This window comes from Mustela lutreola, chromosome 12, assembly GCF_030435805.1.
Source record: "Mustela lutreola isolate mMusLut2 chromosome 12, mMusLut2.pri, whole genome shotgun sequence".
NCBI lineage: Eukaryota > Metazoa > Chordata > Mammalia > Carnivora > Mustelidae > Mustela > Mustela lutreola.
This window is the reverse complement of record NC_081301.1, coordinates 24,105,620-24,249,798: the sequence shown is the minus strand read 5'-3', so window position 1 is coordinate 24,249,798 and position 144,179 is coordinate 24,105,620. Positions and strand designations below refer to the sequence as shown.

At 42.2% G+C, this 144,179-nt stretch overlaps 1 long non-coding RNA gene across 1 annotated transcript; it reads right to left on the bottom strand.

Moving 5' to 3' along the window:
* Positions 1 to 35,080: 35,080 nt before the first annotated feature.
* On the bottom strand, positions 35,081 to 143,185 carry LOC131812995 (uncharacterized). The gene is made up of 3 exons (XR_009346572.1): positions 143,124 to 143,185; positions 134,226 to 134,290; positions 35,081 to 35,199 (listed from the first exon to the last, which is right to left on the bottom strand). It is a non-coding gene; the product is annotated as an uncharacterized LOC131812995 (long non-coding RNA).
* Between the last annotated feature and the right edge of the window lie 994 nt (positions 143,186 to 144,179).

Genomic DNA, 144,179 nt, shown 5'->3' with positions numbered 1-144,179 from the left:
AGCTATATTCTTTATCAAGTGAGGTTCACAGAGCTGTTGCTCAAATGAGACGAGAAAATGAGGCTACAACTTGATCGAGTGCTGGTCTAAATGCTTGCTCTTAACCCAGGCGAATGCCCATCAAGTGTCTCCTGAATGGATCTTGGGTTTGTATTTCCTCGCCCTCCCCATCAAAAACATGTCAGGACCTTAAAGAAAATCCTGTAGGTGACTCGAGTCCTCTGCTGTTTTATCACTCCCTGCCTTTCCAGTCTGACAAGAGGATAAGTGAATGATTTGCAGCTATGAAGGGGTCTCTGGGTCCCTGGTTTCTATCGTCATTTTGGGGAGTTGCTTGGGTTCTTGGCAGCACCCCGGGCATTATGAAAGAATTTGTTGTGGCAGTAGTTGGTAGGGAATGGTCCCTTAGTGCATCAAAGTTTTGAGAATGAGGTCAAATAAGGATTACTGGGGTTAGAAAGCAGGTATGTTTGAAGACAGGGGTGGAGGTTGAGACAATGAGGAGCCATGACGCAGGAAGAGGGAAGGAAGGAAGAAGGGAAAGGGGCAGAGAGGAGCAGAGGTTGGCTTTCCTAGCATCTGGCTATTCTCTGCTTGTAGGCTGGCACGTCTGGGGACTGAAGCCAATGATTCCAGCTCCCTGAACCATTTTCCTGAAATGAAAAAGAGGAGACTCTATTCACAGATGGGTTGAGCTGATAATCATTAGAAAATTTTGGCAATTTTACTAATATTACATAATGCCTATGGGACACCTGGTAGTTCTGACCTATCATCCTACCTGAATCTCAAATGATTCTAAAGTGGGCAAGATAGTGATTGTAATCCATGATCCATGACTTTTCCATTATCAACAGGCCAGCAAATGGCACAGCTCACAGCTATTAGGCTAGCTGTTGTTCCCTGGGACCCTGGGATCCAGAGAGCACCTGCTGTGAGGTAGGCCTCCTGGGATGTGCTGGGAGAGTGACTTCAGTCGAACGAGCCTGGTCCCTGCCGTCAGGGCGCCAACCCTCTACTGGGGAAAAAGACATCACCTAAACCGTCACGCAGCTACGTGCGTAATTACACAGTACGGTAAATGAGACGATGAAGTCAAATACCTAAGTCTCCTGAAGAGTAAAAGAGAGGACAGATACTGAAAGGGGAAGAATGCGGGAGAAGGCCTTTCTGCAGAAAGAAGGTCTGAGCTGACATTTGAAGTATGACTGGAATTTAGCCAGACCCAGAATGAGACATTCCAGGCAGTGGGAAGAACATATTTGAAAGCCCCGAGGCATAAAACTGCAAGGATTGTGATCAGAATGTGTTCTTTCTTCCTTTCTCTTCCTTCCTTCCTTCCTCCTTCTCTTTCTTTCTAATTCTTTCTTTCTCTCTCTCTTCTTTTTCCTTCTTCTACTTCCTTCCTTCCTTCCATCGAATATGTTTTTTCAATGAGAGAGGAATGTGTTGCAGAATTAAATGAGGGTGGCTCAGTGGTCCTTAACCCATTCTTCTAAAAATCCCTGGGGAGGTTTGAGAAAGCACCAGTACTCACATACCACAAGAGAGATCATAATAGCTGCTCTGAAGTGGGCGCAGGACAAAAGAATTTTTAAATAGCTCCCCAGGTGATTCTAATGTACAACCAAGGATGAGAACCATGGGGCCTTTTAGAACAGGATGAACTTTTTGGAAGAGGATGAGGTGTGTCAATTTCCTCCCAATGGGAGGGCATCGAACATTTTTAAGCAGGAAGCAGGGAAACATCAAAGCTGAATTCTTAGGTGATCACTAGGATGCTGTCTGGAGATCAAAAGTAGGGAGATGAGATTAAGAGTCACTTATGGTTTGTCTCCCTCCCAATCCCATCTTGTTTCATTGATTCTTCTCCTACCCACTTAAGCCCCCATGTTGCATCACCACTTCCTCATATCAGGGAGATCATATGATAGTTGTCTTTCTCTGTTTGACTTATTTCGCTAAGCATGATACGCTCTAGTTCCATCCATGTTGTTGCAAATGGCAAGATTTCATTTCTTTTGATGGCTGCATAGTATTCCATTGTGTATATATACCACATCTTCTTGACCTGTACCCCTGGGGATAAAAATATATGTTTATAAAAAATAAAAAATTAAAAAAAAAAAGTAGGGAGATGACTACGCAGATTTTCAATAGGTCAGGTAGGATATGTGGAGGCTGGGAATGGGGTAGGGGCAATGGAGATGGAGAAGAGCAGAAGGAATCAGATATATAGGGGAGGTAGAATCAGTGGGCAACATATCTGTAGGGCTCTCAGAGACATGATTTCCAAGACTGGAATTTCTCGGATCATCATCTGGATGAATGGAGGTACCATCTACTGAGGTCAAGAGCCCTGGAAGAGAAGCAGGGCTAGCATGGTTTTGAATCTATTAAGTAGGAGATACTCATGAGATATCCAAGGGGAGCTGGCGCAGAGGCAGTTTAATGTGGAATTCTAGAGCTCCGAGGAGGTCTGGGCAGGAGAAGAAATTTCAGAGTTGTCAGTGGGTCAGTGATCTAAAGACACAAGTACAGAAGTACCTGTTGGTTAAGCCTCTGTCTTCAGGTCAGGATGTGATCCCAGAGCCCTGAGATGGAGTCCCACATCTGGTTCCCTGCTCACTGGGGAGCCTGCTTCTCTCTCTCTGTGTTGAGTAAATAAATCAAATCTTTAAAAAAAGGTGAGGTGCCTGGGTGGCTCAGTGGGGTAAAGCCTCTGCCTTCGGCTCAGGTTGTGATCCCAGGGTCCTGGGATCGAGCCCCGTGTTGGGCTCTCTGCTCAGCAGGGAGCCTGCTTCCCCTTTTCTCTGCCTGTCTCTCTGCCTACTTGTGATCTCTGTCTGTCAAATAAATAAATTAAAAAAAAAAAAAAAAAGGCCAGGTACATGAATGAGATTGTTTAGGGAGTCTAAGAAGCATGAGAAGAGGGCAGAGGATCCTGAGTCCTGAGGATCTCCAGAAGTCGAGGGGTAGAAAGATTGAGAGATGCCAACGGGGAGACTAAGAAGGGGCGGGGGCCAGTACAGCTGGCCAGGCAGACCAAGGATGATCAGAGCGGTCACAGAAGCTGCTGGCTGGCAGCCTGGACTGAAGGCTGACACCTCCCACTGGATATGACTGCATGGGGGCTCCCAGCGACTTGTAAAGGAAGAGTTTTGGTTAAGTGATAGGGGCAGAAACCAGCATGCAGTGGCCTAGAGAATGGATGGGTACCCTAGGACTCAGCGATGCCATCCATAGTGTTAAAAGACAAACTGAGTCACACTAAAAAAAAAAAAAAAGCATTTGAGTGAAAATCTGTTTGAATCAGGCAAAACCAAACCTAAAGCGATTCGGAGCACTCCACAGACAGGCGCTGGGGAGAAGACTTCTATAGAGAAGACGCAAAGGCAAAGCCAGAGGATCATTAGATTGGCTGGAGCTTTAGAGTTTGCCGTATTTGGGAAAGCGTGGCCGGCTGTTGGTGATTGGTTATCCCTTAGCTTTTGATTTCTTCCACTGGAGTCATTTACAGGCTTAGGCTGTGGTTTGCTTTACGTAGGCTACCAAGGCTTTAAAACCACCTCCGTCTGAGGGCCTCCTTATTTAATAATTTAACAATTGTCTGTGGAAGATACTTGCGCGTGAAAACAAGGAGTTCCACAGAAGCACGTTTACTGAAGCAGTGTTTGCATTTGAGAAAAACAAAAACAACTTAAATACCCATCTAGGGCTGAGTGGAAAATTAAAGCAAGGGGAGGAAGGCAGCTGTAGAATCCAGTGGTTAAGAATAAAGACCCTGGAGCCAGACTGTCCGGTTCGCATCTCCCATTTTCCACTTATTGGCAGTGTGATCCCAGGCAAGTTACTGGAACCCTTTGTGCCTTAATTTTCTCATCTGCAAAAGAGGACTAAGAATAGACCATCTACCTCATGGGAGTGTCTGAGGACTAAAGTAAGTTAAAACATATAAAAATAAGTTCAAATGAACAACTCAAATAAAGAAATACCATTTTACAATTCGAAGGGTCTCAAAATAATTTTTACCACGCCAGTTTACAGATAAGTAAGAGGCAGCCCAGTGAGGGGGAAGGGGCTCATCTACCTCAGCCATGAGCCTGACTCCTAGATGCTTCTGGTACCAAGCTGCCTCACCATGCCTCTCCGCCTTATGCTGAAGACCCTCGGGCGTCACGATTCTCACTCAGTGCCTGGATAAAGCAAAATGCTCAGGAGGCAATACAAATACCATTTAAAAAATATATATTTAAAAACACAAACTACCATCAAACAAATGAATAAATATAAAATGACATTCACAGGTCTTAGAACTCATGTATGAAATAAAGGAGTTAAATGAGAAAAAAAAAATCTGTGATCTCCTTGCTTGCTTTTATGTTAAATATAAAGTAATCCAGGTTCAGCCTCAACTTATTCCAGCCTTGTTTCCTTCTTCTGCTTCTTTTTACATTCCCAACGTTCATCCTATTCCCTAGCTCTCCCTTCCCAACCCTAGAGCCTCACTGTGCCTGTCTGGGCGCCCAGAAGCCTCCTACCCTCTCTCTCTCTGCCTCAGATGCTAGCCTTCAGCCTCCCGTCCACACCGATAACAGATTCACCTTTGTGACAGGTCAATTTGCTCCCTTTTCATGCTGCTTATTACCTTCAGGGGCTCCCCATGGCCCTCAGAAGAAAGTCCTCAACATGGAGGGCAAGACTCTCTGGGACCGGGGGTTCCTGTCTCACCTGCTGCTGTGACTCTCCTCACCTCCATCATGAGTCCTCCACTGACCTCATTCTTACCTCCCAAACCTTGCCCAGACTTCTCTGCCTTTTCCCTCTCGTCGTCTGCATAGCTCCTTCTCATCCTACAGGATTCAAGTCATGTGTCCCACCCCCAAGGAAGCCTTCCTTGGACTTCCTGCCTACCCCTTACCCACTCCTCCATGAGTTGGCTGCCCTTCTGGGTAAACTCCCCGGAGCTGGTAGCTGCCTTTTGTCCTTATCAAAACCAGTTACTACTGGTGGTTGGTTTGCTAGTGTCTCTCTCTCCACTAACCTAGGAATTCCCCTAGGGCAGAGACCGGTTCTCATTCCTGTGAAGTCCCTAGGGGTTTTGGAAAGTGCCACACACAGACATGATAGGCGTGCAGGATGGAATTTTATTTGCAGGACCCTGAATTATGATTTGTAACTTGGAAAGGATACAGAAGAACTCATGGCTTCCTGTTTTTCCAAGATTTGTAATTGTACCCAGTGAGGCACTACACAGATACTTGAAAGATGTTTTTGAGGTAGTAAGAAACTTGTTTTGTCTGTAATGCACTTTGTAAAAAAAAAAAAAAAAAAAATCTGTGTTTATGTTTCTCAAGTAAGATAATTAGTTAGAAAGGCTTCACATTGTATAATTCCATAGATATTATGCTGCTCACTAGTTACAGAAATAATTGAGTATGCCTCATAAAAATGACTTAATTTCACAAATGAGTTGTACTCAAGTAAATATTTACTTCTAAATGCAGTTTCATTGAAAAACCTCTCAGAGCACTTTCATTAAGCTCACATGATGCACAGGCTGTAGAGTTATTAAATCATTATTCAGAGGGATGATAATTTTTAAATAAGGAGAAACATGTTTTCAATGCATCAAGCATTTATTCAGGGCTGCTTACATGCCAAGTCTTGAGGTGGCCACAATCTCCTTGATTTCTCCCATTAGCCATTCTCTCTCTCTCTCTCTCTCTCTCTCTCTCACACACACACACACACACACACACACACACACACGTTACAGGCAACTCCAAAACAGGGCACAACCTCTTACTTTCTCTCCATCCTGCCATTCCAGCTCTGGCCAGTGACCACTCACATGGTCCCCTTCAGTGGACTTCAACTCTCCTAATTCCACTCACCATCTTTCAATCCATTTTCTGCACAACGACTGAGCAAACTTTGTAAGATTTGAACTACATGATAGGGCGCCTGGGTGGCTCAGTAGGTTAAAGCCTTTGCCTTCGGCTCAGGTCATGATCTCAGGGTCCTGGGATCTAGCCCCGCATCGGGCTCTCTGCTCAGCGGGAAGCCTACTTCCCTTCCTCTCTCTCTGCCTGCCTCTCTACCTACTTGTGATCTCTGTCAAATAAATAAATAAAAATCTTTTAAACTACATGATAATACTCACTTGTTTAATACCTTCCAGTGACATCCCACATTATTTAGAATAAATTACAAACTCCTTACCGTGGGTGACAAAGCCCCCCATGACCCAGTCACTGTCCACTCCTGACACACCACTGTCCCCAAAAGCTCTATGTCTCAACCACACTGTGCAGTTCTCTCCACCTCGATCACCCAAGCCTATTAAGTTCTCACCTGAGCAATTTTGCAGTCACTGTTCCTTCTCTCTAGAATGTTCTTTCCCCAGGTCTTTGCATGGCTGACACCTTCTTGTCATTCAGGTCTCCACCAGAACCATTTTCTCTGAGAGAGTTTTCCTTCCTTCCATTCACTCCTTCTGCTACATAACTGTTTTATTTTCTTCACAACACCTCCCTCTCACTGAATTCAGCTTATTTCTTTGTCTATCTTCGATTGTTTGCCTCCCCTCCCCAACCCCTCTGAATAAATATCTCTGTGAGAATAAGGATCTGGCTTAGCTTGTTCACAGCGGTATCCCCAGGGCTGAGGATAGTTCCTAATCCAGTGGACACGTTTAGTAACATTTGTTCAAATGAAAACAGTTAAGACATGACCATTCCAAAGTCGTTTTCATGTTACCCCCAGCTGTCGTAGAATATGCTGTATCATGATTGATAAACAATTATTCCCAACTCTTTTGATAATGATACATAAAGATAGAACATTCCCAGCAAATAAAACAGAAAATGAAGATGTTCCTAGCTAAAGAAGGACCTCCGAATGTGGAAAACATTCCCCGAAGGGTACGTCCACAAAGGTCTCTGTTTTTCTCAGAAATCTCCTAGAGGTATATAGCTACTAAGTGGTGAGAGTATAGTTGAATTTTAATAATGCATTAAAAGATCATTGCCATCATTTATTTTGTCTTAATTTTCAGAGTACAAGAAAGAATAATAGGATTTAAACATTATCACTTCCTTGCCTTCTGCTGGAGGTCTTTATATCCAAAATAGGTCAAAAGCAACCATAAAACTAGGAGAAGAAACACCAGGCTAGAGTAGCAGCCATCTGCCACTGGAATGGGACCCAGAGAATTTGAGCCCAATAAATTAACTTTGAGCTGGGAGGAGAAAAAAAAAAAAAAAGACATGACTTCTGCCTGAAAGATCGTGTATTTATAGAATTAAATTGAAAACAAGGCAATCTGGGACAAGGGATGAAGAAGTCCTGGAGTCTTTCCCTCCTCACCCTTTGATTATAATGAGAGTGTCCCAAAGAGTTCTTCTTTCCTCCAGTCCCTTCTCTGCAATGCAGTGAGTGCTCTGTCCTATACTCCCAGCCCTTAAGAATATAGTATTAACTTATTAGCATCCATATGAGGCATGTCAAGTTCTGGCCCAGCTGAGCTCCATTGCTTCACGTCTGGCCCTCTCTGCCCATGTGTCCTTCAATCCTCTAAAAACCAAAGCACTTGTAGATGCCCATCACCCTCGCTTGGCCTTTCCTCTGTGTTAGGGACATCCTGTTCTTTCTGCTTCCAGTTCTACTCTCTATTTCTTAGGCTGGATAACACCTATTCGTTGTTTAAGGTTCACTCCAGATGATTTCCCATCTAGAAGACCTATATTCTCCCTTTCACCTTTACTCTCTACCACAGGCTGGGTTGGTGCCTCCTCTTTGTTCCTATAGTTCCTTGTGCTTAGATCCCTCCTTGGACTCAGCACTCCAACTGTCTCAAGATCCACGACCAGATGGCCCTCCAAAGAGGGAATGAACGCATCCTACTCAAATGCAGTGGGATAGGAAAAGCTCCTGGAGCTCCTGTTCAGAATGCATTTAGCCAGCTTCTGCTGGAGAAACAGTGAAGGCTGAGTGGGGTGGCCAAAGAAAGAGGAGTGCACAATAAAAGGACAGCTCAGCAATGGAATTTCTGGCTTCAACTTACTCTTTGACTATTTCTCTGTTAGGTGTCCTCACACTGTTTCTTTTCAATTAAAAAAAAATCACTGTTTTTTAATTCCAGTGTACTTAATATACAGTATTATATTAGCTCATGTGTACGATATAGTGATTTAGTAATTCTGCACATTACTTAGTGCTCATCATGGTGAGTGTCCTCTTAATCTCCTTCCTCTAGTTCACCCCTCCTCCACTCAGCTCCCTTCCAGTAACCATCCGCTTGTTCTTCGTAGTTAAAGGTCTGTGTTTTATTTGTCTCTTTTTATCCTTTGCTCATTTATTTTGTTTCTTAAATTCCATAAATGAATGAGATCATATGGTATTTGTCTTTCTCTGACTTACTTTGCTTAGCATTATACTCTCCAGATACTTTGTGTTCTTACAAATGGGAAGACTTCCTTTTTTATGGCTGAGTAATACTACACACACACACACACACACACACACACACACACTTCTTCTTTGTCTCATTTATCAGTGGTTGCTTGGCTGCTTCCACAGTTTGACTACTGTAGATAAAGCTGCAGTAAACATAGGGATGCATGTATCCTTTCAAATCAGTGTTTTGCTTTCCTTTGGTAAATATCCAGTAGTGCAATTAATGGATTTTAGGATACTTCTATTTAAAAAAAAAAAAAAAAAGATTTATTTATTTATTTGAGAGACAAAGAGGGTGAGCCCATGAGCAGGGGAAGGGGCAGAGCGAGAGGGAGAGAAAGAGTTCTCAAGCAGACTCCCCTCTGAGCACGGAACCCACGCCTTGCTAGATCCCAGGACCCTGAGATCATGACCTGAGCCAAAATCAAGAGTCTGCCGCTTAACCAACGGAGTCACCCAGGCCTCCTGGATAATCCTATTTTTAATTTCCTGAGGAACCTCCTGCTGCCCAGGGGCTGCACCCGCCTGCATTCCCACCAACAGTACATAAGGGTTCCCTTTCCTCCATCTTTGCCAATATCTGATGTTCCCAGTGTGCCTGACACTGTTCTTAGCACAGCGGACCTTACTGTGTAGGTGTCTCTTTTCTCTCACCCAATCTCCTTTGAAAGCTATGGTAAAAGAAACCCTTCTGCAGGTGTCTGGGGCGGTCTGACTTTCCAGGTTACACTTGGCTTTCAGGGTTGAAACCAAGCTGTTCATTAGTACCATGCCTCCACCAGCTGCGCCAATGAGAGCCAGCCCTGTCTGCAGGTAGGTCTGTTTTCACATACTGGACACATGCCTCCTGCTTCTGTGCACATTCTACATATGTGTATGTATGGCTTTTCAGGTTGCATAATAAATCATTCATTAATTTATTCTATCAGTGTGCATTTACTGAGATGTACTGGGTATGGAGAATACAAAGTCGAGTAAGTCATGGCGTAATATAAACTACGCAGCTTTTCCATTTTGAAGAATCTTGGAGGGTTTTTTTTTTTTTTTAACTGGTGTTTGTTTTTCTTTTGTTTTCATTGCCTCGAATGGATAATGGAATTGAGTTCCTAAGTACCTCTTGCTCTTTATTTTTTAAGTAGGAGTATTCTTTGGGGCATTTCATAATTAGGTCCCTCACTTTTCCCAGAAATAATTTAGTTTTACTTTTTCCAAGTGGCTTTGTCGGGGCCATAATGAATCTTCCTTCCTTCATGTAAATATCAGACTCTTGAGAAGCTCTCTCTGCCCCTGCCCTTCTCTATTAATTATTAGCGGTTTCTTCTGCAGCGCCCATCTAAACCCGCTGACACTGAGTTTCTCTCACTTGATTGAGATGCATTCGGTTCCATGTCAATGCTGAAATATAATTTCCCTCTGAGCTCCAGCACATAGCCTAGGGCCTAGTATACACTGGATGCTCAGTAAGTATGGTCCTGAATACATTTAATCAGGCACAGATTTATCTGCTCTGCTCTACTAAAGTCGTCGTCGAATTCAAAAGAGCACATCAGGTAGTCTGGAAGACAGATGTGTCATGGCAGTCTGTTAATCACTCGAAAGAGCGGAGATACGCTCTGCCTCGCTCTAACGACCTCGTGGACATGTATGACCTAGCAGCTACTGAGGTGTTGGGCTCTGCTCTTGGTCACCATGGGAAGGACCCAAAATGAGCCCCAGATCAGAGTGAACGGGAGGATGTGAATGAGTAGCCTGGATGAATCAGACGGGCCTGGTTTGCTTCATTTTCAGCCTGTTCCAGTTTCCATGCATCTTAGAAAAATAAGGACAAATACTTAGGCAATCCTGCCATCCACATAAAGCAAAAATGTTTTGTGATGTATGCGTGGGTCACTGAAGGAGCATATAGAGTGCATACCAAGTGCCCGCCTGGGGAATTGTTGAAGGGAGAAGCTAGATGTCTCGGAGGGTTTGGCGGGAAGGCTGCTGAGGACTGCGCACAGCCCGCCAGAGCATCCCGATTCCGCTTCTCGGCTTAAATAACGCGGTGGAAATGAGGCGCTTGGATTCCTCGCAGAGCAGAGCGAAGCTGACAGGCGTGAGTTTGGATCCCTTTGGCACTCCTTCTCATTCCTGCCACCACTTACAGCTTCTAATAAAATCCGCAGCCTGGCAGTTTGTTTACCACCTCACAAAGCGAGGTCTCGCCAGAGAGGAGAGCAGGACGTGGCCGATCTAACATTTCATTATTTCTAACGTGGTAAATGTTAGGGACCTGAAATGCATCAGAGAAGCAAGAGCTTAATTAAACACGTATTTCTGCATCAACCCATTGTTTATTCGATGTGGCTCACTCGCAGACAAGGGAGGAAAGTCTAAAAGGCAACTGAACAAAGGCAAACAATGCTCATTCTCCTCTTTACGCATTCTGTTGTCCTCTAACGGAAGCCATAAGTGAAACAGATGAGGGGCTGGAAGTATAATTTCTTGACGGCAAGGACATACACTGCGGTGTTTTGAGTGTATCTGAGCACCAAGAGGTGTATTTGCTGGACTAAGCATGTGGCAATTTATTCTTTCTCCTAACCACTATTCCTCCGAGATATTTTTTACTGCAAAACATGACGTATGTACAGAAAGGAGCTTAAATCCTCTAAACACAAAGAGTTTACAAAATGTTGTTGAGTACCCATTTACTACCCCGCATGTGCAGAGATGGTCACCAGCAGCTGAGAAGATGCCCTTCCTAATCTTGATGCCCTTCCCTCCCATCTGCCATGGCCCCCACCTTCCTGACTCTTAGAGCAATAATTTTATCTTTACTGTTTAACCATTTTTTCTACCTGTTTTCTTTTCTTTTCTTTTTTAAGATTTTGTTTTACTTATTTGACAGAAAGAGAGAGATCACAAGTAGGCAGAGAGGCAGGCAGAGAGGGGGGGGGGAAGCAGGCTCCCCGCTGAGCAGAAAGCCTGATATGGGGCTCGACCCCAGGACCCTGAGACCATGACCTGAGCTGAAGGCAGAGGCTTAAGCCACTGAGCCACCCAAGTACCCTTTTCTATCTGTTTTCTGAAACAACACACTCTTTGGGTTAAAGCTTCATATATATGGACTTGTGTGTATTCGTTTGCATACTTCTTTTATCCTACATCATGTGTTTCAGACTTACCCATGGCTTTGTATGTATCTGCAGTTTCTTTCTTTTTTATTGCTATATAATGTCCTGTTATGTAACTACTCTGTGACATTCTGATCCATTTACTGGTTCATGAATATTTACATTGTTTCCAATTTTTGGCCAGTTTGGATGAATACTAATATAAATATCTGTGTTGGAATTTCCTAGTACATATGTGCACATATTTCTTTATGGCATCCACTTAGGGCAGAGATTGCTGGAGAAATGATTATTTATATCCTCAACTTTGATAGATATGGAAAAAGGTTTTAATATAATACAACAAATAGGATAGCGCTTTACTAATAAAAGGCATTTTACTTTAATGGGGGGCAATATATTAAGATGTTCTAATGGACCGATGACTCAAGTTTAGTTTGGGGATTTATCACAAAAAGAAAAGACGTCATAATGTCTCATGCCTATTTTACCAAGAAGAGAGTAGATTTCCTTTACTGTGAGGATGCTCTTAGCCCCTTATTTCAGGGGTTCAAACTGGGAATGGGAGGTCATGAGATGGCAGGTGTACCCATATTCGTTACTTAGCTGAGAACATATATTTTTTAGAATTAGGACGGTTTTCTGTCTCATAATAGAAGATAATGTTGGCCTTCTAGTATTTTTTCTATATTCAAGGTTCCAGAAGAATAAAGGTAGGTATTAAAAACCTTGACAGGTAGAAAATGTTTGGGAAAAGTGAGATGAAGACATGCATTCCGAAAAAGAGGTAAGTGAGAGAAACAGGATCTCAGCACCCCAGTCTCAGAAAGGTCCTTGCAGGGAACAGCAAACAGACCTCATAGCAAGATTGTAAAAGAAATATATTCACTGATTTAACAAACATTATGTTGTGCTAATTATGTGCCAGGCACACTTCTAGACCCATGAGTGGGCTCTCAGGGAGGCACATGTCAGACGAATTTTCCAACAAGATAGAACACCTCATCATAAGGAGGCCCTTTGTCCCTGGAGGTACAGGGCCTCATAGAATGCTCTATGAGCTGTGTAGGGTGATTCATACACAGGGTACAAGATCTGCTCTGCCTTTACTAACTCTGTGGCCATGGGCAAGTGATTTAACATTTCTGGGCCTCAGTTTTATCATCTGTTAAAGGGAAGGGGTAGTTAATCATAGTACCTTCCTCATAGGGCTGTTCCCAGAACTGTGTGTGGGCATGGGTTGAGCATGGTGTTTGACACCTAAATATGCACTCAGTACACCAGCTTTTTTGTTTGTTATCGTGGTTATGCCAGATGACCTCAAAGGTAACTTCAGGTGCTTATATTCTGTATTGCCACGCAAGCAGTAAGTAGAGCACAGACGGATGGACCGATTTGACTAAGACTTTCATCTACATTCTGGCTGCTATATTAGTGAGGCACATGGGCTTTGGCAAGTTATAACCACCTCTGAGCCTCAGTTCCCTCATTTGTAAGAGAAGAGTAATTACAGCTCGCCCCACAGTAGCCGGACTGATCCGTGGGTAAGTGATGGAGAAAGTGTAGCACGTGCCTGGGGATCCAACCAGCCTGGGCGCTCTCCTTGTTTTAAAGGAGGTTTAAAAACCTTGACAGGTAGAAAATGTTTGGGAAAAGTGAGGCAAGCTACTCAGTTCCCATGAAGTTCCATTTCTTTTTCGTAAAATCAGAATAGCAACATGTGCCACAATTTAACACAGGTAAAGCCCCTTGGGATGGGCATAATCTGTAGTAAGGCCTGAGCCTTTCTGGGTTTCTGTTCACTTTTCTATAAAATAGAGAAAATGATGCCCATCTTTTCCAACTCTTAGGATTCTTGTCACTATCAAATAAGGTAATGGAGGGGAAGTAACTTTTTAAAGTATAAAGCAGTATTATGACAATAATAATTTACATTAGCAAGAACCTAAATCAGCACATCAGGATTTATACTGCCTAGCTTTATTTGAAAAAAAAAAAAAAAAGTGAATAGGAAAAGAATGCTTTTAACATTCAAGATCCTTCCCAACAGTGTATTCACTTCTTCACTTGATGACTCAGTGAACACGCGGTACATCAGGGTATTTCCCTACAATAATTTAAAAATTGTCTTTTCAAATCATTGTCATCTAGTTCAAAAGATAATCTCATAGCAATAATCAGAGAAAGATGGATACAAAAGTAAATAAAGGAAGAAACTGGGGTTAAGGGAAGAATAAGGGCATAGAAAAATAAATTGAAGCCCGAGGCAAGAAAACTAAGATATAAATCTGTACTCTGATACAGAGAGGATATGTGATTTACTCATAGGAGATAATGCAAAGAGAAAAGCAATTGGCTATTGAATGTTTTTCAAACGTCGCTCATTGATATTGTATCAGAATAACTGGGGACACTTCTTTCTTTTTTTTTTTTTTTAAGATTTTACTTATTTATTTGACACAGAGAGAGAGAGATCACAAGTAGGCAGAGAGGCAGGCAGAGAGAGAGGAGGAAGCAGGCTCCCTGCTGAGCAGAGAACCCGACCTGGGGCTCGATCCCAGGACCCTGAGACCATGACCTGAGCTAAAGGCAGAGGCTTAACCCACTGAGCCACCCAGGCGCCCCCACTTACTTCCTTTTTCCATCACCTGACCACCTGAAATTCCACATGTATTCACTTTGTCTGCAAACATTTTACAGAAGCCCTAATGCCTTAATGTAAAGAGCTATCAAATTGCCATGTTGTATACTTGACAGTAATGTAACACTACAAGTCAACTAGACTTCAATAAATTTTTTTTAATTAAAAAAAGTAAAGCTCTGGGCGCCTGGGTGGCTCAGTGGGTTAAAGCCTCTGCCTTCCACTCAGGTCATGATCCCAGGGTCCTGGGATCGAGCCCCACGTCAGGCTCTCTGCTCAGCGGGAGTCCTGCTTCCCTTCCTCTCTCTCTGCCTGCCTCTCTGCCTACTTGTGATCTCTGTCAAATAAATAAATAAAATATTTAAATAAATAAATAAATAAATAAAGCCCTAATGCCTACATAAAGCTGCCCTGTTATTTGAAATTCAGAATACAAGGAATAATACCCATGGTACCCTTGGCAAAACTTTTGGAAAATAATTTGGCAAAAGTGGTAAAAATGTTAACAACCAATATCTGAAATTCTTAATTTTCTTTCCTAAAGAGCGATTCAATCAAAAGAAAAATAAAGACTAAGAAATAAAGACAATAACTGCAAGTCTAGGGTTGGTTAAATTGAAAACAACACGGTTATACAAAAATGGAGAAATAACTAGTTAAAATATAGAATACCTTTTCCATTGATTACTCTGGAGATATAAAAAATGATAATCATAACTTTGCCAAATTGGCTCAGTTTCCTAAATGAAACTTGGAGGGTGGAATTTAAAATGACTGCATTGATATAAAATACATAAACTGAAGTCTAGAAAATAAAACTTAAAATAGTATTAAGTTTTATTATGGATGTACCATAGAAGATTTGGTTTCACATTTTAAATATTGTGTTTCATTTTGGTTGGGTCTGGCTGTGTGTGTGTACTTTTTCACTCAGAATGGGGCCAGTCTATTATCTCCATCACCGTGCATTATTATTAGGAATTTAAGAATCAAGCTCTGATTATTTCTGCTCTTCCCTTTCTGGGCAAGGTTAGAGTGGGCATAAGCAGGGAGGGGAATACGTAAAGCTTATAACATCACTGAGAGAATCAAGAAAGACCATGAAAATATAAATTCTATGCACAACCCTCAACATCTCTTGGGTTTGGTTTTTTTTTTTTTTTTAAGCATGCTTTTCTTGGCAGCTGTGTTTATCAGCATATGTGAAAATATTATCCAGGGTGCATTCTGTATTTTCAGAAATGTGACATGATAACATCCCTTAAAGAAAGGGATTTGGTGGTGAACATCCATCAGTTTTCACTCGTGGGACTCCCTGAGGCAAGACCTTCTGTGCCATGTCAACAAACCCCCCACCAGCGCAACTAGGAGATAGAAGGAGAGATAGCATCTCAGCATCTTGTCATCATTGCCTTTCTCACCCCCGTTCCAACAACCCGCCTTCCCCTTGTGGAGCCCAAAATGACAGGAGGAAAAATGTTGCTGCTATTGCCTTTTTTCAAGGGAAATAATGTCAAAGATAAACAATGTTTACAGATTTAACCCAAATGTTAGTCATAAAATGATCTTCCAATGCTTGGATGTGTAATAAGGCATCTAGCGCCAAGTTAATACTGTCAACAAAAAACCCATCCAACTTTCTAAACTGTCTTCATCTGAACTAGGGGCAGCTCTCAAGATACTATGAAGGATAATCCCATAAAACAAGTCAAAGGGTACAGATGCCTAGGGTTTTTTTTTTTTACTATGAGATCCTAATTTTTCTCCCATTACAAGAGAGCATAGAGTTCTTTGAGGGACGATGTGGGTGGAGGGAGACCCTTGGTCAGCCTTCCTTTCCAGAAAGAATAAAGCACTGGAACACTCTTTTCAGGACCAACCTTCTATTGGAAAGGCATGCGAAACTTGATTTTTTTTTAAATTTCTTTAGCCACTAACACATTGGACCCAATAATCATGTTCCATTCGATGATAGTGCAAAGAAAAGACACACTGGAAACGGAGTCACAAGCTGTAGTCATGAGACCCCTGGGCCTCATACTTCTGAATTTGGGGTAGACAATGGGGCCTTTAGAAACTGAAAGGTTTTCTCAGTTTACTTGGGGCAGCTAGCCCGAGCTGAGGTGACTACCCCTTCTCTAATGAACTCAGCACTTAGACCTTTTTTCTCCCCAAAGAAAACTTAATTGGCTCAATTTGCTGTCACTTACTATGGAATGTCTCTGTCACTCAAAGTTTCTACCAGGACATCTCAGAAGGAGCTGGCTTCCTTCCAGCTGATCTGTCTGATCGGCTGTGTCCAAGAGCAGAGTTGGTTTTTCTCAAAGCACAGTGGGGCAGTCATAGTAATTTATGTGGAAAATATTCAATTTAGCACTCTTTCACCCAAAGGGCCTTGTGCATGTGGAATTTTTGGCTCTACAAACTCTCCCTAAATCCTCTTTATTACAGGGAGATGTTTCCATAGGTCTAAAAGGAGGCTCGGAGGATGGGTTATACTGCACGCCAATTCCAAGCATATATGTGAGGCCTTCTTGTCCCCTGTGTTGCACTCTTTGTAATACAAGAAGGGGACAAGGCTTGTTTTCCACTGGAATAGTGTGGGACAACTATAAAAGTTCTTAAAGTAATTATAATAATCATGCTGACTCCTCTTTTTTTCCCCCAGAATCCACTAGAATAAAACAACTCAGCTATGACAGGGCTGATATTTAAAGGGGTTCCTCTACTTCTTGTTGGTTCTAAACTTAGGGATAGAGAGAATCTGAAAAGCTCTAAAGTCCTTCCTGACTTCCCCCAGATGTTTTTCACTGGTAGGTGGAAAGGCACACTATTTTGTCTTTATTTCCTTGTAGCACCCAGCACCCCCTTAAAAATACAAATATTAGTCAAAGATAACGATATAAGACTGTGACCCGAGAAAAGCATGTAACTTCTCTTTTCCTACATCCTTACTGAAATTATCACAAGATCTTTTTTTTTTTTTTTTTTTTTTTTTTTTTTTTTTTTTTTTAAATTTGGAAAAGGCTGCGCTTGTGCATCCTAGGGAACGATCCCTCTATTAGAGGGAACTCTGCTAAATGGGACCAAAAACTGAGAGGAAGTTGAGGAGAACTAATTTGTCTGTCCCATGTCTGAGAAAGCAAATAAGCAGAGGGGATCCATGACGGCCCCAAAAATTTCCAAATGGAAAAAGGCAAGAAGACGACGCAGGGTAAACAGGAAGCCCTGCATTCAGACACTTTTACGGTAATTATTATAGTTTTGACACAGCCTCCTTGCCAGAAAGTTAGCAAAGGAACAGACTTTTCCTCTCTTCCCCAGGCTCTGGTACCTGGCTCTAGCCACACTTCGGACCCGGTCCAGAATTAAGATCAAATGCGAAACTCGATGCAGAAAGGAGACCCTTGGAAAAATGATGCAAGCAAACACGGAGAACAGGCTCACACGAGATGGCTGATAGCTTCAGCTGTCTTCCTCCTCCCCTCTGACTACTTTATCCATCGACTGGAAATAAATGTTGACATCAACTTACCCTCCAGCCTCTGATACGGGGGACCAGGTGAACAAACAGCGAAGGGAAGCTTACTTGTGTGCCTGGTAATTTTTAAGTGCAGGAATGGGGTGGGCAGAGGGGGGAGAGGGTTTGGAGGAGGAGAGAGCTAACTTTGCAAAAATGGTAATTGCTCCGGCAGAAGGCATAAATCCGCATGAAAGAAAGAAAGCTGGACAGAGACAGAAGGAAAACAACACTCCCGTGAGTGGATTACACGTATTCCCTTCCCAAATCCATGTTCAGTGACCAGACGGGTAGCTAGAAACCCATGTGGCAGAAGTTTTTACACCACAGACATAGGCAAATGCTACAAATCAGGACTTCCCCTCCCAACCTCTGGAAAGTCTGCTGTTAAATATTTACCACTGCTGGATTAAAAGCAAGATTTAAAAGGATGACACGGTCTAAAATTTATTAAGCACCTTTGGTGTGCTCCTTGACACCCATGCAACCTTGTGATATAGTTATTATTACCCAGCTTTGCAGAACAAGTAGCTGGGAGTCGTAAGAAGTTAAATTATTTGCTCAAGGTCCCACCCAGCTAGAAAGAGGCAGAACTTGGACTCAAACCCAGCTCTGTCTAGCTGACTCCAAAGCCCACGGTCTTTCCACCGCACTATGCGGTTTTGCTAAAATCCAAAGTCCGTGATTCTGAGATGGCTCACTGACAGACTTGCTTATCACATTAATTCTCCTTAGCATTTTTATTTCCCCCAGTGACGTCCAGGCATCTGAAAGGCCACTGCAGCACTTCCAACACATTCATCAGACTTGCTCCCATGGCTCCAAAGTCAGCCTCCCCAATAAGCTCTGTCTTCAAAGAAACCGTCCCAGAGTCAAGCAAATCAGAGTTCAGTAACCACTCTGCATTTTCTGACATTGGGAAGATATATTACTACACTGGGGTGACTGCAATGTTTAGAACAGCTTTGGAAGAGTATTGTATCAATTATATTATCCCTGTGGGAGCCCTATTAACATTAAAATGTCTTATGAGACTAGCTAAAGACTTGAACAAAGAAAACCTCTCCTACAAAGGCTTCCTCATATTTTATAGTTGTTAAGGCCAAAAAAAAAAAAAAAAAAAAAATCACCTTGCCTCTCCCTTTGCACATGACACTAGGATAAATGGCTCTTCTTGGACTATTTTAATCAAAACTATCTCGGAAAATGAGGGCTCCTCTCAGATTACCTCAGACCAAGCAATGCTGTGGAGGAGGTGATGGGAGGTGGTATGGGTAGGAATTGCACACACCTGGGTTTGAATTCTGGCTCTCCTACTTACAATATCAACAAAGCAATAATAACTGTGGTTATAATTCACTGAACATTATGGGCCAGGGGCCTCATATAGCCTATTTCGCTTAATTCCCACACCAACAGAGCAAAGTGGATATTATTCTTCCTTCAAACATGGGTCAGTGAAGACTGAAAGAGACTCAGACAGGTGGTGTGGTGGGCAGCTTGCCATCCTTGGATGAGGTGGGCTGGACCGAGTGACCTGCTCCTAGCGAACAGAACACAGCAAATGAGATGGGCTGTCTCTCTCAAGATTACGCTAGGAAAGACTGACCTCCATCTTGGTCGTGCTCCCTCTTTGGCTTGCTCACTTTGATGGAGCCGGCCGCCATGTTGTGAGCCATCCTATAGAGAAAACTTTGTGGCCAGGAACACAGGGTAGACAGCGGCCAACACCCCGTAAGGAACTAAATCCTGCCAGCATTTTCTGAGTGAGCTTGGTGATGGACCTCACCTCAGCTCAACCGTGTAATGACTATGGCCGTGGCTGACACTTGGACTGTAGTCTTATGGGACACCCTGAGCCAGGAGATCCAGCTAAGCCCTGCCAGGATTCCTGAGCCACAGAAACTGTGAGTGAATAAGTGTGTGTTATTTGAAGGTGCTAAGTTATGGGGTAATTTGTCATGCAACAATGGATAATTAATACAGAGGTATGATACGGAGATGAGGTCTGAAGCCAACTCTCCAACTTCAAAGCATAGGCTCCCTCATCTGAGCTGATTCCTTAAAAGCCATGTGGACCTTGGGAAAATTACTAAAACTCTCTGAAACTTATTATCTCCATGAATAAAATAGGGATGATGCCATACCACAGTGTGGTAAACAGTTTAAATGAGATAATGTACATAACATCTTTGGCTTCTCTGCCAGCTGAAATATAAAAGTGGAGAAAACAGTGCGAGGTTATCAGGGGAGAACATCTTAAGAATGTCACACAATATGTGACAGTGGGAGCCTGAGCCATGGTTACGGTGCAGACTCCGGGCCAGCTAAGAGCACAAGCGTGGGCAGCACACAGGGGTCACGTGACCTGAGCCCAGCCAATTCACATCACGGATCTTGTTTCCCAGGGGTGCAGAGATAACGATGTCTGCCTTCTAGGAATGTTCTGTAGATTAAAGGAGATGGTGTTTGCAGAATCACCGGGCCTGGCACGTGATGGACGTTCACTTGACACTAGCCAGTTTTACAATATTTTCCTTGTTAGCAGGATTTTTACTAATAATGATGGCATTTTAGGGACTCGTGTGCAGGTGAGTACAATTTTTGGATCAAGGTCTTTTCAGAAATCCTCATCACTTCGCAGACCCTCTCTATTTCTTAAAAGCATCAGATAAGTCTAAACATCCACAATTTGGTTCTCCATCTCCGTCTCTTTTCCCTTCTGTATTTATCAGATCTTGTAGAGGAGCTATAGCCAACAGTCATGCCCTAAAATAGAGAAAGGCTCCATGTAAATTATGTGCTTAATTTCCTATATAAGGATTCTTCTGAGGGATTGGTCATCGGGCATCTGGCCTGCTGCTGACATGGGGACCCACTACTGATGTCTCCACAGAAAACAGACACGGCATGCAGCAGGCACCCATAATGATCCACTTGATACCTTCGAGAGTAACAGGAGAAACCATGTCAATCCTGTTTCTTCTCACGCCCCCAGTGTCTAGCAAAGGGCCTCACTTAGAGTAGGGCCTCAAACATTTGCCAAATTAATGGAAGAACTGCAAGAACCTGGTGGCTTCTTCATCCTGCCTAGACAGTCACCATCTGACTTTCTAAAAATCAGTGTGTTCATCAAAAATTCTGCTTTATCGACTTCGTTAGTACCGGATATATGCAACAATTTCACTTTTGTGTTCTCTCTCTCCCCACTGTCTTCTCTTATTATATCCTAGCAAATCTGGTTGAAAAATACAAGAGTTTGCCTCCCATATACAGATTCAGGATCTACTCGGTTTCCTATGAAAATGAAATGAAAGAAGATGGAAAAGTGAACCGCAGTGATGGCCGTGATGTATATTTTGTCGAGCTAAGTGTGAGCGCTTGCTCAGGAACTAAGTCCTCATCGGACCATGTTAGCCACGATTCCTTTCCACAGTCACACAGGATGCTCTTCTGGAGCATGCTTGGGCCCGGTCGCCTTGTTTTTCAACCTCAAAGACAATCTGGATGTGTTTAAAGATGTAGAAGGTCATATAGCTCATCTGACACCAAACAGCCCTATAAACTTATATAAATCACCACAGCCCACCAGCCTCAAGGAAGTCGATGAGAATAATCGTTGGCATTGCATTTTATACACTAATCGTTGATTTCCCATAGACCAAATCAAAACCACCAAATATGCAGACCCAAAGAAGTTGCAGGGATGATCTAGGAATGGTTATTTTATAAAGGTCACAATTTGACGGATCCCCCTGTTTGTCAATGCATTTGTTCAATGGGATGGGGATGCTCAGGAGTTAAGGAGAGAAGAGAAAAGATTTGTTCAGTTAGAAAAATCAGCAAGATGTGAACCACATTTTAGAATTAGAAACAGCAGTTATATTAAAAGTGGAAAAAAAAAAACCCATCCTGGACTTAGAATTTAACACGTGTGTGTGTGTGTGTGTGTGTGTGTGTACGCTCACACATGCTCAAATCCTTGGCCGCCTCTGATTGCTGGAGTAAACTCAAATCACTTCATCTCTGAGACCCTCAGTTTTGTTATCTGTAAAATGGACAAAACCACTCTGCCCTCACTCTTGGCCCTTGGGTGAAGTTTTAGGGAAACATTTAAAGGAAATACCAAAGTGCATAGCTCCAAGCGCATAGCAGGCACGGAGTGAAAGTTTGTTAAGTCTCAATTTGAATGGGAATGGCTAGCCACAAATGAAGTCTAATTAGAAAATAACTACAGAAACCAAACCTTTGAATGGTTAATGGTGAAAATAAAAATACATTTTTTCTCCCTATTCTATTTTCTACTTACCACTAGGCATACTGTCACAATTAAGGGCCAGAACTTTGTGACGTTTCCTGCCATAGAAACAGAGCCGATTAATTAATAACAATAATAATAATAAACAACGGTTACTGCATTCACAATGTTCATGTCCTTTAAATTAAGTCCCAATTCTCTGGATTTTGCTAAGAAAAACATATGCAAAATGTCTACCTCTTTAGGAACAACTTTCACTTTTCAGAATACGCTAATGTCCTCTCTAGTTGGACCACCAAGCCTCGGCACCCTCAGACAGATGGTGGGTTTACGGTCATTTTCTCAGGTCTTTCTGACTAGTGTTTTTCATCCCCAGAGGGAGGTTGATCCCACTTCCTAGAAGACTCAGGAGCTACAGGTGGGTAGGTGACTGAGTCTCCTGGGCCCTGCCTTTTACAGAGTTCAAGTTTCTCGTGCAACCTCCTCCTGCTCTAGCAGCCCCGGAACTGCTGTTGTGCCCCATGGGTCTAAGGACTCTGTTCTTCTCTTCTCACACACTCTCTTTGAAGCCTGGCTTTCACCATCTTTCCTATGCTACGTATTTCCAATCACCAACCACATCTGTCAACTCTCCACTTGCGGTGCAAGGACAAGTTGGACACCCATGCCAACATGTCCCGTCATGTACTGAACCAAGGAAGCTTAGCCTTTTCTTCACTAAACTTGGTTCCCTCTTTCTAAGAACAGTACTGTCCATCTGCCCAGAAACCATGAGCCAGGAACCCGGGAGTATACCTAAACTCACCTTTCAGCCTCCCCATCTCCCCAGTCCAAAGCTCACTGATCTTATCTTCTAAATCTTCATGAATCAGACCTGTCCTCTCCCTATCTACACTCACTGGCCTGCTTCAGGCTCACAGCACCTTTTACCTGCCCTACTGCATATGGTCCTAAAAGGTCTTCCATGCCCTACACTCATCCTGCTCCAATCCATTAACTACATGATAGCTATAGTGATATTCCTAAAAGCAAGTCTGACCATGTCCCCTTGCTGCCTACAATCGCTTTACAATCCTTCCAAGGTTGGAGGCGATGTAACTTGGCATCTTAGACCTTATACATATTCCTACTAGATACTTCAGCCTCAGCTTCTACCCCTCTCTTAATCATAGTAACGCTCAAGCAATACTCATTTCCTTAAAGTAGCTTCCTCTTTGATTCTTGCTGTTTCACAATGATGGGCCATTTTGCCTGACGTTCCTTTACACAGAATATATTTTACCCTTCAGTACTCTCAGTACTCTTTCAGCTGTTCCAACTCAAGTTTGCTTTTTTTTTTTTTTTTAAGGAAACCTTCAGTGAACCCCCAGGCTCCTACAAGATCACATGAGTGTCTCCATTCTGGAACTAGTTAGCAAGAATGAACGTCTCCAGACTAGTCTGAGATCCTTTTTAGAGCAAAGGACTAAGCAGCATAATGTGAGATTCAAGAATACGGGCTCTAGAACCCTGGGGTTGGAATCCTGTCTCTGCTAGTTACTAGCTGGTAGACAAACTACCTAGACTCTTTGAGCCCCAGTTTCTTTATCTTTTAAGAGGCATTAATAACACTGAACTCAATGAATGATTATCAGAATTAAATGAAGGGAGTCTTCGAGGATGAGAAGGAGTTGGCCGTGCAAAGATTAGGAGAATGCACACTTCAGGGAGAGAGAGCAGCTAGGACAAAGGTTTGCCCAGGGCGCCTGGGTGGCCCAGTGGGTTAAGCCTCTGCCTTCAGCTTAGGTCATATCTCAGGGTCCTGGGATCCAGCCCCGCATCGGACTCTCTGCTCAGCAGGGAGCCTGCTTCCCCCACTCTCTCTGCCTGCCTCCTTTGCCTACTTGTGATCTCTCTTTCAAATACATAAATAAAATCTTTAAAAGCACAAAACAAAACAAAACAAAAAACAAAGGTCTGCCCAGTGGGACACTGGGTGCCAAATAATTTACAGCCAACGAACCCCAAGCCTCCTCCAGCACACACTCAGTCTAGGATTAGTTTCTAAGAGGAAACAATCGAAACTCTAGAATTAACAACACGGTGCTTTGTAGACTCTAATTAGCTCTAATCTGCTTCATTTCTTCTGTCCCACTAAGCCTTGGGTGAAAATTTAAAGCCCTCAAAAATGGTGGAAGGGTCTACACTGGCAGTGGAAGGCTACACTGGCAGGGTCCCCAGGGATGAGCCTGGATGCCCAGGGCAGTGCTCTGGTGAGAGCAGCTCAAAGAAGGCACCATCCAAAATGGCGTGCCTCTGACGGAACGCTGCAAAGTACCCACGTTAGGGAATGCAGACTTCTTGTCAAACTTGACAGCAGGTTTATTGCAGCATGAGACCCATTTGCCAAATGAGCAGAGACTCAAAAGATCGCACTGGTTTTAAAAGTGATTTTTGCTTTATAGCAGGAAAATAAAATGATTTATGAGTTTGTCAGGGAACGGATGTTGCCTTTTGAAAAAAAAAAAAATCTTCCCTGTTCCAAAGTGTCATGAATTGCAAATGAACCAATGGATGATGTATATATGGATGTTGTACGTGTGTACGCACACATGTATCTTAGTGCTTGTCCTCTCTCTTCTTTGCCTCCGTGGTTTGGAAGCCAACTCCACCGTGTGCCTTCACTGACGCTGCAAGCAAATGGTAATTATAATGCCAAACAGTCATTTCCAAGACAAACCAAATCTGTGTTCCATTAAAGTCATGGAATAGTTAAACATTTTTTTTTTAATTCCCAGCCATAATAAAAAACAGGCTCCCCATTCAATCTGATGCTCCAGAAGGCAGAGGATTCCACATGGTCCCCTCCGTGATATTTGGAAATAGATTCTGATGGTGTCCCAGGCTTATCAGCAGGAGGTCAGTTTAACTTATGGTTTATCTTGCTCACTGTGGTTTGGACAGCAACTGCATGGAAGTCCTGAAATGGTAATCGATTTCCTCTCTGCGATTCTAAGCCTGCCTGCCAATGACTGAGCATATTCCCTCAGTGTGTCCTTTCGAGATTTTTGATGGAATCACAGAAATGAGAACTGTACCTTCTGTGGAACTAGAGATGAGAAAATGCTGCTTTCCAGGAGTTGTCTCAAGAGGAAGAAAATGATGCTTGAAGCTTTCTATTCACCAGCTTGCAAGAATCATTCTGATGATACATTTTTATAAAACTGTCTTTGAAATGAAATCTTCCTCTATAACCCACCAGTTATTTTATCCCAATGCCCTAAATGTATGTGTATTCGGGGTGCATTTTAATCATAAAAGGAACTCTTCAAAGAATATTTGGATTAAAAGAAATGTTCCAATACCCACTAATAACCATTTACCTCCTACACAAAGTCTAGCTTATAGGCACTTTCTGCCTGCTCTTCAACATTTTGCAACCATGCTGAGAATTATAAGTAGATTTAAATGTTTAATTTAAAAAGATCATAGACTTTCAGCCAATTCTCTACATAGCAGATCCATGTTACATCACTAGATAGAGTGGGGGATGCTGCTCTGGTTTGGCTTCTAAAGATCTCCCTAATTTTCTATTAAGTTCATCAGTGCACCTCAGCAGTGGGTTTCAAATTCTGGGAGGGACTCAAATAAAGACGTACATTCACACTGCAAACCATGACACACAAAAACTTGTAATTCATGCAACGATACTTCCCCTTACCATCTACAGTCCACTCAGACACTTTCTTTCCTATTCTATTCCACTCCAATCTACTTCATTTTGAAAACGGTAGTCACAACCTACTAAATTGATTTTCCTACACATCCATGGAAAAAGCCCTGCAGTTTCGAAACACTAATTTGCCAATTTAAAGGAATATTCTCCCTCCTCCTCCTCTGTTCCTTTGTCAATCGTCTACCCGGAAGTTTCATGGATTTTGTAGCATAAGGATCTTTAGGATATCTAAGTTATCATGTCGACTCTTAACATTTTTAAGTCTCTTTACCTCATCTCTACAGTGAGGATAAAGATAAATCGTATTGATAACACAGGGCTACTGTAGGAATTAAATGCGATCATGTATATAAAGCATCTAGTTCAGCCCCGGCACATAGAATGTTCCCGATAAAGGAATCCCTATGGCAGATTCCCACCTCTAATCTCATCCCTTTTGACCCACAAGAAATATCTAAATATGACCAAAAGAGGGGCAAATTAATAGAATGAGCCTTCTAGCTCTCATTCTAGGCTCCGAATAATGGCCTTACCTGTTTGCACTCTATATGGGGCTTGGGTGTGTGACTACCAGAAACTAATGAGTTCCCTTCACCGTTCTAAATGATGTGTGCCACATCTTAACATGGAACACAGTATACCTGAGAGAAGTTTGACCAGTTATCTGTTAAAGCAATCTAATCAAGGCTAAGGGCTGTGCTTTCGAATTATTTAAATTCACCACCAATACCACAAAGGAACAAGTCCCTGCTGAGTGGGTCCTGGCAGAATGCCAACAGAGATTCTCTATTTCTCACTTTCTTTCTGACTTCCATTCTTCCTTCATGACCTTCTCTAGCTGCTGCTTCTTTCCAGCCCCCTATTCTTAGAATGTGATGAATTTGCCCCAACCCCTATGGTTCCTTTTTATATCTTTCGAACTCTGTAATTCTTTGGCCATTCAGTTCCCACTGGGTCAACAGATGGATAGAAGATGGTGGTTGGGTGTGAGGGATGCTTTCATTTCAGTCTGTGGCTCTTCTTCTCTGAATTCCTTGATGTTAAACACAATATGTAACTGTGAGGATTGAATTCCTTCTGTAAACTACCTTGTCTATTTGACATGAGCCTTGGATGGTCTTCCTATTAACATGACTTTGATTACATTTCTTAAGAAGTTATAATCCTGGCCTTAGAAAGCTGAAGGTCCATCTGTCCCTTTCCTTCTCTGAGCTGCACTGGAAGAGCAGAAGCATTGACGACTATGTCTCTGTCTCCACCCTCCAGATAAATGATGGACCCAGAGAATCTCCCCAAGGCTTCCTGGTGCCTCCTGGAAGGACTGAAAATTTCTCATCATGACTCTGAGGGTATTTAATGACTTGGCTCTCAATCAACCTTCCCTCCTTATCTTCTGCCATGGTTGGTCTCCTCACCTACCATATATTCTTTCTGCCTTTCTATCTCTGCCATGTGGGATGATTTACCATTCTCCCAATTTTCTAGACTTTACCCATGCCTTGGTTCAAGACTGTCTTCCTCCATGGAACACTCCCTACCTTACTCCACTGCTTCATCTGGCCATCTTTTATGCATTCCTCAAAATTCTGCCCATGTCGTCACCCTTCCTTGCCCTTCTCCCCAGGCTGTGGTAGGTGTCCCACTCATCAGGCCATGCAATTTTCCTCACCACAGCAGTTGCACACACTATAACTAGCTGTCTCTTCCAATACCAGAAACCCTTTCTCATTTTGAAGTTTACAGAAGTAAATGTAAAATGGGTATTTAGTGAGTATTATTTGGGGATTTAGTTAATTTATTCATTAATCTCAAGTCCAGCCTCTTGTGCAGCTTCAAAGCTGAATTGCCTGAACTCTCTACAACCTTAAGGATGAAAAGGGATGCTACTTTCCTCCACCCCATAAAATTTGCTTGGTCTTCCCTTGCCTAATAGTCAGCCTCCTGTCTCATCTGGAGAGACTTCTTTTGGTGCTTCAGTGTAGTTTGAGTGTGGATGAATATGGTGTGTGTGTGTGTGTGTGTGTGTGTGTGTGTGTGATGTAGCAGCTTATCTCATCTTCTATTTGCTTTTAGATTCTTCACTTTGAGCTCATGTCCAAATAGCCAACTTATCACTTCCTGAATTATTTATCGACATTTGAGGCAACGGAATGTGGTCCAGATGGGGATTTCTACTTAATGGAGAAAGTGCTTCTTCACAAACTAGATCAGTGTTCCAAAACTGAAGCCTCTGGGAGGTGCAGAATTCTTCAGCTGTCAAGGAGACTGGTTATCTATCAGTCAACAAACAGGGTCAGACACACAGACTACACATTTGTTTACCAGTTACTGAGCCTGGTACCTTCTCCCTCTTCCATGTCCTGTACCAGACACTGTGCTGCAAGGATAGTCAGACTCAGATCTTAGGACCAAAGAGCTCAAAGTCTACTGAAGTAGAGAATAGTGAGCAGATCATTAGGATGAACTGTGATAAAGGTATGCATAAAAGTAGGGAAGACAGGGTAGAAACTAATGAGGAAGGTATAAAAAGACTTGATGTAGGCAGAACAGAACTCACCAGGTCAATAAAGAAGCAAACACTTGTCCAGATGTGTCATAGGAAAAGTGATTTGGAAATGCCAAGGTTGATGGGGACCCTAAATTCTGTTCCTGTTGGTTTGAATCCCCCTTGAAGCTAGATTCTTTGGTAGGTTCTGGGAAATCGGAGAAGACAGCTGAGTAGGTAGTGAAGGAAGAAGTCAACAATAAGGCATGAGTGAGTAGAGAAGAGACTGCCACTTGGGGGACTTCCTTCTTCACTCTACTGGCTGAATGTTGAAGCAGGTTGAAGGGAACTAAGCAGAACTCAACCTCACTATTTTGGAGCAGTAGCTAGAAACCATCCCCTATCATTCTAAATCCCCTGGTCTTCCTACTTTCACCATCAAAAAGTGGCTAATAGAATGGAGAAGATAAGCAAGATGACTCCCTGAGTTGCTTCCATATAGTTACACTATAGTGAGAGCCCTGGCTGACCCAGGACCTATTTTGTGATGAGTAAAGGAAACTTCAGAAGATGACAATCAGAAGGAGATGATCTATGTTCTTGATAGCCCTTAACACTGTCCAGGAGTTCTCCTGGAGTTGTCATTGATCTTGATATCTCCTAAAGAGTCTCTAAAGCCGGCTCAGTACAGCTTGGCCTCAGGCCCTTTCTGGATCTTTTCTTTGAGATGTGGCCTCTTCTTATGATCATTCATATGACAACTGCTATATTGACTTACAGGTTACCTGAGCTGGGTGCAACCCCTCACTGCACATATGGGCATCTTAAACCCCAAAAGGGAAAGGGACGTCACTAAGACTGCATAATTAGGGGCAGGCTTAGTCCTCCCAACTACATTGCCTTGTCTCTTGATGTCCACCCTTAATTTTGGGGATCTGCTCTACCATCCTTAACATACCTGTCTCAAAGATGGCAGAAGAGAGGACTGGAGAAGATTTAATACCTTGCCCATGATTACACAGATAATAAATCATGAAAGAAAGCATTTAAGCCAGGAATGTTTGGTTCTATTTTTTTCCTGCTATATTGTTTTTGGAGAACAAATTAATGCAAAGAATCATTCATATCTCCTGAGGGAAACTCATCTTTCAAGCACCTTGAAGTATCCTTAGACATCTAAGAGGATGTTTCTTGACATGTCCTTTAAATGTGATCTGTAGCAAACTTTATTCTTGAGAAAACAGGCAGAGATCCATGGGGGATCTTTGTCTTGTCCATTCCTCAAAGGGTTCTATGTGACTAGATTGCATATATATGACTGGAGTGCCTTAGGGGAAGTACTTGAACTTCTGCAGTGACTTATGCTGTCTAAATTGCATCCAGTGCCCTGATTCTTCACATAGTTGGGAAGATTTGTCACATGTTTATGCTATTTTGACAGTAGCTAGATTGAAATAATCCAGAGGCAAGCAATATTGCTTCTCTAACTGGCATACCCATGGAGCAGGAGGTTCACAATTAGTCATTAAATGGCTGAGACAAATGGCTTGGATGCCTCTCTTGATAGAGACATGCAGCAGGGCCATAAGAGAATTTGGTCTGAATAGTGACAAGGTCACAGGAAAGCAGAGGCTGCTATCAGTGATACATTCCAGGCACCAGTGAACTATTTCACGCAGTGTCTGAACAAGAAGGAACTTGGAAGTTCATCTAATCCTAAATGCCTCCAAATTAAAGGAGACTAGGGATTGAAGGGAATCTTCTCTCAAGTCATCAAGAACAGATAGAATTTAGAACTGCTCTTACGCAGAATTTGAGTCTTGCAGTTAAGCATCTGTACAGGCTAAGTTGGGTCAGGTATAACTACTATTTTCAAAGAAGCAACCAAGGCAGGGTGCATGGGTGGCTCGGTGGGTTAAAGCCTCTGCTTTCAGCTCAGTTCATGATCCCAGGGTCCTCGGATCGAGCCCTGCATCGGGCTCTCTGCTCAGCAGGGAGCCTGCTTTCCTTCCTTTCTTTCTGCCTGCCTCTCTGCCTACTTGTGATCTCTGTCAAATAAATTTAAAAAAGAAGAAGAAGAAGAAGTAACTGAGGCAAATTGGATAAAGTGTGCCCCCACAGTTCACCTGGCTCAGGTACATATAGACTGTTGACTACCTAATTCAGTGGTCAGACCCTACTTCTTCTTGGTGAACAAAACTCCAATTTGATTCATGTAGCCAAGTGCACAGGTCCAGGCAATCGGTCATAACTCGTGTGAAGCAATCACGACAATCCCAGGTCCTTTCACCAGTGATTTACTCAGAGCTGAGGAGACGACCCAGTTCTGGCCAATGAGACATACAGAGCAGTCACAGGGGACTTCACGATGCTCAGTACTGCAGCACCCATGCTGTGACCACAAGAGGAGCCACTGCGTACAAACTGAGGACGGTAGAGCCAAAGAACCAAAGGAACCAGAGTCCTTGATGGCCACCACATCTGGGTCCTCACACCTCTACAGAGCATGCTAATCCAAAAGCAAATGGCCTTGAAGATTGAGCATTTAATATTGTTACTTGTAACTGCCCTTATTTTAAAGCTACATAAAGAAAAAAATTTCCGGGGATGGCTAAAACTTTGAACGCTCATTTGTTCATTAATGGACTACTACAGTCCTCAAAAGCAGAGACTGTTACTAGACTTTCTGTCTTATATTCCCAAGGTCCGGTCAGGGTCTGCCATTGTGTGGCTATTCATTAAATGTGTGAAGCATGAACACATATATAACTACGTAGACAAACAAATTGCAGAGTAAAGTTTGGGATGGGCATGATTAACTCAAAAATTGAGCATTTGTTGAGAACTTAACACAAGCTGCCCCTTATCCTAGTGGATGTCCCAGACTAGTGGGGCACTGGGGACCCGATGGTATGAGCTGTCCACCCCAGGTGCGGGCAGTAAGGGGTGCATTGTCTGTGAGGAGTTTTGAAACAATACCACAAATGGATGGAAAGTGGGTCGGTTCCTTATTATCACCATGGGCCAGAGAGTCTAAACAACATCTGTGACAAAACAGGCCTTGAGAAAAATCTTTTGTTAGTCTAAACGCTAAACAATTGTTGTGACTATTAAGTCTTAATGATCTATATGTAAGCTTTAAATTAGCACTTTTTTTTGTTGCTTCTCCTTTAATAATCATATGCCACACAGAAGTTCATTCCGAAAATTCCCAGCTATGTTGGCAGCACCCAACAGGCAGAGACCCGGCTATAGGTATTCAGGCTAAGATTGTGTTTGTGACATTCTGGAACCATTCCAGGGCACCTGGGTGGCTCCATCAGTTAATCATCTGCCTTTAGCTCAGGTCAGGATCCCAGGGTCCTGGGATCAAGTCCCACTTTTTTCTCCCTGCTCCATGAGAAGTCTGCTTCTCCCTCTCCTTCCTGTTCACGATCTCTGTTGCTATCTCTGTCTCTCTCTGTCTCTCGGTCTCTCTCTCAAATAAATAAATAAATAAAATCTTAAAAGCAAAATTTAGAACCATTCCAATTCACATCCTTGGCACTTGTGGTATTACCTATCCTTGTGTTTAAATGGGTGATTCCGAATGAATATCAACAACATAGTGATTAAAATAGTCAAAGGAATAAAACGGAAGTTATCACAAATCTGGCATTTTGGGTGACCAGCTGGAGAATTATTTTGCATTTAAAACTTCAAACCGAGTGAAAATACAAGATGTTATGTTATTGGCTAGTAAGTGCAAATTTTAGCTCATAAATGCAATATTGTTCTGAGTGTGAAATTTTCTGGGTGTGAATTTTTAGATGAGGTTAATTAGACATTCAAAACACTACTTACCAACAGCTAGAATCAATGTACCATAAAACACCAAGCTTTAAAATTTGTCCTTGAAGCTCAGCACAAAGCAACTGAGGAAAAGGTCGTTAACTACAAAGCAAGAGGTAAGGAAATTTATATTTTTCACAAGAAAAAGAGTCAAAGTTCAAAGAAGAATGCAGAGGAAACAATAAAAGATGTTGGTTTTACAGTGCTAGGAGAAATCAAAAGGACAAAAGGATGTCTGACTGCCTCAATCATTTCCTCAAGGAACCGGATACTTGTTCTGCTGCAATTGATTGACTAATGTCAATATTAATTATCATGGAGCCATTAGCTCTGATTTTTGCAGATTTTATAAAACATAAGACGTGTTTGATAAACTTTCTGGTGAAGTTATTTCAGTGGGATTTTCATTTTTAGTTTCATAGAGATTTTAAAACTGGTAGTATTGATTCCAAAAACACATAATCTGCGTAACAATTTCTGGAATGTATTGTGAAATAGGGTTTTTATGCATCTGCCAAGCTTACTCTATGTACAGTATTTTCTTAACTATTTGTATATCTACTGGTTCTTATGAAAGACAACTTGAAATTAAAATTAATAAAAACAAAGAATTCTTGATCAACAATAAGAGGACATAGGTTGGTAAGTCTGGCTATATCATCTATTGAACATAAATAGACAACGAAAACCAAATTTGACAAAGTCATTGACATATCTGCACAAGGTACAAAAACAGAAACTATATTGTTATGTAAATGTAGATGATAGCATTTTCCCTTTTTTTTTTTTTTTAAAGACTTTATTTATTTGACAGAGAGAAAGAGGGTGAGAAAGAGAGAAAGTATGAGTGGGAAGAGCAGCAGAGGGAAAGGGAGAAGCAGACTCCCCATCGAGCAGGAAGCCTAATGGGGGGCTCCATCCCAGGACCCTGGGATTACCACCTGAGCTGAAGGAAGATGCTAAACCAACTGAGCCACCCAAGAGCCCCAGTTTTTTTCTTTAAAAAAAATTAATGTAAATTAATGTAAAAATATTAATCCTTTAATGTTTTCCCCTTTTTCATAATGTATTTTATTGTCATGATTTTATATATCATATATAAACACATATATGTTCATAGAAAAATTTTACTATATTTCTTTTCTTGTCACTATTATTATTCATGCGTTTCATGGTTATTACTGAAGATCATTTCATTGCTTGGGGGGGGGGCATTCAAAATTATCTGTCTTTGTGTGTCTGAAGTGCTAGGCTCACCACTTTTCCGCAGCTGTGCTTTACAAAAGAGAAAACTAAGACGAAGCAACAGGAAGTACCCAAGTCCCTAAATTTAAGGACAGCTTGGAGATACAAGACATGAAGATACACTGCTATCCCCAGAGCCCATGCTTGAGCGCAGAGCAGGCTAAAGTTAACTGTAGGCTGATAGACGGAATGCTGTGGTCAACTTCATGTGTATTCATAACTTTTACTTGAATATAAGTCAATCCCATTCTTAAAGCCTCTCACCCAGAGTGCTTTGCTTCACCCAAACAAATTTTTCCACTAAAAAATAAATATCAACTGTGAAACAGCCTATTTATGTAAGCAAAAACATTATCTAATCCTCACTTATTATGATTCATACATATACAATGTACTTGATTATACTTTTTGGTAATATTACATTTCTAGTAAAGTTTATTAAAAACAGAACTCTTCAGGAGATGCAAAGGGAATCGCTGTGAAAATCCACAATAAACCCCATACTCCCAGCCTCATTCCCCTAGTTAATGTCGTTCTCGAAGATATACACAGGAAAGGCATACGGGGCCCCTTCTCAGTTGTGTTATACTATATGCTGTTTCCATGGGAATACATACTCAGGAGATGAAATCATAAAGTACTCTAGAAGGTGCTAATATCTCAATGGAGCATAATAACCCGCTGAAAGTATCTATAGTCACATAAAATATGGCAAAGGCGAACAATGGAAATTTGGAGGAGGAGAGAGAAGGAGCATCTGATACGGCAGACCAAGTTGATACGAACACCCTTGCTAAGTTTAAAGCTGTGTTTAATAACTGTGAGTCACAGGTAATAATAAAATGCCATTGACTGCAATTTAATTTGGTCAGGGTCAGTGTTTACCCTTTGAGTATTCAAATTTCTCTCCTTTGATCCCTCTCTTTCAGTCCCGTAGAAGTTCAACCCAGCAAATTCTTTTCCCAACTTTTTCTATCCTGTCCTTATTCTCCATCTTTATCTGCTAGTTTTCAGGACATCAGTACCAAGTGATTTACAAAGATCACCTCATTATATTTTAGAATGCACTGATCATTTAGAAATTACTTTCTTTTCTATTTTGCTGCTGAGGAAATCGAGAATCAGAGAGGTCCACAGAGCTCATGAGCTAGATCAACACTCGAACCCAGGTCTCTCTGATGCTACACTGCAGTTCCTTGTTGATGCCATGAGGCATGAGGCTCGGGATTCACCTCTTTTGGATTTGACAAACTTACAAATATCTTATGAAATGGGACAGTTTCCTGCAGGTGTGACAGGAATCCTAGTTCAGCTTCAAGCTATCCCAGTACAGCCAATCGGTAAGGACAAAAGGGCACGAGGAGTTTTCTCTAGGAGTCAGATGTCATGAATGGATTAGCCAAGAGAGAGAAGGTTCAGAATATATGTATCTAAAGGAATTGCACAAGAACAAGGGGTGAAGGTATCTCAGAATGTTCCTGCTGGGCCCCTTGAACACATGTCCAAGCCCTATGTCGCGAGGCTGGGACACCAGCTGAAGGAGCTCTTCCCATGACGGACTCTGATACGTGAATGTCAGCTGGGCTGACCAGAGTATAAAATGGAAAGTAGAGCTGGAGAAAGCACTGGCCTAGCCCCACATAGAAAATGATGGGGTTTGGGGATCAGTGAGGGTCCATTATCTGCAATAACAAACAGACTCCAAAAAGTATAATGGCTCAAGCATAGATGTGTTCTTGTTGTTTGCTTACTTTTGATTATGTTTTGGGTGTCTGCGTGGGCGTGTGCCCGCATGCGCACATACTTACTCAGAAATAGTCCAAGGTTGGCAGTCTGGTCTGGAAGAATGACCTTGGTCACAAGTCATTTGAAGATCTAGGCTCCTTCACCTTTGGCAGAGTTTTCACCATCCTCTCGGGCATTAGCATCTAGCCAGAGGAAGGGAAGAGCAGAGAGATGATCACCCATGAGATGTTCAATGAATCAGGTCTGAAAGTGACACCCCTCCCTTCCATTCACACCCTCTGATTTGAGATCAGCCTCTATGGCCAAATCTGACTGTGAGGGAGCCTGAAAAGTGTGATCTTGCTGGGTGCTCACAAAGGAAAGGAATCGCCTAGAAGACTCCAGGGAATGCGTGCCCATTGCCAAGGGCAACTTTGGGAATTCCAGGTGTAACTCAGAAGTCAGCATTCTCAAAGAGGATTCCAGTCCTTGCAGTGGGAGTGCAAGCCCTTGTGGCCTCACGTCAGCAGAGAAGGCCAGAGTTAGTGGCCGTCTATCAATGAGAGCCGGGAGGAAGATAGCTGTTGTCCTGCGGTAGCAGAGATACCTTCTCAGGCTGGGTGACAGCAGTTACTGCAAGAGTCAAAGACCCCCAAAACTTGACTGCTGATTTTTAAATATCCAGACAGTAAAAGCAGGACCAAAAAAAGAAACGAATGCTATTCATAACCATTCTACTTGGAGATTAAAATTATGAACATTTTGGTGTATAGCCTACCAAATGCTCGCTTACCCTCTCTCTCACTCACTCACTATCTATATTGTTTTATGTGTACGTGTGTGCGTGTATGTGTGTTCTTTTTAATGATATATATTTCCGTACCTTGCTTTTTTCACTTAACTATTCAAGACTCTTGCTCTTCCATTAAGTAGACAATCATGTGCGATCAAGTCAATTCTTGATAAATGAAATTTTAGTCCTTTTCTCCTTTATATTTATTTATATTCTTTTTGTTTATAAAAAAAAAAAGTTGCAGTGGAAATCCTTGTTCATATATCTTGAGTCACTCTTTGAATCATGTACATTGGAAGAATTGCCAGACAAAACAACTGATGGATCACACATCATTCACACCTGCATAATTGGGGGCAAAACCCTGAGAGCATGCACCTGGGTGGCTCAGTGGGTTAAGCCTCTGCCTTCTGCTCAGGTCATGATCTCAGGGTTCTGGGATCAAGCCCCGCATCTGGCTCTCTGCTCAGCGGGGAGCCTGCTTCCCCCCCACCCCGACCCAGCCTGCCTCTCTGTCTACTTGTGATCTCTCTCTGTGTCAAATAAATAAAATAAAATAAAATAAAATAAAATAAAATAAAAACCTGAAGTGCATCCTCAAATTCCGCTTGAGAAAATTATACTCACTTACCTTCACAGTATATGAATGCGTGATCCCTAGAGTTACAAACACTAGGAAGCTCTATAATTTTTAACATTTGTCCAAAAAAAAGCCAACAAAGGTGAAACTCCCATTCTTATTTTAACTTGCATTTCTCTGATTATGAGTGCAGTACGGCATTTATTCAAATGCTTACTGGCCATCTCCCATTACTGTATTTGAATCCCTAGCAGCTCAGTGCTCCACCCCCTCCCCACCAGTGCTATTTCTTTTCAGAAAATTTGTATTATGCTAATGTTTATTTTAGATGAACCTTAAAAATAATTTAATAAAAAATTGTTTTTATTAAGACTCTGTTAAATATATAAGTTTGCTCATTGAAAAATGGCATTACTAGAGTATTCACACAAGAACCAAGGGTAACTTCTCATTTATTCTCCCCTTTTTATGATATTGGATGGATTTTTATAGTTTTTCATGTAAGCTCTGAATCTTTAGTTTTTCTATTTATTCCTGAATATCTTTATGTCTTAAGCTGTATTTTGTACCAGAATGTTCACCATTGTATTTCTTATCTGCTTCTTCTTGTTACAAATGAGTTTTGCTAAGTTCGTTTTTTAATCAGCCACATTATTGGTTCTTATTTTTATATCTAGTTGGTTTCTTGGGTTCTTACGAAATAAGAAATCTGACTTTTTTCTGAATTTCTCTTGCTTTATTTTCTTAACTACTTGCATGGCTTATTTTTCTAAAACAGCATAACGTACCAGTGGTGATAACAGACGTGTTTGGCTTGTGTCTCATTTAAAGGAAATGGCATTGTGTTTGAATTTATGTTCGTGTGTGTGAATAAGAATGTATATTCATGTTTATCATATGAAGGAAACAGCATCTTAATTCTGTTCCTCTTAGACTTTTAACAAGGAACAATGGATAAAAGTTATTCAATGTCTTTTTTTAAAGTAGGCTCCATGACAGTGTGGAGCCCAGTGGGGGACTTGAACTCACAATCCCAAAATCAAGACCTGAGTTAAAGTCATGAGTTGGATGCTTAACCAACTGAGCCACCCAGGAATCCCTACTAAAGGCCTTTTATTATTTTTTCAAGATTTATTTATTTATTTGAAAGAAGGAGTGAGAGAGCCTGGTGTGCTCATAAGTAGAAGGAGAGGCAGAGGGAGAGAGAGACAAGTAGTCTTCCTGCTGAGCAGGAGTTCAGGAAGGGCTGGATCCCAGGACCCTGAAATCATGACCTAAACTGAAATCAAGAGTCAGAGGCTTTAACTGACTGAGCTACCTAGGCGGCTCCTATATGCCATATGGATATGCTATATCCATCAAGAAAGTCATTCTTTGAGCTGGGTTCTACATTTGGCAGGGAGTTTCTAAGCAAAAATAGGGGAATAATTCTAGTTACATTGTATTCATTGCCTATAACATGGAAGGACAAATCTTGAATTCTGTAAAGCCATACCTCCAATAATCTCAAATTTAGCCAAGTATTATAAAAACAACTTCAGTGTACTCTTTAAAAAACAAATGATGACATAAAAGCTGTTTAAGGAGAGCAAAATAATTGTCATGAAACTGAACAAAGATCAAATAATTAATTGTGTGGAAAACCTGGAACTTCATTGCCCCCCCCCCCCAGGGATTACAAGGTGAAACCAAAATAAAGATGTCTAAGGGCTCGTAAGAGATAGGTATACAGTTGCTTCGTACCTTGAAGAAAAGCAAAGAGTTGCCTTTTAAAATAGACTTATTTTTTATTCATGGGCTCCTTCAGGGGAATGAAGGAGTTGATCTATAATGTCTCTTTCATGTATGCTGAGCCAAAATGAGGGACCACTAGAAGTAGCGGCCACTAACAGCCACTGGAAATCGTGGCAAAGAACGTCAGAGATTTCAGAGTAAGGGAGGGGCTAGTTTTGGTCTGAGCTAATTGACCTGCAAGGACCCAGTTACCTAGCAGAGAGGAAAAACAGAGTTGTGGTTTCTCTAGGAAACCTTTCTGTATTTCATCTTCCACTTCCATTCCTAATAAAACTGGACTCTTCTCTCCATCTAAGCCTTGTATTACTTAGTCTGCCTCTCTTTGGCACTTCCTCTTCTATTTATATACTATCCTTTTCCAACTAGAATATAAGACCACTGAAGGCAAAATTCATGTGTTTATCTCACTCCTACCCACACCCTAGAGCATTCAACACAGGTCCTGTGGACAGCAGATGCCAAGCAATAAACACTCATTGACAGAATAAATGAGTGATAAGTGTAAGCTTAGCTTAGATCCCTTAACAGAATTACGACTGATCATAAGAATGGTAACAATAGCCAATTTTTATGAAGTGCCTAGTATGTGCCAAGACTTTAATAGGCATTATCCCTTTAATCCTTATAATGGTCTTGGTAGGTAGATACCATTATCCTCACTCAAGAGATGAAGAAACAGGACCCAGAGATGTCAACTCACTTGCCAAGGCTCCCATAGAAGGGACTGGAAGGCCTTTCTGACATCAAAAACCATGTTCTTTCCAGTGTCCTGAGTTGTCAGATGTCAATAGGAATTTCAGCTTATTACACAAGCTGTCTGGTGTTCCTCTTATGCAGAGATTCCTTTGAAGAATTTTAGAAGGAAAAAATATGTTCAGATGTGGGTGGGATTTCCAATGAATTTTGAAATTGGAGAAAATGTATTGCCAAGCACTAAACAAACACTGGATCTGCTTTATGAGTTAATGGATTAAGTTGGATTTCAGCGGCATTCCTTCACTGTACACAGCATACGCAGGCTCATGCCTTTCTTCAAAGCTTCGGAGCAGTTGGTCTTGATCACAGACACGGCCAACGAGCTCGGCTGCTTGGAAGAGATCTACACACAGGGTCTGTGTCCGAGACTGCCGCTCTTTCCAAAAATGTTTGTCAAAGCATTCTGAAGCCCAAACGGCCTTCCTGAGAGCAGGAGAGATGGTTCCCTAAAATACCTTTCCTTAGTTTAAAATATAAAGCTTGTGGAGTCAGGAACGCTGTCTGTGTAATAGTGCCTCGATAATCATTGGTTCAAAGAACTGAGCAAAATTTAGCATGCTGGTGTTTAAGTCAGGTCCTACCAAATCTGGTTTTTCTGTACACAGTCCTAAAAGTCCTGAAAGGGAAAATCCAAAATGCAAGTTGTGAGCAAAAACAGAGAAAAAAAAAAAACCCACAGTCACTGGGTGCTTGCTCATGAAGGGCCTTATGTACCATGCACAGAAGGAAAAAAAATCACTAGAATAAGCACATTGAAAAGTGAGACAAGTAGCTTTAAATATTGATAAAATTTAAAGCGAGAATAGATAACTGTTACCAACTGGCATAATACCAAGCAGTTGTTAATTAGACTGCTGGAACTTCCTGCTAGAAAGTCTGAGACTGGATACAGGCTAGGAGAAGAAAGATTATCTTGATCCACTCTCTTTTTTTTTTTTTTAAGATTTTATTTATTTATTTTTTAGAGAGAGAGAAAGAGAGAAGAACACAAAGAGGGAGAGCAGCAGGCAGAGGGAGAAGGGGAAGCAGCATCTCTGCTGAGCTGGGAGCCCGATGCGGGATTTGATCCCAGGACCCTGGTATCAAGACCCGAGTCCAAGGCAGATGCTTAACCGGCTGAGCCACCCAGGCGCCCCCCGATTCACTTTTAATGTGTGGGAGTCCTACTGGTGACAGGGCTGGTGCTCCTGCCCTGCGTGGACTGAATTCGCTAGGCTTAAGAAGAAAAAGAAAGGTTATGCCTTTAAGAGAAAGTCTGGTCTGCCCATCATTTATTCAGCTATAAGACTTAGTAAAGAAGCATTAATTTCTCTTATCAAATAGATCTGAGGAACTGAAATGGTAAGGATAACTTTCCCTTGACTGGAAACTCAGACTGCCAAGGCCCAGGATACAGTCTGCTTCTTTTCTTTGTCAAGTAAGAAGGTATAGGGGAGGACCACAGGACCTTTCGGCTGGCCTCTGTCCCATCCAACACGCATGCCCAAACCGGCGAGTGACACTGGCAGAAGTGGGACGAGGGAATGGGCCGGAGCAGGAGGAATCCAGACTATGGAGGACTCCACGGACCACAGGCCCAACTGCAAGGGCTCCCAGTGCCAAACCACAAACAGTTGATGAGAAATCACATTGGAACTTTGGTCCTCTGGTTTTCACACGCTGAGGAGCGCTGGAAGTTGAAAGCTTCCCTAGAGGAGAAAGGAAACCCAAAGGGCTGGCTAATAGCCTCTGACCTTAGTCAAAGAAGAGATTTTATTTTAACCGAGCTGTTTGCATGTCTTGAAATTTCGCTGCAGATTTCATCTTAAGTTTGAAAACAATGGCAGATGCTTCGTGATTTATGTTTTTTCATTTAAAAACCGTCTGGGCTACAAACTGTGTCATCCCTCTTTCTTGCAATCCTGCACAGCAACAAGGAACATCTCTTTTAAATCTGTTCACCTCTTTTTGTTAAGTCTTTTTTTTTCTCCTGGTGGCAAAAACTTTAAGTGGTACAGAAAATGATAAAAAAGAAAGAATTATGTTGTACCTGTACCTATAGGATGACTCTTTCGCGATCGGCTTAAGAAAGGGGGCCCATTGTTCTAGGAGAGTTCAGAATTCTAACTTAAAGAAATAACATATTTGTGCTTCTTCCTCTTAGCCAACAGCAGTGTCTCATTTCTTCACAATATCTGAGTCTGAATGATTTTCAGCATTACTGTATCTGAGCTTTCTCTTGTAAAATGCTTCAAACTATCCTAGTTTCCTGGGGCTGCCATAACAAAGTATCCCAAGCTGAGTGGCTTAAGACAACAAATATTTATTCTCTCACAATCCCGGAGACTGGAAATTGGAAATCAAGGTGTTGGTAGGACGTACGTCTAACACCATCACACTGAACGCCAGTCTATATAGTCCTCTAACTAGACAGCAATAGGGTTGATAGAATCTCAGCTTCCCAACTTCAAGACAGTGCTTTGTACTGCTTCAACGTGTATGGAATTTTGTCGTATTTCATGTGAATAAGCCTTTTCCTCTTCAACAATCCCCACCGCCAAATGTTCATCCTTCCTTCTCATGGAAGAGGAGTTTTTTTTTTTTTTTTTTCCTCTCATGGTATCAGTGCTCTCTTCCATCTTAGCAAGGCACAGAAGGCTGCATGCCCACAGAGAAAGTGAAAAATAGTGTATTCATTGGCATTGGAACCCAGTGAATTATCAATAAAGCCAACATATTTTGAAAGTCTCTTTCATTTCAACTTAATGTTAGAACTGATAAAAGGGGTTGACGCTGGTTTTGACATTAAGGAATTCATTCTTGTTCAATAAATAACTATCATATATGGCAGGTGCTAATGAGCATTACAATTTGAAAACCATCTTTGACATCAGAAATACAGCACTCAAAGAAGTTTACATGTAATTCTCTCTCATCATTTCTCTTTGAAGAAAATGAGTAAGTAATCCAAAAATACTTTTCATAGAGATTAATTTACTCATCAGCTTTATTATGGGGTTGGTATCTTCCCTGAGAAAGAACACATACCTCCAACAGAAGAAGGCGCACATCAGCAAATATTAAAAGACTAAGTCCTTGCATTGTACCCATAATAGCATGGTTCACTTGCTGAGAGAAGAAGGAAGAAAGACAGGGAGAGAGGAGGAGGAAGAGAGGAGAGGGAGAGAAGGAAAAGGGTAGGAAGAAAAGGGGAAAAAAGAAGGGAAAATCTTTCCCGAAAATAAGAACGAAGGAAGATTATTCATGAAGTCAGGAGCGGAAAGCATCCAGTCCATTCCAGTCTGTGTGATCTCTGAATGAGACTTTGTGTTTCAAAGTCCTTGTTTATAAAATGATGGCTTTGCTACCCTCCTTGGCTTGCACGAACTTAAATTACAGAAGACAGCAACTGGAGGCTGCTGGGACCTGGCAAACCCTCAGTAACGGGTATAACCAGTTGTTACATTAATTGAGCAACTAATTTAAGGGAGCTGTCATCTCATTTAGCATCTCTGCAGCATTACCTAGTTAAATGATTTCACCCCAAATCTGGTCATAATAACTCCCTGATGTTGCAGACACACACATCAAGAATGATCAGTGATTGAAATTTTCACTTTTTGACAAACCCTTTCAGTGACATTGATACATTTCCTTCTTGTTTCAATTCACATTTTCTGAAATTAACTCCTACAGCTTAAATTACAAATTAAATTCCAGCACAAATGAAAGCTTCAATAAGTCAACCCACCAAATCTCATACTTTGAGGGTGATTCCATATATCACATAGAAAGCTAAAGACCTTGTCTTGAAGAGAGTTCTATCTATCAGAGAGATCTTTTTAAAAGTGAATCATTTATGGCTAAAATAGGTCTTGAGTCGACTTCTAAAATATATACCTACTGCCTAATTATCACAGATATCTGGAGATGATTCAGGCTTATGCTTAGTAATGTCATTGAAGAGGTGCTACTTCTGAAAACTGCTTTATTTATGATACTGCACACACGCACACAAAATGCAAAGCTTCATCCTGACTGTTAAGCAACAGTCTCTTTTTGTAGATGCTCTATTGTCTTTGCTTCAGGAAGAAATTTTAATAGCTCTTCCCCTCAGGTTTTCCCCATATGTCCTCTCTTGCTGCCACGCTAAGAATTTTATGAGAAAGCTGAATAAATATTCCAAATCCTGATAATACTTTCTTATATACTAGACTTTCATTTGTTTTGAATAACATTTGGTTATTTACTATATGCAGAGCTTTATACTAATAGTTCTTTGGAATCAGGTGGATTTTGCATGTATTTTCTTATTTAATCATCCTAGCCCCTCTGTGCATGGGAGGCACTCTTCTTAAAATCATTGCATGAGAGATGGTGCTACGACCTAGAGAACCCAAGTAACTTAACCAGGTTCTTACAATAATGGAACCAGGATTCAAGCCCAAGCAGTCAAATGGCAGGAGCCGAACTCTTCATAACCCCTGTTCCATACGGTTACCTGCTGGCCATGACATGCTAGGGGGAAAATGCAAATTTCAAAACAGCATATATAGAAGAAGTTTTAGTGTGGTATATTTCCCCAGTCTATGTGGACAGACATATAATAAGATACATGTATCATCTATGTGCATATAGGTCTGTATATTTTTATATAATATAAATATCAAATCCGGTGAGAGTTATATAGTACTTTCTATATATAGCATTTCCTCTAGGCTAGGTGTTTCACATGCATTATCTCATTTACTTCTCAAAATAAAATGGGTTACCATTGTCTCCCCCATTTTACAGATGAAGAAAAGCTCAGAAAAGTAAAGAAATTTAACCAAGGTCACAGAGTTCGAAGGTGGTTAATGATCAACCACGTAGTGATACACACACACACACAGATGTACATGCACATACACATGCATGTATGCATACAATATGTATACACATATATATATGTTTTTAAAATATATTTATTTATTTATTTGAGAGAGAGAGTGCATGAGGGGGAGGAGGGGCTGAAGAGAGGGAGAGAGACCATCTCAAGCAGACTCCCTGATGAGCAGGGAGCCTGATGCAGGGCTCGATCTCACAACCCTAAGATCATGACCTGAGCCAAAATCAACCGACTGCACCACCCAGGTGCCCCATATGCATGTATATATATATTTTTTTTAATCAAAGAAGGGACCTTCAACTAACAGAGCTGAACATATCCTTTCCCATTATAAGATGACCTTTAGGAAACTGAGTCCCAATATGTGATCTCCACTGGCCATGATCCCCGTTTTCCCGAGTCACTTAGGAATGAGCACTGTCCCCAAATGCCTCATGAGTCTTCTTTGTCTTTTCTTCCATGGTTTCTTTGGCTACCCAGATTCCCTTCAGCCTGGCACATTCACTTTTCGATGGCAGGGATCTCTTCAACTAGATCACTACCAGGTCTTATGGACTGAGATACATTTTACTTCTTTCTGATAAACACCCCTCTATTCTAGGAGTCAGCAGATTATCGCTTTGTTTGTTTGTTCTGTACGGTCTGTGATGTAAGAATGGTTTTTGCTTTTTTAAAATGGTCCAAGAAACCAAAAGAAGAACAATATTTCATGACATGTTAAAATTAAATGAAATTCAAATTTCAGTGTTCATAAGTGAACGATCATTGGGACCCAGCCATGCCCATTCATTTGTGTTTTGTCGAAGGCTGCTTTTGTACTGCAATGGCAGCGTTGAGTAGTTGCAACAGAGACCATCTGGCTTGCAAAGTCTAAAATATTTACTATCTGGCCCCTTCTCAGAAAACGCTTGCCAACCCCTGCTCTACTCTAATGCACTGTGTGTTTATTTAAAGTTCAGCTTTCTGGGAGCTTCTCTTCTTTCCAAATTCATTCAGGGCACCTCACTATTGCCCCATGTCCTCCTTTGATCCTTCAAGGACAAGCCACTTTCAAACAATCCTTTTCTAAATATGACCAACTGTTTCCTCACTGCATAGGAATGTTGCTATAGTTCCAGTGGTCTTAGAAAACAAAGGTACTGTACAGTGGGGGATAGCTGGAGAGCCCGGTTACAAACGGTTACAAACTCTCCTCTCTCCGGGCCTCCATCTTCTCATCTGTAGAATGAGTGCCTTGGACTGGATGGCTGAGATCATTGTTACTAGGACATCCTGTATTTGCACTAGTTCAAAAATCAACACTGACCAAACAACAACCATATGCAGGGAAGAAAAGTGAATATAAATGGAGTTGAGTCTTTGCTTTCCATGAGCTCACAGCCCAGCACTTGTCTGGACTGCCTAAATATTAGCTACCCAGGTATACCAGGTAGAAAAATACTCCCTCCCCTCCTCACCCCCACCCCTCAGATATCTACACCCTAATTCCCAGAAATTGTGAACATGTTATCAAAGCCCCCAGTTAACTCCTATCCTGCATGGTGTCTCATATGTGACCCCTGTGCATATCAGGATATGCCATTTCTGGTGTTACCCAGAGCAGTTACCTAAAGAGTGTACTGAAGTCTGGGCACTTAGAAAGAAACTGAGTCCCTTAGAGATAGATAGGGAACCAAGAGAAACAGCCCATCTATTTAATTAATTAACATTTATTGATTATCTACCATACGCAAGACCCTGCGGCTGCCCGGTGTGTGATGTGACCCCCTCCAGCCTCCACCCCCCCATCAATGGGTCCTCAAACCCGGGTATTATCTCCTTTTGTCCCCCTGTGTGATAATGCTTTGAATGATTTCATCTACCAAGGAAATAAAACCCTAATACTTAAAAATTCACCATCTTCTTACCAACATCATCATACAGAAAACTCAGAACTCCTGAACTGATAAATTCCCCTCCTAATTATGGGAAAGCGCACGATTCTGGGCAGTCATTTTGAAGTTTGAAAAGGATTTTCAAGTCAGTCCATAGGGGGGGGTTCAGAAACCACAGACCAAGGATCACTGTTGTTCTGGGCTGGGATCACTAAATCCTGACCTGACAGCGGCCCGTCGGAACCAAAAAGCTAGCACGCTGTGCTGCTCAGCCGGGTCAGCAAACATGAACACATTCTCTCCCCCTCTTCCTCTCTCTTTCTCATCCAGAGAGAATGATCCCAGCCTTAAACCCTTGTCTAGTGTTCTAAGGAGAATTAGACAAGTTCCATGCTTATTAAGTTCTTTGCGTTAAGAAGGAAACAGGGGAAAACTGTGAAGAGAGAGATGAACTGCCCTTTGGAATGTGAATTACTGTTCCCAGGCTGTAAGAATGGAGATGAAAAAAAGCTCAGAACAGCAGGGAACATGACCAAAACCAGGGTTCCAAGAGCTAGAATGGATTGCTGAGAAGACAGAAAGAACAGAGAGGTGTTATAGGATTGCCCAGTCCCATGTCACTCAGGCCAGGCCTGATGCATGGTACTTAGAAGGCCATCTTTCTAGAAGACAAAGGTGGAACTTTCTTGCCTTTAGGTAAATAAAATGGTTTCATTATATAATACTGAATAAATGAAGAGGTATCACTAATCGCTATCATTTTGCTAGTCTTTGTGATAGATACTTCTCATATGTAATCTGTTTTTTTTTTAATACAAACAGTTGCTCTTTATTAATACCTTCAACCAAGATCAAAAAAATATGTCATATTTTCTCCAATAATTTTATATCATCTGATAGGTCAGATATATATAAAATTACATTTAAAGTTTTAAAAATACCAGCAAATATTTTCATTTAAATGCAAATTTGAAAAAAAATCTACTTTTCCAAACACGACTTTTTATCCTATTTTTTTTCTTTTTTTTTTTTTAATAAACATATGTGATCTGTTTTAATCCTTATAACAACACTACAAGATGAGCATTCGTATCCTCATTGGTAGATAAGGACACTGATGGTCAGAGGTATAGAAGGGACCCTATTATTTGCTGGATGCTATAAGGTAACGAATTTTTAAAATATAATTATTGTTATTTAACCCTCATTAAAAAAAAAAAAACAAAAACCCTCCAGGGTTCCATATTATCCCCATTTTCTGTAAGCAGAGAACAGGGATTCAAAGAGATGATATAGGTAAATAGTGAGCCATGATGTCTTGCGTTTCCCTGGGACATCTAAGTGGAGATGCCCAGCTAAGAACCGGAAATCTATCCCGAAAGATTTACAGATGGAGACAGGGTACACAGGCAAATAGGAGAATTCTGAATTAAAGTTGAACCTGAAAAGTTGAATTGCATTAGTGTGACCAACTCTGAGGACAGAAGTGTTGATGACATAACGTGACAAAGCTGCAATAAATGAGAGCGACCGAACATGAGCTTTCTTCTTCCCTGGGACTCCTGACAGATTCCCCTGAGCCCTCTGCCTTTGCAAATGTCACCTCCTGCGGCTCAGGCTCAAGCCTGTCCTAGAAAACTGCAACCTCTTTGATTTATGGACACCATGGTCCCCATGGATTCACAGTGAACATTCATGAAAGAATAGTCTACACTCCTCATCTCTACTTACTGACATCTCATTCACTCCTCAATATGAGTGATTTTCTTATTCCCACCATGCATCTGGTGCTGCACTCACAGGGGGTCTCCACATGCAAAGACTGCCAAGCACACGGGCACATTTCAGAATTGCTTTTGCTTGGCACTGCTGACCGCCAGTTCTTTCTAGAAACTACTTTAATTATGGGTTTTGGGAATACCGTTTTTCCAAGTTTTTCCCTTCCCCTTGAATTATTCCTTTGGCTTTTTCCAAATTTTTCTTCCTCTGCCCACTCCATAGGGTTGGGGGACACCAGAGATCAAAGGAGAAGACTCTGTTGATATCTCATTTCCCTTGGCTTCAGCCATTGGCCAACTACATGCCTAGGAAAAAATGTTTCCTTGCCCCATCAGCTTCTGGATATAACTTGCATTCCTTGTTCATGGCACCTTCCTCCAACTTCAAGGCCAACAGTACATCATCATTGTATCTCTATCTCCCTCTCTCTGACCTCCACACCTGTCATCACATAGCCTTTTCTCACTCTGATGTTCCTGTGTCCTTCTTACAAAGAAACTTGTGATCACTCTGGGCCTACCTAGAGAAACCAGGATAATCTCCCTGTCTCAAGGTCTTTAATTTAATCACATCTTCAAAGTTCCCTTTGCCATGTAAGGTGAAATTCACAGGTTTGGCAGATAAGGACATGGGCATCATGGGGGAGAGGCAGAACAGTATTCTACCTACCACACCCTCTGGGCTTTCTTTTCCACCAATGACACTAGTCTTCACCTAGTTGTCCAAGCCAGTAACTTGCAGTCATCTTTGAAGTTTTATTCACCCCCCCATATCTAACTCACCATCAGATTCTACAAACTCCACCTCCTAAATCTCCCTCCATCTTCCTCCCTACACCCACTTCATCTCTGCCATCCGAACCTTTCTTGCTCAGACTGATTCTACATAATTCGGTTCTAGTACTAAGCCCTGAAATAAAAATACATCAAGGGCAGCAAGCCCTGGGGGAAGAGTCAGAGGCTAATTTTGAGTTACAGCTGGCTATCTCCCACCCCCTCACATCTGGCCAGTTATCGAAGTGCTCTAATTCTTGGTTTCCTCATCTGTAATACCTAACACGTCCGTTATTCAGAGACTCCAACTGCAATGACGTAGGTATTTATACTGCTCATATGTAAGTTGTTAGTAACACACTTTTGATTCAAAGGATAAGCCATTATATAAGCATAGTCAGCCAGAGCCTGGAAACATTTTAATATTCAAAAACTCAGCCGAGGCAGTCTCAGGCCAATAAGCACCAACTTGCCTGTCTCTCAAATACTTACAACTAGGCAAGGAGCAAATCTCAGCTCATTTTGTCTAGGGGTAGATTCCATTGTTATTTTTATATACTTGGAGGAGCACTTTTTAAGAAAAATAATACTGAATTTTGAGTACAACATATATTAGAAAATGGGGATTTATTTGGAATGAGGAATAAAATCACAAAAAAATAGAAAATCTTTATTTGCAAATATTATAAATCATATGACCATGAAAAGAGGTGTGAGCAAATGAGTAGCCTTGTAGCTTACATTTTAACAGCTTCAGAGTAAATCTCTTTTGGCTTTTGTCTATTCCTGTATTTAAGAGAAAAAAAAATCCACAGTTCTTGTATTCTTAAACATCACAGTTACCCCCAACCCTGACACATATTTAAAAAAAACTTCCCTATTTGCAAAATTAAGGTGCTAAATATACTACTAACAAATGTTACAAATAAATGGCACATGGATCCTGTGGCTTGCTAAGCATTAAACATTCCTGCTGCAAATTCGTTTCAGTACTGCATTAACACAAATCCGACTGGTATGGGGATGCATTCTAAATTCCAAACAGAGCTGTGAGGGACAACAGAAAATGTCTGCTCCTTAAAGGACCAGATACACATACCAGTAGACAGTCGAACTTGTGTAGTGGCTACACGTCCTGGGAAGCATAACTGAAATGAACAGATAATCAACTGACCTGTGAGTTCTTAAAAATGGCATTTGTGGAGTGAATGTTGCCTCTTCACCCCATCTGTTGGGATGGGTAGGCACAGGGAATTGCTGTGGTGCCATAGTGCTCTTTGGAGTCAAAGTGTCATTCCCTAGAAGATGGGGAGGTTGCTACATCCCTCACTGGGAATTGCTCTCTGCTTCCGGAAACTGCTTCTGGTTTGGTTACCTCCTCTCTCATTGGTCCACTGCAATGCAAGGCTACAAATGCCCCGCCCCTTGCCTCAGTTTGGAATAACTCTGAAGAGCCATTCTAGCTCCAGAGCTTCCCCAGGACCGGCTGATGCATCACTGGCAACCACACTGAGGAGCAGCCCTCCCCTTTCCCAATCCTGCCCGCCTCACTGTGTGATTACAAGTGTAACTCCTGAGAGCATTTCCTAATCAACTCTTATCTCAGACTCTATTTTTTGAGAAACCAAACTGTCTAAGACAGTTGACACCAGAAATGGTCCTAAAAGGCACACTCCAAAATGAGGTCCGAAGATGGATTACTCAATGGATGGCTGCAAAGAAGCCCCAGCAGATTTCCCCTCACACAAAGGAAGGGCTGAAAAGGGAAGGAGTGCCATAGAGGCAGGGATGGAGTCTCTGACAGAGCCCAACAGCATGGTCTCATCAAGAATGATCTTGCTACCATCAGAGAAAGACAATTATCATATGATCTCCCTGATATGAGGAAGCTGAGAGGCAATGTGGGAGTTTGGGGGGTTAGGAAAGGAAAAGTGAAACAAGATGGGATCAGGAGGGAGACAAACCAAGAGAGACTCTTAATCTCAAAACAAAACAAATTGAGGGTTGCCCAAGGGGGGCAGGGGGCTAGGGAGAGGGTGGTTGGGTTATGGACATTGGGGAAAATATGTGATATGGTGAGCGCTGTGAAGTGTGTAAACCCGACAATTCACAGACCTGTACCCCTGGGGCTAATAATACATTATATGTTAATTAAAAAAATTAAAAAAATTAAAAAAAAAACATCTTGCTACCACTGTTGCCAATATCTAGAAACAGAAGCCAACGACAGCCTTTAATGTGGTACTGCCCTTCAAGAAAACCGGTCAATCACTTGGAGGTAAGTTGACTACCTTGCTTTGTATGTGATTACAAGTCCACTCCTTTCACTGTGGGAAGAGTAGCGATTCATACTGATGGAGGTCCATCCATTTTCTAGAAATGGGTTTGCCTTTCCTGCCTGCAGAGTCTTAGCCAGCACAATTATCTAAGAAATCACAGAATATTTGATCCACCAACATGGGATACTGTCCCAAATCAAAGGTCCCATTTTCAAGAAATGGAGGTGCAAGTAGGCGTTTAGCCTTGAGAATCCCCTATTCTTTTCATAATCCATGCCACTCAAAACCCACCAGCCTGACAGAATGGTAGGATAGACTCTTGAAGATTCTGCTAGGGTGCCATCTTGGAGAAGATATCCTGCTAAGATGAGTCAGTGTCCTCCAGGAGGAGGATTTGCACCCTAAATCAGTGATCTTTATATGGTGATATCTCCTCCATATATAGAAGACATGGATCTAGGAGCCAATAGATAGATGGAATCTAAACCAGACTCAATTACCATGATCCTCTAAGATGCCGTTGGAGGATTTATACGTCCTATCCCTGCAGTCTCAGGCTCTACAGATCTAGAGATCCTGCTCCTCTAGGGTAAATAGTTCCGTTTGGGAACACAATGGAAATCCCATTGAACATTAAGCTCTGGCTACCTACCACCCGGTCACTTTAGGATCCCCATACCAAGAGAACAGCAAACAAGGAAAGAAGTCACCACACTTTCAGAAGTCACTGAGATAGATCAACAGCAGGAAGAAGTTGCTGAGAAGTCAGCTACCAATCTGTCAATTCTTGGTTGATGATCTTTTCTTTGTAATTGCTTTTAAGATATTTTCTACATCTTTGGTACTCTGAAATTTCAGGAGCAGGTATCTTTTTATTGATCTTGCTTGAAATTATTGAATCTGACACTGAGCATTTGTTGTTGTTGTTGTTGTTTTCACCAATGTTGGAAAACTCTCGGGCATTATCGCTTCAAATTTGGCGAAGTCTCTATGATCTCATTCCAGAACCCCAATTAGACATATATTGGATACTACTAACCAGGGGCCACATTAAATTAAGTTAATACTTTGGGGCTTTTGGGCCACAGAGGTAGAGTCAATTCTAGACATATGAGTATAGGCACGTATCAATATTTAGATATTTTCAAGGGAAACCCATGCTCTCATTCCTCCAACTCTCTGCCCAGCCACTCCACCTAGAGTCAAGGCCAAAAAAGGTCAAGTATGGTGCTCTCGCCTCTGTGGAGCAGGTTTTTCTTATACCACACATTTAGCACATCTGGGTGGATTTCTAGTTCTTTACCATAATCTCTATCATCTATTCTCACCATGCTCAAGCCCTAGACTTTATCTTCTCTGGTCTGCTTTCCTGACCTATGAAAACAAAGGACCTAAGATCTACAACCTGCACTTATTGACACATCTGGCATCCCACTTTCTTGTATCTCTCTCCTCTAAGTGTTCTTCTTACTTTACCATGAGCTCAGTCACACTTTTACAAAATGACTTGCTCTAAGTCTCTAGGTTACCTCTATGAGGAGTGGTTCCCTGCCTATCTATTCTGCCATCTTGTTGCTCAAAAATTTGTCTTGTCTAATTTGACTTGCCTAAAATTTCTCATTTTTTAGTAATTTCCAAAATTCCCAACTCTGCTTTTGATCCTCAGAAGACCCAATTTAGGACCTCGGTTCTACTGCCTTCTGACTCTACAAATGGGACAAGTTAATTCACTTGCCCTTTTCTCAGCTCCCTGCAAATAAATGGAGGAAGAGATGCTCTTACTTCACAGGCCATTGGGAGGACTATTCGACCCTCCTCTCTACGCTAGTGCAAATTAGGGGCACAATCTTATTTACTCTGAGTTTGAGCTGGGGCACTCAGTTCAAAGGAAATTATGTCCATTCAGGGCTTGTTGACCACATTCCTCTCTCCAGCAGTGATAGACCTGCTGGGCTGCTCTATGTCCTCCAGCACTTTTGCGGGAACGACCAGTGGAGAAGTCACCATACCAGATGGAGCTAGGACTCCAGCAGGCCCTCTCTTACAGAAGTCTCTTAATTTTCCCTGAGGTGAAAGACATTTGGGGCATTTGTTAAATGTTCGTGAACTTTGCCAGCTTTTCCTAGAAGCGGATTCTATTTCATTTCTTCTTTTTAAAAATGTTTATGAGGGCACCTGGGTGGCTCAGTTGGTTAAGCAACTGCCTTTGGCTCAGGTCTGATCCTGGACTCCCAGGATCGAGTCCCACGTCAGGCTCCCTGCTCAGCAGGGTGTCTGCTTCTTCCTGTGGCCTCTCCCCTCTCAAGCTCTCGCTCTCTCATTCTCTCTCTGTCTCAAATAAATAAATAAAACTAGAAAAATAAAAATAAAAAAAATTAAAAAGTGTATGAAGCCACTGAAGTTGCACCCATTTTTCATACATTTTCAGAACTGCTGAAGTTTCTTTCTCGTGTTGTGGCTTGTTGCTGCTGAAATGACCATGCTGTTCTTTGAGAACCAGGACAATCTATTCCCATATCAGAAAACTTCATGGAGTGATTAATGTTCCCATTGCATCATCTTAACTTAATTCAAATAGAGTTGAATGGTGAGGACACGCAAGGCTTTCCATTCCCTAAGACAAATCTTAAAAATCAAGTCCTCTTTGCAACTTTCCCTGAAATTAAAATTAAATTAAAAAAAAAAAACAAAAAACAAACCTTTGGTTTGGCGTTTTGTCACTATTTGTTTATATGGCCCAGGAGATGTTCCATCTCTTAAAGGGCACCTAGCACAGAGCCTACCATGTAGGAGGTGCTCTGTGAATATTTACTGAGTCAAAACAAGAAGCTCTTAAAGTTAAGTTATCTTACATGCCTACAATTACATAAGATTACTGCTTAAACTCAACATAGCTAATATAAAAAATGCCAAAGCATAATTATCACATCCTAGTGAAGTGATAGCACTTTTTATAATGTACTTGAAGGGCTTTGAGGCATAATATTTCCTGAATTCTATTTGGTGTTATTTGGATGGCTTAATTGTGGGGTGCTTTTTCTGACAGAGGAATTAACTGTATTGGGTTCACGAATGCCAGAGCAAGAAGGGGCTTTTGAAATCATGCAACTCAACAATATATATTTCCTTTCCCTGCTTTATTTTCTTCAGAGTACTTATCATGACTTCAAAGTATGTAAATTTAATGTTTCCAGACTCCCTTCCTATCTCAGTTGTGAGATTAGAAGTTCCATGAAAGCTGGGCCCTTACTGTCATATTCACTGCTGTGGTTCCTACCTCTTAAAATAATGCCTGAGGCATAGCAATTTCTTACAAAAATATTTGTTGGATGGGTGGACGGGGGTGTGGAGGGAGGGTGGGCTGGAGGGATCATGAGAGGATGGGTGGACAGACGGGTAGCTGGGTAGGTGAGAAAGTAGGTGGGTGGGCGGACGGACGGACGGATGACATACACATGTGAAAAGGGAATTGTAGGCTTAGATCCAAGTATTCTCATCCCAGTCCAACGCCCTTTACACCTCAGAACACTGCCCCATCTTTATGTGTAATAGCTCAAATCCCCAGAATTGAACCTCAAAAATCTCTGTTTTTTTTTTTTTTTTTACCTTTTTTGAAATCTGTTGGACTGCCATAGTCCAGAGTCCAAAATTCTCACCTGTAAATATGTTTCTCTTAGACACCCTTAGTAGATGTCAGTGCAAGATGGCATCGGTCAAGTATTCAGGAACAAAAAAAAAAGGAGATGCTTTCCGCAGATGTACTTGTGAAAAATTACAGGAACATCGTCTATTCACTTACCCAAGAAACACTTAGGGAAAGTGGATTCTGTGCCAAGCAATAGTTCTAAGTATTTGGTTACTTCAGTAAATGAAACAAACAAAAATCTCCTTCTTGGTGGAGCTTAGGTTCTGTTCTGGGAGCGGGATGGAGACATGGACAAAAAACAAGCATAATGAGTAAATTAGATAGTTTGGCTAGACAGTGAGAGGGAGGTAAGAGCACTGGGAAATACCATTTCCCCCCAGCCACTGTGTCAGGAATGATCTGTAGAGGAACAAGGGCACAGGCATGGAGACCTGCAGGGAAGTCGGAGAAAGTTCTACTGCACATATCACACACACCTACATACACTCCCCCAACACCACACACACGCCCCACCACACTCACACACACCCACTCACACCCACAAACACACCCCCCACATATACGCACAACACGCCCAGACACATTCACTCACACCCACACCCACACCCACACCCCTCACACCACCCCTACAGTAACAGATAATCCAACCATATGGGAAGCTGGCTTATGCGGAGTCCAAAAGGAAGCCCTGTAGATGGCAGACAAAATACTTGCTCCCTGACCGACTAGTTGTGCATCTCCTCCTTTGATTAGATCCTTTGTAACATCCCCACCACAGGTATACGCAGCCCTCTTTCACATTTTCAGGAACAGGGCACTTGCCCTCATGCAACGCAGCCAGCTTGACTTCCAGACATCTGGGATGGTTTTTACATTCTTGAGCTGACCTACCTGAAATCTACCTTCATTGTTTCCATCCACTGCCCTGGTTTGGCAAACACATCAGAGTCAGAGGGAAGGCACATAAGCTTGGGAGCAGTCGAGGCCTGTGTTATTTGACCTGTAGCCCCATTGGTGCCCAGCTAAGGGATGTTCTGCAAGGCACAATTTTTTCTGAGCCTCGGTTTTCTCATTTACGAGACAGGGGTAACACTTGCATCATAGGGACACATTAAACGCTAGTTTCTTTATTTTGGCCCTCATCAGAATACCATATTTACCGAAATAAAAACAGCATGGGCTCTGCCTCCGAGGGGCAGACCTGCTCTTCTGAAGGTCCCCTGTTCCTTCAGCCATGGCCCCAACACAATTGACTGGAGTCTCCTCGCCTCCAGGCACCGCTAGCATTGCCTGCACCAGCTTCTCCCACTGCCTAGCTTTCCCCTCTTTAGATTCATCAGGCTTAGGAAGCATGTTTTTGAAAAACGACCTCCAAACTCAGGTTCGATCGGAGCAGCCCCTAATGGAACAATCTGGGTTGAGATCCAGGAGCCATGGGGCCCTGGTCAGATTCCATATCTAGTTCCCTGTGCAACCCTGGTCAGGTCATTTTCCTTCTTGAGTACTTAACTGCCCTATTTGTACAATGAGGAACTTAAATAAATTTGTACACATGGAGTTGTAGCTCAGGTGCCCTAAAATTCCATCAGTCCTAGGTGGAGGTTGACGCAGGGGAAAGGGGATCCATCCTGAGTCCTTGCGGGGACAAACCAATTCTTTGATAGTGACGGCTCCAAGCAGAAAATTGTTCTTGGCAATTTCATAAGCATTCTCCCTTTATTATTTTGAAACTTCAGCAGGATTTCCACGTGGTCATGCAAATGGTCTCTGATTAATACCAGGGACTGTTCTTTGAGTTTCCTGCTCCCTGCCATCTGTAACTATAACTGTCTTCCAAAAAAAAATTTACTTTTCAATTACAAGGTCACGCACTGAAAAATAAAATTGCATCTAGCATGTGGAATGAGAGATGTGTGGTATCTGAAGGGTGTGTGTGTGTGTGTGTGTGTGTGTGTGTGAGTGAGATGTGTATTTGTCTAATTTTTAGAAGATTTTATTTATTTATTTATTTGAGATAGAGTGTGAAAGAGAGAGCACAACCTGGGGTGGGGGGGAAGAGGGAGAAGCAGACTTCCTGCTGAGCAGAGAGCCCCATGCTGGGCTAGATCCTGGGATCATGACCTGAGCCCAAGGCAGACACTTAACCAACTGAGCCATCCAGGTGTCCCTGTATTTGTCTAATTTTAAGAAAACGAGTCAGAAGACATTTATAATATTTACCCAGATGATACGGCCAGAATTATCCTAAAAAGTCTAATGGAAATCCAGAATTAAGTAAATCTAACAAAATCCACTTCCCAAAGCTGCCTTTGTAGTTGGCACATTTCAACACCTGTTTCTAGACCTCCAAATGCTCATTTCCACAGAGGTTGCTCAAGGGCTTCTTCCCCTGGGAAGGGAGAATGAGGGAATATGGGGTCCCTTGAGGAAAGGCAATGTTGGGGCCAGGGAAGCCACCTGGCTTGGGTGTTTTTTCCAAGAGCAAATAAGAGGAAGCCGCTATGTTGCAGGTCCCTCAAAGCGTTGATGGGAAAGCGACTATGGGAGGGTTTGGGCTTGTAACCTTCCTCCACACAATCGCTCCTCCAAAATCGGAGGGAGGAGAGCAATAGGTCTGGAACTTAAAACAAGCTATTTCCTGCTTCTGGCCTCAATTTTCTCATTTGTCATGTTGTGAAGGATGTGGCAGTGCTTCATGTGAGTATTAATGAAACTGGGAGCAATTCCCAGCCCTGGGAGAACAGGAGAAGACTGGAGGTGAACGCAGGTATCCCAAAATCAGCAGGAGTCATGTTCCTGGGCAAAGAAGAGAGACGTCCCCAATCGGAGGAAAGGACTGACACCCCTGAGACACTTGAGGGACCTGGGCAGGTTCACAGTGAGCAATGCAGACCAATGAAGGACTGGACCCACCCTCAGGCCCCAAACCCCTCACTCTCACTTGCTGAGCTCTGGCTTCCTCCCTCCAGAGCCCCAGTCATAGCAACAGGAGAACCAACTCGAGGTCTTCCAGAAGCAGGAAGAGACATCCATGCAAACCTAGTTGGAAGAATGGCAGTTGTCAGCACAAGTATGAGTTTGGGGAAATGAGCATTGCATAGCAGCTCCTTAGGGGAGGAAGTAGGGTGGGAAGGTGATAGGGGTTTCCCTCCATCCCCCCTGATTCCTACTCTACGAATGTTTGCTTTAATAAGTCTCCAGTGGCTGCCTCAGCCTCTCCCACTCCTCCCTCTTGGCTCAGTCTCCTCGGGAACGGCAGGGAGTCAAGGATCTTCTTGATGTCCTCGGCCCCAGGATTGCTAGGGAGCAGAGCCAGGACTGGGGAACAATGCAAAGTTCTCATGGTGGGTGGCAGCCTTCGATGCCCACCCCATCTGCGGGAGCCCTAAATCAGGCTCTCTGGCTCTGCAAGGGGTCCCACAGCTACCTCCATGGTCTGTGTTCACACGGGGAAGCCCGGCTGTGAACACTCCGTGAATGCTCCAAAACAAGAGGAGGAGGCTCAGCTAGAGCTGAGGCCCTTGAGAAACTGAACCAGAGACCCTGAGGCCTTTGGTTTCTGGCTTTTCCCTCAGTCCTGGGCTTCCTCAGCCAATCTCAAGGCCAGGATATCTGTGAAAATGCCATAGGTTTCACTGAGTGCACCTGGAAAAGGAACCAAACTAAAGACTGGATGAACATGGTTTCTGGTCTTGATCCTTTGGTGATTTTCCCCTGGCTTGTCTGAAATTTTTATGGCCTATTTCCCCCACTCAAAATTTTCTTTTTAAAGACAATTTTCCTATGCTTCCGATGATCAACATCCCACCTATGAGTGGCTCTAAAACCACTATCAACCAGAGATTAGGAGTATTGGTTTTTTTGTTTAAGATTTTATTTATTCATTTGACAGAGAGAAATCACAAGTAGGCAGAGAGGCAGGCAGAGAGAGAGAGAGGAGGAAGCAGGCTCCCTGCTGAGCAGAGAGCCCGATGCGGGACTCGATCCCAGGACCCTGGGGATCATGACCTGAGCTGAAGGCAGAGGCTTAACCCACTGAGCCACGCAAGCACCCAAAGTGTCCTCTTAATAAATATCCACTGGATTAATTTTTTAAAAAGCTAGCACGTTGTTTACTATTTTCTATTTGTCAGATACCACGGTAAACATCTGCATGGATCTAATCTCACAAACGCCCTCCCAAGGATTTGCTTATTACCACCCCCACCCCCATCTCCAGGTCATGATGATTTCAAAGTGTTGTCTGCTTTTCATCCACAAAATTTAACACATCTATTTCTTCTTGTCCATACATGTCTCTCCCTAGATGTTATGCTTCTAGAAGATAGCAGCACGTTCTTGTTCATCTCTTTTCCCAGAGCTGAGTTAATTCCCAGGCACGTCCAAGCGTTCTACGAATACTTACTGAATGGATGAATGAATGAAGACCTTCCACGTAAAGAAAAAAGGAAAAGCAGAAGCAGAGTGTTTGAAAACGGAATTTACAATCAGTTAGATTTAGAGTAGAACCCATTGTCACCACTTAAAGATTCTCTAGTCTTGAGCACCTCACATATCCTAAGCTTTGGTGTTCCCTTCTGTAAGCCAGGGATAGACCACCTGCTCCTAGGATTAAGTAATATAATGTAGGTAAGTCCCTGGCACGCCAGTTCCTTTCCTTCTGTGGGATGCAAGATGGCTGCGTATCCTCAGAGTGTGATAACCAATCTGGTTAGATTACAGCTCTGGGGAGGAGCGAGCTCATGGGAACGGAGAAGCTGATTACCCATCTGTCGCTCTGATGGCTTTCACTATAGGGGAATTTTGTCACTTGGGTGTTGGCGACAACCGATGCAATTCTTGGGCCAGTGAGAGTTCCTCCATATTCCTTTAGCACCGAGGGCCCCTTCAACCCGGAAGTGCACAGACACTACAGATATTTCTATGATCCCGTGAGGAAAGCCTGCTCCTCCCAGCCTCCCTGGAAGCAAGGCACATGCACAAATTTCTGCAGGGGACTTTTCTTTGAGTTTAATTATCTGTCAAACAACAGAATCTTAAGGGGCCTTGGGAGGGTCTATCCTCAGTGTAGCATTTATTGATTTATTTATTTAAAAAGAAGGATCTTTTTTTCTTTTTTCTAAAGATTTTATTTACTTATTTGAGAGAAAGAATGAGAGAGGTGGGGAGAACGCGAGACAGGGGAGGGTCAGAGGGAGAAGCAGACTCCCTGCCGAGCAAGGAGCCCACGCTGGACTCGATTCCAGGACTCCAGGATCAGGACCTGAGCCAAAGGCAGTCACTCAACTGACTGAACCACCCACACACCCTTCAGTGCAGCACTTAAAAATCCTTTCAACATTCATTTAATTCTTCAAATTTTTTGTCTCAAAGAAGATTCTTTTTCTCCTGCATGATCTCTGTGTACCTGTATCTCATAATCATGAGGGAAGTTTCTCCAAAAGTAAACAATAATTCTGCTTGTAGTGGGTTGGGGTTTTTTTGTTTTGTTTGTTTGTGTGTTTCTTTTTTGGTGGTGGTAGTGGTGGGTGGGGGGTGCTTAGGGAACCAGTAATCACACCTCTCCCATTTGAGTTCTGAACCTATTAAGAAAGGCCTGTCATGAATTTCTCCTTCAGAGTATAACCAAGCAGAGGGCCTCCTTCTAAGCCAATCCTTATCACCCTTTACCAGGTTTCTTTAATTCTTCCTCACGTTCTCTTTTTTAGAACCAGTGATGATTTTTGTCCTCTTATCCCTAGATTTTCTCTAAATTCCATACTTTTTAAGCCAAGGGATCCTCACAGATAACTGTGGTGGCTAAGATTAACTATATGAGAATAGATTTTCCAACAATAGAGAAATTTTCTCCACACTGTCTGATGTGTAATTTATGACCTATTGTAACTCTGAGCACTTCTTTCCTTCTTTCTTTCTTTCTTTCTTTTTTTTTTTTTTTAAGATTTATTTATTTGAGAGAGAGACAGAGAGAGTAGGGGGAAAGGCAAAGAAAGGAGAGAGAAAATCTCAAGCAGATTCCCCGCTGAACGCAGAGCCCCACACAAGGCTTAATCTCATGACCCTGAGGTCCTGATCTGAGCTAAAACCAAGAGTCAGAGGCTTAACGGACTGAGCCACCCCGGGTGCCCCTGAGTACTTTTTTCTTATTCAGTAAACACTTTATTCCTCTCTCCTGAGTGACTGTACTGTACTTCCTTCAATGGCCTTCACCTACCCATTTAGCCCACCCTGAGGGTCAAGAACATTCCTAATTACAATCCAGCTTTCCCAAGGGCTTGTTCTCATGCCAATTTACACGAGACGTCACTTTAATGAGCATAGCTGCCATTCACATATCAAAGATGTTAATTAAATTGCTGAAAACCTCAACTTCCTCCCATTCACTCACAGGAGAAAAGAGCTCCCGAATAGCCACCAAGCACCTGACCGTGTTCTGAGAGCCATGGGAGCCCACGAGCAGTTCCGGTTATGAGCGCTGTGGTCCCAAGGACCGAGAGATAAAAGAGGGAAGGGTTTGACTAACAGGAGAGGGAAGCTGATCTGTTGAGGGTAACGTGGACCAGACATGTGACAATTGTCCTTTGGCAACTAATAACAATTTTGGCAACTGTGATAATAGCCCCTCTATAATATTATACCATGAATCCTTCCTTTTCATGGGGAACCTTGAGTCTATTACAATGATCTTGCTAATTAAAGAGAGAGCTGATGTTAGTTAAACCAAGCACTGACTTTGGGACCCATTTTCCGGGGCTTGCATTCTTCGAGCTGTGACCTTGGGCAAATGCCCTTATTTTTCTGAGCCTCAGCTTCCTCATCTGGAATATGGGCATGATGGGACGAAGGATAGAAAAACCGAAGTACTACATAAACTGAAGGTGTTTTTATTGCTCTGAACAGTTACTGTCCCACCATCCCCGCAAGTTATATAAAGGGCTATCTCATTACCCATTTTAGAGATGAGAAACAGAGGTGCAGAGGACCCAAGTGATTAGAATGTTGGAAAATATCACGAGCTTCAGAATGAGGTGGATCTGAATCCCATGTACTAGCTGTGTGACCTGGGAGTAGTTACTTAACTTCTCTGAACTTCAGTCTCTTCTCTAAAATCAGTGTTTTTGTGGGAACGGCCCCCGAGATAAGTAGAACACATGATACATTCATCACACACCTAAGAAGTGTTTAAGCAATGGCAACGGTTATAATTCATATAGTAGGCCTGTCTCCGCTGTCCCTGTTTTACTGAAACTTCTAGTACTTTAATCAATTTTTCGTTGTTTCTGAAAGACCATGATGTGCACAGCCTTCCATTGCTTTTACTTCTTGAATCAATTTGCCTTCGTGGAATACACTGCCAAAAAAACAGAGAGGCAGTCCCACAACAGAAAGCTTAGTGGATTGTGCTTTAGCCCAAACGAGCATGAACTGCTTCCCCCTTGGATAGCCACAGGCTCTTATTGGTAGCAATGCTTCAAGGCCAAGTTAATTGGTATCAACTATGCATTATGTAAAACAAAAGTGTCCCCCCCACCCCAACCACCACTTAAAAATACGCTTTTCAATAAAGGAAAAAGTGATGTAACATGAGCCTTTGCAGCTGCAAACAGAAAGGCTTGGAGCTGAGCGGCAGGGCACCCCAACCCTTCCTCTGGTCTTTCCAGAAAAAGAAAAAGTGTAGCTGCGACTGGGTAGACTGTTCAGGGAGGACCCTGCAGGGGCCACGTCATGAGTTCCGTCCTGATATGCAGTTCAGTGTTCACCAGGGCAAGGGAGGTCTTCCAGCCCAGAGAACTACCAGCGTGCCCACAGATGAGGGCTGTGGGAGGGAAGGCAGACTGGGGACTTACCTAAAAGCCGAAACGATGTACGCTACAAGATGATATGGAGAGCGATGCCAGCTAGGGCAACCTGACTTGCATTCTTGCTTAAGAAGAGAAAGCCCGCCCCCCAAATTCTTTGATGGAAGGAAAGATCAGAACAATGGCCAACTGAAAGAATGTGAAAAATGGTAAAAAAAAAAAAAAAAATCAGCTACCAGCAGCTCCCTGGACTTCAGCGGCTAGAGTGGGTGGTTTAGACCAGGGGTTCCCCAAGCGTGATCTCCCAGTCAGCAGCAGCAGCAGCACCGGGGAACTGGTTAGACATGCAGATCTTCGGGTCCTCCTCCAGAAGCACTAACGCAGAAACTCTGGGTGTGCAGCCCAATCACCTGTGCTCGAACAGACCCTCCCAGGGATTTGATGCACGCCTCATCAGATCTACTACTGGTTTAGGGGGTGTCCAGAGGGTTATAGCTTTTTCCCTCCCAGGATATCATGCACAGAGGTTGATAAAAAGAAGTTCTTGAAAATAGCCATTTTATTTATTTATTGGCAATAAAATTTATTTTACTTATTGGTAAATAAGTTTCTTTAAAAAATATTTTATTTATTTATTTGAGAGAGAGCGTGAGCACAGCTGGGAGAGGGGCACAGGGAGAGGGAGAAACAGACTCCCCGTTGAGCAGGGAGTCTGATGCAGGATTGGGTCCCAGGACCCCCTGGATCATGACCTGAACAGAAGGCACTTAACCAACTGAACATTCCAGGAATGCCTATTTATTAGCAAATCAACACAGGGTTTGATATATGCAAGGGGCCTTAAGTCTTAAGCCACATCCCCCTCAGGGACACTTGATCTCTGCCCACAAAAAACAGTACCCTCCTGTTGCAAAACGGGTGCTTTTGCTTAACAGTGAGAAGGAGGAAGCCGTGCTCAGGGCACCAGGACAAACCTGGGACCTCCTTTGGCCACCGCGTGCCAAGCCTGCCTATGGGTCTGGAAATCAGGACAAGACAAGATTCCCACGTACAAAATTAGATCTTGGAAACAGGTTAGTTATCTTGGACAGACTTAGCAGGGAGGAATGTTATCACTCTACAGATCTACACACAGATCTCTGCGAAACTGAACTGAAACTGTACAGTCTTTTAAGGGAAAGCCACCAACCAGAGAGAGCAGAGGAGCGCCAGGACGCCCGTGCAGAGAAAAATCAGGAACTGAGTTTTTGTGGACTGTCTGAGGTTGACCTCTCCCCCACATAGCCCACAGCCTCCTTTCCCCTCCAGTCTGGGTGAATACAGCCTTCAGGGGACATGCTAGACGTAGAGGCCTTCTGCAATCACCTGTCGAAAGTAAGTAACACAAAGTCCAAGAGACAGCAGCCAGCTGCGGTGTTCTGCTTTTTCAGAGGCAGACCGTAATTACCCTGCGAAACGATTGAATCAGCAATGCACTGTGGTGTTGCTTGACGACTGTAAAGCAAGCACTGGATGTTGTGTAAATATTCTTTTCCTTCTCCCAGGTCATTAACTTTTAGCACCTCATTGTTTGGTGGCCTCCCTTTCCACGGTGATCTGGCCATGGCCACGTCTGTGGCATGGGGGGTGGTGGCAGCAAGCACAAGAGGTTTAGAACCCGCCGGACCTGTGTGGGTTCAGTGCTCACCGGCTGAGTGACCTTGGATAGGTCATTTCACTTCTCTGAACCCCAGTTATCTGGGAAATAAGGGAAATAAGAACCTGCTGCTTCTGTGCAGATTAAGAGAGAGGATGTTTACACAAAGCCAGGAGAAAAACTGGTCCGCTGGAGGAGATCATTACATGTGGTGCCTTTTCCTTCTCTGGGGCCACTGGAAGACTACCTGAGATGCGCATAAGTGGGAAGGGCACTTAGCAGGCTGGGGACAGGTCATGCGAGTGTTGGCTATTTCTATTCTACTTCTTTTCCCTTTTAATTTTCACCTCCAAGCTTTTCTTTACCATAGTTTTAGTTTTCACAGGAACTGCACATATTAGCTTTAAAAAAAGACACCCACTGAGCCTCATGCCCAGAGCTACTTCGGTACCATACACTATCCCATTTAATCTGCACAATGATGGGCTAAGTCTCTCCCCCATTTTATTTATTTATTTTTATTTATTGGTCAGTTAAGCAAATGCAACTCCAAGGAGTTACCTGTGGTATAGGGGGGCTTTGCAGTCAGGAACAGCTTCTACGCCTGTCTCAGTCTGAGGCCCCACTTTGTCTCCCTGAGAGAGGCCTTGGAGACCCCTGTGCCCCACTCCCAATGCTGTAGCCACCGGGGACTTGCCCAAGGTCGCATAACAAATTATAGTATGCACCAGGGTTACCCTCACGGCTCCCAGCCCTCAGGCTCCGAGATCTCTGTTCCTATGTGTGTTTCAGCCACTCTCTCTGGGCGCAGGAGAGGCGAGATCTAAGTTGTCCTTTCCCAAACTCTCCAAGAGCCGTCTCGGGTTTGACAAAGAATTCTCAGAGGTGGTTGGTTCTCTTTGTGCTGCGTCTAATCCTGGAGTGAGGTGGGGAGGATGGTGGAGGGGAGAGGGAGATCTTCAGGAGCTTAGTTCCTGTTTATCCATGTGTCATTCTTTTAGTCCCTGGGGCTATAATATCCATTTAGAAAGATTAAATCAAACAGGATTGGGGACAGAGAAAGAGGAGCTAAGCAGAGGCAGGGAGAGAAGAAAGTGGAATTCACAATGCATTAAAAATAAAGAGCCTAAGACATTACTAATTCTCAAATAGGTCTCACTTCTTAAAGACAAGCTGCTCCTTGGGTGATCACAGGCAGGTGAAAAGCGGTTTGGATGATTCTTTTTTTTTTCTTTCTTTCTTTCTTTTTTTTTTTTTTTTTTTTTTTTTTTTTGTCCACGAACCTGGCTTTTCTTTCCAGCATTCTCAGGTGCACTGGAGGCCCCGGGAAGAGAGAGGACTTTTTCAAAAGACACTTCCACCTCCTAATCCCTGTGCCTACAAACCAAATATTGATCTATTTAGTAAACCAGCCTGTGGGAGGAGAGATTGTAAAGCCCTGTTTACTCAGCAGTTGGGCCCCCCTGACAGCTGTTCAATGGGGGATTATGATGTCACAGTGGTAATTACACTATAAACAAGGGATGGGGGAGAATAAAGCATGAAAGGAAACTGTAGGGCTAGTTACCAGGCAACACAAAATATGTAACCTGAAACCCGACAAGCATGTTAATTTCCTAGCAAGCCTCCCAGATGTCCTCACTTCATGGCCAACACTCAGTTTCAGTTTCAATTTGTTTATTTGCCCTTCTTCAGTCACAAACGGCGGAGCTGAAAATATTGGAAGAGAGGAAAGAAGGCAAAGGAAGATGGGAAAAAGTGGGCTTGTGTTTTGCTCCTGGGAAGCAAGCCGCCCGGAGAAAGTTTAGAGGCTTGGTCTTATCTTTTCAGGTCATTGCACCAGAAGGGAGCTGAACCAGGTGAGAAAGTGAGCCTCGGGAAGAGAGAAAGAGAAAAAGGTGAGAAGATTAAACTGGGTAAATGAGAGAAAAAGACGATGAAGAGAAAAAGACGACGACTCCACAGCAGTGTTAGACCCCAGAGGTTAGCAGGGGCCCCAGCGTCCCACCGCCACAGCCCCACCTAGTGGTTGCCCCCACAACCTTTTTCCCAAGTCTCATGACCAAAATGCTCCCTACAGTGCCTGGCAACCTGGTCTTTCCTTAGGCAGCTTTATCCGAAAGCTTTTATGTTGAGCTGAAATCAGCTTCCCTTCCTGCCCAGGAAAAATGATTCACAGCCCCACACAGACTGGGAAACAAGGACTGGGCTACCCTGTGTTTTTCTGCTGTATTCTCAACCCATTTGCAGTCCTCCCCCCAATATGATTTTGTTTTGGCTTTAAATCAAGTTCTTCCTTCCTCAACCCCCTGAACTATTTTCGCGTTGTCAATGTTCCCCTTATAACCCGGGCTCTGAAACTAGACACGCCTTCAGATGAGGTCTGACCTCACAGAACCAAGCAGGATGGACCTTGGCCCCACCTTCGGGGTCCTCCCTTTGGAGAGCCATAGAGGTCGGGGGCTAGAGCTGTCTCAGGAGAGCTGACGGAGAGATTTCCAGCAATTTGGCGAGCTGGTTTTTAAGTCTCTGGGAGCCTGAAATCTGCCGGGATGACAGTATTTACACCACAGTCATCGGCAAACACAACACATCAGGGCTTCCCGCCCCCACCCTCCAGACGGCTGATCTACCAGCATACTGCTGTTCCTGGTCAATCACACTTGATCTCTTTTGGAAATCGGTGGTTTACAGGGGATTGACAGAATCTTGTAGCCAGGGACCCCTACAGGCCACTGGCCTCCACATAAAAGCTACAGGAGAAGGAACTGTGCCCATCAGATCTAAAGAATATGAAGCAGGATTTTAATTCCCCTTGACTTCCTTCCATCTATACAGTGATCATCTTTGCTGACTGAGACCATTTCTCTGGGGACCGATTTGCATCAGAGCCACAGAAATTTCCACAGGGCACTCCTAGAGCCAGATGCTGAATGACTGACCAGGCTGAGGGGGTGGGAAACATAGTCCCCTGAACCGACTTGTAGCAGCAGCGGCTGCTCCTGGCAGGGCCACAAACGCAGCAGCTGGTACGGTCAACAGCTTTTCTGCAATCTTGGGAATTCTGTCACATTTCTTCCCCTCCTAAATTCTAGTCATAACTGTCTAGAATGACAGTTTGGTGACAAGGCTAAATTCCAGTCCTGGCTCGGCTGCTCCCTCAGTGTTTGATTGGGAGCCAAAGCCTGTCCCTTCTGTGCCTCAGTTTCCCTATCTGTCACCAGTGAGGGTTGACTCTGAGGACCTCTGACTCCAGATGACTTTGGCAGCTGGCTCCAGTACGGGCCACAACACCGACATTCTCACGGACACCGCAAGCTGAGCTCGGCATTGGGGGAGGAGCGTTTTTCCACCCAGTAATCCTCACTGTGTGGACTTGTCTCTCGCCTCCACTCCTCCTGTTGTCCTGGGGATGGTTTGTTTGTTGTGGCTCTCCTCAGATGCACTACAATCCGTCCTCGATACTGCAGCCCTAGGCCACATTCTCTCTCCCAGGGACTCTCGCCCGTGTCCAAGCTAACTTCCCGTCATTTCCTTAACCCAGCCACCAAGCCTCAGATGCCCCAGAGATCTGGGGGAGCTTGGCAAAGCCCCCATCCCTCTGCAGAGATCTTCTCTTTGGCTCTTACCTGAGCCTTTCACAAGAGAAGATGCATAGGGGTGTTTTCTTTTGCCAACATTATGACAACTCAGGAAGCACTCTGCATCCCCAAGCTGCCTTCCTTCCAAGGGCCCAGGTTTTGAAGTTAAGGAGTTCAACATCACTTGCCAGTGCACTTGGATCTCCTCTCCCATCACCGCTCTAGCCTCCTGCTCAGCATCTGCATACTGCTTGCCCCCACTTTCCAGATCACTTGTCCCACGCACATCCTTGGGACTTGATCCCTTTGAGTGTTTGTTCCAGTGTTATATCCCAGGCTTCCCTCTGACAGGTCCGTGTGATGAATGGCAAACCCTCCATGCAACCCTCCTCACACCCCCACCCCCAAGTTTAGTCTGCCCGACCATCTGACTGATAGATATATCTGCATTCATCCCTTTCCCAAATCCTAGATCTATGAGCAGGGGTGGCTCTGTCTGGCTCACTTCTAAATCTGCAGTTCCTGGAATAGCGTCTGGCACTGTCAACACTTGCCGAACGAGTGAATATACAGTCAATCCTTGCTATTTGCAGATTCTGTATTTGTAAATTTGCCTGCTCCCCAGAATTTGCCTGTAACCCCTCCAATCAATATTTATGACAATTTCATGGTTATTCACAGACTGGTGTGGAGTGGTGAAAAGTCCGATTTGCCCAAGGCACCTGTTCCCCGCAGAGGTTGAGCAAAGTGATGGTCTGCCTTCTTGCTTCAGCTCTCTTTTGTTGGGCGTCTATTTGGTGGCATGTTTTTCATACCTTTGTGCTTTCTGTTGGTGTCTGCACCACTTAAAATGGTCCCAAGCATTGTGTTGAGATGCTGTCTAATGATCCCCCATGAAGGAAGGCTGCGACGTGCCTTACGTGTAGATAAGCGCGAGCCAGGCAAGAGTAGACCATGAGTTCAATGTTGATGAGCCAAAAATAGGTATTAAGTAAGCTGTCCTTAAACAGAAACATACATAAAACGAGGTTCTGTACTGATTGGCTGATGAAGAGACTCACAGGAATCTAACCCTGCATCTTCCCTAGGAGCACTGGCTCATAGGCTCTAATCTAGCCTTCACAGACACTTTACGGCTACCATGAATACTGAAAATCACGTGTACCTGGGCTTGAATCTTGAGTACTAAGCCACTAAAAGCAGCAGCTGAGGGGATGACTATCATTCTCTGAGCCCTAGATTCCTAACTGTCAGTTGGTAATAATAGTGCCTATCCTCATAGCGGTTCAAAAGAATAAGTTAGGTGATCAGTGTAACCAAGTGCCTAGCGTAGCACTCAGCCCATTGAGGGTGGACCATAATCACTCACTCCTCTCACCTTCTCCCTTCTCTTGCTTGTAAACATATTTGCAATCCACAGGGCCAATACAGTTTGCTTTTTGCATTATCAGAAGCATTTATCTATGTAGTTCTCAGGATTTTGAAAACAGCCTGTCAACTGTCCTGATCCCTTCTCTTACTGCTGGACATGGAGCTTACATCAAATTTGAAAGTATGCGGTGAACGACATTTTTTTGTTCATGTACCTTTTCCTTTTTCTTAAGGAATTTATTTCTTTACAACAAGCTCCTGGCAGTAGAATTACTAATTCAATGGGTTCAAACAAAAGCACAGCCCTGAAAGTAAGTTCCTAAGTTCCCAGAAAATAAGCAGTGGTGATAAGAGGAGACTTATTGGCAGACACGCCACTGGGTATGTGTGCACAGGACTTAAAGAGGTTCACGGAGTGATTCACCTGTTCTCCTGAAGCTTCCAATTTCTCAGAGAATCCAGACCTGGGAGAAGCAACCACCTCATCATATCAAGAGGGAAACTGAGGTTAAAGAAAATAAGTGAGTTGTCCAAGGTGATATGACCAGTCGGTGCCAGATGAGGACTGGACCCAAGGTCCATAGACTCTAGATCAGTCTTCTTCCCATCATCATTTGGCCATAATGAAAACTAAAGTGTTGCTGTCAGGTGCAGTAATACTGTTTCCTCAAGCTTTAGGACCTGGTACTTGAGGAAAGAAAATGGGATAGATACAGTTGGTTTCCTACTGAGAAATTTAAATGTGCTATTCTGTTCATTTCTTCTTCTTTTAACGTCTGTGTTGGTACAGTGGCAAGGAGAATAAAAAAAAGAGGCTCTGTGCCCAGAAACATGGTTCAATATTGGGAAGACCCAGGGAGAATCTAAAGCCGACCAGCACGGCTCTGTCCCTTCACCTGTCATGGAAACTCTTCTCACTGAACTGTTCCCTGTATAGACTGTAACTTACCTCATGAGACTGTGAAGTGGACAGCACTTTTCTGATATGAAGATTATATATATGGATATGCCATCATGATAGTAATTAATAGTTCCTAGAGAATGACAGGACCTCGAGGAGTCTTGCATTCTATTAATACAATGTTCAAACCACTCTAAAACCTAGGTGTCTACTTGGCCTCCATAAGTTCCCCATAATCTCAGAATAGAACAAAGCAGAATGGGAACAGTTCAAAATTCATACAGAGCTTTTTTTGATTTTAGAAAATACAGTTCTTGTTCAATTGCAACTAAGAAAAAATTCCGCAGACATTCATGGGCCAATAAAGCCCATGATGAGCTTGACGCTAAGTAAGAGAAGAATTTCACAGAAACGTGTGCCTCAGTTATCATCTTGGGTTGAGGATGAAATGGGCTTAACTGTCATCAGAAGAATTGCACTGACACAATAACAGACTTTCCACTTTTTCTCTATAGAATCTGGCAGCCCCATGTGTTTGCCCAAGATTGCCTATCTTTTGTAAGGCAAGGCAAAAGAAGGAAGAGAAGGAAAGAAAGGACAACCTTTGAGTTCTACATAAATCTCTCATACAAAAGGAAAATATACACGGGCCATAAAAACAGAAATTCATATTCCATTTCCTTATTATTTAGTAAAAAATATTTTCCCTTAACCAAAACCAAAGAGTTCTTTTCTTTCCATTTGGATATGATTAACTTTTATTCCAATCAGCAGCTGTCCTGTATGTCTTGGATAAAGGGTCAGCTTCTTCTCCATGGAGCTAATTCTTATTTTTCCATAAAGACAGTTATCTACTATACTAACATTGGTACCAAGAATAATAGCCAAGATTTTAGTTATGTTTAATAAGGATCCATCAGCAACTATGTGTTTAGTATCTACTGAATACTCAGCACTGTGCTAGGGAATGGGAGATGTACAAATCATTGAACAAAAATCTATTCAACTATAACTTAGTTCCTGGTGTATGATGACAGACCTATTTCCATCTTAGATCCTGCTTTTGAGGATCCCAGAAGGGAAATGGACAGGTAAGGGGAAAAAAATTAAAATGATGTGACATAGCAATAGTAGAAAGTATTGTAAATTACAAAAATAATGCAGAGAGAGAAAGAATTGTGAAGGGAGTAGGGGTGATCATAGAGGATTCCACTCAGGAGGTGACTGCTGACTGTAAGTTTTGTTTTGTTTTGTTTTAAAGATTGTATTTATTTATCAAAGAGAGAGAGGGGGAGAGAGCAAGCACAGGCAGACAGAATGGCAGGCAGAGGCAGAGGGAGAAGCAGGCTCCCCGCTGAGCAAGGAGCCCGATGCGGGACTCGATCCCAGGATGCTGGGATCATGACCTGAGCCGAAGGCAGCTGCTTAACCAACTGAGCCATCCAGGCGTCCCTGACTGTAAGTTTTGAAGAATAATTAGGAATGCTTCGGATGAATGACCTGGAAAAAGAAAGGACATGGAAGCCAGTTGGACTTTTCAATACAAAGGCCTTAAACTGTCATCCAACAGAGGGGACATTAGAATGGAGGTATGGGTAAAGGACAAATGATAAAGACCACTGAATGTCATGGTGAACAATTTCAGACTCTAAGAAGAGGCACCAAAAGGAATCTGAGGACTCTCTCAGGCATCAATACAAAGGGTAAGTGGAAGGCATTAGAGTTAAGATCTTATAGGTAAGGGGGGAAGAAAAAGGATCTTATAGGGAAGAAGAGGTCTTTGCCAGGGTCTTATAGAGTAGAAAGGAAAAAGGGAGAGCATGGGAAACTAAGTCAGGGCACTTGACCACAGATAATTGCTCAGGAAGTAGAAATCCTATCCAGCAGGTCAGCATTTCTTAGGCGGGATCAAGAAATGCCCAAGCCTGGTAACAAACCAGAGGGAGGTCCTAGACATCAATTGCTAGCCCCTGAATTTTCCTTTCTTAACAAACTGATTCAGTCTTTTGAGTGAAAGAAAGCAGATATTGCCCGTAAGTTTTCTCTGGATCCATTGGATGCCCAGCTCTCTGACTTGGAAGGTGTATTAGCAGAAATCAGCCTTGGCTGAGTCTTACTGCAGAACAAGTGCCAAGGTGAGACCTTGTGGCTAACAAGGACTGTAATATGGCAACTGTCAATTAGGAGGTGACTCCCCAAGGAAATCCTGAGAAGCCAGGAACATAGCCTTCTTCCTGCTATGTCCCTAGTCTAAAAGCTAGAGGAAGCTGGACACAGAATGCTTGCTTGATGCGTTTCTGGAGAGGAAAGAGATGTTGAGGCCACTGTGACATTCCAAGTCTCTGCTTTGGTGGGAAAGCTTCCACCTGATCCTCTGCTGACTAATGTAGCAAATTATGTGTGCCTTTGTGAAAATGCAACCACTGGGAAAAACTGAAAAAGGGAAAGTACACAAATAAAGGTTCCAGACACCAAAAATGGGAGAAGGGGTGTAGCTCCTATGACATGTCTAGATGCCCTCCTCTTTAATCCCATTGGTTCTACCAGGTGTCTCCTTCAAGAGTGACCAAGCAGACAATCCCATTCATAGCTCTGAATCAAAGTGATTGAGGCCTTGTAAGACTAAGGTAACCTCACTGTGCTAAATTCTATCCTAAAAGTTCAGAAGGCCATAAGGACAAAGTGGCTTTAGTAAACAATGGGGCAAACAAATAATGAGGGTTATAAACCATCATTCTAGGTGATGCACCATAGAATATACTGAGTGCATTGTTAAATTTTTTATTACATCAGTCTTTGAAAGAGCATGCCTTGTTATTTTAATTTCAATTATTATAACTCACATCACTGGATTCTTGTTATACCAGCCCTACTACTCAAAAAAGTTTATAACAATTGGCAATTCTTTTACCTGAAGGCCCACAAATTACATCAAAAAGAATCAATAATTTTCCCTAATCATTTATTTTGAACAGTCCATGAATGGAGATGAACTTGGAAGTGAAATGTCTTACGAACCTACCAATTTTGATCTTAAGGACAGATTTGTCACCACATGAAAGCACAGTGGGTAATTACCAGGTGGTTGAAATGACAATTAACTCCATCGTTAATAATTATAATTTGACAGACAATAAATCAAGATGGCAGCCATCTGTAAATAAACACCCACAGAGCCAGCTGAATAGTATTGCACAATAGCTTAACCTCATAAAACCAGCAAACTAGTTCTGACTGGTGAGCAAGTAAATCTCCCAAAGACCAGAGAGAAGGAAATTTTGGGTCACCATGTTCCTACATTTCTCAGCTGGATACAATTGAGGGCCCAGTGTTGTTTTATTTTGTTTTTATTTGATTTTTTTTTTCTAGGACAATTATTATTATTTTCCATAAAACAATCGCTCATTTTAAAATATGGGATTATGACTTTTTGATGCAATTGAAACTATGTTCTCAAATTGTTCTCCCCTGAGGCCTTACATACTCCTTAGGATAGTTAGTCCTGACCACAGAGCAACGTCTACAGAGTTATTTCTCTTTCTTGAAGACCTTTCCCCACTTTTCTTCCATAACTCCCCTACTTTTTCTATTTTTCAAGATTCCTTCTTGGATTTTTTAAAAAAGATTTTATTTATTTATTTGAGAGAGAAAGAGCACAAGCAGGGGGTGGGAAGGGGCAGAGGGAGAGGGAGAAGCAGGCTCCTCACTGAGCAGGGAGTCTAATGCAGGGCTCAATGCAGGACCCTGGAACCATGACACGAGCTGAAGACAGACACTTAACCGACTGAGCCACCCAGGAGCCCCTCCTTCCTGGATTTTAATGATAATAGTGATGCTAGCATCAGTCACCACCATCATCTATACTCTTTGTCACAGGCTGCTAACTGATCTGTGCATTTTACTGGTTAATTCTCTTAACAGCCCTCTGACATGGAGATCTTTTTTTCAATTACCCTTGAGAATATGGAGACCATGAATCATCCAGTCACTTCTCCATGGTCATAAAGTTGGTAAATGGCGGAGCAAAGATTTTAACTCAAGTCATAACCCCAGAGCCATTGCTCTCAACTCTGCCACCTCATCTGCATAATCTTTCATTATTACATTTTCCCCAATTTTTATGTTGGGTTTTTTTTCCAAATCTCACAAAACATCTTTTCCTTGGTCTGTCTTAGCTACTCCCACACATCTGTGATTCATTGCTAAGGATTTCCAAATCTATCGTTACCCCACATCTGCCCTCCTGAGTCCCAGATCCTTGCAGCAACTGCTATGTCCCCACTTGGAGTCTTTCTCTCATTCAGCAAATAACCATTGAGCAACTTGTAGTCAGGCACTGCTTCAGGTATAGGGAACAGAAAAGCGCAACAAAACAGGAATCACTGCCCACATGATATGTGTATTAGGATGAAAGAGGGTGAGGGAAGACAAATAATAAAATCTAATTGTAAAATAAAGATAGATGGGGATTATGGGCTAACGAAAAAAATGTAGAAAAGTTGGGAATGCACTGGGAAATCAGAGGTAAGAGGGAACCACCAGTATGAGTAAGGCAATTGGAGGAGGCATCACTGAGCAGATGATATTAGAGTGAAGACCTCAGGGAGTGAGGGAGATGATTAGCTGGGCATCTGAGGAAAGGCCATTCAGGCAGGGGAACACTCACCAGAAATTCTCACAGGCAGAAGTAGGACGGACATGTCTGAGGAACACTAATAAGTCCAGTATGGCAGAGAGATGCCAGAGAGGGCTAGAGTAGAAAGGGGGAGTCTAAGCAGAAATAGGACCAAGGGCTGTGAGGCTTGGGTCTTGCAAATCGCCACTGTAAATCCTTTGAGATTTTGCTCTGAGCAAGATGGGAAGACTATGGAAGCTTTGAACAATGGAGTCATGACCTGAGTTGCTCTTAAGAAGACCACTCTGGCAGCTGTGTTGGGAACAGTCTGAAGGACGTCAAGGTGGAAAGAATGGCGGCGATTTAGGGGACTACTTCAGTAATCCCGTAGAAGATGACCATGGCTTCGCTAAGAATGGTAGCCAGGAAGGTGGGAAGAAATGATCAAAGGTTGGATACATTTTAAAGAAAAAGCAAACTGCATTTGTTAAAGGATCAGAAATAGGATTTAAGAGAGAGGAACCATGGAGGACTCTAAATAACAGAGTTGCCGTTTGCTAAGGGGAAATTTGCCAGGAAACAGGCCTGGAGGTGGGACTGGGGACAAGATCAGGAGCTTAGTGTTAAATATTCTCAGGTGGCTTTTGTATACATGTGTACAAAACAGATATCTATTATTTCCAGTTGAAAACACACACACACACACACACACACACACACACACACACACACACACTTCTTCTCCTGTCTATTTCTCATCTCCATTAGCAACGCACCATTCCATCCAGGCATTCGTGCCAGACTGAAGGACTCTTTTTCATGCTCCTCTCCCTCTTGACTCCACACTGAAGCATCGCCTAGTTCATTCCTCTCAGCGTTAGACAAGTTTTCATTATGTGAATACACCTTGTTTTTCTGTTCTATTCTAGTACCCAAGTCCTTCCCTCAATTCAGGTGGTCCTCCTAATGACATTCTGCCCTCCCTTGCTTGGCCAATGTCAACTTAGTCTTCAAGCTACAACTTAAAATATCCTTTCCCTGAAGCCTTTCATGAGCCATCAGCAAAATTAGCCGCTCACTCTTCTTACGCAAGTATCACTCACCCAACAAGCCGGTGTCACTTTTCCACTTTGGGCCTTGGTTGCCATTTGTAGTATAGCGTGTGTGTGGGAGTGACGGGAGATGAGGCCAGAATAGGAAAAAGGAGTGAATTTACGAAGGACCTTGAATGTAAGGCTCGGGGGTTGTACTTAGTCCTGAAGTTGATTAGGAATAATGGCATCACTCCAAGAAGGAAAGGGGCCTGGTTTAATGTGAGTCTTCAAAGATTGACTTCACTGACCATGTGAAGAGTGAAGTGGAGAGTAAAGTCAGTCAGACAAAACTTGATGACCTCCTGAAAAAAGGGCAGGAATAATGGGGATGGAGATGAAAAAGATGGGACTTTTCTGAACTATACTCCATGGCATTGGGGCTATTAATAATACTTACTAAGCCCTTGCCATTTATCAGGCACAGATTTAAAAATACCCCCTGAATTAACTCATTTAACCTTCTCAACCATCTCATGAAGGAAACTGTATCCTTATCCCCATTTTGCAAAGGAGACACAGGTAGATTTAAGACACAGATAGATTTATTAAGCTGCCCAAGTCATACAGTGATTAATGAGTGGAGCCTGGATTTGAAAACAGTCAGTTGCCCCAGGACCCATGCACCTCTCCCCTGCTCTATACCTCCTACAACATAGTGAATTAATATAAAGGTATGTTTAGCAGCACAAGAACATTTTATAATCCTTATCAATCCAAATTGAACGTCTACTTCAATCTTTTTGTAAAATCACCCTTCCAAAATATACCATTTATGAACACTGTGTTGTAAAACCCATGTTTATATGGATGTTTAGCCACTACGTGATGTTTTTCTTAGACTTTTTTTTCCCTCAGTCAAATGAGGGGAAATATCCAGCATATGGAAGCATTTCCACACTGCAAGTTATACTGAAGGGGAATATTATGCAATTTGCAAACACTGTCAAATGAAATATAAATATGCATTAGAAAATGCTACACAGAGACAAAAATATCTTTGTATCAAAGATTCATTCAGCCAATCATTTTTTCATTCAACAAACATTAATCTGGCACCCTGTTTATGGCAAGGATAGTGGTCAGCAGCAAGAAGAAAGAGATGAATAAGACTTATGCCTCATCATGAGGGAACTCATAGCCTTGCGATTTTTATTTTTAAATGGCCACAGCTGGATGAAACAATTGCCATTGATTCTTTGTAACCCTCTGAAAGATAAACAGTGCTTTGATTCGGACAGAGCCATGGTCTCTAGCTCTACCTCTTAGAAGCTGGACATGACATCCCACTATCTGAGTCTCAGTTTCCTCGACTGAAAAGGAGACAGACACTCCCTTCCATGGGGATTATGAGAATTAGGAATCGTGCACAGTGCATAAATCCTAGTTTGAGCCAATAATAGTAAATGAAACACTACTGTGGCCTTGTATTTTTCAATCACCAAGAAGCTTTCCAAGGGTCCAGTGAAAATTCACAATGAACCAAATAACCCCACCTGCTCCCAAAATAGCAAACAACAACAGCAAACAAAAACCTTGAACACTACACCAAACACTAATTAGGTACTATATGTTGACTAACTGAATTTTAAAAAAAGCAAAAAACAAAACTCTCCTTAATGGCATCAAGTAGGAAGGAAATGGCCCTGCCAACAGGAATAGAGTTGACTGAGATCTTGCAAAAGCAGCCAATGCCTTGTCACCAACTAATGCACACCAGCGGGGAAGGACAAGCTTTTTGAGCATCAGCCTCTGGATGTGGAATGAAACTTGCTAAAGAAAAGGCAAAGACTCATAGAGCAGAGCAGGGCCCAGCTCCCTGAGAACCAGTGTCCCTGGAGAGAGAGAAAATTGGAGTTTTCCTGAACCTGTCCCAACAAGTTTTCTTCAAAAAGTGACATCGGGGGAACAGATGCTTCTTTGCTGACAAGGGGACCCCAGTGAACAAATTTTTAGGAACAACACAGTCCCACCCACCATTCCAGCTATGAGTCAACAAGAGACTCCCAGCCAAAGTGGTCAGACTGGTTCCCCCACCTCCACAGGGCAGGTATCTCACCATATAAGGGCTAACTAATGCAGGGCTAATTGGAGGAACCCAACAAATACCAAACACATTCCATGTGTCAAACATTATGTCAAGCTCTTTTCCTTGGGCAACCTGTTGAATATTCACAATAACTCAATCAGGTGGGGAAGTTGGTAGCTATTATTTCCATTTTGCTGGGTGAAAGAATTGCAATGTAGAGGGAGTAAGTTAGAACTCTCCTGGAGCTGTCCAACAGGTCTTCTCCAGAAAAGACCCCAAGATATGACCATTAGTGGGTAGAATTTTGAGTCTAGATCTTTCTTACACTAAAACCTCTGTTCATTAAGTTATGCCACCCCATCTCTCAGAGTAAAATCTGAAATGGGTTGTTAGAGGCTATCCCAAGACAAGTCTCTGCTCTTCTCTGCCCGTCATGGATCCCCAGCAGGCTGACCTCAAGGATGAGTATTCCCAATCTCCTTACCCTGTGGCATCTGGTTGGGTTTGGCAAATGGGCAGCACTAGCCGGAGACTGAAGGGTCCAAGAAGAGAGCAGTAGGGACCTTCATTCTTCTATTTCCACCCAGTCTTGCTTTACTGAGCCGTGCTGCATTCCTAGAGCCATGGGGCCTGTGGGGCCACCCCCCTTCTAGGGATCCAGAGTCCAAGTCCTACCTGTTGCCCCTTCTCCCTGGGGCAGTAAGAGCTTCCTAACGTTGACAGCTCCTGTGTGCCTCACCTTTCCTTGTGGATTCCCTTAATGGTGCCCATGCCTCGTAAATACTCTCTTCACAAAATTATATTCAGCCAAGCCTTTTTGAGTGTGCCATTAGTTTCCTGCTAAGATTCTAATGATACATATTGAGTTAAAAAACTATTAGATATTTAATTCCACCATAGTTTAGTTTCTTAAATTGGCCTTTGGGTTTCTAGCAAATAGCATCAACTTGCATCTTATAGAAATGAATCCACTGATTGAATTGAAAGGAACACATTTTGTTTGGACATGATGAACTGTGGAGGGACAGTAGACTCCCCACATGTTATTGGCAAACTCTGTGGTGAATGAAGCTTCCCAGTCACACTTGGAATGTGATGTTTTTTTCATGAGGCCATGCTACAAAGATGAAATCCAAAAAATATGAAAACACATCTGACAGATCCTGCCAAGAAGTTCTCTAGAATGTATGCAAAATGGAACTAAAAAAGTATTTGTAACTCTGTCATAGAAAGTGGAGCTTCAGTTGGGAAAACTTGACTGAAATCACTTGAGCTCTCCTGTCACTGGCTTTCAGAAATGATGACTGAGTAATTTGAAAATGAACTGAGAAACGTTTCAGCCTTAATGACCTTTTTGAAGTTTTCACAGGCTCCTACACAACAGTAGTGTGTCCAGGAAACACATAAATCAAACAGGCCAGATGGGGGACTTGAAGTCATGCCTCAGTGGGTCTGCTAGATGAGGGCTCGGGCTCTGTTTACACTATGAAAATGAAGTTGAGACTTTAGCTCCTTTTCCCTCAAAGTGTGCTCCTTCCCCAACCAAAAAAAAAAAAAAACAAAAAAACAAAACAAAACAAAAAAAAACCCCACACACTAAAAAACAATTGCCAGGCACTTCTCCTAGAACTTACTGCACAAACATCTTTCTCTGCCTTAACCCACACCCAGAGATCTACGTTGTGGGTAGTTACATGCATGATACCCAGTTGGTGTTTGTCTTTGGGAAAGTCCAAGGGGATAGTTTGTTGTCTGGAGTTCTTTGGTCTTGCAGCGTTTGGCATTTTGTAATCATGGCACTTTGAATTTGGTACCTACTCTCCTGAAGAATATTTTATAGGAGAATATGTTTGCTCTTCTAAATCTCTCTGTGGATCATTCAGTATCTGTTTTCCCTCTCTTCCCCTCATTCCAACCTCACAAAGTCTTCTTGCTAGGACTTCACACCCACAGTAAAGTACGTGGTAGGCGCTCAAACATTTACATGAAAAAATATAAGCACCTCATTAATCTATTTATATTTTTAGTCGGTGACCACTTTTCTGTGGGGTAGGAAATAGGGCTACAATAAGCACGATGAAGTTTTAATTGCCCTGAACATTGGAGGTATTTTTTTCATCCATTTTCTTGTTGTGTGGCTTCAGGCAAGTTAACCCAACAGCTCTGGCTGGCTTTTCCCTCCCACAGACCAGGAACATGAACTCTTGTTTCACTGATTGTTGTGGCGATCAAATGCTACAGTCTTTGTGGGGGGCGTAGCCCAGTGATGGGCTTGTGAAAGAGGCTTCCTAAAGTCCAACCCATGCCATTCTTCTGAACTGACCCTGGGGACACATCATGTAAATAGTGCCAAGGACAGAGGGGATTAGGGGAGATTCCCAATACGGAGGAAACATGGATTTAGTGGACCATCTAACTGTACCCTACTCAAAGTTTTGCTCATGTTTTAGACCTTGTGCCAAGGAAACTTGCTTCAGGCTTCCCTAGAAGGCAGATAATATTATTAAGCAGCTTGCCAATATCTGGTTGCAACAAATATTTCAAATGACAAATTTTATACTCTATCCTGCATTTCCATCTCTGAATCTTCTTCTAGCTCCCTAGCAGATACTGCTTGGTCGCTCATAGTTTGATAATCTCTAATTCTATGTGCATTTCCAACATCTGACTTATCTATCATTCTACTTCAGTCATCATTTAGAAACACTTTCAAGGGCACCTGGGTGGCTCATGGGTTAAAGCCTCTGCCTTCAGCTCAGGTTGTGATCTCTGGGATCGAGCCCCGCATCGGGCTTTCTGCTCAGCGGGGCTCTCTGCTTCCTCCTCTCTCTCTGCCTGCCTCTCTGCATACTTGTGATCTCTCTCCGTCAAATAAATAAAATTAAAAGAAAAGAAAAGAAACACTTTCAGTGTGCGGGGTCCAGTGCTAGGGACTGAGATCATAGGAATGAGTAAGACACCGCCCCTCAGCAAAAGGCACTCCCATTCCGACCAGGAAGATAGAGCAATGAATACATTCTACAGTGTGATCACGATGACAGGATATAGGAGATGTCGAAAGCAGGGCCAGGACAGGGTGAGGCCACCCTGAAGGAATCGCTCACTGTCAAGGTCATGGGATTTGCAGAGTCAGCATTTGTACCACCACAGAGAATGAATGCTTGCTTAAATTTTGTGCCCAAGGCACCTCATTTGCACCTTTGTTCTGGCCCTGGGGAAAACACAGAGGAGAAAGATGCAATTCCTCTCTATGGAGTCCAAGAAGTTTCCTGGAGCAGATGACCTTGAACTGAAGCCTCTGATAAGGGAAGGAATTAGCCTGGGAGGGAAAGATGGAGAAGGATTTGAGAGCATCCTCTGCAAATGGTCAGCAAATGCACAACTGTAGTGGGGAGAGAGAGCATAGTTCATGGGTACACCTTCGAGTAGCCCAATGCGGTTAGATTCCTGCAGTGGGGAGACGGTTGTGGGGGAGGGGTGGCAGGACAGGGACTGGGAATGAATCAAGGGCCAGTTCACAGAACTCAGGAGAGGAAGAGACTGTATGTTTAGGACTGAATAGCGTATTATTGAAGCAGGACACTTTTGAGGGTGAAAGGAGGTGACATCTATACTTGTCAGAGCAGCAGAGTCGAAGTGGGATATGTCTGTGTACTGTGCATCCACGTTCCACAGCAAGCTGATGCCTCTTGACTGTGTTCCCAAACGTTGCTTTCCCCACTCCCTGACGTGTTGGACACATGTCACTCCTCTTTTGTGTCTAGGGCAGAGCTGGGAGAAAGAGAGGAAGTCAGAGAAACAGGCTTGTGACTGGGAGTCCAGTAAAACTTCTTCTAGATGTGAGTTTTAGAACGATGTTGAGGACGGGATCCCACCTTGTATGTAAGGACCATGTGGCCAGCTTGGCAAAGATCTTTTCCATTTTTTAACAAATCTGCACTCACAACCATGACTATGTTATTTGAGCTCTGATTTTCAAGTGGGAAAAGGATTATAGTATTTCTGTGTGTGGTAGTGAAGAGGCCAGAAATTTTCAAAGTTTATCCCACCAAGCATGGTGCCAGTCTGCCAGCTCACATCCCTATTACCCTCTAAGGGGTTCCGGTGATTCCTGGAACCAGCTCTGCTGATGTACGGCTGCTGAATGCAGGGAGATTCCAGATTCCAGTGAGGTTCTAATGCACTGACTGGAAGAAAATGGTTTTGAAAGAGAATACTCATTTATTTAATGATGTTTAATACAAATTAGTTCTTTGGCGACATGTTATCCCTCACCCACATAGCATTGTGATATACATAAGATTTCTGTCTAGTTTACTTTTTATTATTAAATACAGAAAAGTAGAGAGAAAAAAGGATAATAAACACCTCTATGTATAGTACCTGGATTTTATTTTTATCTTTTTAAAAATATTTTATTTATTTATTTAACAGAGACAGAAAGAAAGCATGAACAGGGGGAGGGGCAGAGGGAGAAGCAGGGTCCCCAGTGAGCAGGGAGCCTGAAGCAGGGCTCAATCTCAGGACCCTGGGACCATGACCTGAGCAAAAGGCAGACGATGCTTAACCTACTGAGCCACCCAGGTGGCCCATCACTTTGATTTAAATGGCAAAAACGTATCACCACATTTTAGTTCATATGTGTATACACATGCATACGTGCATACACACACATGGTTTCCCAACTAAAACACAGATATCAGGATATCTCTGCCTTAAACACTTTGTTGTGCATTTCTAAATGGTAAGAGCAATTTCCTTCAAATAATAATACTTAATAAAATTAACAGCTGAAAAAGACCACAGTAACTCCCTAACGTCATCTACTACAGTTTTCATATGCAAATTTTCCCAACTGCCTTCCAAACTTTCCCAGTCCTGCCTTCAAGCTAGTACCAATCAAGGACCATGCATTGCACTTAGTTATAACGTCCCTCCTCTTAAGTCTTTTAAAAATCTAGAACACTCCCCATTCCCCGAGCCCGTTGAAGGTGCCAGGCCAGTCGTTATGTGGAATGTCCACCTTCTGGACTTGTTTTCTTACTGTGCTATTTCCTCATGCTGTCTATTCTTTGTATTTCCAGTAAGCCGGAAGTTGTATCTGCAGGTTTAGTTATATTCTAGTTAAAAGTATGTGGCAAGAATACGTCATGGGTGAGTTGCTTTCCTTCGTATTAGATCACGGTAGGAAGCACATTTTACCTGATTTACCATAGAAGATATTAGTGGTACCAAGATCAATTAAATTGACCCTATTTAGAGATGAGAACTCTAAAGTTAGGGAGTTTGGTAACATGCCCAACATCATGCAGTTAGTAAGAGAGGAGGTGGAATTTAATGGGTTGCCTGCCCCTGCAGCTCAGCGAGGGGGAGGGGCTTGTGGGCGGAGTCTCAGAATACCCTAAGAGGCCAACCAGAAGTATATGATGGGGCACAGAAGCTCCAGGATAAGAAACGCTCATGGAAAGAGAACTGTCTTCAATGGCAGTGGGTGGGAATAGGGCTATGGGTTGTGACCAGCTCAACATAGGAGCTGACAAAAGCTTAGTGGGAGACTTTCTTAAGCTTGTATTACAGTCAATTAGGCATGAGAAATAAAGCAAACTTTTTAATGCTTTCTTACAAACAGATTCGTGTTACGAAGTTGGAGAGAAGGCGGTCAGAGACCCATAGTAAGGCACCATACTCAGTGAGCTTACCTGGCATGTAACAGGCAGTTCACAGCCGTTTGTCCATTGAATGAGGCTATTTGTGTCCAGTGCTGGTAACGCATTCAGCCTCAGCCCTGACAGCTGACCAGTCCCGAGGGCCACTGATGCTAGTTCCCCAGGATCTCGTGATTCCATGTGCTCTTGCGCATCATTACCCCAGCTGTATTGGGGCAAGCCACCATCTCACCAGAAAATACTGTAATGGCCTCCCGACTGGTCTACTCTCTTCCACTCTTACACCTTTCCCATCCATTCTCCACACTGCTGCCAAAATAATTTAAAGACTGCGAGTCAGATTTAAAATTAGGCTTAAACACTCTCAGTTGCTTACACTTAGGATAAGATCCCAGTTTGCTGTCTTATTTGATAAGGCTCTGCATAATCTGCAGTCCATCACCTTCTCCAGGCTCATCTCTTCCTCTGTGCCTTTCTGTTACACAGCTCTAACTCTAATTTGTCTTCCCTTCCTCCTTGAATGTGTCCCCCACTCTCCTGCTTCTGAGCCTTTCCATATGCTGTTCCTTCCGTCTGGAATCCTCTTCCTCCTACTCTGCTTTATAGCATAGATCTCCTAACTATTTTCACCTTGAATAGCACTTTCTCAAGGGTGCTTTCTTGGATTCTCAGATCGGGCTCGATCTCCCTATTAGAGTCCTCACTTAATGTCTTGCTTTTAATTGGTAGATCTAATCAAGTTTGTGATTAAATTACTGTTTATGCAATTGTATGTCTGTCTATATCTCTAACTAAGCTGTTAAGTTCCAGCTATAAGGAACCATGTATAAACCCAGCATTCCAGGTAGATCTAGCACAAAGTAAGTGCTTAATAAAAAAAATAATTGAAAGAATGAATGAGCGGGCCAGTGAGTGAGTGAATGAGTGAGTGAATTTATCATTTCCTAGTTCTAGTCACACATCATTTCTAAGACAGGTTAGTGGGTTTTGGTCCTTAGTCATTCATGCAGTTTCAGCTTCGCAAACCCTCTTTTATCAATCAGGATTCTGCAACATTAGGGTCTTGAGTGCCCTGAGATTTGGGCTCTAAATATGGCTATGGAGAAGAGCATTCCTTCTTCATTCATGTCAACTACAAGGTGGAAGGTGCCGTAGAGAAGGACAGAACCAGGAAAACCCAAAGGCAATAACTCTCCAGGTTTGGTGGAGGGGGTGTGGAGATAATAGAAGAGACTTCCTAAATAAGCTGACTCCTGACCTAGGTTACAGAACTGTTTAGGAGTTGGCCAGAGGAATAGGGATTGGCGGGGATGGGGGGGGGGAGTGCATTCTTGGCTCATGGAACAGCATACGCAAGGGCACAGAAAGGAGAGAATGTGGCCCTTTCAGTGGACTGCAAGGAGCTTGGTGTGGCTAAAGAGTGAGCAGTAAGACCAGAAGTGAGGGAGGTAAGTGAGGTGTGACTCACAAAAGGTCTTCTAGTCATATAAAGGAGTTTAAACTTTAGGCAAGATAGAATGGAAAGCCAATGAAGGAGATACAGCAAGGAGAGAAATGAGTAGAAATGAATTCTTAAGCGATTGCGCAAACTGTGGCTCAAAGGAAGAAGAAAGACGCACAATCCAAATTCAATTTGGTTAAGTGTATTGAGTTGGATTTGATAATTCTTGACTTTGTCAGGACATGTGTTTTTGTGCTTCTTTTTCTACTTGCCAAATCAAACATGCCTATAGCACTGTGTAGAAGGAGCATAATCTGCTACTTAACCCTTTTCTTCTCTAGAGCAGGGGGGGTTTGAATTAACGCATTGACTGATTGCTTACATACAGGCCAGGCCCCCCTTAAGCTGTCCCAGATAGCTGGGTTCTGTTGCTGGTTTTGTAGTTTTTATTTATTTAACCAGAGCTAGAAACATGGAAAACAACTTGACTCTGAGCACGTGGATGGGTTTCCTTGCAGGAGTCTGAGCTGGCAGTTATTTTAATTAGCAACACATTTTATAAGGGCAGAATCAGAAATGGAAACATGTCAAGGCCTCTTTAGCTATTAAGTTTGGCAGACTCACAGGAGTGTGCCTGGGCATGGTAATCAGCTCCTGACTACCCTCCATCTCCCAAGGGAACCACACCAACAGCCGGAAGGAGTTCTCCCTGCGAGGAGAGCACCCCCTTGGGTGTTGGAGGACTTCACAATGTCACACAACAAATGCTGAGGACGCAGGGGTCCTCTTGGAGCTAGTTCTGGGAAATAAGGCTTCTCAGTGTAGGCCTAAGGTCATCCCTCTTTCGTCTAGCCCAGGCCGATTTCTCTTTTAAGAATCAGTCCCTCTAGATATGCATCTCAATTTACTGAGTTTATCTCTCTAAAATCTACTTTGCATTTGAAAAATGATTTCTTCTTTTTATTTGCCACAGTGGTTTCCTAGGATCCCTGGGAATATATCATATAAATGTATACATATATATATGTGTGTGTGCATATGTAAAATATATAATATGTAATATATTATTTATAGCATAATATGTAATAAAAGTTGGCTATATAATATATATACACATACATACACATACATACATACACATATAGATGTATACATATATGTGTGTGCATATGTAAAATATAATATATAATATGTAATATATTAACTATAACATAATATGTGATAAAAGTTGTCTATATAATAAATCACATATGTTATATATTATATAAGTTATATAATATATAAATTATATAAATATATTACATAATATATAGTATTATATATATAATCTACCTTCTAAAAATTACTGGCACCTACGTATACTATGTATACTGTTGTAATATGAAGCTCTCCTCAGTGAATGAAGCTGACAGGGTACCATCTTTATTCCCTCATCCATTCACTGAAGAAGTCCCTGAACTTCTTTCTGAGCCAGACATATGCTAAGTGTGGAGGACAGGAAGAAACGGGTCTGTGAATTTGGAAAGTCTCAGTTTAAGGGGGTAAAGTGACCCAGGGACCAGTTTAAGATGAAGTGGTAAAAATGGTGACAGACATATACACAAGGTTCTTTGGTTTGCAAGTGACGGAAACCAATCTGAAGCAGCATGAAAAAGACGGAGAATTTGTAGGCAGAGGGAAATATTGTGTTAAATTCAAAGTCACATTTTTGGAAGCAAGCAGCCCCCTGGGATGGGCTGGGAAGACCTGGGACACAACCTCTCTCAGGCTCTCACTCCTTGTGTCTCCTTTCTTCTTCCCTTCCCACTGACTGCCTTTCTCTGCTTCACTCAAGCTCCTAATATTTCATTATCCAAATGCAAACAGATATCCCAGACTGAAATGAATCTCTTAGTCACAGTTTCAGGGCAGAGAGTCTGGCTGGGTCAGGCATCCCTCCCAGGTCTGATCAGCTGAGGCTGCGTGCCCAACTGTATGCCACAGGCAGTAGGTGGCTGTCATTCCGCGCGACTGCAGAGAGATATTCTTTTTTTTTTTTTTTATTTTTTTATTTTTTTTATTTTTTATAAACATATATTTTTTATATACATATATTTTTATCCCCAGGTCTGTGAATCACCAGGTTTACACACTTCACAGCACTCACCAAATCACATACCCTCCCCAATGTCCATAATCCCACCCCCTTCTCCCCAACCCCCTCCCCCCGGCAACCCTCAGTTTGTTTTGTGAGATTAAGAGTCACTTATGGTTTGTCTCCCTCCCAATCCCATCTTGTTTCATTTATTCTTCTACCCACTTAAGCCTCCATGTTGCATCACCACTTCCTCATATCAGGGAGATCATATGATAGTTGTCTTTCTCTGCTTGACTTATTTCGCTAAGCATGATACGCTCTAGTTCCATCCATGTTGTTGCAAATGGCAAGATTTCATTTCTTTTGATGGCTGCATAGTATTCCATTGTGTATATATACCACATCTTCTTGATCCATTCATCTGTTGATGGACATCTAGGTTCTTTCCATAGTTTGGCTATTGTGGACATTGCTGCTATAAACATTCGGGTGCACGTGTCCCTTTGGATCACTACATTTGTATCTTTAGGGTAAATACCCAATAGTGCAATTGCTGGGTCATAGGGCAGTTCTATTTTCAACATTTTGAGGAACCTCCATGCTGTTTTCCAGAGTGGCTGCACCAGCTTGCATTCCCACCAACAGTGTAGGAGGGTTCCCCTTTCTCCGCATCCTCGCCAGCATCTGTCATTTCCTGACTTGTTGATTTTAGCCATTCTGACTGGTGTGAGGTGATATCTCATTGTGGTTTTGATTTGTATTTCCCTGATGCCAAGTGATATGGAGCACTTTTTCATGTGTCTGTTGGCCATCTGGATGTCTTCTTTGCAGAAATGTCTGTTCATGTCTTCTGCCCATTTCTTGATTGGATTATTTGTTCTTTGGGTGTTGAGTTTGCTAAGTTCTTTATAGATTCTGGACACTAGTCCTTTATCTGATATGTCGTTTGCAAATATCTTCTCCCATTCTGTCAGTTGTCTTTTGATTTTGTTAACTGTTTCCTTTGCTGTGCAAAAGCTTTTGATCTTGATGAAATCCCAGTAGTTCATTTTTTCCCTTGCTTCCCTTGCCTTTTGCGTTGTTCCTAGGAAGATGTTGCTGCGGCAGAGGTCGAAGAGGTTGCTGCCCGTGTTCTCCTCAAGGATTTTGATGGATTCCTTTCGTACATTGAGGTCCTTCATCCATTTTGAGTCTATTTTTGTGTGTGGTGTAAGGAAATGGTCCAATTTCATTTTTCTGCATGTGGCTGTCCAATTTTCCCAGCACCATTTATTGAAAAGGCTGTCTTTTTTCCATTGGACATTCTTTCCTGCTTTGTCGAAGATTAGTTGACCATAGAGTTGAGGGTCTATTTCTGGGCTCTCTATTCTGTTCCATTGATCTATGTGTCTGTTTTTGTGCCAGTACCATGCTGTCTTGATGATGACAGCTTTGTAATAGAGCTTGAAGTCCGGAATTGTGATGCCACCAACGTTGGCTTTCTTTTTCAATATCCCTTTGGCTATTCGAGGTCTTTTCTGGTTCCATATAAATTTTAGAATTATTTGTTCCATTTCTTTGAAAAAGATGGATGGTACTTTGATAGGAATTGCATTAAATGTGTAGATTGCTTTAGGTAGCATAGACATTTTCACAATATTTATTCTTCCAATCCAGGAGCATGGAACATTTTTCCATTTCTTTGTGTCTTCCTCAATTTCTTTCATGAGTACTTTATAGTTTTCTGGGTATAGATTCTGTGTCTCTTTGGTTAGGTTTATTCCTAGGTATCTTATGGTTTTGGATGCAATTGTAAATGGGATTGACTCCTTAATATCTCTTTCTTCTGTCTTGCTGTTGGTGTAGAGAAATGCAACTGATTTCTGTGCATTGATTTTATATCCTGACACTTTACTGAATTCCTGTATAAGTTCTAGCAGTTTTGGAGTGGAGTCTTTTGGGTTTTCCACATATAGTATCATATCATCTGCGAAGAGTGATAATTTGACTTCTTCTTTGCCGATTTGGATGCCTTTAATTTCCTTTTGTTGTCTGATTGCTGAGGCTAGGACCTCTAGTACGATGTTGAATAGCAGTGGTGATAATGGACATCCCTGCCGTGTTCCTGACCTTAGCGGAAAAGCTTTCAGTTTTTCTCCATTGAGAATGATATTTGCGGTGGGTTTTTCATAGATGGCTTTGATGATATTGAGGTATGTGCCCTCTATCCCTACACTTTGAAGAGTTTTGATCAGGAAGGGATGTTGTACTTTGTCAAATGCTTTTTCAGCATCTATTGAGAGTATCATATGGTTCTTGTTCTTACTTTTATTGATGTGTTGTATCACATTGACTGATTTGCGGATGTTGAACCAACCTTGCAGCCCTGGAATAAATCCCACTTGGTCGTGGTGAATAATCTTTTTAATGTACTGTTGAATCCGATTGGCTAGTATTTTGTTGAGTATTTTCGCATCTGTGTTCATCAAGGATATCGGTCTATAGCTCTCTTTTTTGGTGGGATCCTTGTCTGGTTTTGGGATCAAGGTGATGCTGGCCTCATAAAATGAGTTTGGAAGTTTTCCTTCCATTTCTATTTTTTGGAACAGTTTCAGGAGAATAGGAATTAGTTCTTCTTTAAATGTTTGGTAGAATTCCCCCGGGAAGCCGTCTGGCCCTGGGCTTTTGTTTGTTTGGAGATTTTTAATGACTGTTTCAATCTCCTTACTGGTTATGGGTCTGTTCAGGCTTTCTATTTCTTCATGGTTCAGTTGTGGTAGTTTATATGTTTCTAGGAATGCATCCATTTCTTCCAGATTGTCAAATTTATTGCCGTAGAGTTGCTCATAGTATGTTCTTATAATAGTTTGTATTTCCTTGGTGTTAGTTGTGATCTCTCCTCTTTCATTCATGATTTTATTTATTTGGGTCCTTTCTCTTTTCTTTTTGATAAGTCGGGCCAGGGGTTTATCAATTTTATTAATTCTTTCAAAGAACCAGCTCCTAGTTTCGTTGATTTGTTCTATTGTTTTTTTGGTTTCTATTTCATTGATTTCTGCTCTGATCTTTATGATTTCTCTTCTCCTGCTGGGCTTAGGGTTTCTTTCTTGTTCCTTCTCCAGCTCCTTTAGGTGTAGGGTTAGGTTGTGTACCTGAGACCTTTCTTGTTTCTTGAGAAAGGCTTGTACCGCTATATATTTTCCTCTCAGGACTGCCTTTGTTGTGTCCCACAGATTTTGAACCGTTGTATTTTCATTATCATTTGTTTCCATGATTTTTTTCAATTCTTCTTTAATTTCCCGGTTGACCCATTCATTCTTTAGAAGGATACTGTTTAGTCTCCATGTATTTGGGTTCTTTCCAAACTTCCTTTTGTGGTTGAGTTCTAGCTTTAGAGCATTGTGGTCTGAAAATATGCAGGGAATGATCCCAATCTTTTGATACCGGTTGAGTCCTGATTTAGGACCGAGGATGTGATCTATTCTGGAGAATGTACCATGTGCACTAGAGAAGAATGTGTATTCTGTTGCTTTGGGATGAAATATTCTGAATATATCTGTGATGTCCATCTGGTCCAGTGTGTCATTTAAGGCCTTTATTTCCTTGCTGATCTTTTGCTTGGATGACCTGTCCATTTCAGTGAGGGGAATATTAAAGTCCCCTACTATTATTGTATTGTTGTTTATGTGTTTCTTTGATTTTGTTATTAATTGGTTTATATAGTTGGCTGCTCCCACGTTGGGGGCATAGATATTTAAAATTGTTAAATCTTCTTGTTGGACAGACCCTTTGAGTATGATATAGTGTCCTTCCTCATCTCTTATCGATCTGCCGATGGATTTTCAGGTGTTTGCAATCTTTAGATAAGCTATCTAGCTGATCTCCGGCTAGCTGAAGCAGTCTCAGCTTGCTACTTCTCCGCCATCTTGACTCCTCCCGAGATATTCTGAAACTCAACACGTGCAATCTTGAATTTTCTCTCAAGAGGGACAAACATTATTTTCCTACTCGGTGTTGCTTCTCTCTGCAATAAGGCTTTAAAAGTCTATAGCTATCTTTAATGTAATCGGCTGGAATTCTCACATTTTTGGGGAGGCTACAAAGAATCACTGGGTGTCAGTTCTAAACTTTTAAAAGAGAAATAAATAAGGAGGGGAGAGAGGAAAGAAACCATTTTATCCTAAAAAATGCAATGCACTAAAATTCCTAAATCATATTTGATGGAACACTGTTTTGTACTATGTTCAGTTTTTAGGCCAGAGATGCCAAGACTGTGGTGCATCCAATGAGGACAGCTTACTCCCGGTAGGCAGAAGGCCACAAAAAGAATTGTCTGCGTTAGAATGTACTGGAATCTTACTCCTGTAATTTCAAGATTCAGACAAGCCCTTGTTCTGCCTCCACAAACACCTCCCGAAAGCTATAAGGGCTTTTCAAGGCCATCGACCCAAACTCCTAAATTATTATTTATTTTTTAAGTCTCTTGTGTTGTGGTCCAATAACACCTAAGATCTGTCACAGTACTTCTGGAAATTAAAAGAATTAAAAGCACTTGTTAATTCATCCTGGAACAGACTGGGTCAAAACAGAAGAGAACAACATTGAGTTTTGGGCACATGGCCTCTAGTTCAGTATCTGCCACTTTGGTATTAAAAAAAAAAAAAAAAATTTTTTTTTTTAAATATACAACTGTTTTTGCTTTGAAAAGCAGGCACCCACAGTTAGACGTGCAGGTAGAAAATCCAAGTCTTCCCAGGAGGAGGCTGCAATGAAGAGCAGGGCTGGTGTTGGCCACTCTCTTCCTTGGCATACTGGGGGAGTCTACCTATGTTCACTTCCAAGCGTTCATTTACACCAGCATGGGGTTCCTCTGAGCCCAAGCACAGCTGTCTAAACACACAACACTTTACCCCTCTACTCCTCCTCTAAAAGGAGGAGTAGAGGGGTATCTGGGTGGCTCAGTGAGTTAAAGCCTCTGCCTTCGGCTCGGGTTATGATCCCAGGGTCCTGGGATCGAGCCCTGCATCCAGCCTCAGATCTGGCTCTTTGCTCAGCAGGGGGCCTGCTCCCCAACCCCCACCCACCGCCTGCCTCTCTGCCTACTTGTGATCTCTGTCTGTCAAATAAATAAATGAAATATTTTAAAAAATTAAATAAAATAAAAGGAGGGATAGATAAGAACCCAGAGAAATGAACGGTGGAGGGGAGTATACTAAAGGAGGTACAAGGCACTAAAGGAGTTTGGAAGAGAACGTAGTAGGTAAGGTTGTGAAAAATTGAAATCCCAGGTTTGTCATCTCTAGCTATGTGACCCTGGTCAGGTTTTCACTATCATTTAACATTAGCATTTTCACCTGAAAATTGAGGATTATAAGAATATTCACCTCATAGGGTTGTGGCATACATAAAGTTAGCAGAGATTGGAAGATAATGTGTTATTGTCATATGGAAGAAATGTCATGTATCCTAGGCCTGAGAGGATGCTTTCTGTATTAGCAAAATAATGGAAATGATGTACTATAAAGTTATTATGCATGTTAGCTACACAAAATTTAGAAAATATAGTAATTATTAAAAAAGGCAAATAAACTCCAATTCCCATTTCTAGAGATGAATACTGTGGTAGTTTTGGTAAACCTCTGTCTGGTCTTCTTTCTTTTCATATATTATTACATGTAACAAATAAATTATGTAGTCAAGTTTCCTATATATATATATTTTAAAGATTTTATTTATTTATTGGAGAGATAGAGATCACAAGTAGGCAGAGAGGCAGTCAGAGAGAGGAAGGGAAGCAGGCTCCTCACTGAGCAGAGAGCCCGATGCGAGGCTTGATCCCAGGACCCTGGGAACACGACCTGAGCCGAAGGCCGAGCCACCCAGGTGCCCCAAGTTTCCTATATTTTAAAGTCAAATAAAGTAGTTATTTCCTTTACAATTTTCTATTGCTTTCTTATTTTGGAAGGCTTCCTCTATTCTCAAATGTAAACACTGTTTTAACTTATACTCTATTAGAGTACCCTCAGCTAGTGCTTTCTAAACTTCCTTTTACAACTCAAGGATAACAGGACAAGATAAAATAATAAATTACAAATAAAGTAAGCTTTTTTTTTTTAAAGGAAAAGATGCAAAGAAGGAAGAGATTTATATTTAAAAAGCATGAAAAGAAGTTGCTTGTTCATTAACCCAATTTCTGTGTCATTACTGGGTGCTGTTGTGCTTGGCTCTGAGGATCCTAAAGCTGCGTGAGACCTTGTTTTTGTCCCAAGAAGAAATGCCCTTTCAGTGAGATTAATGTGACCAAAGGCAGCTAGAAATTCTTATTAAACTTTACGCCAATGAGAAAAGAAAGGAAACCAGTGTACGGGGAGCTTCTGCCCTGTATAGCATAGTAAAATCCCACTTACCTCTCCTGGCAGCCGTGAGAGGTGGGTGTGGGTAGCCCATTGCACAGGTGAGGAGACTGAGGGCAGAAAGGAGATGTGATTTGCTCTAAGCACCAGGGTAGGTGAACTAGACCTGGAACCAGCTGGCTTTAAGGTTGTAGTCACAGGAGGTCTGCTGCTTAGAAAGGCCCCAGTGGTCACCATCTTGTGAAATGATTATTGTAAATGATATTTTGTTATCATTTTCATGAAAAATTCATCTTTTAATAATTTTATCTCTGAATTTGAGTTCCTAAGTGAAGCCTGATAGGACAATCATGCACATTCTGGGAACTGAGAGCCCCCAGATCAATGGACGCTCTCCTCTCCCACTGCCTCCCTGCTTGCCCGGTTGGGTTCTCCCTCCTGCTCCCCAACACCGGCTCTCAGCTGCCCAGTCATCTGCTCCCCACCCACTACACTGGGCCTCCCACCCAGGACAGCCCCAGGGTCCTACTGGCAGAAAGAGGCCCGCCTTCTGCTTTTGCCCTCTACGCCAGGTCAGGCCTGGGGGCATGGGCACGGGTAATGTCAGGCACACACCTGTAGCAACTATTTATGGGGCAAAGCTGTCCTTGCCCTGGGCTGGCAGCACCATATCACATCCAGCAGGCAACTCACTGGGGCCTCCTTACTCACCCCACCCACGTAGCAGAGTGTCCCTGCACAGAGGTTGCCCATCAGCCTTCGGCACCACGGTCCTTTGCGGAGGGGAGACTGACTTTCCCAGCTGGGGCAGCGTGTTTTCTCTTTCCATGGGCTCTGCCAACTACATTCTCTGCCAGGAATTCAGACCAGAATGACCTCAAAGCCTTCATTTCCTATGATGTCCCACAAGGTTGGGGATCACGTGAAGCAAAGCGTGAGTGTGAGGTCAGAGGGCTTCAGCCAGCCACATGCCAGAAGTCCAGACAGGAACTTGGCAGCCTCGTTGCACACCTCTGGGACTCCCCATCAGCTGCTGGGGACAACACCCCCCATTCTTCCGGCTCAAGTGGCAGCTTTGGTCATGCCTGTGCTGTCCCCCTCCTTCCGTTTCTCCCCCTTACGGCAGGACCTTGGCTTTACTGCACAGAAGTCACTCTCTCCATCTACACAGCGATGCAGACAAATCAGGCCCATGGTGACAGGTGGGTGGGGTTGGGAGGTCTTAGAAAGACTCACAGGCACAGTAGGAAGAACTGAACCAGGTGGCAGAAAGAGGGATACGGGGGAGAATGTTGTGGGTTTCGCAGAGCTGAGTGTTTTCCCAGAATGTGGCACTTGCAGTGCTCAAGCAGGGTAGTCCGGGGCGAATTCGGATGGTTGGTCCCTCTCGGGGGTCAGATCATGGAGGCAGTGACGACTAGCAGCATCAGTGTCTTACAGGTGCCCAAGCTCCTTACCCTCCTTGATCACGTCTTACTCTGACAACACCTGTGGGCAGAAGACTGTCTCGGCCACTCTCCCATTTTAGTCATGAAGAAACTCAGAGAATACAAAAGACTCACCCTCAATCAAATAGTTCCTAAGTACAGGACTGCAAATCCCTATCGGTTAACAAACTAGGAATAGTGGTATCTGATAACCGATCTAACGTGTGGAGGAAGAAAGAGAGAAGGGACAGGCTCCTGAGTTGACCAAAAGATAGCTACTTCCTCGAAAAGAAATTGGGAAATTATGAGGAAAGAACTATCGGGGTTGGAGTGTATCACGCTCTGAATCCGTGGAGGGACTATTCCTTCATGAGCCAATGTCTTGAATATGCTCAGCCCAAATCATGTTGGCCTAATCAGTCAATCTGCGTTGGAAACTACAAAGCTCTGAGACACACCTTGGCAATGGCTTTCTGCTTCTACTCAGGAAATATTCTGGGTCACCCTGACAAGACAAGCACAAGAATTGGCAGTAAGTGACTGTGACTGCACGGTGAGCAGGAAGTAAGCACACACAGCTAATTCTCTGAAAGGACTGGAGTACGGGAACCACAGAAGGAAGCCCGGAAGGGAGGGGAGAAGGAGAGATGTTGGTATGCTCTCTTTAGGAATTGTTTTTCATTTACTTTTTTTTTTCATTACCCATTTCGTTTTCATTTAATTTATTTCTTTGACAATTGATTTCCTGAAGCCATGCTACAGTCAGAGAACACAAAGTCACAGCCCTGCCATTGAGAACCTCATGTATGTGTCAGTGAGGTGGACAGGGACAGTCTGGGACCAGTGCTGTGAGACGGGTCTGTCCCTGTTTGGGGGGAAGTCTCCAGTGGAAGTAATGCAAATAGAGCCCTGAACAATGAGAGAAAGAAAGAAAGAAGAAAGGAAAGGAAGAAGGAAGGAAAAGAAAAGAAAGAAAGAAAGAAAGAAGGAAGGAAGGAAGGAAGGAAGGAAGGAAGGAAGATAGATTAATTTCAGGTAGAAAGGGGGTAGAAAAGTGCCATTCATTTTCTCCTTCATTGATTCAGCTAAGATTTATTTAGCATCTACAGTGCGCCTGGCTTTCCTTTAAGTGACTTGGCTCAGGATGGACAGCTCAGAGACTGAGCTCAAGCCTTTCTGAATCTAACTTCCGCCATATTAAGACTCCTTCAGAGAAGACCATGACCTTCTGGAAGAGGCAGGGCCTTTAGGGGGAAAGCAGGATTTAGGTCCACAGATCGATTCCCCTATAGTCATCTGCTGCAAGCTTACCTCAAGGGTAGACCTCCATACACAGGTGGGGAGTTTAGGGAAAGAGGAATAAACACAGAAGCTACCACTCCCTAAGCACATACCGCATTCCTGGCCCTGGGCTACCTCACCTTTTAAACTCATTCTGTGTTCCTGATCTCAAAATGGAAACTCAGAGAGGTTATTAAAAACTTTACCCAAGGCCACACAGCCAGTAAGAGAGTGCAGGGTCTTTCTGACTCATAGTCTATATTCTTACCACAGCACTGGACTTTTCCCGAAAGCATGTAACTGGAGTGTGCCTATTTAACTGTGAAATTCTCAACCCTTCATATCTTACATTCCACCAATTCCTCTACTTTTATAATTATCTCTACTCCTTCTGCTACTATAAAAATTAATAACTAGCAAGTGGGAATTTTTACAACAACCATATTTCACAACAGAACGACAACTGGGCTTTTCTAGGCCCTTCCAATACAGGTAACGCAAGTAACGGGGTAAGCTTTAAGACCTCTCCTCCTCTTGAAAGGCTGATTCCCTGGAAACTCCCAAGTAAGGCTCAGAATCAATCTTGCTGAGTTTTGCCGGTGACCAACATTTTTGAAATCTCCCCTCCCTACTGTCCCAGCTTTTGTTTTGTTTTTGTTTTTATTTGTTTGTTTGTTGTACGGTGCATTTGTTTAATTCTCCAAAAATGCCAGTAGAGGTTAGCGATGTTGCGCAAGACCTCACATTATCAATCTAGGCTATTCAAAGCATATGCTAGGACTGACTATTTTGTGGATATTATTCCTCTTGGTTACAATTTATGACAACCAAACAGAGCTTTTGCTACAAACAAACTTGCAATTATAAATTAGAAAAAAAAAGTATCTGGGCAACACACAGAGAAAGGCTATATCTCTGAAATTGACTCTTGGTTTTTGGAAGGAGAAGTGGGGCAGGGGGAGGGAGAGGAGAGAGGATTATGCTTCCTAAATTCTTGGAGATTCCATCCAGAGAGCAGCCCAGCCTCACTTCTGTGGCTGAGAACTTCGACTCCAGCTTCCATCTGGTTTCCATAATGCAAGGGAACTTGGCGAATGGCTGGCCACGTAACAGCAGCACGTGCACACTCTGACCACGAGCACCAGTAAAAGGAGCCAAAGAAGATGAAGAAATTTCCCCCAGTCCCTCTGCACAGTCTCACGCAGGAGAAGTGGCTTTTGAGAGAAAGAGTGTGCTCTTCCCCCGTGCTGGGCAGGTTCACAGAGAACTCACCACTTCACTGAATCAAAAATGTTCAAACCCTGGGGTGCTTGAGTGGCTCAGTGGGTTAAAGCCTCTGCTTTCGGCTGGGGTCGTGGTCCCAGGGTCCTGGGATCAAGCCCCATATCTGGCTCTCCGCTCAGCGGGGAGCCTGCTTCCTCCTCCTCTCTCTGCGTGCCTCTCTGCCTGCTTGTGATCTCTGTCTGTCAAATGGATAAATAAAATCTTTAAGAAAAAAAAAAAGCCCAAACCTAATGATGTTACCAGTTATTCTAGAAATAGAATTCTAGAACGTTTTAATGCGACTGTTGCAATTAATTCTATACACTGTGCCAGTTGCACAAGAAGCAGGATCTAAGAGAAAGAGCCTGTGCTGGGATCCGAGAGGATATGACCATTCTGTTACTGACTGTGGAGCCTTGAACAGATTACTTAAACTGTCTGGAAAGTAAGCAGAGTATCCTTAATTTTTGAGGTTTTTTATTGATGATGTATATAAAACATCTCGTACACAGTGCATGTTTAATAAATGGTTAATGAATTAAGGCTAAAGTGATGCTTTCTTCCAACACTTATAATTATTAAAACATGCTTACATGCTTTATGAAAAGGGTATGTCTAGCCCGAGGATAGTGTACATACATCGCTTCCATCAATCTTTTTATTAACACACCTTTGTTGTTTTTAATTTATATAATTTGCAGTGCTTTCATTCAAAGAATCATGGAAAACGCAGTTTGAAAGGCATCTCCAATTCCCTCAACTTACAGATGAAGGCACTGATGATGTGATGGCAGAAAAAAAGCCCAGATGATCCCCAATACAGACAGTAAGCCAGTACTAGATCGAGGGTGACCCCAGCATCCCAGTGCTCAGTTTTTCCTGTCTACTATTCCATCTGATCTCATACATCTTTCTGAGGTTACAATAATTTCAGTTGTCCCTCTAAAGGACTCACTGTAAAGTAACAGAGCTGTCTGCTGTCTGCAAAGTTCCTCCATTGCTGCTTAGAGGGCCCCCAAAGATGCCTTATCCCTGGAACCAGTGAATGTTATCTTAGATTTAAAAAAGTCGGGGGAGGACTTTGCATATGTGATGACGTTAAGGATCTGGAGGTGGGGAGATTATTCTGAATCCTCCAACTGGGTCTGCTATAATCACCACAGCCCTTATTGTAGGAAAGCAAGAGGAGTCAAGGATGAAGGGAAGGCGATGTGGTGTGAAGATGGTGAATGGACTGATGCCCGCAGAGGATGGAGGAAGAGGCCACAAGCCAAGGGACACGCACAGTTTCTCGAAACTGGAAAAGGCAAGCAGATTCTTCTCTAGATCCTCCAAAAGGAACCAGTCCCACTGACACCTTGACATTAGCCCAGTGAAACTGATTTTGAGCTTAAGGCTTCTGGAGCTGTCAGAAAAATACATTTGTGTTGTCCTGAGTTCTCCTTTGTGATGATTTGTTACAGCAGCAACAAGAAACTAATACAACATGTCACATACCGTATCAAAAACATTGACAATCAAAGTATCCAGTAACCAGGGATTAAATAACTAAGTTAAAGAACACAATGCAGCCTTTTTTAAAAGTATTGATTCATATCTATTGAAATTGGAAAATGTATATATTATAATTTAAAATTTAAAAAGGCAGTTTATCCTATCACATATAGACTATGATGCCGTTTTGAAAGAGAATAGAAAATTAGACTGGAAGTATATATTCCAAGTTCTTTACAGTGATGATCACTGATGGTGGAATTTTTCTATGTTCTTCTATGTACTTTTCTGTGTTCCCCAAATATGATGTAGTAAATGTGTTCATTTTATCATCAGAAAAAGCGATTCTTTTTTTAGAAACACGAATCAATTATTCCCTGATTCTTTCATTTCCACAGAACAAGAAACGTCTATGTAAAGCAGAGGGAATGCTGACTTGGGGAAGGGAGAGCTAGACCAATGTTCTCAATACAGATTTTGGAAGCTTATCCTTAACTTACAAAAGGCATCAGAAGCCCAATTTGAATTATCCCTATGAAGGCTCATAGAAATGACCCATGCTTCCTTCTCTGCCTTCAGTTCTCCTCTACAGACCACGCTTTGGTAATTAGGAAGAGTTAATAAGCACTTCCTCCCTTAGACAAGTCACAAAGAATGCTGGAGAGCATAATTACGTGTGACATCTTGCAGCCTTGCAACAGAATCTTCCAGTGCAAATGCTATGCAAAGGGGATTGCACTCAGGCAAAAACTGAAATGTAAAGAGACTCTGATGTTCTAGACCACGGAACATTCTCACAAGCCAGGAGATTTCCAGGGCTTGCCTGTCCTTTACTATTCATTTCTACTCTGCTCTTATGAGTTTGGTTTGTTTTTGTTATTGTTTGTTTTTTTTGTTTTGTTTTGTTTTTTGCTCTTACGAGTTCTTTCATCTCATCTCTCTCTCCTCAGAGCAGGGGATATTCCTTAATCAATTCTCCCCAGATCTTTCTTACTGTTAACCTTCTTGTTGTGTCCTATCTCATTCAGTCTGGAATAGTCCTGAGTTTCTACCAAATTCCAAAGAGTGTACAGAGTTCTGGAGATGCAAAAATTAACAGAACAGTTCCCTGCCTTCAACTCATTTCCGATCTGTTGACACAGATAAGCACACGCAAAAGAAGTAAATCTCATATAGGGGAGGTTAATATTAGAGACTGTCAGGGCACCTGGGTGGCTCAGGGGGTTAAAGCTTCTGCCTTCGGCTCAGGTCATGATCCCAGGGTCCTGGGATCCAGCCCTGCATCAGGCTTTCTGCTCAGCAGGGAGCCTGCTTCCCTTCCTCTCTCTGCCTGCCTCTCTGCCTACTTGAGATTTCTGTCTGTCAAATAAATAAATAAATCTTTAAGATATTAGAGAGCATCAGAGGTTCAAGCAGCACAGAAAGATTAGGATTGAGTGTAATTCCAATAGAAAAGGAATGATTTCATGAAGGGGACGCCTAGTATTTATTTGCCTCTTTGCTCTGAGACCCATTACTAACCCTTCTCTGTGCTCTGCACTTGATCATGGGAGGGTTGATCCCTGAAAACTCATTTCCTAAGCTCCTTTGCCAACTAGCTAGATTCAGTCAATGGGAGACTCAGGCAGGATGTTGGAGAAGGGAGGAAGCCAGGTATTTTTCTCTCTATATATGCTTTAGGTGGCATCTCTGGCTGTGGCTGAATCTCCATCATGCCTCAGCTCCCACTGGATGGGGTCTCCAGGACTACCACCTCCTTCTGCTGTCCCTCCAGCCCTGGCCACAGCAGTGCTAGTAGTTTCCTCTGGGTGTTCAAATCATAATTGCCTCACTGTCCTCTGTTGGCCTTTTCAGCTCTTCCAACCGATTCCCGACTAGTTCCCCAGGTTAAATACCCTACATTCAACTACTGTGGTCTCTGTCTTATAGATTGGACTCTCAGAAGGAGTTGAAGAACCAGAAGTTTCTCAATAGACAAAGTAAACAAAACAAAACAAAACAAACCATTCTAGGTAGAGAAGACAACATGGGCACAGTACCAAGTGGAGAAGAGTGACTAGGGCAATGGAACCATGTTTTGCAAGACACTGGGGAATGTCCTGGAGAATACAATCAGCAATCTAGAGAGAATCAGATCACAGAGGCCCTTAGTTCACAAACTGAGGGCTATGGGTTTTATTCCACATGACTGGAGAGTTGTTGAAGGTGATGAGCACAGTGAAGTGACCAGACTCATTCTTTAGGAAGTTCGAGCTGTAAATGACAGGTGATTCAACTAAACAATGTTAGGGAGAGCCCAGGGCAGGGCAGTTACAGTGTAAACAGCAAAGAGAAGGTACATTTGAGCAGAGCCAATTTGATTTGGAAAAAGGAGGGGCCCCTGGCCGGCTCAGTCAGTTACGCACCCAACTCTCGGTTTTGGCTCAGTTCACCATCTCATGCACCGTGAGAATAAGCCCAAGGTCAGGCTCAATGGGTAGTCAGCTTGGGGATTCTCTTCTTCTGCCCCTCCCTTAACTCACAAGCACTCTCCATTTCCCTCTCTCTCTAAAATAAATAAATAAATCTTAAAAAAAATAATAATTTGGCAAAAGGAAAGGGAAGTGTTAGGGGTATCTGGGAAATGAGCCTGAGTGACTGAGTGGCCAACCCAGTGAGCAAGAGGAAACTGCAGAGGTGAGCTTGATCTGCACTGACATGATAGAAAAGCACTTATTTGAAAAATGTGGGCTTGAAACTCATGGTAGAGATATCTCTGGGAGAATTTTTTTTTGTAAACTCTACCTCCACAGTAGGGCTTGAACTCACAACTCTAGAGGCACACACTCTATTGACTGAGCCAGCCCTGCACCCCCTTGAGGGAAATTTATTTTAAAAGGCATTCTCACCCATCGACGAACTGATTTTTTGGACAGAGGAAATATTTAGAACACTTATGTTGATAAAAAAGCAAGCACCTTGATTCAATTAATGCATAGTAATTTTTAATACTGTCATTTTGTTAGTGACAAATTCAGAAGCATATGACATTTTCATGAACAATAACTGTACTATTAACTTGTTTTTATTAGTGTTATAGGTAAAATTAAAAAAAAAAAAAAACGTTTTCATGATCTTTGTTTTAAGTACCCAAATGAAATCATCAGTTTTTAGTGATGATAAAAAGAAGGAAGCTCGGGATGCTGGGTGGCTCAGCTGGTTAAGTCCGACTCCTCTTCTCAGCTCAGGTCATGATCTCACAGTCATGAGTTCAAGCCCCAGTTTGAGTTCCATGCTGGGCATAGAGCCTACTTTAAAAAAAAAAAAGAAGAAGAAGGAAGCTGAGCCGATCTTTCCCTAAAGGTGACAGAGGTTTTGTCCTTTTCATGTATTCCAGACCAGCACAAAGGGTACGGAAGTAAGTAGCTTACATTCACATGTGTGTTGTCTCCTGACTTACTAGTCTTTCCAGACCCAGAGAATGTCCACTACATAAACAATTTCCAAATGTCATTGTATGAGTAAGCACTCTAGTGAGAAACTAAGTGCCAATAATCTACCCTATTAAAAAATCAGCTTTTTTAGAAAAGGAATGCTTGACTTCCCTATCATTCCATTGAATATGATGCCATAACCAAAGAATTAATTTGGGGAGGGATTTCTCAACTTTAAACACAAACTCCCGTCTAGTAATGTTCATGGGATTCTGGGGTCCTGAACAACTTGCAGATGAATCCATTTGTTCCACAATTTGCAGGTGCTTTATGAGAATTACTGCCTGAACAATGGGCATTCTGCAGTTACCAGGTACCCTTGAGATCTTTTATTCTATTTTGTGGAGGAGTAAATAGAGACCTACAGGAAGCCAAATAAATTGCCTAAAACATTTTAGGCAATTAACAATTAGTCACACTGGCCAGCCATATGCCTATCCAGCAACCTTTCCATCAGCATCACATAGGCCTCTGGTCCTCTAGCTCTGCAGCCCCCTCTGGTACCAGCCTGCACGAAACCAGAGCTTCTGCTCCACCCAGCGCAGGGAGGCTCCCGGATCCATCAGATCTCCTGCCTTGGATCAAAGGTAGGCATCACAGCCGAACAAAGTCACTCAAGCTTCACCTTTGGGGATACGGGTTTCATAAACCTTTTCTCACCAACCCCCTGCCCCACTGTGGCTTTCTGCGTACAGACCATCGACCTCCAGTGGGTCTCCTTGCCAGGGCTGTGTCTGACAGCAGCAGACCTGGGATGACTCCGACCACCTCTCTGGTGCATGTATAATGGATTTATGCTTAAACACACACGCACCGCAGAGTAATGAAAGGAGATTCCAGCTGGTGACAAAGGCATGTGCTTGTGAATATAGCAGGATGGGTGTGAATTATTACCAACACCCCTCCCTGTTGACCCTGGATCATCTCCCTTTATGTTAGTTCTGTCTTACAGGTTGTCGTGCACCCTCCAGAATTCCAGAACTGTCTCTAAACATGGTAACCAGGCTGCTTTCTTTTCCTAAGCTAAGCCACTGTTTCAGGAGGGTCTCTGGATATCACCCATATGACATGGTATGGTATAAAGACAGGGGAATGGCTTTTTTTTTCTTTTTTTCCTGTGTTTCCTCTCACAGGAGACAGGAATCTCTCTTATTCTCAGTGACCTAAGGGGTCTAAACCACATATAATCTGCCTGAAACTTTCCTCTGCTGAGGGAGACATGAGAGAATTGATGTATTATTAGATCAGCTCAGATACTCATAGGGTGTTAGGGACTGAACTGTGCTCCCAACTCCAAATTCATAAGTTGAAGTCCTAATCCCCAGTATCTAAGAATGTGACTATATTTGGAGATAGGGTCCTTATTTTTTTTTAGTTTTTAATTTTTTTAAAAAGATTTTATTTATTTATTAGACAGAGAGGGACACAGAGAGAGAGAGGGAACACAAGCAGGGGGAGTGGGAGAGAGAGATGCAGGCTTCCTGCCAAGCAGGGAGCCCAATGTGGGCCTCGATCGCAGGACCCTGGAGTCATGACCCAAGCTGAAGGCAGCCACTTAACAACTGAGCCACCCAGGTGCCCGAGGTAGGGTCTTCAAAGAGATAATTAAAGCTGAATGAGGCTGTAAGGGTAGGGTCTTAATCCAATATGAACAGCATCTCTATAGGAAGAGGGAAGGACACCAGGCATGTGTACACACAGAGGAGCCATACAGGGAACAGAGAGAATGCAGCCACCCTCAAGCCAAGGAGAGGGGCCCCAGGGGAATCCAAACTTGCCAGACTTTGACCTTAGACTTCCAGCCTCCAGAACTGTGAGAAAATCAATTTCTGTTGTTTAAACCATCCTGTCTGTGGCATTCAGTTATGGTAGCCCTAGAAAACTCATACACAGGGTGATCCAGAAAGCAATTGTGGACCATGACCTTGATCATAAAACCCAGCACCCAAAGGGTGCAAGCAGCTTTGTGCTTTATGTCACTTGACATGATCGAATCTGACCAGTCTCCCTGCGGAAGAAGCCCAAGCCAAGGTAATCAGCCTCACAAGCAACGGAAAGGAAGAACGGTGGCCTCGTAGCACGCTGGATTTCATTCTGGCAGCTGTTGGACAGAGTCGTGTTTCATGGAGCAACCCCTCTCCAAAGACAATCTTGCCCAAGAAAATGTCTGTCCTATCAAATATCCTTAGTCTCTACCTTATAGGCCTGGCATATGTAGTGAGAGTTCATTCATCCAAACCTCCCACTTATTTGAATTTTGTGAGAGATTCATGCTAAAGTTTTTCTTTATACGAAGTATAAATGAGATCATGAAGAAGCCAGTCAATCAACCTCAAGGAAATGGCATGTTTACTTAGATTGGCTTCAAGAACCTTAGAAATGCGTGTCTGTGTGTAAATAACGATTGGACCAAAGTCTGAGATGTTCCTCTCCCGTCACAGAGCAGCTCCCTCCCTCTCTGTCATACCCCGAAGAGTGGTTCTTAAACCTTGTGCTCACTTTGAAGGTCGATCTGGAAAAATTAGAAAGATGAATGAAAGTCTAACAGAACCATAGGCATAGGAGGACAGGATCAATATGATTCATTACACTTAAGCGCCTCCAAAAGCAGTAGAAGTACCTAATACGTAGTAGGTATTCCATAACTGTCATTTCTAGTCTCCTTTCCAAATTAGTGTAAACAGGAAGCTTCACTACAGTGATTGACATTGGTGATGGAGGATCATAAAAGTTCCTGAATAAAAACTGAAATGAAGTTAGAGACCACCCACTCCCAACTCCTTTAGGCTAAGATGTAGAAACTGAGGCCAACAGAGGTTAAGTGACATCTTCAAGTTCATTCACTCATCAGTGAATACCTGCCGTGCCGCGAGCTTTGGGCTACTCACAGAGTTGGTTGTTGGCCAAGTCAAGAGTGGGAGCCAGGACCTTGGACCTTGAACTCCTTCCACTCCTACCCCAGGGCTGCCCCTGAACTACTTTTGTTTCAGAAGTCACCATGTGATCTCAGGCATATCTTGCTCCCTCTGCCGGCGTGTACTTAGGGTTGATTCTCATTCCTTAAATGTGGTAAGAGGAGATACAGAAAACAAATCCCTAAATGCTCACAGGATTACACTTACAGAAAGGAAGGAAAATGTCTACAAATGCTCCTTCAGATGTTTGAGCATGACTAGTTTTTTTTTCTTCCTTTTCTTTTCCTTCTTCCTTCCTTTCTTTTTTAATTTTCATTTGTGTTTTTAGTTAAATTCAATTAGCCAACATATAGTACATCATTAGTTTCAGATGGAGAGTTCAATAATTCATCAGTTGCATATAACACCCAGTGATCATCACATCATATAACTTCCTTTAATGCCTGTTGCCCAGTTACGCTATCACCCCACCTACACCCCCTCCAGCAATCCTCAGTTTGTTTCCTAAAGTTAAGAGTCATTCATGGTTTGTCTCCCTCTCTGATGACTTCCCATTCCCTTCCCCTATGATCCTCTGCACTGTTTCTTACATTACTCAGTCATCAGGAAGGATGAATACCTACCATGTACATCGACACGGTTGGAACTGGAGGGGATTACACTGAGCAAAATAAGTCAGTCAGAGAAAGACAATTATCCTATGGATTCACTCCTATGCCTTACAAGTTTCAACCACACTCTCCCTTGAGCAGCACGGGCACGACGATGGAAGTGAAGGTAAAAGGGCCAGTGGAAGGGCCAGTGGAAGGGTGTAGACTCTGTCAGCAGGAGGGACTTAGACATGGGAGTCACACTGGGTATGGAGGTGGAGGTGGGGAGATTGGGAACAAACTGAGATTATGGTTGAGGAATGACACCAAGTTCAGAGAAGGAAAGGAGCCAGGGTTCTAGGCAGAAGGAGCAGAACTAGCACATGCGCAGAGGAACATCTGTTCAATGTGGAATCTGAAAAGGCTTTATTTAAAAAGCAGAAAGTAGGATACAAAAATATATCATTATTAATAACTTGTAATCTTCCTAAGAATTTATGCAAATAGGCTATTTTCAGCCTGATTTCATTTTTCTGGTAAATGGAGTTCCTCAAGCCTCTAAGAGTGCCTTGAGTGCAAACATGACAACTTTGTTGAGCCAGTCAATATTTACCCTTTTATGTGCTTTCTAATTTCAGCTTTGTCATTCAGTTAATATTTTAGCAGGGCCTCGAAACTGGTCATAGGGAAGCCTGAGATGCTTCCCAGGCCTGTGAAGGGACCAAACATAGTATTATACCTGCTATGCTCACAAATACTGAGCTTAGTTTACTAGTGCCATTTTTTTTTTTTAACATGATATGGTAAATTTCTCTAGAACGTTTGTGAAATACAAGTAACAGCAGCACATGCACGCACACACGTGCACACACACACACATGCACAGTCTTCCCATCTGTTTAATACTTTGGAATGTCAGGCCCCAAAACCGTCTATTTTATATAGAGCCCCAGAAACATTTTAAAAAGAAGAAATATATGAGCTCATAAGGAGATCCTTCAACTTTCTCATGGTTATTATTAAAAACCAAATCTTGTTTCTGGTCTGGCCTATGACCGACTCTCTGGTACCAGACCAGTTCTCCTAGTCTATACCTTAAAACTGGAAATTAAATTAAGAAAATTAGAAAATTAAATCTAAAAATAGCATTTGTAATAACATCACAAACACATAATTCTAAGAAATGAATTAATGAAAGATGTATAAGGCCTCCACATTAAAAACCAAATAAATGTATGTTACGGATCAGAAAACTCAATATTGTTAACAGGTCCATTCTACACAAATTAATCCATTGATTTAGTGCAATCTCAACCAAATTTCTAGGAGACAAAATGATTCTAAAACTTATATGTAAATGCAAAGGGCTAGGAATAGCAAAAAACAGTATTAAAAAAGGACAAAGATTGGTGAGTTACACCATTTAATGCAAACATTTACCACAAACTTCATTAAGCAAGAGATTATTCTCTTGGCAAAAAATAGAGTAGTAAATCAATAAGAAGGACTACAGAGTCCAGATATAAACTCATACATATATGACCAACTGATTTTTGAAAAATGTACTGACATAGTTTAATGGGAAAGGAGAATCTTTTCAACATGGGTTTCTGAAACAACTGGACCTTCACGTCCAAAACACACACATACACAAAACATCACAGAAGAATCTCAGCTCCTGTTTCAGGCCACATATAAATTTAATTTAAAACAAATCACAAACATAAACATAAAAAGTAAAATTATAAAAATTCTAGAGAAACACATAGGACAGAATCTTTATAATCTTTGTGGAGGCAAAAATGTCTTAAATAAGACATAATAAGCATGTATTACAAAGGGGGAAAAAAGGGGATAAATCTATCTTCATCAAAACTAGAACATTCTGCCCTTCAAAAGACAGTTAAAAAACTGAAAATGTAAGTCACTGACCAGAAGAAAGTATTCACAATACAGACATATGAAAAGGGACTAGAATATAAAGATTCTTTCAACTCAGTAAGAAAAGAAAAAATAAAAATAAACCAAAAATGCACCCAAAGTTTAAATAGATACTTGATAAAAGAAGATATTCAAATGGCCCAAAAGTACATGTAAAGGTAGTAAACATTGTTCATCATCATGCAAACACAAGAATGGCTAAAATTAAAAGACCGATAACACCAAGGGTTGACAAGGAAGGATGAGTGGTGGGCAACTCATATATTGTTATGGATGAGAAAATGGTGCAACCACGTTAGAAAACCACTTTGTGGCTTCCCCTAAAGTTAATCATACTCTAAGTGATTTAAATCATAGGCATTCGCCTAAAAGAAATGAAAATATATATTCACAAAAAGATTTTGTGTGAATATTCAAACTAGCTTTATTCATTATAGCTCCAAACTGGAAAGAATCCAAATGTTCACCAGCTGGTGAGGGGACAGCTGAACTGTTGCATAGTCAAACAATGGAATACTACTCAGCAATAATAAGGAATTAGCTGCAGTTACATGCAACAACATGAATGAATCTAAAACATTACATTAAGTGCAAGAAGCCAAACATGAAAGAGCAGATCCAATAGAATTCCAATGATATGAAGTCCTCGATCATGCAAAATTAGCTAACAGTGATAGAAATGAGATAAGTGTTTGTCTAAGGCAGAGGTTATGGCGGGGTGGGGGTGGGGGGGATCGAATGCAAAGGGCCACAAGAGAAGTTTGTGGAGCGACGGAAATGTGCATATCATACTGAAGTGGTGGTTATTCTTGTGTATGCATTCATCAAAACTCATCAAAGCATCCACTGGAAACGTAAGAACTGTATGTCAACTATTCTAGAAGAAATCTGATTTTAAAAAAAATCGTAAAATAAACAGAAACGTGCACAGCACAGTTTACAAAGGCATTTCAGTGTTAGGTTGACCTTCTTTTTTTATTATTGTTTTATTTTATTTTAAAGATTTTATTTATTTATTTGGCAGAGAGAGAGAGATCACAAGTAGGCAGAGAGGTAGCCAGAGAGAGAGGGGGAAGCAGTCTCTCTGCTGAGCAGAGAGCCTGATGCAGAGCTCGATCCCAGGATCCTGGGATCATTACCTGAGCTGAAGGCAGAGGCTTAACCCACTGAGCCACCCAAGCGCCCCAATCTTCTTAATCCTTAACACCACCTTGTGAAATAAGCATGCTACAAGCTTTGCTTGTAAAAAAAAGTTACAAATTATATAGTCTGTTCATGAGCTATAGCCTCTCCCCTGAGCATAGGATTTATCCCAACATATCTTGGAGGAATGAGAGGAGCACTCCACGCCCCCACTCACACAAGTTATAAAAGCAGCTTAAAGAAGGAGCATCACCTCGATTTTCAGGGAGGGGATATTCATAATAGTCATGGCTACATGGATTTATCATTTATTTACAAGGTTCTGTTATGTGCCAGAAGCTGTGGCAAACTCTGGTCAAGCAACCCTCAAAACAGTCCAGGGAAGCAGGCATTATGATCTTTGTTCGGAGAGGAGGACTTTTTCCCGGCTCCCTCCCTCTCTCTCTTCCTGGGTCTTGCACTCCTCCTGCACCCCGGGCTTGATACTATCCACGGTTTGCTTCTGCTTGGATCTGCAGGGTCCACCCAGGCTTTGCCTCAACTTTCTGTCATCAGCCTGCCCGTGTTCCCTGCAGCTGGCTGGGATGAGAGAGGCAGGAACAAGTATCTGTTCCAAGAAAAACTCAGAAACAAAGGCCAGGGGCCTGTCTGCTGAATCTCCTCCTAACTGGACTTCAAAAAAAGGCAAACCCAACCACGTCATGCTCTTGATTAGAATCTTCATTGGACCTCAAGGTAAGGTCCCAAATCCCTAGCATGACCTGCCAACTCCCCCAGGACACAGGCGATAGCAACCTCTCTAATTTCCTCTCTCTCCAATCTGCTCTCCACCTGCCACAACTAGTCCCTACCTGTGTACTTTACCTTCCAGCCAGATGGACTCACCTGCATGTCCCAATGTCCTGCAGTCCCTCTTGCCCCGGGGACTTTGTATGTCCTCTTTCTCTTTCCTGGAATTCTTGTCTCCCATTTCCTCCAGGGCCTTCGAGACTCATCTCTTCTCTTCTTTCTGAGTCAGGTTAGCTCTTACTTGGAAAATTATCTCTGATCCCCGGGGGGTATTCAGGATCTATCTTGTCTGTAACCCCAGATCTGTAAGCTTTTATCCTAGGCTTGTTTATCATTAGTTGGTCTCATGTTTATCTTTCCCACTAGACTGTGAGTACTTTGGGAGTGGGTCTGCATTTGCACTCCTGTATTTCTGGCACATGCCAGGGTGCCTGGCATGTAAGGGTCACTCTGTGAGCGCTTGGGGAATGAATACATGAAAAGAATGACAGCAGTCAGGAATGATGAGTGATAACTACATAAATTTAAAGGAGGCTGTAGGGCCTGGGAAAGATCTCCCTTAAAGGAAAGGAAATAAAAATGAGAATTTCGGCAATACATTTCCTATGAGATTTCCCCAAGAATCCCAGCAAATGGGGCTGACTGCAATCCAAGACCACTGGACCACCCTGGGAAGGCAAAACCTTCTACTCAGAATTGCGTGGGAACCCCTTCCACCCACATTGTGCTCTCAGCCCACTCAGTCTGGAAATGGAGTGTCACATATTTTTTGGTCTGTGCTCTGCACTGGCCTCCAAAGTCGAAGAGCACAGCATTCTCTAGGCACAAAGAATGCACCCAGACCCATTGATTAGGAATGCATTTTGAAACCAAAAAGTTTGGGAAGAGTTAAGCAGCCTGGAAGCTTTTAGAGATCTTTAGCAAATGGGATTCAGCACAAAGACCTCCCAGGATGTAGAACTCGACCCAGACAGGAATCAAAGCTGTCCCTGATCTGGTAAAGATTTCTAGGGGCTTAAGTAATTAGGAAAGATCTATTTGAGCAGGTCCCCAAGGTGGATACTAAGACTCCTGGGGTCTGCTCTCATAGGAGATCAGCAGATGCAGGCTTCTTTGCCCCAGTAGATGGGCAAATGTGAACAAACACATTTGTACTACAGGATCCTTGAGCTACAGTTGTATAGGAAGACTGCTAACCCATTTCCGGCCTGGGCATTATATGGATGTGTCCTAACTATCTCCTATAAGGTCTATTTCTTCATCTCAAAAATGCAAGCTCATTGAAACAATTTCCGGGCGACCATTGATTGACAGTGGAGCTGATATTGGACTGATAAGACACAGCACCAGACAGGGTGGTCTCTGGGGTCTGAATGCCTGGATTCAACCTGGGCTGTATCACTTGTGTGACTGCAAGCCTCACTTTCCACATCTGTAAACAGGAAATAATGAGAGGCTGTGTAAGAGCAAAGACAGAGTAGAATCAGAACTTAATAGAGAACCCTTGCAAACTCTTGGTACACAGTAGAATCAGTGAGTTTCAATGACCATTAGTGAACTGGGACTCTCCTTGATGGTCTAGGGAGCAGAGTAGCCACGGAACTGACCGGAACACAGTCTTTGCTCAAGCAGCACACCGCACCGCAAAAGAACTCTGTAGCTTCAACTATAGGACGGTCACTGATTTGGATTTGTTCTCTGGGTCAATCAACATACATCTACCAAGATTATGTGCCCACCTAGTGCTCAGCTCTGAGACTACAAAGATGAAGCAGGAATGGTGCCTCCTTCATCCACTGTTCTTAAACTCACTGATGCATGGGAGAGAGGCAGATCCAAACAGATGTCATGGCACATAAGATCCATCTCATTACATCTCATTATGGTGGGAAAGTTAAGTGGAAGAGGGAGTCAGGGTTGCTGTGGATACACAGAGCGGGGGGCTGAGGGTGTGTGGAAGGTTTTTTAAAGGGCAAAGAGAGATGCAGAGGGCTGAGTTCACCAGCAAAGAAGGCAAGGGATGCACGTTCAAACCAGGAAGGTCAGCCCAGACAGGGGCCCAGAGATGTCATGTACTTTGGGAACTGCTGGAATGAGCCGGAGATATGAGAGTAATTCGCCTCGGCTAGAGGCCAGAGCATGAGGGCAGCGAGGAAACCGTAGGTTGATGTAAGTAGAAAAGGTCTCAGGGAGATCCCCTGCGCTGAATTAGGGTTCCTCAACCTCACCACTCCCTCTATATTGAGCAGGAAGATTGTCTGTTGTGGGGGCCTGTCCTGTGCACTGAAGGATAGTTAACAGCATCCCCGGACTCTACCTTCTGGGGCCCAGTAGTATATACACATCCCCTGCCCCGCCGTGAGGACCAACAATGTCTCTAGACATTGTCAACTGTCTCTTGAGAGGCAAAAATCTCTTGGTTGAGAGCCAGTGGACTAACTAAGGGCTTTGGACTTTATGTGGTAGATTAGAGGCTCCTACAGTAAGGTGACGTGGCCAAATGAAAATTTAATTTTGATTGTTTCAGATTAGAAACAGTACAAAGACAACCAACCTGGCTATTGCAACCATCTCAGAAAGGGCTTATACATGATAGCAGAAATGTTAAAGAAGGGATGTTCTTTAGATACAGATATAAACCTATATTATATAGAGGGTTTATACATCTCTCTATATATACTCTGTATAGAGATACATATTTACTCATTATATACTAATACATACTAACCCTAGTGTATAGAGAGTATACACTATATGCAATACTAATTATACATTGAGATATACATAATATACACACACATACACTAATTGGAAAATAGAGGCAGCTAAGAGAGAAAGGGGTGATGAGTCTTCACCTCCCCTCCAAGGACAAATATGAAAACTTCTTTTGAATTATTTATAATCCTCCAGAAAGATTATGAATGCCACCATTACACTTTAAAATCAGTAACACAATTTCACAAACACATGAGCTCACGAAGTTCACACAACGGTTCCCAGATTTGGGCTTTATCACCCCCACGTTGCTCATGAAGAAACTGAGGTCTAGAGAGTTGGTGGTTTACCCAGAGTCACACAGGCCAGGAGGCTGAGGAGCGTGGACTCAGTTCTTAAAACCAAATCCCATTCTCGTTCCCCCGTATCATGAAAGATGTTTCATAATATCAGGATTATGGTAGTCTGACTTGTTGCAATCAGTTTGATCTGGGTCTTTTTAAAACTAATTCCATCTAGTTTTTCAAACAACACATTTCCAAGCAGATGATCTCATAAAATACATAGAGAACCACACAAAGTTCTGGGAAGTTTTATATGCCTTTTTTTTTTCTTTTCTTTTTAATTTTTGGTATGTGCCTTCTTTCTTTTTTTTTTTCCCCTCTTTCTTATGGTGTTAATTAAGGACGCACTTTCCCTTTAGTACTCAGCTCAGGCTCTTAAAACTAGAGTTTGTCAGCCCTAACTGAAGTTCTCACCACATACCCACACTGTCCCCCAGGAACTCCCCAGTTTTCTGTGAATTTGACGCCTGGAGCCCATGTGCCTCAATCAGGCCACTGAGGGGCAGAGGGAATCAACCCTTTTACTTAATTTGTTTGATTTGCTCTGTTGCTGGCAAATCTGTCTGCATTTTTTTTTTTTTTTTTTGCATGGTGCAAAGTTTACAGCTGATAAATCTGTCTAAATGTTGTTAACAGGTCAAGTGCACCTGGGGGCCAAACATGAGTTCGCCAGACCCAGGGAGAATGTGTGCATTTTCCCCAGTCGCGCGCACACATCATTTGTTACGCTGTTTGAAAGGCTTGGCCAGTGGCGGTACTCTGCTCTACTCCCACTCTAAGTTACAGAGCGGGCTCCATTTAAGAGTTTTCCAACTATAGCAGGGAAAACATTTTCAAGAGGAACATCGGTCTGATTCTGCATGCCGGGAAAGGAACACAAGAGTTAGAGAATGTATTTAAAACTGTGCAGTCGCTCTAGTCTTTCCATTTAGACTTGCTTGAGAATTGCATTAAGTCAGAGGGGTGGGGTGCATGGGTGGCTCAGTGGGTTAAGTCTCTGCCTGCGGCTTGGGTCATGATCTCAGGGTCCTGGGATCGAGCCCCGCATCAACTCTCTGCTTGGCAGGGAGCCTGCTTCCCCCCTATCTCTCTCTGCCTGCCTCCCTGCCTACTTGTGATCTCTCTCTCTGTGTCAAATAAATAAATAAAATCTTTAAAAAAAAAAAAAGTCAGAGGGCTAGTTTGGCCTCTGGAGGTGAAAAGAAACCAATATCTATCCAGAGCTTTCCATGAGCGAGGCCTCACAAGAGTCCCTTCCCCTGCTCATCTCATTAATTCCCACCATGATCCTGTAAGAGATTATCCCTCTTTCCTCCTTATCTAAAAGGAAAGGCAGAGGCTCAGAGAATATAAAACACTTGCCCAAGACCACTGAGCCAATGAAGGAAGAATTAACAATATTCTTCACTCTTTCAGGAAGTGTGTTGAGACTTGCCAAGCACTCTTCTGGGCACTGAAGATACAGCTGTGAATGAAACAGACAAAGACCTCTGTGCTCATGGAACAAACATTCTAGACGGGGAATAGATCATAAATATGGTAAGGATATAGAACATCTTATATGTTAAAGACAACAAAGATGGCAGGAGTCACTGATACACTCACTGGATATCTCCTATGATCAGCCTTCCACTTGTCTGGCTCTTGTGAATCAGTAGGAAGTAGTGTCACTTCCAGCTGGAGGATGTTAATTGCTCGTCTGAGACTTTCCAGGCCACTCTCTGTCCCCTCCCATAGTGACTGGCAAGGTCTCAGATGATGACTATCCTATTACTCTGGGTCCCAGATAAACACTAAAAGAGTTTAGCACAGGAAAGAGGGGACAGGCTGTTTGCACGAGAGAGGTTTTACTACAAGTGTAAGTAGTGGACATTTCATTAGGTATAACACAATAAAGAGAACTGTGAGGCCCTGCCCTGGAGTTCAAATCCAATACTGCAAGTAGCCTAGAGCCCGGAACCAAGGGAAGAGCGGTCTTACGAATGGCATCCCATTGTGGAAGGAGCACGGAGCACAGGAGATGCTGAAGGTGGCTCAGGCAGACATGGGTTCAAACTTCACCTGTACCATTAACCAGCTAAACAAAAAACCTTGACTTGGAAATAGTTCGTATTTGAATGTCAGTTTACCTGCAAATGGAAGCAACAAACTTGCTTTATAGAGTTGTAGACAGGGCTAAATAAGGTGCAGTATGTGAAGTTCAAGCGCTTGGTTCATTAACTCTCGGTGTCTCCAGGATCTCTCTGTCTCCTCTGCCCCAGGGGCCTTCTTTAGGCCTCCGCTCCTGAGAACGAGAAGTTGTGCACCATCTGCAAGAAGGCAACAAACCCGACTTTTCTCCAGTGGCTGTAATTATGCTGCCTTTCCTCTCAAGGGCCTGGTTCTTGTATTCCTCATTTCGGTTTCTTTGTTTTGTTTTGTTTATGTGTGTCTTTTTTTTTTCTTTGCTTCTTTTCATTTGTCTTCAGAAAATCATCTATGTATCCACTGTTTAACATTCTAAAGACTAAACACTGATTCTTACTTCCTATGGCAACTGCTAGATTTCCTTTTTTCTCCTGGCTTCTCTCTGCAAGAAAAATAAAAAGTGAAGAGCACAGTTGCCTAGCTCCCCTGCAGTGGTCTCCATCCTGTGCTTCAGCCTTTCCTCTCTTGGGACTGTCTGGTATTGAAACATATAATTGGATTAAGCAGGTTTATGTCTTTGTGTCCTGTTTCCTGTGTATTTTATGTCCTTCCCCACACATCAGTAAGGGGAGAACAAGAAAAAAAAAGAAAGAAAGAAAGAAAGAAAGAAAGAAAGAAAGAAAGAAAGAAAGAAAGAAAGAGGAAGTGTCTTCCTTGCTCACAGAGAAAAATCAATTATCCTTCTTCTAAAATGAAATCATATGTATTTATTTGGTGGGAAATCTTCAAAGAAACCAAAAGGATCCCTCCGAAATATTCAGGCCATCTTTACAAACCCCTGGAGTCTGGCTTAATGCTTTATTAACTAAAAGTCTATTGGTTACCTACTGGGTACTAGCTATCAAATACAAATAAGATGTGGTCTCTCCCCTTAAGACGTTCACAGCCTGGGAGGGACGTAGATATGACTCATCAGAGTACACGGTGACTCACACGGTATACAGGGCAGCAGTCAGGGGTGGCCCACGAGAAGGTACGATTAATACAGTGGTGTTCAGGGCAAGATCAGTAGGTCAGAGGGGACAGTGACATGGGGATAAGGTTGGAGAGATCAGTCAGACCTCATCATAAAGAGCTGCCATTTTATGGGAGAAAAAAGTCTACACTTTTCTTGTTTTCCCCAAGAGAAGAGAGGATTAGAAGACTGTAGATCTCGAGGTCGATTCTACAGTGTATCCAGATTGGTTCTAATTCAAAAATAGAGGAGAGAATGGAATTAACCAGATGTTGCTCTGGGAAGTTAAACACATCACCCCCCTGTTTGACTCTCAGAACAGGCCAGCATGCACCTGTTTCCCACAAGTTATTCGTATCGCCCCCGTTTTACACATGAGGAGACTGAGGTTGGGAAACACTTGACCTGTGCCTGCCCAATGGACTGGGAGACATGGAAGAGCTCTTCTGAGGGCTGGTTGGAAACCCAAACAAGCTGGCCTTACCACATGCATTTTCTTCCACTCATCTGCCCACACAAGGGGCTTTTTTTTTTTCCCCCAGAGAAAAACACAGCAAGACAGGGAACACAAGCAGAGGGAGTGGAAAAGGGAGACGCAGGCTTCCTGCTGAGCAGGGAGCCCAATGCGGGGCTCGATCCCAGGACTCTGGGATCATGACCTGAGCTGAAGGCAGACACCCAATGCCTGAATCACCCAGGCGCCCCATGATTATGCTTTCTTAAAGCTGATGGAAACTAGAGGAATCAATGGTAGCTGGAGAAAAAGTAAACACGCAGTCAACTGCACAATTACCAAGGGTGGCACATTTTCCAGTAAAGATGTTCAGGCCTCCAAAACAGCTTTGTTCCCTCCCATTGTTTGGAACTTCAACACTGATACACTTGTGTGGGAGCTTAGACCCAAAACATCCCAACTGGGTCAACAGTGTCCACATAAAAACCATGAGGCCTTCACAGAGCTTTGCCTTAAGATACAGAGAAGCTGTATCTTCCAAAGGGAACCATCTCACCATCACCAACCGGCCCGACCGTGTTTCTCACATCTCCCTCTGACAGAGGAGAGGGATGGCTGCTCTGGGAGGAATGAACTACTCCCACTGGCACAAAGTTCTTTGGTACGTTTCCATGCTGGGGCGGACTCCCTGTGCTTCCGCACAGTCGGGAGGAGTTAACCAATAAACCTGGGGAGTCTTTGTCTCAAGCCCACATTCTCCAAAAGGGATGGTGACTTCCATGTTGCAATGGCTTGGTGGTTTGCAGGTTCACCAAGACCGAGCACCCGGTGAGACTGGCCGACAAAGGCCAACAACAACGTGGCCATTGGGCACAGCCATGGCCACTGGAGTAAGAGCCATCTCCCCGGATTCCATGTGGGAGAAGGAGCTGCCAGGCTGGCTCACGATATGAAGAAATTCCATTGTGTGGACAAAAACTCAATCTGTCTGGAGCGTTAGACTTCCAAGAAGGTAGGAAGCAGCCCAGGGAAAGATGTGATGGGTCATGGGGGTGGCCCGTTGCTCTTCCCGGCAGGTTGGCCTCAATCTATCTGTTTTATCAGATGGGATACAATCTCACTTCTTTTTCTATTTCCTTGAAATGGGCTGCCCGAGTTTAGCAATTCTCGCCTCCGTCATATTTCGACAGAACTGATTCTTTGGCTTAAACACTGAAAAGCAGGCGTTCTGTGGGCTGCCTTCACCCTTGGTCTCCCTTTACCCCCCTAAAATCCCTTTAGGATAGATGAGGCAGATAATACCAGTGACCTCTCCTCTGACACATAAGGACTCTGACAGAGACTGGCTTTTTCTGAACTAGGAGGGAGAGACTGCCTGACGAACCCGAGCAGTTTTCTCCCTGAACATCCTGGGGATCAAACTGCAGGGCCCCGGTTCTCGCTACCGCACACTTCCACGCAGCGGTCATAAGTCCAGGGACTCTCTCCTCTTGCAGAGTGCGGTAGGGCAACAGTTGCACAATGCAGAGGAACTCCATCAAATTTAGATTTGATTTATCAGATGAAAAGTCCCCTTGGTATGCAGGCATAATGGGAATAGGATGCAAGTCAAGACCATCTTCCTGCACACTTTTTTTTTTTTTTTGGTCCATCTTAGGGCAATGCTGTGTGTCTAAAAAGATCCAAAGAGGCATTGCCATTATTGCTATTTTTATCATTCTTCCGACTGAATGATTGATTGACTGATGGTGGTGGTTGTTCTCTTGGGCTCCCTCTCAATCTCTCCTTTCTCTAACTGAAGCTTTCATTTTTCTGGCTTCTTTACCAAGACCTAATAATGATAAGAAATTGACTATCTACTTGGCCCCGCTCTGGCCTCCATCCCCTCCCTGAGTTTTCCCTCACTATGGAAGTCAGAAAGTCACACACATGCATCCTTTATCCATTTCCTATGATTATAAAACTTCATGGCTCTAGAACCTCTTTCTAACTCTATCAAATGCTTGGATTCAACATTTTCTGTTCCTCTCTGTCAGTGTTGAGCAACCTTTTTAATCTCAGATATTTTAGGACAAAAATCATATGTATGGGGGTGCCTGGGTGGCTCAGTGTGTTAAGCATCTGTCTTTGGCTCAGGTCATGACCCCAGGATCCTGGGATCCAGCCCCCCATAAGGCTTCCTGCTCAGCAGGGAGCCTGCTTCTCTCCTGCTTGCCATTCCCCCTGCTTGTGCTTGCTCTTGGTCTCTCTCCCTCGCTCTCTCTGTGTCAAATAGATAAATAATATCTTCTAAAAAAAACCCCATATCTCTACATTACTCCTTTTTCTCTATAATTCAACATCAAGACAGCTGTACAGGGTCCCTAAGAGTCCCCCATGGCTGGAGGGGCCATAGAGTGGGCTCCAGCAAGCTCTCCTGCCCCTTCATCACCATGGCCCCGGAAGTTGAGGGTTGTCCCAAGGTAGGCGCCTCAATCTTGGCACATCCCCCGAGAGTCAGAAACCTACGGAAACTTCCTTAGCAGTGCCCTCAGTGGTAGTACCAATGAGCTCTAGTGATGTCTGGCCTGTTGTGTCTCAATTTGTTTAATATGCTACTTCTGAGCTGGTTTTGCCTGTAAAATACAGTACATTCCTCAGTAAGTCGCCTTTAAAGTCTCATTAAGAATTCTATGGTGGAAAAAAAAAATAATTCTACAGTGAATGTTGTATATAAAATTAATGGTTTGTCCTTGGGGCCCATTTGACTTAACACGGTTTCTCCTGTGGCTATTTCATAATATTTTTGATTTGTGAAGAAAGTTGCAGTGATTTTTCTGTGTACATATTCCCATTGTTCTTTTTCGACAATAAAATCAATACGATGTTAAGGACTCAGAAAATAAGGTTTCCAGCACCGCTTGCCTCTAGGCAAAGTAAGTGAAAGAATATTTATTGTGACTTCTTCATTGATATAATTTCAGTGGAAAATGGATTCGTTTAAAACAGATTAAGTTAAATTAGTTGCTCAAGAAATGCAGCCAGTGATAACAATGAAGGCTCGAGTCCGATTTTGTTCCGCAGTCTGGCCGTTTTCCGCATCTGGATCAGGAAGTCAGTACAGAAACCCCGTGTGTTTGGAGGGCTACCTTTCTCCTTTTCATTCTACAAATGAAAGAACTGAGGGCACGGTAGGGTAGGGACTTCCCCCCAGGACACAGGGAAGGTTGACGGCTGGCCTGCTGTGAGAACAGAGAGCTCCTGACTCCCCAGGCAGAACGCGTGTGCTGTTCCAAAGCCTCCTTGCTAGCTTGGGACCATTCACTTTTCCTGTTCCCTGCGGGAAGCCATGTAACCCTGTCTCTTGCATTGTATTAAGTGGCTGATTCCTGAGGATCAGAGCAACATATGTAAACATAGTCCGACGTCCCTGTGCACACAGATACTTGCCATGTCCACATGGGAACTGGATCTTTGAAAGTCTGGAATGAGAAAGCAAAGCTGCTCCACTGAAAAGGAACGTGGGTGGGGGCACCTAGGTGGCTCAGGAGGTTAAACCTCTGCCTTTAGCTCAGGTCATGATCTCGGGGTCTTGGAATCAAGCCCCGCATCAGGCTCTCTGCTCAGTTACCTCTTGGGACTTGCGTCAGTTTCTCAAATCTTGTCCTAAGTCCACAGGTAAACCTTCCCTGCCTTCCACAACAATCATCCCACCTCCCCTTTGACCCTTGGGATAATGCACAAATGGGAAATACCTGATTAGTCAATAACCATATCACCTATGTGCACTTTCTGTAAAGACATGCCAGATACAGGATATGTAGTATCAGAAAATACAGTCTTCTATGCAACAAAATCTATTATTTAACAGAATGGAAGAGTACTTTTAATAAATGGGGAAATGCATTTTCTTAGGAAATATAAACTTAGAAAAGATATTTATCTTTTAGCTGTTAAGAAAGTATAGTTAACAGAGTAAGCTTTTTATCAGTTTATAACTTAAATGTATCTTTGAAATGTAAAAATAGTACTATTTTTATATATTCCCTTTCCCTAAGGTTTTCAGATAACTTCCACTAATTTTTATAATTTTCTCATCAGGAGAGATAAGAGCAGTTATAACCAGATCTACTCAAATGAAGCATTTAAAAAAAAAAAAAAAGTTATGTTTGCCTGACTAGTCCAGAAGTCAACAATAGTTGGAACACCCTGAAGCAGGCACTTCACGGTTCCTCTGCCCTTTGGCCCTTCACCAACCACAATCATGAAGAGGAGCTGGTGGTCACAGTGACATCATCCTTCAATCTAGAATCTGACCCAAGACAAGGATCCTATGAAACAAGTCCAGTGAAAGCCCCCAATAACCTTAGTGGGCTCCATTCTGCCATCACTTTTTTATGTGGACACCTCCCACTAAAATCTTCATAGACATCAGGGTTTAATTTCAAGGTTTCTAGTCACTGCTTCATCGCTTTTCTAGAGTCAACCATGAGAAGCTCCGTCCAATTTCCTTGTCACTTCTAAGTTATACCAAGTGAGTCTTTACTGCTGAATGACAATTATATTAAATGGAAACAGTCTGTACATATGATGATTTGATGTGAATAAATAGGCCACTTTCCCTGATCTTGTGGGTCTCTGGGTATGCTAATGTCTTAAGGACAGAAAAGGTATATTGAATGAATGTGCTTGCCCATGTGAATTCCCATGTCAAGACCCATACTGCTGAATGCCAGTTCTCAGGGAGAATTCTCCACTGCCAATCTCAAATTGCATATTGTTAATGCATGCCATTAAGATTAATCTTTGCTTTAGCTGTCAGTTCTTATTTACAGACCCCCACTTTCTTCGCTGCAGTTAACTCCAGCTATGAAATCTTCCTTGATTCTGAGGCACTCATGCCACCTTGAATTGACTGGCCTTAATTTGAGGATCGAAGGTGTATGGAGGGGTTTAAGGCCCATCTGAATTCACAGTTTGGTTATTATAGATGACATCTCCTTATCTTGTCAATTCTTCAAAAGAGGATTAATAGTTCGGCCTCCAAATTTTACCATACATAAAAAATGACCATGTTCTTGGTCAAACTCAGATGACCCAAGGGAAGAAAACTACCATTAAGAGAATATCTACCTGCTGTGAAGTGTGGAAACCTGGTGATTCACAGACCTGTACCCCTGGGGATAAAAATATATGTTTATATAAAATAAAAATTAAAATAAAATAAAATAAAATAAAATGTAAGTTACATGTAAAAAAAAAAAAAAGAGAATATCTACCACATATAAACACGTGTGTGCTCACAGCTTTGTGTACATGAATTCATTAACAACAACCTTATGAAGAAATCAATGTCTTCTCCAAATTACAAATAAGGTCATATATCTTAGAGAGATAAAGTAACTTACCCAAAGTCATAAAGCTATTTAAGCACAGTGGCTGAAATTTTTTAAAACATGGGGTTGGGGTATCTGTTCTGCTAGGGCTCTTATCACTAGAACACATAGAACAAGAAGGTGAGAGCCTTTAATTTCATTTCTCACTTTCCCAACTAATTAATGCTGATAAGAATTATGGTCTATGAATTAACATTATTTAGCACATAATAGCACATAATGTATTGCATATTTAGATCATATCTAGTTCCAAAAGATGTAAAGAACTCAGGAACTGATTCATTGGGATCCACTTTCTCTCTCCTGTCTCAGGACTAGTTATTCGTTAGTTTCAGCCAAGGGGTGCTGTTTGCACCATGTCAGTCACTCCCAGCAAAAAAGTAATTCCACTAAATTAAAGAAGTTTCAATAGTATACTTAAGGACCTATTACACGAACTCTAATTCCTAAAGAAACCTGCAGCTCTCTACACTTACTAAAAAGAGACATTCCTGAGGTCGAGGCCTAAGGAAATCCACAGGTGACCTAACTTAACTATAATGCACAAATATGAGTCCTCCTCCGTATAAACAGCCACTTGTTCACTCTTAGCATCGTCTACGCAGGACTGGAATCAGAAGAGAGCAGAGCGATCTCTATCCTGGCCATGGACAGGTAGAGTCAAAGGCACCAAAATAATGACTTTATAGGTACAAATTGTCACAGAGTACAGATATGCAATTAGTGTTAGTGGGAAAGAACCCAAAGAAACACATTAAAAAGGGAAGAGGAAAGGGAAAAAGATATAGCAGTTTTACCAGACAAACTTTTCCTTGAAAAACAAAAACAGAAAGAAAAACTAAATCCAACCTCTGCTTAAAAATGTGAGACTGAACACACATCTTTAACCAACTGTTCCCTCGTCCCCAAAGGTCTACTTCAGTGCCATCAGGCACTATAATGCATTATTATTGTTTGTTTGCCTGTCCGCCTGTTTGTTTGCTTTAAAGCATAAATACACAAGGATAAAGAAGACAAAGGAGCTAAAAGCAAGAAACTGTGGGAAGGTGAAGAGTAACTAGACGACTAGTAATACATTTCTCCTAATTTGGAGAAAGATCTAATTTCAAAACAATGAGAGTAAACAGGATCCTACAGATTTACAGAGAAGAAATACAGCTTGCTTTAATATAAAGGCTTAAAAATTATACTGGCATCATAGTTCCTAACACAAATCATGGAACCAAAAAGGCATGAGCAATGCCTTCCGAATTCCAAGGGAAATAACTTCCTATCCAGAAGGCTGTGCCCAACTAAGCTCTTAATTAAATGTGATAGGAATAAAGACATTTTCAAACAGACGGGTTTAAAAAAATCATTTTCTCCTATATCTCTTCTTGAGAAACTACTAGTGGATGTGCTCCAACAAAACAAGGGAGGGAAGCAAAGAGAAGAAGACTTAAGATCTGGAAAATATAGACTACGGTGTAACAGTGTATCAAAGGGAATCTCCAGGATGATAGTGAGAGGACAACACAAGAAAACTCCTATGCAGAAACCCTAGAGAGTAACATGTTTTAGTTGGTTCTCCAGAAGCAGATGCCGAGGAGCTTGGCATGCAGAGTCTTTTTTAGAGAATAGTAATTCTCAGAATATGGGAAGAAAAGAGAGGGAAGAGACAAGATTGAGCAGGTGGAAAAATTGCATTGTGATTCGGCTAAAGTAATACCTCCCCAGGGAGATCTTGCAACACCACAGTGCTTTTGAGTTGTCCTCTAGTGGGCAGAAGTGACCCTTCTACCCTCTCCATCATCAATCATGGGATACAGGCCACCTTGGGAAGGCCATGCCCTTGGGAGGGACAGCTCTCTGCAGGTGAAGTAGAAGGTGAGGGGCTGACAGCAACTGGAACAAAATAGTTCTCCCCTTGGAAAGGGCTCCTGGGCCACACATCTCCATGTCCTGCACACTGTCCCAGGTTGGAGCAGGTGAAAAGAATACAGAAGAAAGTTCTTCAAGGAGATGAAATTCATAAAATATCTAATATGTTTTAAATTTACACACTGGGAGTAAATGTAGGGATGAATGGATTAAGGCGTAGAAACCTAAGTAAGGGACAAAAACAAGATTAACTCCAAGGGCAATGAAATATTGTGTGAGAAAAGGAATCATACGATACTGAATGCCCAGCTGTAAATCATCTATACAGGGTCACATAATTAAATGGAGAGAATGGGGAGATGAGCAATGCCGACAGGGGTAAATCCTCAGCTCCTATAGTGGAAAACCCATATTAGAACTCAAAATAGTTTTTGCAAAGCCAAGAAATAGCAACGTTCTAATATTTAGTCGGCTCTTTGTGAACTACAGTGCACCAAACAGAAATGGAGGTATTATTATTATTATTATTATTATTATTTGTGATAACAAACAAGATGGCTGGATAGCTTTTATTTAGTGACCTGTAAACCTATCTTACTAGAAATTACGCCTGCCTGTATAAAATTTTCCGGACTCTCCTATTCCAGGATATTTTAATACACAGCTAACAAGGGTCTCAAAGTATCACAAGTCCCACACATCCGTTCGTATTCAGCAAGTGGGATGAGAGAAGAAAGACTTGCCATGGCCCTGACAACAACCTGGATATTCATCAGATGTCCCATGTTTCTAGACTGAGGGCTTTGCGCAGGCTTTTCTGGCTTCCTGGACCAGTCTTGCCCCCATTCTCTGCAAAAGTTGCCACTTCTCATTGAAGCTTAAATGTCAGCCCTAGCCCCCAGGCCTTCCAGGAGTAGGACCCCTCTTTCTCAATACGTCTTCTGTTACTATCCAACTGAGTCCCCAACATTTCCAACAAGCTCCAATTATTTTAATTTGTGTCCTTCTCTCTCTTTTTTTTTCCTTAACTCTCTCCCCACTGAAAAACCATTTGCTTGCAACAAGGGGCCTTGCCTGTCCTTTTTACTCTGTATCCAGATACTTGGTAAGTACAGTGATTGAACATAAAATGAATGAATGAATGAATAAATAAGAACAATGAATTTCACAGTTAACATAATTAGCCAGCCTCCTGATTTGGGTTGTACTTCCAAGTAGTTCCGATGTCACTTAGGGTTGCTGTTAGACTTCATCTCCACAAATGGAGGACTGAGCACTCTCAACTAAATTTTCAAAAGCTACTGTTAAAGAGCTCCTACTTTCCAAACTGTGCATTCCTCAGTTCCAAAACTCAGAGTCACAGTTGGTAATTCATTCGGTATGTGCCAGGCATTCCACCAACATGGAAATGGACAGAGCAGAAAGCAGAGACCTGAACACACGGTTGCCATCATTCACCGAGCATTTACTGCATCTAAGGTACAGGGTGTATTTCTTTTTTTTTTTTTAATATTTTATTTATTCATTTGACAGAGAGAGATCACAAGTAGGCAGAGAGGCAGGAAGAGAGAGGAGGAAGCAGGCTCCCTGCTGAGCAGAGAGCCCGATGTGGGGCTCGATCCCAGGACCCTGGGATCATGACCTGAGCTGAAGGCAGCGGCTTTAACCCACTGAGCCACCCAGGAGCCCCACAGGGTGTATTTCTCATCCTCAGAACAATATGGAAAGACAGCTTCTGTTGTTGCTACTGTCATTTTAATCTCACTTGAAGATGAGAAAATAGAGGCTCAGAGAAGAGAGATAACTTGTCTGAGAATGCACAGCAAGTAATTATCTTTGTGCTGAATGAGAACTCAGGTCTGTTGTTTCTAAAGCTGCTGTTCTTTCTGTACTAAAATGTCATTTCTAGAATGTAAATTTGTATGTTTTCACACCCAGAAGATCAAACCACAGTAGACAAAACTATGCCATTCTAGTAAGAGAGCCCTTTCACGAAAGGAAATGTTAAGGATCCAACTCCTTCTTCAGGTTGTCAAGAAATTTAAAGAATTTTTGTTGTAGGGCGCCTGGGTGGCTCAGTGGGTTAAGCCACTGCCTTCGGCTCAGGTCATGGTCCCAGGGTCCTGGGATCGAGTCCCATATCTGGCTCTCTGCTCAGCAGGGAGCCTGCTTCCCTCTCTCTCTCTCTGCCTGCCTCTCTGTCTACTTGTGATCTCTGTTTGTCAGATAAATAAATAAAAATCTTTAAAAAAAACAAGTGGTAATTATAAAAAAAAAAAAAAGAATTTATGTTGTTGTTGTTCAGGGATCACTTATGCAATTTTATATAATGATCCTGAGAATCATGGCTCCATCATTGAGGTCTCAGCATAAATCAAGAGGGAAAATGATAATAAATATTTTTGAGCTAATAATGGAAAAGCACCAAAGTCTTCCAAGGGTTACAGTTTAGCAAGAGAAGATATAAAATGTAAATGGCACTTCATTTACTGTAAGAACAAGGTACAAATGTTCAGAGTAATTTCTTTCCACCATGAATTCCTAATGAAATGTTGAGATCAATGTCAAGCAGATTACGGAAACAGGACATGGAATAGATGTCAAAATAAGTCAAACTGAATGAAGTAAGTTAGAGGAAACAGAGCCATATGATACTTTGTCTTTGGTTTCAAGAACAAAGAACCACTTTTTTTTTCTTTTTCCAAAGCAGTAGTATTTAGAAGCCATTAGTCATGATGAAAATGCCCAATTTTTAAGGCAGAGTTATAGTTTCAAAATGTGCTGGACAAAACAAAACAATCTCCTCCTCAAAACAAAATAGGAAAATAATTTTTAAAACAATCTTAATTTCAGGCATTCATCTTAGTTGTTATTTTGATAGATAAACCAAGATAATTTATAAAGAAAAAATTTTGTTCATCAGAACATATCCTTATTAATTTCCTATTTTCAAAAGAATAATCATCACATTTTTTTCTAATTATAAAATACACATTCATTATTTGAAACTTGAAAGATGAGAAAGAAAACCCTCCCATGATCCCACAAACTATGATAAGTTTCCTATAAGGATAAATATGTTTACATGTCACATATGTGATGAATATTTCATGCTTAATTTTAGGATGTTCATCGTCTTTTCCCTAGTCCGTGCTTGGGGATTAGGGTTTTCCAGGATGATCATGATTTTATGTAATTATTTTTTTAACTAAGGATGGTTTTTATTGAACATGTGGTTGTACATGATGTGGTTCATACACTTTGAAAAAAGCTTTCCATATAAATACAAGTGGGAGTCTTACTGGATGGTGTCTTCACACTGATTTCAAAATCTGTATTACGAAAACCCCACGACCACCGCCAGTCTACCTGTGTTATTAGACACCCTGTCGCTGGCCTCACCTGAAACCACATGGGTTTCAGGTGTCAGACTGCTTAGTGGGTCCTAATTCAATTACCGTCTGCTCCTCTACACCCACGAGCTGTGTGAGGTCAGAAGCACCACTCCTGACGCCTGAGCCCCAATGCTTGGCCCCTCTTCTAGAACAGCCGAGCAGCCTCCTCTTCTAGAATGGCCGAGCAGCTTCGGGAGCTACCCGCTACATGGGTGCACAGTGGCCTATCACGATTTTCCATTATCAGAGATGGAGAAACTGGACGGCAACAAGCGGTATTCTTAACAGTGCACAGTTTCAATGGAGCAGAAAAACGCTTCACTTCTAAGTGGAATACTGGAGTACTTAGTGTAAACTGTTGAATTAAACAGATTTATGATAGTTCTGCAAAAGTAAAAGTTTACAAGGTGTTTTAAAGAAACTGATATCACAGGCCATATAATTTCCACAAGCATTTCAATGTAAGGCTGTGTAATCCCTCTGCATCTGATGGTGACGTAAGTGCAGGCGTCCAACACTCAGCCCTCCACCCTCAGTCCAATGGGATGACCGATGGATATAAAATTAGGGAAAAACCAGCATCAGCCTTGGAAAATAGGAAGGATGCCATACATATGTCCAACACGTTAAGGGATATATGTTTCATTCAGGCTAATGGTAATGAGCCCAAGGCACCATTTTGGCTCAGTTCATGATTGCCCAGTGACAGAGAAGGAATGGCAAAGAAGCAGAGGGACCAAGACAATTCCTACAGGACCAACTAATGTGCAGGGGAGAAAAGAGATCTTGGGGTGGGAAAAACCCAACAATCAAAATGTTAGTCCTGCTGGGAGGCTTTCTCCTTAAGCCAGGACCCATCTCAAGAAGAAAGTGCTCAAGACAGAAGTAGAAGGCCACTTCAAGTGGGAGGCCATACCAAACGGGGGTCGGTCCTCCGTCCTGAAAAGAAGCTGTAAGTCTGAATAAGAAAGTCACCTTGAAGACATGAAATGCTTCTTCGGAAACATTTCCTCTAAGACATAAGAACACCAGTATGCTAATTTGTGTCTCAGAAAGATTCTAGAGGGCTTCTGAGTGAGTCTGATAACAGAAGCAGCAGCGAAAGTTAAAAAAAAAAAAAAAAAAAAAGCGGTATTTGATGTGGCATAGATGACTGATTGTTCACCAAAGATTCATGGTCCCCTGTCATTACTATTCTTGGGAAATGTCTTCTGCTTCACATTAGGGTAGAGCCCTATGAACAGTTCTTACCGAAGGAATAGGAGTAAAAGTGAAGAGTCTGTCTCTCTTAGACCAAGGCCTTTGAGCAGCCAGCGTGTCTTCTCTATCAAGCCTGTCTACTTCAGCAGAAAGCTCCTCAAGAACGGAAAAAAAAATTGGGACTCTGAATGGTCAAGGGGTGTGGGAGGGGGAAGATGAACTTCTGTCGCTAAGAAGAATGTTGGAGTTTGTTGGTGCAAATTGTTCGATGGCTGCAAATTCCTTCCCTCCCAAGATCCAAGCCCTGTTACAGTGTGACTTGGCAGTGCCTTGGTGAGATAGGGACTACAGTTAAGGGATCCCCTGAAGGATGGCTTTTTTTAGTTCCTTTTCCTGCTTCTGTTCTTGCTGGGACCCGCATCCCCACCTGACACACTTCTTAGAGTGGAGATCACGTGTATTCTCCTTGCAGGGGAAGAGTTAATGATTGGCTTGAAGTCTTCCAGCACAATAGGTAACATCTAACGAGTGAGGGTTGTCATGTACATTTTCCAGACCACTGACTCCCCAAGGCCCTAGGGCACGAGTGGCTTTACAGGGGACACCTAAACACTCGTCTTTGTTCCTGGGTGCCTGAGGAGACAGGAACACCACACCACAACTCTCAATAAAAACCCCAGACCCCAAGCAAAGACGAGACTCACTCCTCTATCCTTTCTGAGTCTCCCAGACACTCTGTCTCAGTCGGCACTCCATGTCTTTCTTCAGTAAACTCTGCTCTCACTTCCTTCCCGCTTGCATTCGATTTCTCTCCTGCACAAAGCCCAGGACCCTCTTGGATGATCCTGCGGGGACCTGGGTCTTCTGGGCCCAGCCAGCCTGCATCATTGGGTCCTTGGGCCCAGCCAGCCTGCATCATTGGGAAAGGAAAAAGCTCTATTCCCTCTCTCTGCTTTCTTTACCAACAAGAGGAGAACTCTGCTTTTCCATACCTGTACTCACACCACTACTTCACTTCTGACGCCGGATGTGCAGGTTTTTTCCCCCACATCAGGCAATTCTCCAATTTTCTGTGGACAACTGGGCGGTCTAGCTATCTGGAGTTCAGGTTAAGGGCTAGGTCCCACAAGGCCACCTCCACTTCAGATGCCAGTCACAAGTGAAGGCTGTCACCTGTGCATTGGACTGACTGGGAGCTCCCATGACCCTCTCCTTTGGTTCAGCAATGTGTTAGAATGGCTCACAGAACGCAGGAAAAACAATTTATGAACTAGTTATCAATTTACTATAAAAGGATACAATATAGGAAGAGCCAGGTGCAAGAGATGCACAGGGCGAGCTCTGGGGAAGACAGAAGCTTCCATGCTCTCTCTGACACCCCACTGTCCCCAACATCCATGCATTTTGCAACCTGAAGTTGTCCAAACCCCTTAGGTTAGGACTTTTATGGAGACTTCATTACGTAGTCATGACTGATTAAGTCTTTGGCCATTAGTGATTGAGTCAGTCACCAGCCCCCCTCCCCTTCCCAGGGACTGGAGGATGGACCTGAAAGTTCCAACACTCCCAATCACATGGTGGTAACCAGCCCCTACTCTGAGGCGATTCAGGAGACACTGCCCCCCACCTCCCCACCCAGCCACCACCATCTCATGACCATCACTTTGGAGATTCCAGGGGGTTTGAGCTTTGGAACACAGATGAAGAGCAAAGATATATTTCTTATAAATCACAATATCACACTTTCTGTTCAGAGGCGGATAGAATCTGGCTGGCCTTGTGACTTGTTTAGACCAAAAGAAAGTGGCAGAAGTAACATGGGAGAAGTTCTAGAGCCTAGGCCCTAGGCCTTGAGCAATTGTCCTCAGCAACTGGAACATCTTCATCACCATGTAATGTGGCCAAGCTCAGCAGAGACAGGATGGAGAAAGACCCTATATCAGCCAGTACCAAGGTCCCAGGCTACATGAAGCCATCTGAGATTCTCCTAGACCCTCTAGCAACCTGTTGAGCAGATGAAGACAATAGCCATGGGAGTGAGGCCAGGAGAAACCAGCAGAAGAGCCACAGAAGGCAAAATATAGGGAAAAAATAACATTAAAAAATACAGTAGAGATAAAACAGACATCTTTGTGTTGCAAACTTCCAGAAACAATAGAATGATGTCTAGAGTATTTTAAGGAGGGAAAAAGATTGTGACAAAGAAGTCTATAATTAAGTAATTGAATTATGTATATGAAGCTAAAAAACTTATACTGAGGGATATAAGACATGGCATTATATCATTCATATATGCTTCCAGAAAATCATATATGGATAAAAGTTACTTAAAGATTTAATCAAGATATAAACCAAAATTTTAAAATTCAAGAATGTGGAAGTTGTAATAGAAAAGCTTCAGTGATACAAATGAAGTCACAGTTGTTTAAATAATTATAAATATGGTTTTAAAACCTAACATAGGTATTAAAATTAATCCTTAAAAGAGAAGCTACATAATGAAAATGATAATAATTTGGTCAAAGTAAAAAATTATTACCAATAAAAATTAGGATATGAGGGAGAAAATACACACAAGTATGTTAAATTTCTTCTGTAATGGAAATAAATACAGCTTAATTCTTAGCATCAAATATGAGAGAAAATATATTCAAATTTTTTAAACTAAAGGCAAAAATATAGGCCAAATAAAAAACTGCATTATTAGTTTTATCAGTGAAACTTTGAGCAATATCTCCACTCCAGTGATTTCTTAATTATATACAAATGCATGTACCATAGTATGTACATGTATATGCACAAATATTATAGGAAATACAGTATCTAAATCATGGAGAAGGTAAAATAAACATGAAACTAACACTAATTTAAAACAAACTTTATTATATTTCTTAATAATATATTTTTTTCTTTCCTTAACGTAGTAACTTTTATTGAGAGCAGAATGATTAATCCTGCGTCCAGTGTCTCTGAAAATCTTGGTTCCACGTCTTGCCTATAGCAATTTAAAGGTGCAATTCTGGGTCCATTTTTATTTCAAACTTGGTTTGCGTGACTAATAACTGATTAAGATCCTTCACAGAGATTAGACAAATTCAAAGCAGGAGAAGTATGTCATTGGCTACCCTGAATAATTATATCCCCTCCACCAATTATGTAATTGTTATTGTTGAAAAGTGGTAGTAAATTTCCACTTTCAATTGTTCTTGAAAAGGTATCAGTATGTGTTACATTTTTATGCTTTGACAAATGGGTTTAGAATCCTCTAAAACTTTTGAACAGGATAAAAATTCTATTTCAAGTTTTTAAAGTGTGTTGATATGAGAGATTATTTTTTATACATGTAACCTTTATATCAATTTCAGCAATGTATCAGATAGCAATGGAAACACCAGGAAACATTTCCAAACATCCGTTTTAAAAATGTTCTCTGTTACCTCATATTGTGGCCGATGGTGAATTTCTGCCAGGAAAAGGGAAAGTATTACCTAGCCTTTTTTTTTTTTTTAGTGGGGAGGAAGATTGAGGGGAGAGAGTTGTTATTATTGTTCTCTTGGTTTGTGTTTGCATAATGGACATTACTTTTAACCTGCCCCCCCTTTTTTGAGGAATCATTTTAAAGTTCTTATCGATTTTATGAATTACCTTAGATAAAAGTGAAAGAATATCCTTTAAATCTGTTTGAGTACGCTTAAACTCCAGTGAGTCAAGAAAAGTGAGCAAAATATGTAAAAGTGTCACCAGCATTTACTCTGACCTCTAGAAATCATTCTCTTTTATCTCATACACTAGGAATACAGAGTGGGTCTGCCTTATATGTAGACCTGGGCAAAATACCAGTATCAATGAGGATTAAATATTAGTAAAGCTTCATATCTTCTTGTTTTTAAATTTAAAAAATAATATTTTCTTCTGAATTTCCAATGAATGATCTTGTACACCAGATGGGGTTTATGTATCCCACTTTGGAGAATAAAACTCTGATGAAATAAAAAGTGTGGAAGCACGATGGAAAGAAGATCATAGAAATGAGACCAAACATATCAACTGGGGCAATAAATGGTCAGAAATGAAAACCTAACAGGAAGCGTCACCTCTAAACCCAAAGTATTAAATTATTTTAAAAGATTAAACATGCAAAGACAGGGAAAAGCATACTTATGATTTAGCAAGTCCCAACAAAAAGGCATTAGGACTCACAATACAAATTTCAGACAAAAGAGAATATGCAGGAGGTAGAATTAAGTAGGACAGGGAATATCTCTGCATACTGACAAAAAGCACTGAGATTTCCAAGAATAAAAATGGTTGTACATTAGAAATACCAGGCAAAATGTCAGAAACAAAACTATCAGAGACTAAAATACCACCCCAGCCTTGGCCGTTCAAGTAGATAAACACTATTCAAGGATATAGACAATATGAATAATAAGGTTAGCAAGTGAATATATATATAGTAATTTCAGGGGAAAGAGAGAATATGTCTTCATTCCAAGACCTTATGGAACATTTGCATCTATAGATCATATATTTAGCTGCAAAAATAAAGCCAAGATAAATTCCCCAAAGCAGAAATTATATAGGTCATGTTCTCAGAGCACGCTGCACTGCAATTTAGATGTAGAAATTAGTAACTTATATGGTCTCACTGGCTTTTTACCATAAGCCAGTCTCTCTAAACCTAAAGCTTTCCACAAAATATCATAGAAACTACTGTGATCTAGGAATATGTAAATTTATTATGCTCTAGGAATATTCCACTTCTGACTTTATGGAAAAAGGTAATTCAAAGATTAATCCACTTCAGAATTGAAGAAATACACGTATATTGTAAGAAACTCGGACAATCAATAAAAGTAAAAAGAAGAAGAGAGGAGGAGGAGGAGGGGGAGGAGGGGGAGGAGGGGGAGGGGGAGGAGGAGGAGTTCAATGGAGGACTGATGACTAACTCCTGGTACATTCTCCTCCTCCATTGAACTCTTTCTGTATTCGTTGATCTATTAATACTTAACCGCATTGCTTACATGTGTCCCAATTTGTTATCTGATGGTGTTAATTTTCTGTGGATTTTTGTCTATTGTTTGGTTGATTTAATTTTTAATATTTTCTATTGTTGGTTTGGTTGATTTTGCTAAAATATTTTTAATGTTTATGTAGTCAAATCTATCCTTTTTTTCTCATTTCTGATTTTAATGTCATTTAAAAATGCCTTCCTTATTCTGAAATTATAGAAAGATTTTTTTTTTAATATTTTGGGTTTAAATATACTTTTTTTTTTTTTTTTTTTTTTTTTTTTAAAAGATTTTATTTATTTATTTGACAGAGAGAAATTACAAGTAAGCAGAGAGGCAGGCAGAGAGAGGAGGAAGCAGGCTCCCTGCTGAGCAGAGAGCCCGATGCGGGACTCGATCCCAGGACCCTGAGATCATGACCTGAGCCGAAGGCAGCGGCTTAACCCACTGAGCCACCCAGGCGCCCTTAAATATACTTTTTAAACTTCAATCCATTTGAAATGTATTTTGGTGCAAGGCATGAGGCTGTGAGACACTAAAACATAATAGTTTGTAGCATGAACCCAGAGTCTAGACTGCTTGGGTTCCAGTGCCAGCTCTACTGACTGCTTGTATGATCTTGGATGAATTACTTAGCTTGTCTGTGTCTAATTTCCTCCTCTGTAGAATAGTGATAATAATAGTATCTACTTATGGAATGCCTGTGAAAATTTAAAATGTTAATTGGTATAAAATATGTAGAGCTATGCCTGACACATAGGAGTAGCAACCATACTTTCCAAATGACTAGCCAACGGTGCCAATCCATGCAGTAAATAATCTCTGCTCTTATTCCTAATTTGAAATCTCATTTCTATCTCTTAATATCTCTTACACTTTTCTAGATGAACTTAAAAATATCTCACCAAATTCTAAAAATAATTCCATTGGAATTTTAATTGGAAATGAGTTGAACTTATGGATTGATTTAGTGGTAATTAACCTCTTTACATCAAAAAATTTTAATGACAAGTTGCTTCCATTTTCCAAAAATATACATTGCCTCCATTTAACAGACAAAAGGCTCAAAAATGCTCAGGAGCTCACAGAGGAAATAGGTGCTAGAGTCAAGATTTATATCTGAATCTAAGTTGTCATCTAGATGAATGTGTAACTTAGTTATATGATTTATGATTAATTTAAATAAAAATACATTCAAATATAATTTTAGAGATTAATTTTTTTCTACCAACGTGTTCACATTTTCACATTTTCCTAGCCATTTTTTTTCTCATTCGTGGTGTGCATTCCAAAAGCACCACATAATCTTGGATGTCAATAAATTCTACAAGCAGTGGCAATGTTCTCTTCCACAGCATGACTGTAAGCAGAGAAATCTCATTAAATGCTGACATTTATTTCTTATTAGTAGACTTAGAGACAATACGCAAATGTGTATGAGTTTTTTCCTAGCTATATAAGGTATGTTTAGTAAAAGAATTTTTCAGTGTTGCAAGTTTTTTCACTGTTTGCTGCAAAGAGCTTTGACCATACACCATGTGCTAGCATTTATATAGGTCCTGGGGTAAAGAAATGACTAAGAAGACAGTCTTCTGCCTCAAGCACTGTAGAGTTAAGTGGTTAGATACATACAAATAGCTTAAATACATTTGGATATGATTATACTTCGGTTCTTAGAAATATGGACAAGACAGAGGTAAGACTCATAGAGCCTAAGAGAACTCTCTGGGGCTTACCTGTCTTTCCTGGGTCTTGATGGATGTGTAGGTGATTATCACTGGTTTATAGGAGAAAGGGAAATCTAGGAAGAGAGAAAACATGAAGAAAAGTTGTGAGGTCAGCAAAGCAGGTTATATTTAAGAAACTGCACATGATTTCATATGCTGACCATTCAGTATAGTTTCCATCCCCAAGAAGATATCTTAGAACTTCAGTATATGAAGACTTGATCAGACTCCTGTCACCCAATCAACCATTCCTTTTCTCAAGGTCATTTTTCATACCACCCATTACTTAAAGTCTTATCTCTCTTCTGACTGGATACTTCCCCTAATCTCTCCTTTTATACTTTGGAAACAGCCAAAGCAGCAAAATTCATAAACACCCTCCCCCTCCTCTTTTGTTGGGGGTGAAAATCTGACTTAAGTCTTACCCATTTGTACTCATCAATTGAAAAGTATGGTTTATGTTGTATGATATCAACACACCCCTCGTTAGAGTAACAGTCCCCTGTATTTTGTTTGAGAGCCTATACAATCCCCAGCTACTAGTGTTTGGTGAAGCTGGAGGCAGTGGCCAGGTCTCTGCTTCATCTCTGTGAGATGGCAGGTTGACGAAAACATCTCGGTTTGGAGAGTGAAGTTAGGATCCAGTCCCAGCACGGCTATTTGTCCTGTGAGTGATCGCGGGGAGTCATTTGTCTTTCTGAGCTTCAGGTGCTTAACTAGAAAAGTAACTGCCATTGGATTTGCTAACTTGGGTCTCCATGAGGAATAAAAACGAATTATGCACATGAAAAGGCCAGGTAAACTCCCAGCTTCTTGAGGATGTCTTAAAGCCCAAGGAAAATAAAATCCTAGGAGTGAAAAAACTGGATGATCTCCAGCTCAGTAAAAATTGCCAGCCTCTGTTTAGATTTGATTCTGTCACATTGGTAAATCAGTTTATGAAACGCAGCTGCAACACATACCACAGGGTATAAATCACAGTTCCTGGGCAGCAAATGTTCCTAAATGGTGTCCATGATGATTTTATAATTAGGAACAACATGTGTGGGAAGCAGAGACTAAGTACCTAACAGTTGCTCAAAAAACCTTTCGGGAATCCAGTCATCCAGGTCCTCCCTTCGTCTGGGTAGACAAGAGCAGGGGTGGAAGGATCCTTCACTGCAATGGTTTGTCTTCTGGCTATGCTGATGAGAGGCATCAGGGGGCATTTCTGTCTCTGTAGCCCTCCACCTCTCTCTCCCCTTTCCTGCTTCCTTTTGCTTCTCTTATGCCACTATCATGGCAACACCGTGGGCTTCATTCCCATACTTATTTTGGCAGGCTGGCCATGCTCGTTCCTCGAGTTTCATGCACTGAAGGTCCTAGCCAGAGCAATAAGGCAAGAAAAAGAAGGCAAAGTTCTACAGATTGCAAAAAGAAGTCCCATTTTATTTATAGAAACCATGATTGTTTATCTAGAGAATTTTAAGGATGCTATCAAACAATAACAACAACAACAACAAAAAAACAACTACTAGAACAAAGAAATGAATTTACCGTGGTGACCGGATATCAGATTGATATATAAAAATAATTATACTTAATTATTTTTCTTTCTTTAAAGATTTTATTCACTTAATTGACACAGAGAGAGAGCACAAGCAGGGGATGTAGCAGGCAGAGGGAGAGAGAGAGAAGCAGGCTCCCTGCAGAGCATCGGGAGCCCAATGTGGGGCTCAATCCCAGGACTCTGGGATCATGGTCTGAGCCTACAACAGATGCTTAACCGATGAGCCACCAAGGTACTCCTAAGTAATGATATTTCTATATAATGAGAACAAGCAAGTAGAAATTTACAAAAGCATCAAAAAAAATATGCTCAGAATTAAATTCATTTTAGAAAGAAATTTGGGGGGTGTGAAAGATTCTATATTTTGATTTTGTAAGCAAGTATTTGTATTTGTTAAAATTTTTAAGCTCTATACTTAAAATCTGCACATTTTATTTTATGTAATTTTACCTTTTAAAAATTTTTTTAAAAACAAGATTGCTGGATTTTTTTGGAAAGAAATCTCTAAGACAGTATACTGAGTAAAAGAAGCCAGATACACAATGTCACATCATGAATAACTATATTTGCATAAAATGTGCAGAAGAGTTAACTCTATAGTGACCAGGCAGACTCACGATTGCCCGGAGCTGGGGAAAGAAGAGAACAGGAGATTCTGCATAATGGGTACAGGGTTTTACATTGGAGTGATAAAAACATTTTGAAACTAGACAGAGGTGGTGATTATACAACATTGTAAATGTTACTAAAAGCCACTGATTTGTTCAGTCAACATGGTTAATACCATGTTATCTGAATTTCATCTCAATAAATCATTTAAAAACAAATATACGCCTGGGTGGCTCAGTTGGTTGGACAGCTGCCTTCGGCTCAGGTCATGATCCTGGAGTCCCGGGATCGAGTCCCACGTCGGGCTTCCGGCTCCGCGGGGAGTCTGCTTCTCTCTCTGACCTTCTCCTTGCTCATGCTCTCTCTCACTATCTCTCTCTCAAATAAATAAATAAAAAATCTTTAAAAAAAAAAAAACAAATATAAAAACCATGTTGGATTAGGATCACGAAGCAGACTGAATGTGCTTGAGACCTGGAGTTGGTGACTTGCCTGCTCTGAGCCTCAGTGCTTGGAACTACAGCCTCAGGGCCTTTTCAGGGTGCCTGACCTAGTGTTCCAGAGGCTCTACATGCTTTTCCTCATTTGGCCATTTACAGATGAAGAGACCAGGCTCTGAGAAGTATGATAATTTGCATCTCATCTGTATTACAACAAATCTGGATTCTCTAGCTCCCATCTCCTGAAGTTCTAGTTTTTCCAGGGTCAGATCAGCAGACCCCCCACATCCTCCCAGCATCCTTCCAGGGCTAGGGAATGAAGTGGATTTCTGAGATCCATTAACTAGACATGGAAGCTCTAAAGGGGCCTTATAATAATCAACCAAGTCCAGACACTCAAACCTCTGGCCTAATATCAAACACTTCATCCCAGGCTACAGACTTTATCACTGTGAAGTTCCAAGTACCTACCCTTTCTGGAAGTTAGAGCAAAGAGGGAATTCTTCAAGTGCTTTCCCTGTGATTACATGTGGATAAAAGCACTCTATACTAACTAGCACATTTCATTCTTTGGGCATCCTTTTATTTTCTATTGAGTGGCTTGTGTGCAAATTTGAGATCTTCCTTCCCAAGCTTCTGCAATTTTCCAGTGTGCAGCTTACTTATTATTCCCTGTAATGTCATAATAACAGGTTAAACTCAAGCTTGTGCAGGGTTAGTGCCAAGATGAGTTTTTGTGTTTTTTTTTTAATCGTGTCTGAATTACTTCATGAAATAATGTTCCTATCTGTCTCCAAGCTGCTGTCAAGGCTGCGGCCAAAGCTGTGCTAGGAACAGAGCAAAGCTGAGCCAGGGGTCCTCAGGGAAATAGCAGAGTAAAATCCAGCTCTGGGGAAAGCCCTCAGCAGACATTGTCTTATTTTATATTTTCCTCTAAATGGTATAGGTATTACCTTTGCAAAGTACATTTCCTAATCAGATTCTGATTCTACATGGATTAGAAGCCCCCCAGACTATGTACCCCTGGCTTCGGTTGTGACGAAGATGAAATAAGAAGAAAACACCTCAAGAATCCTGATCCTTATTATAAAATTTTGTCGTTCATTTATTTAGCAAACATTCTCTGAATGCCTGCTAAGTTACAAGCACTGGATATAAACATGTGTGGAAAACATTGTTGCTGCCCTTCAGAAAGTCACTCTCTAAGGGGAGTGGTAACCATAAGAACAGATTATTACGGTACAAAGGGATAGGAGGTATTATTGTTGAAAGGTGGATTAGTGATGCTTCGGAAGTCAGTGCTATATTATCTTTCTATTCTCATTTGTTTATTCATTCTTCATTCACTCAGCAAAGCCCTTACCAAGTAATCAGAGTATGTTGTGTTCTATTCATTACTCTGGGGTCCACAAAATGAATCGCATAGTCTCTTCTACACTGGTGTGGGGGAGACTGGACAACAACATGCAATAGAATGAATCTGGACCGCTTTCCTATACCACACACAAAAATAAATAAGATGGGTTAAGGACCTCAATGTGAGACCTAAAACTATAAAAATTCTAGAAGAAAGCACAGGCAGTCATTTCTCTGATACTGGTCATGGCAACATTTTTCTAAATTATCTCCTGCAGCAAGGGAAACAAAAGCAAAAATAAATTATTAACACTCCATCCAAATAAAAAAAATTTTGTTCAGCAAAGGAAGTAACCAACAAAACCAAAAGACAACCTACTGAATGAGAGAGATATTTGTTTGTTTGTTTTATTTTTAAAGATTTTATTTATTTATTTGACAGACAGAAATCACACGTAGGCAGAGAGGCAGGCAGAGAGAGAGGGGGAAGCAGGCTCCCTGCTCAGCAGAGAACCTGAGGCAGGGCTCAATCCCAGGACCCTGGGATCATGACCTGAGCTGAAGGCAGAGGCTTAACCCACTGAGCTACCTGGGAGAGATATTTGTAAATGATGGTCCATATCCAAAATATACAAAGAACCTATATAACTCAACACACACACACACACACACACACACACACAAACCTTCAAATAATCTAATTAAAAAATGGGCAGAAGACCTAAACAGACATTTCTTCACAGAAGACATCCAGATGGCCAACAAACACATGAAAAGATGCTCAGCGTCACTCGTCTTTATATTACAGGTTTAAATGTTAAACCCTGTCATAAGCTGTGGTTATACATCATATTTGCTATTATCAATATTACTTTATGTTGACTATCTCTAAGTATGACACTTAGTTGTCATTTCATTACTTAAAGATAAAATTAATATTTTTTAAATTCTTTAACTTCAGGAGAACTTTTCATTTTACCTGAGTAGGATAAAAATGGCCATGTTGAAGCAATGAAGTCAAAATATTTTGTTCTCCATAGGACAGCTTCTTGTATTTACGCATCTATATAAGCACTGAGCACAGTACATTGAGATTCATGTCTGCCTCCCGTAGGAAAACACAAACTCCTTAAGGGCGGAAATTAAATATTATTCACCTCTAGGAGGTCAACGCCTTGCCCAGCCTGCCCCAGATGGTGTTAAGTGACTGTTGGTTGTTTATAGACTCGTACGGCTTTTTAACATTATTATTATTACATCTTTGTATCCTCTTCTGTATGTATGACTTTCCAGGTGTTTCATCTAATGAAGTAACCAGCTTAGTGTTATCAATATTTATAGATTTGGGGAGTCCTGAAGCACAGCCCTTGTATCCAGCTACTTTGATTATCTCTGTTCCTACTCTTGTCACCATTTATGCTCAGTTCTCCACACCCCTTCCTAAACCCTGGCCATTGAGTAAAAATATTCAAAGTCTCATACACCAGTCCTCCGGCCTTTGATCTATCATTCCTGGCATGAGATTCCAGGCAGCCAGGATCTGCAACAGGAGCTGAGGGGAAATGGGTTGAAGAGGAGGCAGGAAAAGGACGCCAGGGAGGAAGCAAGGGGAGAAATGCTGTGCTAGTGTGCGCGCATCAGTCTGTTTATTGAAAGCTCCCTAGAGGCCGTGAACTCATTTATCTTACTCACTACTATGGGTCCAGCTTCTAGAACACTGCCTAGTAAATGCTCATTAAACATTTTTAGTGGATTGGAGAGACCTGATAAAGGACACTTGGGCTTACCGAGAATCTACTGTTTGATAGGTTCAGTGCTACTTTGACCCACGATTTTGACCCAAAATACCACTTCAAATGTAATCCTCAAACCACCTTTGTGAGGTAGGTCATTTTACCCCTGTTTTACAGAGAAGGATGCTGAGCCCTCACTACCACATACAAGCTGTTGGTAACATTTCATGGATTAGTCATCATGGAGTAAAAGACTTGTCAGAGCGAAAGGGAGGTTAGCGATGATCTAAGCCAATAGCCTCATTTCACTGGTGGAGGACATGACACCCAGATTGTTGAAGTGACTTTGTCAGGGTCTCACAGGGGTTAGGGTGGGAGGCTGAACCTGAACTCAGATCCCTCACCTCAGTTGAGGACCTCCCTGTTCTGCTCTAATGCCTCTTAATGTTCCTATCACAGCCACGTGTCCAGGACTGCCACATGTCCAGGCATACTGTGTTCAACACCAAAGAGAGCTAATTGTAAGTGTTCTTTGACTCATCTTCCTCAATCACCCACCATGTCACCTTCCGACTGTCACCAACTCCATGAATTTTATTTGTCTTGCAGGGTGGCCCTGAGTGTGGCTCTTGGCCCCTTAAGCCCCAGCCTTGCTTATGGACCTGAAAACCGTGGAACTTCTCTACTTGGCAGGGGAAATTTTACCAAAGAACAGAACGTGCTCTTTTTCTTATTCTAACGTGAGTCCATTGTTCATCAGATATATTTTTCTTTCTATGAAGTATAACCGAACAGTTTATGACAGGGTTTAACATTTAAACCTGTAATATAAAGATCTCTCTTTGTCTCTGTACCCTGACGGTTTGTCAAATAAGGCTAACACAGATCGCTAAAAGCATGACTATGTTATTAGAGAATTCCTCAGGTTAGCTCTTTGCACCCATGCATGTTGCAGATGGCAGAATTAACAAGAGGAATGGGGATCAGGAAGCAACGGAAGGGGAAATGCAAATAGGAACTTGTAATTCTGAGGGGCACCGGCTGTGCTCTAGATGGCCACATTCTGGGTTCCAGAGGCTGGCTTCACACACTGTCTACCTCATTTCTGGGCACTCCCCCACTTTGTGTCTCAAGGAAACACTTGCTTACTGCCCTCACTTAGATGCTTCTAAGAAAATGAGATATTTGTCATTCAGAAGTATATGATTTGTCTTTAGGATGTGTAACATGAGCTAGGTGTTTCACCAAGCAAACGATCCAGCAAGTAGGTGCGACAGATGCCGGTTCATGGTGAATTCACACCCACATCATCTCTCAAGTAGACTGTTGCCAAGAGTCTCTTGACCAGTTTCTCTGCTTCCTGCTGCCTCCAAAACATCACCTCAAAGTGCTTTCTAAAATACAAATCACATCACGTCATTCCCCACCCCTTGCTGATAATCCTTGAATGTTACAGAAAGAAGTACCAAACTGATCAGCGTGGTGAAACCTGGCCCCAATCTACCAGCTGGATGTTTTCCATCTGACACCACATTGTCTCTCCTTCCACAATACCTGACTCATTTCTCAAGGAGACAGACTTTTGCTTCACAAGGATTACGCTTGTGCCTTTTCTCAAGATCTCTTAGACTTCAAGACTCAGTGCAGAAGTTCTATCCCCTGGGAAGCATCAAGACCTTTCCAGGAAGAACTAGTCATGTCTTTCTTTCACTAGAATGCTGATCCCACTGAAACCTAGTTATCTGATTCCTTATTCCTCTACCCCAGTGGACTGTGAGCTCTTCAAAGCAGGAGACTCTGTTTTCTATCTAGGTATCATGCCAGTAATTAGCAGAGTACCTGCAAAAGAGTAGGAGTCAAAAAAAAAATACTCATCAAGTGGACATTTACTGTGTTCAAAGCGCTGGGCTAACTGCCACAAGGAGTGCAAAGATGGTTCTTCAAAGTCTATCCTTAAGAAACCTGCTCTTCAGGGGGCGCCTGGGTGTCTCTATCAGTTAAGCATCTGACTCTTGATTTCAACTCAGGCCATCATCTCAGGGTTCTTAGATCCAAGCCTGGAGGCGGGCTCCGAGCTCAGCTGTTTCTTTCCCTGTCCCTCTGCCCCAACCCCTGTTCGAGCTCTCTCTCCTTCTCTCTCTCTCTTTCTCTCTCTCTAAAATAAATAAACCTTCAAAAAAAAAAAAAAGAAAAGAAAAAAGAAAAGAAATCTGCTCTTCATTAGAACAGCTACTACCCACATTAACTTGTAGACAATGTGCGCGAATACCTTTTGGTGACAAATTTCGACAGCACCTGCCAGAATTCAGCTATACCCACGGTGATTGCCTCTTTCACCTGATCATTCTTCAGGATCCGTTGAGAACTTTTACCATTCTGATTGCCCTCTCTCATATACTCATGAGGCAAAGCACTATGTGTGTTCCAACCCACACAAAGTCACATTTTGATTCTGCTTGATTTTTCTCTGGACCACTTTTCTGAAACAGTATATATTTGCAGTTGAAACAAAATTGAATGTACACATTGATCAAAATCTGACATAACATCTGAGATGGGTTGATGGTGCATCTGGGTGACAAGACATGCCAAATGAGCAATGCTGACCTATTCAGGTAGCTATCACATATGTAGAGTTTTAACCTACGATACATCCTGCAGACACTATAAACAAGATGTGAAAGGTCTAAAATATAGAGAAAAAACAAAGAGGAGGCTCAAGGAAGGCTGAACAGAAAAGGGAATGTCTGAATCTAATGCAAAAATGGAACTTACTTTTAAACCCTGTAAATAATTTAGAAATTTTATCTGAGTCAATTTTTGGCATTTCAGTAAGAAAGGTTAACTATCACAGACCTTTTCAGCCAGAGCAATCTGGTGACGGAAGGCATGCAAAACAAAAGGAAAGTCAACCCAAAGATACAATCAAATAGCATGTGAGGGAATCTTTTGAGCAGTCCAGGACTGGCCACAAGCTTTTACCTTAGAGTTGCACTCTGTGCTTGGTAAGATAAAAATCACAAGACTGATCCCAGTGGAGGGCGACAGCCACGAACAATAAAAATGTTTTGGGGGCAGAAAACATTTCCTCTCCTAAACCCATCACCCCAGTCTAACTATGAGGGAAACTTCAGACAAATGAGGGGAACTCTACCTAACTGTAGTACTCCTCGAAACTGTCTGATGAAAAACCATGAAAGTCTGAGAAATTATCACATACCAGAGGAGACAGAAGAGACACAACAATGAAATGTGACATGGGATCCTGGATGGGATCCTGGAACAGAAAAAGGATATTAGGGAAAACCTAGTGAAATCATATGCAAAATGACTTATGAAAATAAACATGGCATTTATAATAACACAGAAATTAATGGTAAGTAGTGAGGTACCAGTGCTGGTTTCTCAGTTGTGACAAGTGTACCACAGTGACATCAATGATCAGGGAAACTGCACGAGGAATACATGAAATTTTCTGTGCCATTTTCATAACTTTTCTATAAATTTAAGGCTATTCTAATTTTTAAAATAAGTTTATTAAAAAACAAATTGCTGCCAGCCTTTTGAAACCAGCTCAGTGGTATAATCATCTTCCAACAGAAAGATCTGCAAGGGAGATAAACCTTAATGGGCTAGCAGAAAATCACAAGCTCAAATCCCTCTTAGAACCTTAGCAGTCGAATGACCTTAAAAACTCCATGATCCTACATTTTCCACCATATAAAACAGAATTAACAATATTTGTCCTGCCTACCTCCTTCTAAATAAAGAGGGAAAGGAGAAAGAAGTACATTTTAAGTGCCAAGTCTGTGCCAGGCTGACAACTTGCATATCTATATCTTTAATCTTTACAACAAGAGCATACCCTATAAAGCCCATTTTGAAGACTTAAGAGTCAAAGAGACTACGTAACTTGCCTAAGATCATATTAGTAAGAGGTATTAAAGCTGGACTCTGAACACGGGGTCTCTGTTCCCTAAGTTGTTCTCCACTGTCTTCCTTTTTCCAGGTTGCTTTCCATGAAGATGTTTTCTAAACTGCCACACAGTTCTGTGTCCTTGCCTGAACAAAGCTTCCAACACAAATGTCTCAGAGCTAACTGAGTGCCCAAGCACAAATGCTGGAAAGGGTCTTTCACCATTTGCTAATACTGAATAAAGAGCTCCCCAATGGGGCAAGGAATACTTGAGCAGCCTTCCAAGGCACCATGAGCCTGTGCCTCCTATGAGCTCTCAGGTTCCTCTTCTTGATCTTCGGGGCTGCCCTGGGGAATGCG